This window comes from Salvelinus fontinalis, chromosome 3 (genome assembly GCF_029448725.1).
Source record: "Salvelinus fontinalis isolate EN_2023a chromosome 3, ASM2944872v1, whole genome shotgun sequence".
NCBI lineage: Eukaryota > Metazoa > Chordata > Actinopteri > Salmoniformes > Salmonidae > Salvelinus > Salvelinus fontinalis.
Window position 1 is genome coordinate 23,023,870 of NC_074667.1, and position 121,896 is coordinate 23,145,765.

General features: G+C 43.1%; 1 protein-coding gene across 4 annotated transcripts; it reads right to left on the reverse strand.

Moving 5' to 3' along the window:
* Positions 1 to 41,196: 41,196 nt before the first annotated feature.
* LOC129841237 (vitamin D3 receptor B) lies at positions 41,197 to 120,154 on the reverse strand. 4 transcript variants are annotated; one of them, XM_055909419.1, is made up of 11 exons: positions 119,989 to 120,154; positions 119,316 to 119,398; positions 74,613 to 74,760; positions 69,918 to 70,048; positions 65,672 to 65,856; positions 61,763 to 61,862; positions 59,167 to 59,347; positions 57,174 to 57,325; positions 53,808 to 53,924; positions 51,621 to 51,865; positions 41,197 to 44,705 (listed from the first exon to the last, which is right to left on the reverse strand). In XM_055909419.1, exons 2-11 carry the CDS (start codon positions 119,380 to 119,382, stop codon positions 44,682 to 44,684), a joined length of 1,350 nt encoding a protein of 449 aa, XP_055765394.1. In that variant the 5' UTR covers positions 119,383 to 119,398; positions 119,989 to 120,154; the 3' UTR covers positions 41,197 to 44,681. The 4 variants fall into 4 exon arrangements, with proteins under 4 accessions (XP_055765394.1, XP_055765385.1, XP_055765403.1 ...); XM_055909410.1 differs by having other exon boundaries at positions 119,649 to 120,153; XM_055909428.1 differs by lacking the exon at positions 119,989 to 120,154 and adding an exon at positions 119,563 to 119,584.
* Positions 120,155 to 121,896: the final 1,742 nt, after the last annotated feature.

Consider the following 121,896-nt stretch of genomic DNA (forward strand, 5'->3'; position numbering starts at 1 on the left):
GACCTCAGACTGGGGCGAAGGTTCACCTTCCAACATAACAACAACCCTAAGCACAGAGCCAAGATAATGTAGGAGTGGCTTCGGGACAAGTCTCTAAATGTCCTTGAGTGGCCCAGCCAGAGCCCGAACTTGAACCCAATTGAACATCTCTGGAGAGACCTGAAAATAGCTGTGCAGTAACGCTCCCCATTCAACCTGACATCGCTTGAGAGGATCTGCAGAGAAGAATGGGAGAAACTTCCCAAATACAGGTGTACCAAGCTTGAAGCGTCATACCCAAGTAGACTCGAGGCTGTAATCGCTGCCTACTGAGTAAAGGGTCTGAATACTTATGTGAATGTGATATTTGAGTTTTTTTATTTTGAATAAATTAGCAAAATGTCTAATATCCTGTTTTTGCTTTGTCGTTATGGGGTATTGTATGTAGACTGATGAGGGGAAAAAACAATATAATACATTTTAGAATAAGGCTGTAACCTACCAAAATGTGGAAAAAGTCGAAAGGCTCTGAATACTTCCCGAAGGCACTGTAAGTGTGTGAAGATTGGTGGGGACATGGTTAATGTGGCCAGTTGAGTTACAGCACCTGTGTTCTGAATACCCATCACCACATTTACCAAGTGCACTATTAGTCTGCTAACATGGTGAAATGAACTACACCATTCTTCACCTGCTCATGACAGGCTTCCTTTAACTCCTCAAAAGCTTGACTGGAGACTATGATTAGTTGATGAGTAGAATAAGTTGTGCTACTGCCTGGCTAGAACAAAACCTGGACCAATGTTTTGCAGGGTATTGCCAACCCCTGCCCTAAATCATGGACAAAATAAACTAAGTCAAATTGCCTCACTAAAGTTGGGGGTACACAGGGAAAGAACTATCAAGGCCTAATGTAAAAATAATTATGTTGCTTGACAGATATATTTAGATGTACAAAGGGGTTCACTACTGGATGTGTTTTGTCCAGTGTGTGTCCCAACTGTTAGCACTTTGCTGCGTGCGTATGTGTCTGTTTACATGAGCAAGAGAAGGCGTCTGCAACTGATAAAGACCTCTTTACAAATGCACCGGTTGTACCCCCGACACAATGTAACGCATTCACTGCGATCTGGAAACCTTGAGGGCTATGGTTAAGTTATTACAAATGGCTAAATTATTCATTTTCCAATACGGAGAGAAAAGAAGGCGAAAAATACGTCAATGCTGACAGGAAGCAGGTTAGGAGTCCTTGAGGAGTACAGTGGGATCTGCATCATCTGGAAACATGAGGCACGCGTAGGCCGATACAAGACCCTAAAGATCAGTAGGAGGATGAGGAGGATGAGGAGAGGAGAGGGTTGCTTTATATGTAGGATACAGTTGAGATATATTCATGTTGGATGATTACTGTAAATGATAGATGGCATGGAACTGGAAATTATACTAAATTCTAATCCTGATAAAAAACCACAACTTTGCGATCCGCATCATCTGGAAATATGAGGCACACCACCGTGCAGATCAGTGGGAGGAGGAGGATTAGGGGGAGATGATTGTGACTTTATCTGGTGAACTAGTTTAGATTCACGGTAGATGACAACTCGATGAAAACATGACTTTGTGCTATCATGATTCAGTAAAAGGTCCACTACTCAAGTAAAAGATGTACACTGTGAATAAACACATGAATAAACATACACAGATGCGCACCAACACACACACACACACACACACACACACACACACACACACACACACACACACACACACACACACACACACACACACACACACACACACACTTACTTCCAGGAATTTTCTGAGTGTTTTTTAGCTTTCAATCAGCCGCCCGGCCCGGCGAGCCAACCTTTCCAGCAACGACGGGACAGACAGGAAGTGAGTGTTTCCTGAACGGTCAGGGGCCGTCCAGCCAGACAAAACAAAACAAGATGCTAATTGCGTTATTTCTCGGCCTGCTTTCTATGTTACCACTTTTTTACCTTTGTTTATAATTCCCAGTCTATTACCTGAAGACTATGTCTGTAATAGGAGTATGGGGGAGGTAGGCTAGTGGCAAGGCCGCAAAAATGTTGAGATAACCGTACCCTAGATATAACGAAACACAGCCATGTTTTTCCATATCTCTAAGGTCTTCAAAATGAAGTGAATGATTGTGTACATTTTTTTTACTGCAAAAGTGGTTAAACTGATAGATATCGTGACACACTCCCTTAACTCAAACAGTGCAGAATAATGCCTGGCTCGGATGGGGGCTCATAAACTCATCTAACCAAATATTGCACGCTCCGATACTGCTCAAATTTGGAATACAAGTACTGAGTAAGTATTAGTACTGAGTAAGTATTAAGTAAGTCATGTCTGCCCTACATACAGAAACAAACAGCATTAGGATATCTTTAAGCATTTACGAAATATAGACCTGTAAACACACAGATACAATAGGTGGAAATATGATGAATGTAATCTTCACTTTTTGGTAGCTGTTTAATAGACAACTTTGTCAAGTCAAATTTGCTCTCATTCGGTGCTGTATGGTCCCGCCTGACAAAAATGGATACAGTAAAACATTTTTTTTAATGCTGTGGCTATTGTAATCGGCTCTAAGGGAAACAATTGGGGTCAGACATTGAAATTACATTTTTGGGGGTCCAAGATTCTTTCAAGGATTTTGTATCATTAGGCCTTAGTCTTGCAATTAAGGAAGGGGGCCATCACAGATTATCTTTATATTTTGCCTCAAATCCAATATGGCGGCCAAAATCTAATAGAAGTTAAAACACCTGTAAATATTAATTTTGTAAATGAGAGTCATGCCTATAAAGACCATTTGGCCAACATGATTTACATTCGACTGCATATAAGTAGCCCTTATTAATTTTGTATTGTGTTATTCTTTCTTTAAAATGGTTTCATTGGTATATTTAGGACTATGAGTGGCACTGCCATGCCTCTGTTGTGTTTGAATAGCTTAAGCAAACTAGTTGTTTAATGTGTGTTCATGTTTTAATCTTATTCACACACTTACAGCATTTTAACAATGGGCAATTCCACAAAATATAATAACACACAGTAGCGACCCTTCACATGCTACAAGTCCCGCCTTTCCCATCTTCTCATTGGTTTTTAGGAGCATATACCTACGTGGGTGATTGAAAGATGAACTGAGGTCCACACTCCAGTCCAGTCGGTAGTGGTAATGCACCTTAAAGTTGGTTGCCAACCACCATATAAAGTCCGAAGAAGAAGAAGAAGAAGCCTGAAGCAGGAGAGATTTCTAGAAACAAACGTTTTCTGTTTTATCTGTGGATTAATTGTCGGAGTAGAGGACCTTGTGCATTTCAGGTAAAATAACAATGTTTATATCCCAGGCCAAATTTGATAGTAACAGCAAGCTAGTTAGTTAAATTTCCATAAATGTTTAATGCGTTTCGACCTGTTCCCAAATTAATATAGTTGGTTCAGAGTTTGTTTTGATATTTCAACATGCGTGTCCTGATCACATCTGGTGAGGGTTGACAAAATCAACATGCGCGCGATGGCGCACGCGGATGCACGCACACGTGTGGTCTGGTAAGCATGTAATACAACGTACAATGTATGCACAGCCCTCTTATCCCACTAAAACTACGTGTACAAGGTAGCCAGTGGTGGTTGTAGTTATGGGGTCTGACCAGCTTGCGCAGCTGGTTGTGAAGGAAAGTTTGTGAATAGGCTGTCACAAAAAGACTTGCCTTTCGATCTTTCTAATGACTAATTGGCCTGTGGGTGGATTTTTTTAAATGTTGAATGTGGCAAAAAGTCCAACATATTTCTTTATATTCCTTTGGAAGTCAGGTAGGATGATACGTTGGCCTATATTAACTGTGGGTGGTTGGCATTGATTACGGACTACTGGGGCGTGCCCAGCAGGAGATGTGGAGAGTGACAGAACCTGTGAGGGTGACCTCAGGTTACTTAGAGTGTAGCTAGGTCATAGACCAGTGTTGTAGTACTCCAGTCCGGTCTCGAGATCACATATTGAGTGTCTCGTCTTATGTTGGTGTCGGATACATTTGCACTCGGTCTTGACTCGGTCTCGGACAGTAAGGACTCGTAAATTCTTTCCGAGACCAGCTGAGACCAGCAGACGAGCGGAGTAAAAAACTCATAATTATCAGCTTCCATTCAGTCAGCGGGAAATAAACTGCTTCGCCAGGCCAAATATGTCAATGTCAATCCAACCAAATTAGCAAGGGCAATGATCACAAGTTAGTCATAATGTGGCTAATAGGCTAGTGTATATATTTATATAGCAATTTAAAAACACAGAGCCTGATGTTAGCTAGATAGCTAGCTAGCTGCTAGGAGGATGTCATGTCATGCCATTGGAGGACTGAGTGAGAGACTGACTTTTTCCCCTCATATCGTTTTTCGGTGGCTATACACAGCTAGAGATTGTAGGTATCATTTGATTAGCTAGCAAGAACTTGAATGACTGTTATCCAGTTAGCATATTACTTGCGTTCGCAAATTCACTCTGGCTATCTACTCCGATTTCAGGGCACTCTTGTCTGAGTGTGTCAGAGCGCAAAACCACTGATGAATTTACGAACGCTCAACACCCGCTAAATATGACTGGTGTCTGTAAATGTCGGCAAAAAAAGTAATAGTTAGTCAAGAACGCTCTAGATAACATGTAAACAGCCTAACCAGCTCATATGTGTCTGGAAGTAGCTAGCTAGCAAGCTAGCCAACTTTAGCCAGTTAGCTTGGGTGCTTGGTTGGGACAAGCATGCATTAGCAGGCAAGCTGCAGAAGGACGTGGAGGCTACAATTCCCTATCGTTTATCAGTGCAATTTTGACGGCCAACTAGCTGAAAAAGTTTGAGAAGGTTTATCTAATGTTCCTTCGTTAGATTTTAGCTCATCTTGCTCTGGTTAGCATTAGTTGTTGTTGATGTGCATAACTTAGAGAGAGACTATAATTTCATGGTTGTTTGATCAATAGGACTGTAAAGTTCACAAATGTAATGACATATTTTCAGAAATCTATTCAGGTGTATTTTGTGGCTTTTGGCGAATGCGTTCTAATGATCTAAAGTCACACTGTTGCAACTGCCTGTAAATACACAGTAGGATTCAAAGAGAATGATAGCAGGCCCATGTGGCAAATGGCTTTTTTGTATAAAGGCTTACGGTAGCTCTGATTGGCTATAGCGCACCGGTCTGTGTAGACTCCGGTCCTGAACAAGACAGATTTTTTTTTCTGTTTTATTTACTGCCGTGTCTATTATTTGTCCAAACGCACGGCTGCTTTCCCACTCTACTGTATTTTCACAAAGGCCTTAAGTATACCAAATTCCAAAACATTCTAAGAATTTATGAAAACATGGAAATGACTTTATCTAAATCGTTGCTTGTAAGAAAATGTTTATAAAAGATTTTAATAAGATTTCATGTTGCTAAAATTGTGATGACCCTCCCACTCTGTCCGCTGAATTCTTTCTCTTTGCTCTTGTTTTCCTTAACAGGATGTCGGTGGGCGGAGCTGGGAGGGTCGCCAGCGACATGGGACACACCTGGGCCCGGGTGTTAAATACACCTCTTCCCCATTCATCGAGGAGACTCTCTCCATGCAGACACACTGATAGATTTTGGTTGTGGCATTTTCGTCGCCGTTTTATTTGTTTGCTTTGGCACCTTTCAACACCACTCATTATCACATCTATGCACGCATCCACTCACTTACCCTGCTGATTACTGACTACACACACCATTGTTAATTGTATTTAGGTTACTTCAGTTAAGAAAATATATTTTTGTTATTCCTTATCTCCACGTTGTCTCCCTTTTTGTTACGAACTTCGAGCCGTAACAAAAAAGTTCCACTTTAAATGCAACAATGTTTCACACACAAGTTATTTTCAATGATAAAAAACACAGTTCCACTCACCAGATGATAATCATTTGAAACGTATCTTCTTGTTGAAAGTTATACTTGATAAGGTAGAAGCTATCAAATTAGCAATAACATCCTCTTTGATAACACCTGCTGCAGCCGCTGAAAACTAGCCAACAACTAAAGCTAGCTAGCTACCTAGACCGTGGGAAAACTACTGAAGGCCAACTGACCTGTTGGCCTTCAAGAAGGCAGAAGTTCCCATACATGTTTGTAAAAATGGTCCCATCCGTTAAGTCAAAATGTGATTGGTAGATTCCACTGTCACTCCAAAATTTTGCCCTAATACAGTTGAATGGCAGATTTCTTTATCTAGCTTCTGATGGCCTAGCCAATGGCTGACTTGGCTAGCTAGATTTATCTCCCCAAAGACCAGCAAAGAAAATCCTGATTGGATATGTTTTTCTCTTCAGTGTTAACTCTTACCTTTCCAACAAAAACTGAAGAGCCAAGAAACACGAGTAATGGACATTAGACCCGTGGAAATCTGTCCTTCGGTCTGATGAGTACATATTTTTGGTTCCAACCGCCGTGTCTTTGTGAGATGCAGAGTAGGTGAACAGAGGATCTCCGCATGTGTGGTTCCCACCGTGAAGCATTTGTCTCCTTCATTTGTTTTTCAACAGGACAATGACCCAACACACCTCCAGGCTGTGTAAGGGCTATTTGACCAAGAAGGAGCGTGATGGAGTGTTGCATCAGATGACCTGGCCTCAGCAATTACCCGACCGCAACCCAATCGAGATGGTTTGGGATGAGTTGGACTGCTGAGTGAAGGAAAAGCCGCCAACAAGTGCTCAGAATATGTGGGAACTCCTTCAAGACTGATGGAAAAGCATTCCTCATGAAGCTGGTTGAGAGAATGCCAGGAGTGTGCAAATCAGTCATTAATGCAAAGGGTGGCTACTTTGAAGGATCTAAAATCTAAAATATATTTAGATTTGTTTAACATATTTTTGGTTACTACGTGATTCCATATGTGTTATTTAATAGTTTTGATGTCTTAACTATTATTCTACAATGTAGAAAATAGTACAAATAAAGAAAAACCCTTGAATGAGTAGGTGTGTCCAAACATTTGACTGGTACTGTACATATACAGGTGATTACACCACCATTTAATCCTAATGTGGCAGCCATATTGGATTTTGGACGCAATATTGGATTTGGATTTAAATCTAGCGGGGCCCCTAATTGCAAGAGTAGGTGCTAAACATATAAAATCCACAGTGGAACCTTTGACTGGAAGAAAATCACAGTTTTTAGTGTCTGAGACCACTTTTTTATTTTATTTATTTAACTAGGCAAGTCAGTTAAGAACAAATTCTTATATACAATGACGGCCTACCCCGGCCAAACCCTAACCCGGACCCGGACGTCGCTGGGCCAATTGTGCGCCGCCCAGTGGGACTCCCAATCACAGCCAGTTGTGATACAGCCTGGAATTGAACCAGGGTCTGTAGTGACACCTCTAACACTGAGATGCAATGCCTTAGACCGTTGTGCCTCTCTGAAGTCTACTTACTTAAGAGCTGATGTACAATAGCCACAACATTTTTTTTAAACATGTGTAACTGTATGCATTTTTGTCAGGCAGGACCATACAGCACTGAATGAGAGCAAATTTAACTTGGAAAGTTGCCTATTGTACAGCTACCAAACAGTGACATTTGCATTCATCATAAATATTCATAGTGGATACTTCCGATTGCTGTATCAAAATCAAATCCAATTGTATTTGTTATATGCACCAAAGGTGTCACGACTTCCGCCGAAGTCGTCTCCTCTCCTTGTTCGGGCGGTGTTCGGCGATCGACGTTACCGGCTTTCTAGCCATCGCCGCTCCATTTCTCATATATAAATTTGTTTTGTCTTGTTTCATGCACACCTGGTTTTCATTCCATAATCACGCTACATGTATTTAGTCCTCTGTTCCCCTCCATGTCTTTGTGTGTAATTGTTTATTGTTAATATGTTAATATGTTCACGTGTATATGTTCACACGCTATACTTTTGTTTATTGTTCCGTGTTTTTTGGGCACTTAGATGTTATTTTGTGCCTATTGTTTTACCGGAATAAAAGTGTGTCTGTTTACTCTAATCTGCTCTCCTGCACCTGACTTCGCCTCCCTTACACAGCCTTAACAAAAGGCGTGAGGACCCATGCCAAATCTTTTCAGTCTCCTGAGGGGGAATAGGTTTTGTTATGCCCTCTTCATGACTGTCTTGGTGTGCTTGGACCATGTTAGTTTGTTGGTGATGTGAACACCAAGGAACTTGAAGCTCTTAACCTGCTCCCCTACAGCCCGTCGATGAGAATGGGGGCGTGCTCGGTCCTCCTTTTCCTGTAGTTCACAATCATCTCCTTAGTCATGATCACGTTGAGGGAGAAGTTGTTGTCCTGGCACCACACAGCCAGGTCTCTGACCTCCTCCCTATAAGCTGTCTCGTCATTGTTGGTGATCAGGCCTACCACTGTTGTGTCATCGGGCAAACTTAATGAAGGTGTTGGTGTCGTGCCTGGCCATGCAGTGATGAGTGAACAGGGAGTACAGGAGGAGACTGAGCACGCACTCCTGAGGGGCCCCCGTGTTGAGGATCAGCGTGGCGGATGTGTTGTTACCTACCCTTACCACCTGGGGGCTGCCCGTCAGGAAGTCCAGGATCCAGTTGCAGAGGGAGTTGTTTAGTTCCAGGGTCTTTAGCATAGTGATGAGCTTTGAGGGCTCTATGGTGTTGAACACTGAGCTGTAGTCAATGAATGGCATTCTCACATAGGTGTTCCTTTTGTCCAGGTGTGAAAGGTTAGTGTGGAGTGCAATAGAGATTGCATCATATGTGGATCTGTTGGGAATGCAAATTGGAGTGGGTCTAGAGTTTTTGGGATAATGGTGTTGATGTGAGCCATTACCAGCCTTTCAAAGCACTTCATGGCTACAGACCTGAGTGCTATGGGTCGGTAGTCAGTTAGGTAGGTTACCTTAGTGTTCTTGGGCACAGGGACTATGGTGGTCTGTTTGAAACATGTTGGTATTACAGACTCAGACAGGGAGAGGTTAAAAATGTCAGTGAATACACTTGTCAGTTGGTCAGCGCATGCTCCCGGGACACGTCCTGGTAATCCGTCTGGCCCTGCGGCCTTGTGAATGTTGACCTGTCTTACTCACATCGGCTGCGGAGAACGTGATCACACAGTTGTCCCCGAGGTGGTATACAAGTACATATTTCCAAGATGCATTAAGATATCCTAATGATGTTTGTTTGTGTATGTACAGTAGGGCAGGCAACTGACTACTTGTATTCCACATTTTTCAATATCAGAGCTTGCAGTTTTGGGTTACATGAGCTGAGGTGCATTATTCTGCACTGTTCGAGTTAAGGGTGTGTGTCACAATATCTATCCATTTACTTTTGCTGTAAAATATTTTTATACAACCATCCATTTCATATATGGGAAACCTTAGAGATATGGAAAAACATGGCTGTGCTTTGTTATATCTCGGGTAGGGATATAACAATGGGGCAGCAAGTACGTATAATTCTAGAGCCTAAGAACCCTTTTAGGTTCCAGGTCGAACCCTTTCCCTTTTGGTTCCAAGTAGAACTCTTTTGGGTTCCATGTTGAACCTTTTCCACAGAGGGTTCTACAGGAAACGAAAAAGAAAGCCAAAGAAACCTTTTGGAACCCTTTTTTCTAAGAATGTAGCCAAGCGGTTAAGAGGGTTGGGCCAGTAATCGAAAGGTTGCTGGTTTGAATCCCCAAGCCGACTAGGTAAAACATTCTGCCGATGTGCCCTTGAGCAAGGCACTTAACCCTAATTGGTCATATAAGTCCCTCTGGATAAGAGCGTCAGCTATAGGACAAAAATGTTAAAATGGGTGTCTCAGAAACTAAAGCCCTTTTAAAAGATTGGCCATTAGCCTAAGGGTGGGGGAGACGGAGTGAGAGGAGGGAAGGAAGGAAAGCCGAAGGAAGGCATTGACTGAGAATTTGAGACCAGTGGTTGTCGTGATTGGCCCTAATGGGGTGTCTCTCCCTCTCTTTTTCTCCTTATTTCCCCCTCTCCCTACCCATCTCTCTCCCACATCTTGTCTGGATATATCTAAAAATAGACGGAGCAGGATGGTGCTTATAGGATCGAGGGGAGGGATAAGGGGGCAAAAGGAGCGGCATTGAAGTAATTAGCCAGAGACAAACAGCTGGGGAACACACGGTGTGTGTGTATGTGTTGGGGGCTGACTCCATGCAGCTGTGGATTGTCTGTCAGAGTCTACATCCCTCTCAGACTGTTACATAGCCGAAAACACGTACACACACACAAACACACACACAGCAGGAAAGAGAGTAATGGGTCCCTGACAGCCAGAGCCCTAAAGAATGAAAGAATGTGCAACATGAGGCAAAGGAACAGCTGTATAGGGAAGTGGGTTTAAAGTTTAGGCTTTTTTGGCGGGTATTGGGATACGGCCTGAATTGAAGGATAGAGAGAGAGAGAGAGAGAGAGAGAGAGAGAGAGAGAGAGAGAGAAAGAGAGAGAGAGAACAAAAAAAAAGAGATAGAGAGATGGGAAGGAAGATTGAGCGGGCGTGATGCGGAGTTTAAGAACATTGTTTGACAGAGGGAAATACACAGAGGTAATTATATAAAAAGCAGTTTAATTCATTGATTTATTGATTCAGTAATTTCATTCGAGCTTCAACTTAGAATTTCCTGCCTCAGAAATAATAGCTCCACATATTCGCAGTTGCAAATGAGAACTTGTTCTCAACTAGCCTACCTGGTTAAATAAAGGTGAAATAAAAAATAAAAAATAAATAAATATGTCTCGATCAGCTGAAGAATTTGGACTTAGATCATCAGGTTAACTAAAGCCGGATATCTTCAGAAAATCCCTGATGTGTTAAGCCCTTTCTAAAACTACCTGCAGAACAGGAGAAAAGTAGTGAATAAAAAAACAACACGCAAGTGTACGCGCGCACGCAGGCATGTGCACAACAGTTCCCTACGTGGTTGGGCTGGAAATAAAATAATGTCATCATGGTTAGGTGGGATACAAGCTTTTCGGGGTGATGATCCACGTACTGCATGTCTTCATACTGTACCTGGAAATACTGATTAATGCACAAAGCCATACATTGTGTGCACACATAACGCTCTCTCAGTCACGCAGTGTGCACACACACATGAACACACACACACACACCTCTAACAATACTATCATGTGTCAGAGGAATACATTTGTTGACGCCTTTTCCGCAACACTTAGAGATTAGAACAAACTAGGCTAAGTACATGCAGTTATGCAATACTCATCCCTTTGTCTTTACTTGGACAACAGATTTAGCAGTAGTACGTTTTTAGCTAGATGTACTAATATACTGTCCTATTACATCAGTTGTTCTGTTACAGTTACCCTTACAGTTACCCTGGCATAATGCCTATTTCCTTTTAGCTCTTTCCCATTACTTCTTTGCGTGTGGGTGTCTGTGTGTTGCCTTGTCTCTTCCTCTCTTGGAGATAAGAGCAGTAGACAGCACCTGGGTGTCTGTGGTTGACAGTGTAACTCTTAGACCCTTCAGAAAAAAACAAACCACACTAACTCTAAAACACACTAAGACAGCATTACCAAGAAAGCGGCAGGAAATAACTTGTGAGCAGCTACAAAGGATTTTAGACACAAATAATTATTATGCATGCACAAAGTAAACATACGCATACACACTCATTTTTGTATTGCTATCCCTGTGAGGACCAAATAACTGATTCCCATCCAAAATCCTATTTTCCCTAACCCTAAATCTAACCCTAACCCTTAACCTAACCCTAACCTTAACTCTAAGCCTAACCTTAACCCCAAACCCTAACCATAAAACTTTACCTAACCCTAACTCCAAACCCTAAATCTAACCATAACCCTTAACAAAATGTCTCCACTTGTCCAAATTCTGCTCCTTATACTATCCTCGTGAGGACTTTTGGTCCCCACAAGGATATTTAAACAAACACACACACAGTTTTGTACAGCTAACCTTGTGGGGACACACAATTCGGTCCCATTCAAAATCCTATTTTCCCTAACCCCTAACCCTAAACCTAAACCTAACCCGTACCCTAACCCTAACCTTAACCCAAAAACCTAACCTTAACCCTAACCCTAAACCTAACCCTAGCTCCTAACCATAACCTTAAAACTAACCTTAGCGCCTAACCCTAACCCTAAATCTAATTGTAACCCTAACACTAATTCTAACCTTGACCCTAAACCCCATAGAAGTAGCGTTTGACCAACAAAATGTCCCCAGTTGGTCACACACACACACACATAAAACACTTTGAATTGGTCAATGTGGATCAAAGTTATATGTGTACGTTCAAGAGCCTTTGGCTTTGAGGCCTCCTCTTGTGAAATTCCCCTTACAGTGGTTCTACTGAAAACTTGACTGTCTACCGTAGTAGACGTGACTTCATCAGAGCAAGTGTGTGGTGTGTGTGTGTGGTTGATAGGGAACAGGGGCGACATATTGACACACCTGCATACTGCCGGAAATGCACCCGGCAACTCACCGCACACACACCATCTGCACTGTAACACTATTCTGTCTCCCCAAATGTTAGTCTCTGATATACAGCATGACCATAGTCAGTAATTACGTCTTTCAAACAATGGTCATACAGAAATAATTAACGTCCCAAGTCATTAAAAAAATGATGGGTCCTGATAGGCAGGGCTCATTTCAGTGTGGACAAAGAGGGTTAGGTACAATAACACACGTGCATTTACCTCATTAGGACTCGAGGGACAGTGATTGTGTGTATGTGTGCATGCGTGTGTATGTGTGTGTGTGTGTGTGTGTGTAGAGACAACACTCTCTCACGCTTGTCTGTGCAAGGGATAAGTTACAGGCGGCGTAGGAGAAGTAGGAGGAGAAGTCTTTACTATCCATATCTGCTCCCACACACTTCCTTCACTTAGTGCCTCGTCCCTCTGGGATTAATAGGGAAGAAAGGGAGAGGAATTAGGGAACCTCCCTGTTATGTTACAAACCTTTGTGCCATTGACAGACATACACACGCACACACACACGCACACACACACACTCACACGCACACAGGAATGTCTTACAAACTGTACACATACAGGCACACACACAAGCTTGCACACCAACACTGCACGCACGCACGCACGCACGCACGCACGCACGCACGCACGCACGCACATCAGAATAATAGAGATAAATGTGTCTAACATGTCTAAAAACAACATTTTCTACAACCCCCAATCTACCCCAAAGTCTCATGGGAGGTCACACTGTCTTTCTGATGTATCCAAGTATCCCTTCTCCCCTCCTCCCGATATAGACAAAAACATAAACAAAGGTATAGTCAAAATCCACAAGCTTAAATATAGCCACTTGTGTGACACACTCCTTTTTAAATAGCCTCACGGTAATTGAGTGCGTGTGTGTGTGTGTGTGTGTGTGTGTGTGGGTGGGTGGGTGGGTGGGATGGTATAGAAAGTTTAGAGGAAAGACAAATACTCTGCGAAAGGAAGAATAAAGAGAAGGCACATGTTTAGGGCCCAATTCTTCCCAGAAAGAAGAGCCTGGGTGGGATCAAGTACCCTTTATATTTAGTCAACTGAAATACAAACATTTGGCATGGAAAGGAAGAGTTGACAAAAGCTGTCTCGTCTGGGTTGTGTTTGGTAGGGCATAACGTAACAAAATGTTTTAAAAGGAAAACGAAACATTTGGCATGGCAATGAAGAGTTGACAAAATCTGTCTCATCTGGGCTGTGTTCAGTACGGCATAACGTAGCAAAGCTTTAAAAAGGAAACATTTTAATTCAGGTTGGACAAGTTCAGATACTACCTACATTTCACTGTTTCTCCTGTATTGTGCCTACAGAACATGACACAGGCACTACTTAGGTCAGGGATCATGGTTACCATTGGCACTGGAAATCTTTATTTGATTAGTTAATGGACACCTGTCATAAGCCTTTCTCTCTTTGCATGTCCCTCTCTCACGCTGTACTTTTCTCTTTCTCTCTGTTAGGTGTATGTAGGTCAATGTAACCACAGGGCTGAACTGGAGCTCTACAGGTGTCCTGGATCCACAGCTGTGAAGCACAGAGAAGCCTGTGGTTTTTACACAGAAAACACCCTGCTCCTGTACACGGACCATATCACAGGCTGTTTATGCACAGTGCTCAGCCACAGTCCTGTTGCAGGGAAATCTCATTACGACTTGGACACACATGCACACAGAGAGAACCAAATACCCATGGCTTACTGTATTGCTCAATGTTTTCTCTGTCCCACCTAGGGCTTTAGAAAACCACAGAGGTGCAGCTTACGTATTTGACATTTACATGACACAGTAACATTCACAGCCCTGAGTCTTCAATATATGCCATTTTACAGACTATTCTATCCAAAGCGACTTACATTCATGTATGCATACATGCATGTTACATACGGGTGGTCCCAGGAATCAAACACACTATCCTGGCATTTCAAGCCCAGTGCTCGACCAACTGAGCTGCGGAGGACAACAGTCTCACCACTCCGTTTGATACTACATGCCCTTGCTATAGAGCTTTCACATCTTTCTCTCATCTCTAAATCTCATCAGATCCATTTCTGTGGGTATAACTAACAATATACACTGAGTGTACAAAACGTTAAGGACACCTGCTCTTTCCATGACATAGAATGACCAGGTGAATCCAGGTGAAAGCTGTGATCCCTTATTGATGTCACTTGTTAAATCCACTTCAATCAGTGTAGATGAAAGGGAGGAGACAGGTTAAAGAAGGATTTTTTAAGTCTTAAGACATGAATTGTGTATGTGTGCCATTCGGGGGGTGAATGGGCAAGACAAAATATTTAAGTACCTTTAAATGGGGTATGGTAGAAGGTGCCAGGCGCACCGGTTTGTGTCAGGAACTGCAACGCTGCTGGGTTTTTCACACTCAACAGTTTCCCGTGTGTATCAAGAATGGTCCACCACCCAGAGGACATCCAGCCAACTTGACACAACTGTGGGAAGCATTGTAGTCAACATGGGCCAGCATCCCTGTGGAATGCTTTCGACACCTTGTAGAGTCCATGCCCTGATGAATTGAGGCTGTCCTGAGGGAAAAAGTGGAGGGGGCAACTCAATATTAGGAAGTTATCCTTAATGTTTTGCAGGCTACTGTACTTATAGCCACATCAATAAAGTGTTCATGTTTCACTGGCTCACAATCAGCGACCAAATTCTTGGGCCTCTGACTCATGATTTCTAACATCGCTTTACAGTTTTAAGGTCAACTTATATGGATTGCAGGATCGCTTCATCAACGGTGCTTATTCTCTTGAATTCATGTAAAAAGTAAGTTAAAGCTGTAACACATAGGGTATATCTCGCTTCAGCCAATGACCTTTTGCAGAAACCCAAAGAAACAGTCTCAGATATCCAAGTCCATGGATTCAGATAAGACTTTCTAGACAGATCTTGCTTATCACTTCGTATGGTGTGCAGAGTGAGGAGCAGGTTGGAGACTCATCCCTTACAGATGGATGGCTATCACCTCTGACAAACAGCAAACTCAGATCCCCACAGCAGAGGAGACAAGTCTCACGGAAGAATTAATGAATGAAGACGGAAGAAATATGTTTTCAAATGAGTCATCCAACCTTCAGGTTTATGATTCATTGTATTCTTTAAAAACATTTTTTTATTTCATGTTAAGGGTTGGATCAGCTTTAATATTGCAGATAGATTGTTGCTTCCATCAATGTAATTGTCTGCATCATTTCCAATCCCCCATATATTTTGGGGGTAAATATATACACTGCTCAAAAAAATAAAGGGAACACTTAAAAAACACAATGTAACTCCAAGTCAATCACACTTCTGTGAAATCAAACTGTCCACTTAGGAAGCAACACTGATTGACAATAAATTTCACATGCTGTTGTGCAAATGGAATAGACAAAAGGTGGAAATTATAGGCAATTAGCAAGACACCCCCCAAAACAGGAGTGATTCTGCAGGTGGTGACCACAGACCACTTCTCAGTTCCTATGCTTCCTGGCTGATGTTTTGGTCACTTTTGAATGCTGGCGGTGCTCTCACTCTAGTGGTAGCATGAGACGGAGTCTACAACCCACACAAGTGGCTCAGGTAGTGCAGTTCATCCAGGATGGCACATCAATGCGAACTGTGGCAAAAAGGTTTGCTGTGTCTGTCAGCGTAGTGTCCAGAGCATGCAGGCGCTACCAGGAGACAGGCCAGTACATCAGGAGACGTGGAGGAGGCCGTAGGAGGGCAACAACCCAGCAGCAGGACCGCTACCTCCGGCTTTGTGCAAGGAGGTGCACTGCCAGCGCCCTGCAAAATGACCTCCAGCAGGCCACAAATGTGCATGTGTCTGCTCAAACGGTCAGAAACAGACTCCATGAGGGTGGTATGAGGGCCCGACGTCCACCCTCATGGAGTCTGTTTCTGACCGTTTGAGCAGACACATGCACATTTGTGGCCTGCTGGAGGTCATTTTGCAGGGCGCTGGCAGTGCACCTCCTTGCACAAAGTCGGAGGTAGCGGTCCTGCTGCTGGGTTGTTGCCCTCCTACGGCCTCCTCCACGTCTCCTGATGTACTGGCCTGTCTCCTGGTAGCGCCTGCATGCTCTGGACACTACGCTGACAGACACAGCAAACCTTTTTGCCACAGTTCGCATTGATGTGCCATCCTGGATGAACTGCACTACCTGAGCCACTTGTGTGGGTTGTAGACTCCGTCTCATGCTACCACTAGAGTGAGAGCACCGCCAGCATTCAAAAGTGACCAAAACATCAGCCAGGAAGCATAGGAACTGAGAAGTGGTCTGTGGTCACCACCTGCAGAATCACTCCTTTTTTGGGGGTGTCTTGCTAATTGCCTATAATTTCCACCTTTTGTCTATTCCATTTGCACAACAGCATGTGAAATTTATTGTCAATCAGTGTTGCTTCCTAAGTGGACAGTTTGATTTCACAGAAGTGTGATTGACTTGGAGTTACATTATGTTTTTTAAGTGTTCCCTTTATTTTTTTGAGCAGTGTATATCCATATACAGTCGTGGCCAAAAGTTTTGAGAATGACACAAATAATAATTTTCACAAAGTTTGCTGCTTCAGTGTCTTTAGATATTTTTGTCAGATGTTACTATGGAATACTGAAGTATAATTACAAGCATTTTGTAAGTGTCAATGGCTTTTATTGACAATTACATGAAGTTGATGCAAAGAGTCAATATTTGTAGTGTTGACCTTTCTTTTTCAAGACCTCTGCAATCCGCCCTGGCATGCTGTCAATTAACTTCTGGACCACATCCTGACTGATGGCAGCCCATTCTTGCATAATCAATGCTTGAAGTTTGTCAGAATTTGTGGGGTTTTTGTTTGTCCACCCGCCTCTTGAGGATTGACCACAAGTTCTCAATGGGATTAAGATCTGGGGAGTTTCCTGGCCATGGTCCCAAAATATCGATGTTTTGTTCCACTTAGTTATCACTTTTGCCTTATGGCAAGGTGCTCCATCATGCTGGAAAAGGCATTGTTCGTCACCAAACTGTTCCTGGATGGTTGGGAGAAGTTGCTCTCGGAGGATGTGTTGGTACCATTCTTTATTCATGGCTGTGTTCTTAGGCAAAATTGTGAGCGAGCCCACTCCCTTGGCTGAGAAGCAACCCCACACATGAATGGTCTCAGGATGCTTTACTGTTGGCATGACACAGGACTGATGGTAGCGCTCACCTTGTCTTCTCCGGACAAGCTTTTTTCCTGATGCCCCAAACAATCGGTAAGGGGATTCATCAGAGAAAATGACTTTACCCCAGTCCTCAGCAGTCCAATCCCTGTACCTTTTGCAGAATATCAGTCTGTCCCTGATGTGTTTCCTGGAGAGAAGTGGCTTCTTTGCTGCCCTTCTTGACACCAGGCCATCCTCCAAAAGTCTTTGCCTCACTGTGCGTGCTCACACCTGCCTGCTGCCATTCCTGAGCAAGCTCTGTACTGGTGGTGCCCCGATCCCGCAGCTGAATGAACTTTAGGAGACGGTCCTGGCGCTTGCTGGACTTTCTTGGGCACCCTGAAGCCTTCTCACAACAATTGAACCGCTCTCCTTGAAGTTCTTGATGATCCTATAAATGGTTGATTTAGGTGCAATCTTACTGGCAGCAATATCCTTGCCTGTGAAGCCCTTTTTGTGCAAAGCAATGATGACAGCAAGTGTTTCCTTGCAGGTAACCATGGTTGACAGAGGAAGAACAATGATTCCAAGCACCACCCTCCTTTTGAAGCTTCCAGTCTGGAAGCTTATTTGAACTCAATCAGCATGACAGAGTGATCTTCAGCCTTGTCCTCGTCAACACTCACACCTGTGTTAACGAGGGAATCACTGACATGATGTCAGCTGGTCCTTTAGTGGCAGGGCTGAAATGCAGTGGAAATGTTTTTTGGGGATTCAGTTCATTTGCATGGCAAAGAGGGACTTTGCAATTAATTGAATTTCATCTGATCACTCTTCATAACATTCTGGAGTATATGCAAATTGCCAACATACAAATTGAGGCAGCAGTCTTTGTGAAAATTAATATTTGTGTCATTCTCAAAACCTTTGGCCAGGACTGAACATACATACATACACATACATACATACATATATATATACATAAACATTCATACATACACACATATATACATACATACACATATATACAGTTGAAGTCGGAAGTTTACATACACCTTAGCCAAATACATTTAAACTCAGTTTTTCACAATTCCTGACATTTAATCCTAGTAAAAATTACTTGTCATAAGTCAGTTAGGATCACCACTTTCTTTTAAGAACATGAAATGCCAGAATAATAGTAGAGAGAATGATTTATTTCAGCTTTAATTTCTTTCATCACATTCCCAGTGGGTCAGAAGTTTACATACACTCAATTAGTATTTGGTAGCATTACCTATAAATTGTTTAACTTGGGTCAAACGTTTCGGGTAGCCTTCCACAAGCTTCCCACAATAAGTTGGGTGAATTTTGGCCCATTCCTCCTGACAGAGCTGGTGTAACTGAGTCAGTTTTGTAGGCCTCTTTGCTCGCACACTCGTTTTCAGTTCTGCCCACAAATTTTCTATGGGATTGAGGTCAGGGCTTTGTGATGGCCACTCCAATACCTTGACTTTGTTGTCCTTAAGCCACTTTTACACAACTTTGTAAGTATTCTTGGGGTCATTGTCCATTTGGAAGACCCATTTGCGACCAAGCTTTAACTTTCTGACTGATGTCTTGAGATGTTGCTTCAATATATCCACATAATTTTCCTCCTCAAGATGCCATCTATTTTGTGAAGTGCACCAGTCCCTCCTGCAGCAAAGCACCCCCACAACATAATGCCGCTTCCTCCGTGCTTCACGGTTGGGAGGGTGTTCTTTGGCTTGCAAGCCTCCCCTTTTTCCTCCAAACATAATGATGGTCAAACAGTTCTATTTTTTGTTTCATCAGACCAGAGGACATTTCTCCATAAAGTACGATCTTTGTCCCCATGTGCAGTTGCAAACTGTAGTCTGGCTTTTTTGTTGATGGTTTTGGAGCAGTGGCTTATTCCTTGCTGAGTGTCGATATAGGACTCATTTTACTGTGGATATAGATACTTTTGTACCTGTTTCCTCCAGAATCTTCACAAGGTCCTTCGTTGCTGTTCTGGGATTGATTTGCACTTTTTGCACCAAAGTACATTCATCTCTAAGAGACAGAATGTGTCTCCTTCCTGAGCGGAATGATGGCTGTGTGGTCCCATGGTGTTTATACTTGCGTACTATTGTTTGTACAGATGAACGTGGTACCTTCAGGTGTTTGGAAATTGCTCCCAAGGATGAACCAGACTTGTGGAGGTCAGCATTTTTGGCTGATTTCTTTAGAGTTTCCCATGATGTCACTGAAAAAGGCACTGAGTTTGAAGGTAGGCCTTGAAATACATCCACAGGTACACCTACAATTGACTCAAATTATGTCAATTAGCCTAATAGAAGCGCATAAAGCCATTAAATCATTTTCTGGAATTTTCCAAGCTGTTTAAAGGCACAGTCAACTTAGTGTATGTAAACTTCTGACCCACTGGAATTGTGATACAGTGAATTATAAGTGAAATAATATGTCTGTAAACAATTGTTGGAAAAATTACTTGTGTCATACACAAAGTAGATGTCCTAACCAACTTGCCAAAACTATAGTTTGTTAACAAGAAATTTGTGGAGCGTTTGAAAAGCGAGTTTTAATGACTCCAAGTATATGTAAAGACTTTAACTGTACATACATACATACATACATACATACATACATACATACATACATACATACATACATACATACATACATACATACATACATACATACATACATACAGTGGCTTGTGAAAGTATTCACCCCCTTGGCCATTTTTCCTATTCTGTTGCTGTCACGCCCTGACCTTGGAGGTCCTTTTTATGTCTCTATTTTGGTTGGTCAGGGCGTGAGTTTGGGTGGGCATTCTATGTCTGGTGTTCTATGTTGTTCTATGTTTTGTATTTCTATGTGTCTGGCCGGGTGTGGTTCTCAATCAGAGGCAGCTGTCTATCGTTGTCTCTGATTGAGAACCATACTTAGGTAGCCTTTTCCCACCTGTGTTTTGTGGGTAGTTGTTTTCTGTTTTGTGTCGTCACCAGACAGGACTGTTTCGTTTGTTCCGTTTTGTTATATTATGTTCTAGTATTCAGTGTTATTAAAAGTCATGAACACATACCACGCTGCACCTTTGTCCTCTCCTTCTTCCTCAGACGAACGTCGTTACACAATTAACCTGATTGTAAGAGATGCCCTGAAGGTGATGAAGCCCACTATGGACAAAGTGAAAGCAGCTGTAGGTGCTGAAAAGTAGGTGCACAGTAGGTGCTGAAAAACTCAAGTCTACACAACGCCAGATGAGGATACCTGAGCTGAGGCTTAGACAAGACAACGTGGAATTCAACATTTTATATGTTGAAGTGGTTTCTTGAGTCAACAGATGCCATCATCTCTACCCTGGCCATTGTCAATGCACCTCTGACCCAAGAGGAATGGGAGGTGTTGGAGGAGGTGTGCAGAGTCCTGGAACCCTTTGAGCAGATCACTCTGGAGATCAGTGGAGAGAGGCAGTTATTACTACATCATTATTTAACCCAGAAATGAGCAGTAGATGGGAATGTAGTATCAGTAGACAAAACATTAACCTGAACTAGTAAGTTAGTGTTCTCTCTTTTCAAGTATGTGACAGCCTCAAAAATGTTACTCCTGTGTAAGGGTCTGCAGCGAATCACAGCCAGCCGCCAGAGAGAAGTAAATGTAACCACAGGACATGTGACAGAGTTGACGGACACCCTATGTTCATTAATGGACAGAAAGTTCCACAGAATGGAATATAATCACGTGCTATCAGAAACAGCTGCACTTGACCCCAGGTTTAAGAAGTTAACCTGTTGAGGCTGGGGGCGCTGTTGTCACTATTTATGCTAATCGTGTAATTTTTGAAACGGCTTCCCACAAAATTCTTGATCGTACAATATGCATATTATTATTATTATTATTGGATAGAAAACAGTCTATAGTTTCTATAGGAGTTGAAATTTTGTCTCTAAGTGGAACAGAACCCATTCTACAGCAATTTCCCTGACATGGAGTCAGATTTCAGAAATGTTGGCCCCTGATCTGGAGTCAGTTAAAAGGCCACAGTTATTGCTATGAGTATACGGACACTGCTTACGTCTTCCCCTGGATGCCTTTACGTGATGACGATTTGAATGGGGTCGATTGCGCGTTCACAGGCACTACAAATTAAAAAACCCTGTAGCTAGGAACTCTTTTCTTGCTGCGTCATGCGCCTGGAGGACATCGACCCGCACTTGTTCCAAGCATTAGTGGAGGGAGTAATATTACTCTGGTCATGTTTCTACTCGTTATAGGAGTTAAAAACATCATAAGGTAGTTAATTTAAAGCGTTTTATAGCAATTTATATCCGTTTAGTGCGATTTTGGGACATTTATTTCTGAAACGCTGTGAATTGCTGGGCACGCTTCCAGTTCATCCCGAACGCAGTTGGCATTTCCACATGGCAAGAGGACAGCTTTCCACCAAAAGACGATTAGACCCAAGAAAGGATCCTTTGCCCAAGATACTGATGGAAGAACAGCTCAAAGTAGGACATTTTTATTATGATAAATCGTGTTTCTGTCGAAAAATGTTAGTGGCTTAGGACGCCATGTTTTTTGACGTAGCTTCGCTTGGCGCAAACTGTATTGAAAAGTAAGGATAATTTAAAAAATGTAATTCCGCGATTGTATTAAGAATTAAATTGTCTATCAATCCCTGTCCACCCTATATTTTTTAGTCACGTTTATGAGTATTTATGTATAAGACTAGATCACTGTCTAATATGGCGCACGGACATTTTCTCACCAGCTGGGCTACATTTCACATTGTCTAACCATGATTTTGGTGGCTAAATATGCACATTTTCGATCAAACTCTATATGGATTGTGTAATATGATGTTACAGGAGTGTCATCTGAAGAATTCTGAGAAGGTTAGTGAAAAAATTAATATATTTTGGCGATGTTGACGTTATCGCTCACTTTGGCTAGAATCAATGCTGGGCTGCTATGTGCTATGTGCTATGCTAATATAACGATTTATTGTGTTTTCGCTGTAAGACACTTAGAAAATCTGAAATATTGTCTGTATTCACAGGATCTGTGTCTTTCGATTAGTGTATGCTGTGTATTTTTACGAAATGTTTGATGATTAGTAAGTAGGTAAACACGTTGCTCAATGTAGTTATTCTAGTCCATTTGTGACGGTGGGTGCAATTGTAACCTATGCCATCTACCTGAAATATGCACATTTTTCTAACAAAACCTATCCCATACCATAAATATGTTATCAGACTGTCATCTGATGAGTTTTTTTCTTGGTTAGGGGCTATAAATATCTTAGTTTAGCCGAATTGGTGATAGCTACTGGTGTTGGTGGACAAATAAAAGATGGTGGATTATGCTAATGTGTTTTTAGGTAATAGATGTACATCTTTACATATTGTGTCTTCCCTGTAAAACATTTTAAAAATCGGACATGTTGGCTGGATTCACAAGATCTGTGTCTTTCATTAGCTGTATTGGACTTTAATGTGTGAAAGTTAAATATTTTTAAAAAATATTTTTTTTGAATTTCGCGGCTCTGCCTTTTCAGTGGGGGTGGGGGGGGAGTGCCGCTAGCGGCACCCTCAGCCTAGACAGGTTAACCTTCAGTGATGCCAGAGAGATTGATGAGGCTCTTCAAATAATAACCTCAGCAGCAGGGAGGGACATCCCCAGCAGTCAGCTGGCTCAGGCATCAGGGCATTAGGAAGAAGAGGGATCAGATGGAGCAAAAGCACCAGCAGTAGTGCCACAAACGTCTGCTGTTTGGATGCTGTTTGACGAGAGAGCAACTGGGGATGCAGCACGAAGGAATCCCTCAGCAGATGCCATAATGGAGGTCCGTCCTATTTGGATGAGCCCCTCCTACAAAGATCTGCAGATCCTCTGAGCTGGTGGAAGAACAAGCCCTCTGTCTACCCACGGCTTACTAAAGTCATGACAGGGAGACACTGCATAGCGGCCACATCCGTGCCCTTTGAGGGTCTTCTCGAAAACGGGACAAATAATTACTGAGAGAAGAAACTGCATCAGCCCCTCGAAAGTGAGGCAGCTTGCATTTCTGAATGAAAATCTCTCATAATGTCACTTGTCGAAATGAGTAGACCAAGGCGCAGCATGCATAGAGCTCCACATGTTTTATTCCGATGAAACGCACAAACAAAAATAACAAAGCGCAACGAAATGCGAAGCTGTAGTGCTCGCAGGCAACTAGACATAGACAAGATCCCACAAAGCACAAAGGGGAAATGGCTGCCTAAATATGATCCCCAATCAGAGACAACGATAAACAGCTGCCTCTGATTGGGAACCATAACAGGCCAACATAGACACACAAACACCTAGATGACCCACCCTAGTCACACCCCGACCCAACCAACATAGAGAAGAAAAAGCTCTCTATGGTCAGGGCGTGACACATAAAAGCAAAATATGATCAGCATTGCTGTCTGCTGTTGGTTATAACATGGCAATAAAGAAGAGAGAGAAAAGAGGGACCAGTTTAATGTTTTAAGTGGGATGCTGCAGTTTGGCACATTATTATTTATATTTCTTTGCTATGGTTCAATATTCTGTTGTTATGTTATTCAGATTGTATTCATTTTGAATTGTTACATTTATATGCACTTTGTTTATATACATTAAAAAAGTTACACTTTAAATGCACATGTGTAATAGCATCCTTCTTTTTTTTTTTAACTCTGTTTATTAAGTTTTACACACACAGACAAGACAAAGCAATATAAATAATATTCTCAACTAGAAAAAATACAAATAATACATAAAAAAAAATTGCTTTAAAGATACCATACGTTAAACAAGTTAAACACACCAGGAAGAAGGCTACAAAGGTTAAAGGGCAATCTATAGTATAGGGACAGTTCCTGTAAACAGTCAAGGGATGGGGTGGAGAAATGCAACCACTCACAGACAGTCAAGGCCACAGACCAACCATCCACTGGACCAAAAAAAAAAGTTTACAATGCATTATGTAGGCGTGAACAAAATTTAAAAATAAAAATAACTGGGAAAAACAAGCTCACACCTTAGTCTCTGCCCGTGCAAGATGAACAAGGTCACAATCAATAAGCACATCAACCTTAATGCCCCCCACCCCCATCCCAGAAAAAACACAGAGAAATGCTCATCCAACCCCTAAGTCACAGGGGGGTCAAATACAGACTTATTTTGGTTTTAATAGGAATGCCATCAGAGGATGGACTGTTTAAAGTAAGACCGGAATGGAGCCCAAGCCTCATTAAACAGTTTGGGGTTCCCACGTGAATTGAATTGATTTTTTTTCTAGTTTCAGAGAGCACAACATATCTCTCACCCAATATTTATAAGATGGGGGAGCTGCCATCTTCCAGTTCTGTAGTATTAGCCGTCTAGCTAAAAGAGTTGTATAAGCAACAGTGTCCGACTGGATTCTTGACAGGGGGGTACCTATGGGCAGTACTCCAAAAAGGGCTGTAAGGGGAGAGGGATCTATAACAGTGTCATATATATCAGAGAAACATTTAAATATTAATTCCCAGAAACCTGACAGTTTATGACAGCCCCAGAACATATGCAACAGTGTGGCTGGTTCAATTTTACATCTGACACAGGTAGGATCAAAATCAGAGAATATTGTTCCAAGTCTGGCCCCAGACCAGTGGATACGGTGAACCACCTTGAATTGAATGCTAAAAGAGGACGAATGCACCCTGCGCAGCACAGATTCCCAGGTGTCTTTCCCAAGTTCCTCCCCCAAATCCTTTTCCCATCGAGTCTTTAAAGGCACCAAAGAAGGGTTCTGTAAGTCATGAATGATTGCATATACATCTGAAATTGCGCCCCTAGGAAGCTTGTTCAGCTCCAAGATGCTGTCTATAGCTGTATTCGCAGGCCTATGGGGAAATTCAGGTGTGTTAGCTCTGACAAAGTTCCTAGTCTGGAGATAGCGGAAAAAGTGGGATTGGGGGAGGTTGAACCTTTCCTGTAGCTGAGCAAAAGAGACAAATGTATCATCAAAGAATAATTGGGCTAGTGAGGAGAGGCCTAGTGAGTGCCAGATGCCAAAAGCCCCATCATTCAAAGATGGAGGAAATAACATGTTCTGATTGGGCCTGATAGAAAAAAGCCTCGGAGACCAAAGGCTAAACGGAACTGATTCCAAATTTTAAGAGACTGCTTTACAATTGGATTGACACACCATTTGCCTAGGGACACTGGGAGAGACGAGCACAACACAGAAGAAAGTGCAGTAGGTTTACACGATTCAGACTCCATCTGGACCCAGAGTGGTCTAGGGCCAGTAGGATCAGTCTGCAGCCAGTACAGAAGGGCTCTGAAATTTGCATCTTAATAGTATGTCTGAAAATTTGGTAGAGCTAAACCCCCCAATGACTTAGGCTTCTGTAAATGTTTTCTACCAATCCGTGGTACCTTGCCATCCCAAATAAAATGCATGAATGTTTGATCCAGTGAAATAAAAAAAGATTTTGGAATAAAAATGGGTAAACATTGAAATAAATATAGAAATTTGGACAACACACTCATTTTAATGACATTAATCCTTCCGATAAGAGAAAGAGGTAGCGAATTCCAAAAAGTAAAAGATTGTTTCAAACTGTTTGCTAGAGCAACCAAGTTTTCCTGAAACAGATTTGAATATTTCCTTGTCACTTTAACTCCCAAGTAGGTGAATTGATCCCGGACAATCCTAAACTGAGAACTTGTAAAAGAGCACTTTAAAGCAGCCTTGTTTACAGGAAAAAGCTCACTCTTGCCTAGATTCAGCTTGTACCCTGAGATTGATCCAAGCCTTTAAGAACAGATAAGGCGCATGGCAATGAGGTATCAGGGTTAGAGATAAACAAAAAGAGGTCATCCGCATATAGCGAGACTTTCTTCTCTGAGCCCATCCTGATTATTCCTTGAATGGCATCATTAGAGCGTAGTGCAATGGCGAGAGGTTCGATTGCCAAAGCAAACAACAAGGGGGAGAGTGGACAGCCCTGTCTGGATCCGCGGTGCAAGGGAAAATAGTCAGAGGACAAGTTGTTAGTCCGTACCGAAGCCATGGGGGAAAAATAAGGAATCTTTATCCACGCAATGAATTTGGGGCCAAAGCCAAATCTATAAAGGGTAGCTGTTAGGTAATCCCACTCAACGCGGTCAAACGCTTTTTCTGCATCAAGTGAGACCACCACCTGTGGGTCCTCCGACGCTGGGGAGTACAGTATATTCATAAAGCGCCTAATATTGAAAAACAAATGCCTATTTCTCACAAAGCCAGTCTGGTCAGAGTGTATTACTTGGTGCAGCGAGCCTTCCATACGGATGGCTAAAAGCTTGGCTAGGATTTTGTAATCACAGTTTATAAGCGAGATTGGGCGATAGGATCCACATTCCAGGGGTCTTTGTTTTCTTTAATAGTAATGAAATTGAAACCTGATAAAGACTAGGCGGTAGCTTTGAGGTATTAAGGCACTCTGCAAATAGTCGAGACAAGAATGGGCAAAGCAGACCAGAAAACGTCCTGTAAAATTCGGTTGGAAAACCATCCGGACCCGGTGATTTACCACTTTTCATTGCGGACACTGCTGTTGCAATCTCCTCAGGTGTAAATTCTTCTTCTAGACAGTCATGGGTGTCTGTATCAATTGAAGGCATATTCAGGCCATTAAAGAAGGAATCAATCAGCAAAGGGTCTTGAGGGGATTCAGAGGTGTAAAGCACAGAGTAAAATTGTTTGAATTGATCATTGATCTCTTTATGTATAACTGTGGTGGCACCAGACGGGGTCCTTATTTGTGAGATTAAACGGGATTTACGGATCTGATGTGCAAGGAGTTTACTGGCCTGGTCGCCTTGTTCATACACTCTGTACCGAGCTCGCAAGAGTAACTGTTCAGCTTGCCTGGTAGAAAGCTCATCAAATTCAGATTGGAGTAGTTGGCGCTCTTTATGCAGATCAGAGGAAGGAACCGTAGCATACTTCTCATCCAATGTGGCTATGGATTCGCTCAGGTCCCGAAGTCGCTGAGAGCGAACTCTGTTTTGGTTGGCTGTATAAGAAATAATTTGGCCACGTAGGTATGCTTTGAGAGTCTCCCATATGGTAGAGCAGGACATACCTGGTGTTGAATTAGTTTCTAGGAATAAGGTGATTTCAGAAGAAATGAAATTGACAAACTCCTTATCTGAGAGTAAAATGGGGTTAAGACGCCATTGATAACACATAGGAGGTCGCTGGGGAAACTCTAGTTCAAGCACTAATGGTGAATGGTCAGAAATAACAATATTTCTTGTAAGTACACTGCCGAAGGTTAGGCAGAGGTTTTTTGTCCAAAAAGAAGTAATCAATCCGGGAGTATGTTTGATGAACATGAGAATAAAAGGAATACTGTCTATCTGTAGGATGTAGGAAACGCCAGGCCTCAAACATGGCATATTTCTGAAGAAAGGCTTGAATAAGTAGGGCACATATAGATGGGCCTGTAGTTGTTCGTGAGGACTTTTGCAGTTGAAATCCCCCCCTAAAATCAACAAATGAGAATCTAAATTGGGTATAGCAGACAAAAAGGAAGAAATGAAACTTGTGTCATCCCAATTGGGAGCATAAACACTAGCCAAAACAAGAGGGGTAGAAAACAGTTTACCGGTTACTATGACGTATCGTCCCTTAGGATCAGCGATAACCTTAGAAGCTACAAAGGGAGTAGCTTTATCAACCAAAATGGCAGCCCCTCTTGATTTACTATGAAAGTTAGAGTGGAACACTTGACCAACCCAGTCCCTACGCATCCTAAAGTGCTCACCAGTCCTCAAGTGAGTCTCTTGTAGAAATGCAACATTTGCATTCAAACCCTTTAAGTGTGTCAACACCCTCTTACGCTTCACTGGGTTATTAACCCCTTTGATGTTCCACGAAATGTACTTGATCGCATTGTTTCGGCCCCTCTGGGCATTCCCGTTATACAACCCTGTCATTAGAGCTTAGAATGGAAAAGCAATGAGCGCCCAAAAACCCCAGAATAACTTGTCTCAGAGTAATAATGTACGGTGGTAGATGTTTGGAAAAAGTACAGAAAACCCCCCGAAAAAGACAGAACGACAACATTAGAACTGAACAATTCAACCCCTCAACAATTCAAGTCCCGGGGCTTTGGGCGCAGCGACCGGTGGGCACGATCAATCAGGGGCTTTTCATCTAAGGCAAGAACATCCTTCAGCAGCCCAGAAACGAAATCCGTGGCGCGAGGCATTTCCGCCTCGACTCTGGGACTGATACAAGTCTCAGGTTATTGTGGCGAGAGAATCCCTCTAAACTTACACAGCTCTCCTTCACCTTTTTCAAATCCGCAGCTAGGCGTTTCACGTCAGCCTCCAGGGATGTAGTTAAGTCGGAGACATTTGTAGCGGAGGTCTCCAGTGCTGCAATCGTTGTAGTGTGTGACGCCATTGTTGTTTTGAGAAATGTGATTGCTGGCACCGTCTCGATCCGCAGGATGGTTATATCTGCTTTTAAAGTATCAGAAACCTCCTTTATTCGGGCCTAAATCGTAGCAACCACCTCCGTTTTCATTTCAACCATTTCAGAGCGTAGTAGTTTGATGGCCTCGAGAATGTTCATTTCAGCGCCGCCAGGCCAAGCCGCCCCCCCCCCCCGGGTAAAGTGTCAGTCCCCGGGCCGTCAGGCTCAGGAGAGGGCGGTGATGAGAGTGTGTCTTGTAGGCCGGGTTTTCTCAAAGTCATGCTTTTGGCCTTATGTTTCGTCGACATGCTGACATTTGGAAGCAAAGTAGTCTTGGTTTTTACGGGAAGGGATCACCAAAATAATATATGAAAATAACTACGGTTCTGCTGCAAAATTCACATAAACTTTAAAAATACCACGGGAGCAAACGGAAAACACGTCAGTCGCACATGGCGTCCCTCCAATCCCCCAGCATCCTTCTTTTTTACATTTATTTCAATTTGTGGGATGCTGCAGTTTTGCAAATTGTTGTTTTTTTTTCTTTGATATGGTGCAATATTCTAGTATGCTGTTCAGATTGTATTTGTTTTGAATGGTTAGATTTATATGCACTTTGTTAATATACATTAAAAAGTTATAATTTAAATGCAAATATTTAATAGCATTCTTTTTCATAACAAACCAATGCATTGATAAATACATTGTGGTTAAGGTAGTGTATGATTTCATTAATAATTTAATTAGAATTGTTTTAACACCAAACTATCACAAACTGTTTGACTTGAAAAAATACAAAACATATATTTTTTAAAGATCCGTTTGGGAGCCAAAAGAGCCGTCTCTTTTTGGTGAGTTGAGCCTTTGCTTAAAGAAAAATGCCTTTTGGTGTTCGCCAAAAGGCATATGGGAGACTCCCCAAACATATGGAAGAAGGTACTCTGGTCAGATGAGACATGGCCATCAAGGGAAACGCTATGTCTGGCGCAAACTCAACACCTCCCATCACCCCGAGAACACCATCCCCACAATGAAACATGGTGGTGGCAGCATCATGCTGTGGGGATGTTTTTCATCAGCAGGGACTGGGAAACTGGTCAGAATTGAAGGAATGATGGATGGTGTTAAATACAGGGAAATTCTTGAGGGAAACCTGTTTCAGTCTTCCAGAGATTTGAGATTGGGACGGAGGTTCACCTTTCAGCAGGACAATGACCCTAACCATACTGCTAAAGCAACACTCGAGTGGTTTAAGGGGAAACATTTAAATGTCTTGGAATGGCCTAGTCAAAGCCCAGACCTCAATTCAATTGAGAATCTGTGGTATGACTTAAAGATTGCTGTACACCAGCGGAAGCCATCCAACTTGAAGGAGCTGGAGCAGTTTTGCCTTGAAGAATGGGCAAAAATCCCAGTGGCTAGATGTGCCAAGCTTATAGAGACATACCACAAGAGACTTGCAGCTGTAATTTCTGCAAAAGGTGGCTCTACAAAGTATTGACTTTGGGGGAGTGAATAGTTATGCACGCTCAAGTTTTCATTTTTTTTTGCATTATTTCTTCTTTGTTTCACAATAAAATATATTTTGCATCTTCCAAGGGCATGTTGTGTAAATCAAATGATACAATAAAATAAAATAAAATAAAACACAAGGTTTAAACATGCTATCTCTCTCTCCATCTGTCTCTCGTCTGCAGATATGTTTTGATGTGAGAGAGGATGCCAACCCCCAGTCCCATCATCGCCATCTCACCCGATTTTAAGATAACCTTCGGGCCGACTAGAGACGCTATTTTGTAATTGTGATGAACTGAGAGAATATTTGGGGTGGCACTGTGATTCATTAATCATATGCTGCCTCCAGTGATGATCCATGGCCCGAAAGCCTCCAGTGATGATCCATGGCCCAAAGCCTCCAGTGATGATCCATGGCCCGGAGCCTCCAGTGATGATCCATAGCCCGGAGCTTCCAGTGGTGATCCATGGCCCGGAGCCTCCAGTGATGATCCATGGCCCGGAGCCTCCAGTGATGATCCATGGCCCGCAGCCTCCAGTGATTATCCATGGCCCGGAGCCTCCAGTGATGATCCATGGCCCGGAGCATCCAGTGATGATCCATGACCCAAAGCCTCCAGTGATGATCCAAGGTCAGGAGTCTCCAGCGACGGTCGGCAGTCCAGAGCCTCCTATGACGGTTGGCAATCCAGAGCCTCCAGCGATGGTCGGCGGTGCAGAGCCTCCAGCGGCGGTCGGCGGTCCAGAGCCTTCAGCGACGGTCGGCGGTCCAGAGCCTCCAGCGACGGTCTGCGGTCTAGAGCCACCAGCGACGGTCTGCGGTCCAGAGCCTCCAGTGATGATCCATGGCCCGGAGCCTCCAGTGATGAGCCATGGCCCGGAGCCTCCAGTTTTCATAGCAAATCATTCAAAGTATCTTTACCGCTCCTGCTGTCTTTAGAGAGTTGAAAACAGGAGGTCTGGGACAGGTAGCACGTCCGGTGAACAGGTCAGGGTTCCATAGCCGTTGGCAGAACAGTTGAAACTGGAGCAGCAGCACGGCCAGGTGGACTGGGGACAGCAAGGAGTCATCAGGCCAGGTAATCCTGAGCCATGGTCCTAGTGCTCAGGTCCTCCGAGAGAGAGAAATAAAGAAGGAGAGAAAGAGAGAAAGAAAGAGAGACAAAGAGAGAAAGGGAGAGAGAATTAGAGCGAGCATACTTCAATTCACACAGAACACCAGATAAGACAGGATAAAAACTCCCGATATAACAGACTGACCCTAACCCCCGACACAAACTACTGCAGCATAAATACTGGAGGCCGAGACAGGAGGGGTCGGGAGACACTGTGGCCCCGTCCGACGATACCCCCGGACAGGGTCAAACAGGCAGGATATAACCCCACCCACTTTGCCAAAGCACAGCCCCCACACCACTAGAGGGATATCTTCAACAACCAACATACCATCCTGAGACAAGGCCAAGTATAGCCCACGAAGATCTCCCCCATGGCACAACCCGGGGGGTGGGGGGGGCAACCCGGACAGGAAGAGCACATCAGTGACTCAACCCACTCAAGTGACACACTCCTCCTAGGGTCGGCATGGAAGAATACCAGTAAGCCAGTGACTCAGCCCCTGTAATAGGGTTAGAGGCAGAGAATCCCAGTGGAGAGAGGGGAACAGGCCAGGCAGAGACAGCAAGGGAGGTTCGTTGCTCCAGTGCCTTTCCGTTCAACTTCACTCAATCATAGGACCAACTGAAGAGATGAGTCTTCAATAAAGACTTAAAGGTTGAGACCGAGTCTGCGTCTCTCACATGGATAGGTGAGTGGGTGACTGTTGTTAATGTGTGCAGAGGTTCCCTGGTTCGAGCCTGGGTAGGGGCGAGGAGACGGACGAAAGTTATACTGTTACACCTGCACAGCATCTTCCTTTTTTCACATCTGTCACAAATCATGATGTGCACCATGCAATGTTGATTTTGTTGTCCATTTTCTTTCAACATTGTTTTTTGGCAAGTTGGTTTTATTATTGTGTCCTTAACCTCATAACCTCTACAGGATCGGTGGGTCCCCCGCGGACGGTTGAGCTAACGTAAACTAATGCGATTAGCATGAGGTTGTAAGTAACAAGAAGATTTCCCAGCACATAGACATCTCTGATATTGGCAGAAAGCTTGAATTCTTGTTAATCTAACTGCACTGTCCAATTTATAGTAGCTATTACAGTGAAATAATACCATGCTATTGTTTGAGGAGAGTGCACAGTTATGAACTTGAAAAGTTATTAATAAACCAATTAGGCACACTTGGGCAGTCTTGATAAAAAAATTTGAACAGAAATTTATCTTTTATTTCAAAGTTCATGGTACAAAAAAAACAACAACAAGCGCATGGTTTTTGCTTTGAATGATCTTTTACCAGATCTAATGTGTTATATTCTCCTACATTCATTTCACATTTCCATAAACTTCAAAGTGTCACGCCCTGACCTTAGTTATCTTTATTATTTTGGTCAGGTCAGGGTGTGACGAGGGTGGTATGGGTGTTTTTGTCTTGTCTAGGGGTTTTTGTATATCTATGGGGTTTTGGTATTGTCTAGGTAAATGTAGGTCTATGGTGGCCTAAATTGGTTCCCAATCAGAGACAGCTGTTTATCGTTGTCTCTGATTGGGGATCCTATTTAGGTTGCCATTTACCATTTTGGTTTTGTGGGTTATTGTCTATGTGAAGTTGCATGTCTGCACTCGTTGTTTATAGCGTTCACATTCATTTTGTTAGTTTGTTTAGTGTTCTTTGTGTTCATTCGTCTTATATTAAAAGTATGTATTCATATCACGCTGCGCCTTGGTCTCCTCTATATGACGGACGTGACACAAAGTGTTTCCTTTCAAATGGTATCAAGAATATGCATATCCTTGCTTCAGGTCCTGAGCTACAGGCAGTTAGATTTGGGTATGTCATTTTAGGCAAAAATTGAAATAGGGGCAGATCCTTAAAAAACACCTCAAATTAATGTCACTTTACTTGAGGTGTCCGAGCACACTCTATTAGAGCATATGACATTGTTGTGATGCCCATCATTCCATTCAATTGAATAATGTGACACAGAGGTAGGTAAATTACATAAATCCCTGTTAACATATTACATAAGTTATAATGTAGACTGTGTAATATCAGTTGTTATTAACAGGATGACAACAGGATGAACAGTTGTTTTTAACAAACATTATAACCGGTTTTACAACATCTCATGCCGTGACCGATAACTATTTAAAACTACTTCTGACAGCTTCTGACAAATGTTATAATGTGTTGTATAGCTATTATAAATGCTTTATGAATGCATGCATAAGGACAATGAAAGTAAATTGTTACCCAATGTATTACAGGTGCAGTAGAGCTGTTTTAAATTCAATATCAAACCATTTTTGTGTAACAATAAAGTCACAACTGTTTTCAATTCAAATTGTCAATTTTCTTTTTAAATAACAAGATCCAGGCCACTCAGTCCTTTTGGTCCTTTTTCCACGAATGTACTCATATAGAAACAAACTTTCAGTTTCTATTAGTCACTGGCATAAAGTTGTCTTGTTTCACTGTTTATGTGTGATTCAGGTTTGGCGTCAATCCCAATTGAAGTCAGTCAATTTAGGAAGCAAACTGCACTTACAATTTAATAACTCAAAAGGAGAAGCTAATTAATCAATCAATTAATTCAATCATTGCTGTGATCTCTTCTCAACATTGTGTAAGTAGCCCTCTCACGTTTTGATAAATACCATAGTACCAGCAACTAACACAATCTAATTGTTACACATACAGTGCATTCAGAAAGTATTCACACCTCTTGACTTATTCCACATTGTGTTGTGTTACAGCCTGAATTCAAAATGTATTAAATGTATTGTTTATTCTCACACATCTACACACAATGCCCTATAATGACAAAGTGAAAACATGTTTTTAGAAATGTTATCAAATGTATTTAAAATTAAATACAGAAATATCGAATTGACATTAGTATTCACACCCCGGGGTCAATACATGTTAGAATCACCTTTGGCAGTGATTACAGCTGTGAGTCTTTCTGGGTAAGTCTCTAAGAATTTGGCACACTTGGATTGTACAATATTTGTACAATATATTATTATTTTCAAAATGTTTCAAAGCTGTGTCAAATTGGGTGTTGATCATTGCTAGACAATAATTTTCAGTCTTGCCTCAGATTTTCAAGCAGATTTAAGTCAAAACTGTAACTAGGCCACTCAGGAACATGCACTGTCTTCTTGGTAGATTTAACCTTGTGTTTTAGGTTATTGTCCTGCTGAAAGATGGATTCATCTCCCAGTGTCTGGTGGAAAGCAGACTGAACCAGGTTTTCGTATAGGATTTTGCCTGCTCTTTGCTCCATTCTGTTAATTTTTTATCCCAAAAAACTCCCCAGTCCTTAACAATTACAATAATACCCATAACATGATGCAGCCACTATGCTTAAAAATATGGAGAGTGGTTCTCAGTATTGTGTTGTATTGGATTTGCCCCAATCATAACAAGTATTCCAGACAAAAAGTGAATTGACCACATTTTTTGCAGTATTACTTTAGTACCTTGTTACAAACAGGATGCATGTTTTTGAATATTTTTATTCTGTACAGGATTCCTTCTTTTCACTCTGTCAATTAGGTTAGTATTGTGGAGTAACTACAATGTTGTTGATCCATCCTCAGTTTTCTCCTATCACAGCCATTAAACTATGTAACTGTTTTAACGTCACCATTGGCCTCAGAGTGAAATCCCTGAGCGGTTTCCTTCCTCTCCAGCAACTGAGTTAGGCAGGACGCCTGTGTCTTTGTAGTGACTGGATGTATTGATACACCATCCAAAGTTAAAATAATAATTTTACCATACTCAAACGGATATTCAATGTCAGATTTTTTTACCCATCTAACAATAGGTGCCCTTCTTTATGAGGCATTGGAAAACTTCCCTGGTCTTTGTGGTTGAATCTGTGTTTGAAATTCACTGCTCGACAGAGGGACCTTACAGATAATGGTATGTGTGGGGTACAGAGATGAGGTAGTTATTCCAAAATAATCTTAAACATTATTATTGCACACAGAGTCCATGCAACTTCATGTGACTTGTCAATCACATTTTAACTCCTGAACTTTTGCTTACCATAACAAAGGGATTCAATACATATTGACTCAAGATATTTCAGTTTTCAATTTAATTATTTTGTAAAAAATTGAAAAAACATAATTCCACTTTGACATTATGGGGTACTGTGTGTAGGCCAGTGAAAAAAAAAACTACATTTAAGACATTTTGAATTCAGGCTGTAACACAACAAAATGTGGAAAAAGTAAACAGGTGTGAATAATTTCTGAAGGCACTATACACAATGATTTCTCTCCTTACTTGATGAGCCTATCCAGCATTGCTACTTCCTATATGCACTGGGCCTGTCCCATTCCCCAAAATATTTTACTATGAATGTTTTATTAAACGTTTAAGGTTAAAAAAATATATATATATTATTGAAACATGCTTTGTTGTCTCCGTGTAGTCCACGCCTGTACCATGGATCTCCCATCCTCCTCAATTTGTCAAATTACCAGACTTCACTGACACACACACACACAGACACACACACACACACAATTGTGTTTTGTCAACTCAAATCTGAACCTAAACATGTGATGTCTTACTTTCAGGCTGAGTATGAATGTAAAGCACGAGGGAACGTTTGGCTGTGAATGGCCTCATTACACACATACACATGCACAACACATGCAGGCATACAAACATAGACACAGACAAGACTCACACACCCACCCACACTTCCCTCCTTCAATCTCTTCTAGCTCTGCCCTCTTCCTCGAGTCTGCTTGGAGTAAAGTAAGAAGGGCACACGCAGGAGGGAAGAAGTCAAGTTATTTTTCTTTCCTTTCTTTGGAACAATGTCAAACAAAAGTGCAAGAGAGAGCGAGAGAGTATATTGATAGAGAGGGGGAGGGAATGAGAGTGAGAGTGTGGTATCATCTATTTGATACTTGCAGATATACAGATAAATACATTTTGCTTGTATTATATTCAAGTACTCCTTTGAAAAATGAATCTTTTTTCAAAATAACTTTCTCCCTTAAATCCTGTACAGGCCCATCTCAATCCCTGCTCATGTTTGAACAATTCTTATTCTTACCAAAGTTTCATATTCTTACAAGCCGAAGCTCATTGTTAACTCTTCTCATAATCTTCAATTCACGTTGGGTACGTGTACATAATAATAAATACGATTTTTGTGAATAGTCAGATTAATATAGCAGTTTGATAAAAACTTTGCTTGACATGCTTGAAGAACAATTTCCCTAATAATCCTGTTTACATGGACACATCTGAAATCAGGCTACCCAATGGGAACTTGATGAATGCAGAAAATTGCCAATCAAAATAAACGTTCTGCCACAGCGACCATGTCATTTTTGGGAAGCCTATTTGATTCTGATTTCAGATATATAAAGTCTGAATGTGAAAACTATTTCTAAGATGCATACTTTCAGTTTGAACGAACTCTCTTCACTGGCACAAAAGAGGGCTGGTACACCTCCGGAACTCGGATTAAGGTGCTCGCATGTCCAAATAATTTGAAAGATTGCTAAGAAAGGTGTTTTAATCGGTGTGTGCTTAATTCGATGAAGACCTTATGCTAATTCAGTAAAGTAAGGTGTTTACATGACTAATGCCATACTCGGCCTACTGCCATAATCAATTTAATATTAAATTATTAGTGTGAATGTAAACGTACACATTGACATGCTTGATTATCTAATATCATTACATTGTACTGGGCTTGGCTCTTGCGCTTGTGCTCACCAAAACTCTTTTATTGCTAACCTTAACCATTAGCTTGTGACCCATGTTCTGTCTATCAAGCCGCTAATTCTGCTAGCTGAACCGCTAACCATTGCAAAAACAAAGGTTTATTTAAAAACTGCGTGTAGTTCGAGGCTGTCTCGACCTTGAAAACTCAGAGGGGAAAGAATGTTATTCTGCCCCAAAAGAGGGCAAAAAAATAAAGAAACACCGATGTGATATCTGTATGCGTTCCAGACATTCTCCAGTAAACCACATGGTGGGTTTGCAGTAATGATATTTGGATGACTTGCATCAAGGGCATCCAACTTTCAATCTAGATGAGTAGACAGAGAATTAATAGAAAATGAGAGGAAAAGGGACTTCTTTCTATAAGGCGCGCGCACGCACACACACACACACACACACACACACACACACACACACACACACACACACACACACACACACACACACACACACACACACACACACACACACACACACACACACACACACACACACACACACACACACACACACACTGGATGGACAGACAGACAGGATGGACAAGACGGACAGACAGACGCATACACAGAGTGTCATTCACAACACAAGGGTCCACACACAGGTAACGCATGAGTTTTACATTAGAGAGGCAATTGCATCATCGCCAGCTCAGCAGGCATACCCCAACTGGAACATAAAATATAACACACTTCTGATTATGCCAAGGCACTTTCTCAGTAAAAAGTACAGTTGCATTTGGCGCGGAGACAGACTCCCATATCAGTATGCCCATAAGCTGTGTCTCAGTGGATTTCTGATACGAGGAGGCGGCCGCCAGTTACCACCCTTTGTATTAATACCCCCTATACAGACAGAAATAAATGCTAATTCAGGGGGCTGCTCCTCCTTGGCATTTGAGCCAATAAACCACGCTTTCTCCGCGCCTTCGCTCTACATCTTTATCTGGTGCCCTTTACCGGTCCAGACCTCGCCCGAAGAACGCAGCGGGGCCAATGGCACGCTTCCAAGAAGCTGTCCTGACCTGACCCGACACTGCCGCTGACTGCGCCGCATGAACAGAAAAGAGGAGCACTCATTGACAGATCATGGAGGGTTAGGGTGAAGGGGGATGTCCGAGGTGTCCTCCTACTGAAAATGTATTTTAAGAGGAAAATGATATTATATTATGGAAAGACTTTTACAATTATAACAGGTAAATGGTACATGTTGTCCGGTAAATATAATTGTAATGGAGAATAGTGCACATTTCTATAGGGTGTACTGGGGGGTGGGGTAGGAAGGAGAATAAGGAAATATCTTCCACCACCCAATTGTATTATGATGACACTAGCTTCGACTTCCAGGCCTTGCTTTCATACCTGGTAGCGGCGCATACCTTACTTGACATCTGATTTAAGGCACAAAAGGTATAGCAGCTGAAGAGTGGAGCATGCATACTGTTAAAAGGGCATAAAGGGGTCTTCCCTTGAGGGTAAAAAGTGAATGATGTTGTCACAAGCGTATACACTGCGCCTTGTAACACGCAGGCAAATATAATAAGCATACGAAGGCATAAAAGGAAGAGAGGATGCCCACACACCACCATATCTCGTAGCAGTGAGTAGTGCGAACGTCTCAAATCTTTTGCATTCAAAAACACCTTGGGGAAAACCATTCCAGGGGGATTACCGTGATAAATGATACAGTCTATAGGTCGCCGTGGTTGAAATGTCATCGTATGACTAATTGTATTGACAACTCCTCATGATAACAGTTGGACGATGAGCACCATAGCACAGAATAGCTGCCCGTCTAAACCAAATGGGAGGCGCACAATGTACTACTACGCTAAGATTAGAAGCTGCATGACTGCAATAAATATTCTAGTTGTCATTTTTTTTTTGTTATTGTGTCTATTGCATTCCAAACTTTTTACATTCTCCTATACAACAGTGTGTGGGTCTCTATCTTTGACCTTGCCTTGTTGGAACCAGTGCACCTGTGACTGGTACTGACAGGGCTACTAGGCTTAGGTCTACACAAAAGCAGTGGGTATGAATGCTATGCTAGGAAAATACAGTTAAGATAATGCAACCACTACTGTACTGAGAACAACCAGCCAAGGGCCTCACCTAGAAGACGTTCTCCTCATCCAAGCCCTATAGGGGTCTAACGCTTCGCCCCTCACCAAACCGCACTTTACACGGCCTTATCAGTGCACGAGCAAGTGCCACCGCTTCATAAAAACACTGACAATTAACTGTCACAACGCTGACTGGATGCTCTGATAACCTTTTGTTTTTCCCCCTGCACAGACGCCATACATGCAATCTCTCTCTCCATTCCTAGAGAAAGGGGGATGTGGTGTGTGTGAAGGGGAGGACAGTGACCTGAAATCTCTTCTCAATGTACTTGGAAGATATTCGCTAAAATCCCACAGCAACATGATAGGCCGAACTGAGAACCAACATTATGTAGACCGAATGGCAGCGGCATTGAATTAGAACATCCCTGAAACGTGTACAATGCTTTTAAAGGGGAACCATGCAGTGGGTTTTTAGTTTAGCCAACCCATTATAGTTAAGCTAGCACCTTTTAAGCACAATGTACACGCCTATTCCTCTGTGGAACTCAAAAGTTGTAAAAGACGGGTCATAGGGTCAATGGGTTTCAAATAATAATAATAATAATCACAATAGGAAACACTACCCTCTACTGGAAAATAGATGAAATGATAGTAGGAGTACAGACAGTAGGACAAGGATCAGCAACTAGATTCAGTCGCGGGCCAATTTTTTGTTGAGAGGATGGTCGGGGGGCTGGAACTTAATTACGAATAATTTGTAGACTGCAATTTGATCCCAAGAAGCTCAAAGAGATATGTTTGACTAAAACATAATCATTTCAAACCTTGCTTACATTTGTATACGATCACACATCTATCGCTCTATTATGCGTGGGAATACTTGGGAACAGATTTCTTCAATTAAAATCACTAGGAGCTGATTTCCTGGTGTTTTTAGTCTTTTATGTCCAACAATGAAAACTTGGGGGGCCAAATGAGACCACCGGCCCACGGGCCGCCAGTTGGGGAACCCTGCAGTAGGAGATAAAAACACAACAAGATACAGAACAAACACATCAGAAATTGAGGTTGTTTTAGAACATGGAAATATTTTTGAACTGACACTAGAGTTCCAAAGCTTTGAAAAAAGTTCAAAGTATTTGAAAGTATTCCCGATATTTTATGTTTTTAGATAAAGCAACAGCATAAAACGTCGTCTGACAGTAATTCAGTCGCCTTGCCGTCTTTCCTACGTCTTCCCACATGAATCGTCGATCAACCAAACACGCATCTCATCCGTTCCAAAAATACTTTACAGCGACCGAAATGTGTATAATTATATAGACTATTAAATATCAGTTCCCCACATTGTTGTGACATCACCAAAACACTGGATGAAGTTGGTGCCACAAGCTTAGATACAGTATGTTACTCCACCACATGAGAGCAGTATTGCCTGTTCAGTTTATTGATTTCTCTCTGTAATTGTATTTGAGTTATAATGACTATTCACTCATGCAGCAGTGTGCAAGAACTGTTGAAGCAATAAACATTGGTTTTTAATTCATATAAAACCTAACACATACATGTTATGCATACAACAAAGATCAAACAGACAGAAACACAACACTATGCACAGTCGTTTATTAATTGATTTGCAAAACATCTGACAAAAATAACATTACATAAACACCCATTTATAATGTCTGTTGTAATAGAGAAAAAAAAAAACATCTTAAAAAGAAAGAAAAAAAAACAAAGAACATACATTGCAAGAAATTAGACAAATTACTTTGATAATTTCAGCCATATAACGCTGACATCGACAGGCAGTAATTGATAGCATATTCACACAAATGTACGCATTGTGTTACAAACAATACTGTAAGTGCTTTTGTTGTTTCTGTCGTTCCATCGAACGTGATGTGGTGCAGTGTCTTAAAAACAGGATTATTCATTTAACAAGCGAACATTTTAGAAACAATTCTTAAACAACTCCATTTTCTTGCCAATAAAGACAGCTAAAGTAGTTGCTAGAATAATAGGTTATTAAGTAGTATTGACCAATCTTTGAAATAAGCCATCTTGAGAAACAATATATTTTTAAAAATTGTTTTAACATACTTGAAAAAGATACTTGGAAAAGTTTGCTTGCTAACTTTCTAATCCTGCTTCACGAAACACTCCAATCTTCAAAAGGTTCCTATAGGCACTCAACTCAGGCCCAGAAGGGCCACAGTGTCTGCTGGTGTCAATACCTATAGCTAATCGCTACTAATTCTGAACTCCTTTTACTCCCTGCATTGTACTCCAAAGTGTCGAGTGAGGAGTACATGGGAGCCAATTCCCCATTTTCTTTGGAATTCTTTGCGAATGCAGGAGCTACTTTTGAGTTAGCTTCAATCGATTTCATGTGTAGCAAGGTCTACATACACTACCGTTCAAAAGTTTGGGGTCACTTAGAAATGTCCTTGTTTTTGAAAGAAAAGCTATTTTTTTGGTCTATTAAAATAACATCAAATTGATCAGAAATACAGTGTAGACATTGTTAATGTTGTAAATGACTATTGTACCTGGAAACGGCAGATTTTTTTTGGAATATCTATATAGGAGTACAGAGGCCCATTATCAGCAACCGTCACTCCTGTGTTCCAATGACACGTTGTGATAGCTAATCCAAGTTTATAATTTTAAAAGGCTAATTGATCATTGTAAAACCCTTTTGCAGTTATGTTAGCACAGCTGACAACTGGGGTGCTGATTAAAGAAGCAATAAAACTGGCCTTCTTTAGACTAGTTGAGTATCTGGAGCATCAGAATTTGTGGGTTCGATTACAGGCTCAAAATGGCCAGAAACAAATAACTTTCTTTTGAAACTTGTCAGTCTATTCTTGTTCTGAGAAATGAAGGCTATTCCATGCGAGAAATTGCCAAGAAACTGAAGATCTAGTACAACGCTGTGTACTACTCCCTTCACAGAACAGCACAAACTGGCTCTAACCAGAATAGAAAGAGAAGTGGGAGGGCCCGGTGCACAACTGAGCAAGAGGACAAGTACATTAAAGTTTGAGAAACAGACGCCTCACAAGTCCTCAACTGGCAGCTTCATTAAATAGTACCCGCAAAACACCAGTCTCAACGTCAACAGTGAAGAGGCGACTCCGGGATGCTGGCCTTTTAGGCAGAGTTGTAAAGAAAAAGCCATATCTCAGACTGGCCAATAAAAATAAAAGTTTAAGATGGGCAAAAGAACACAGACACTGGACACAGGAAGTTTGGAAAAAAGTGTTATGGACAGACAAATCTAAGTTTGAGGTGTTCGGATCACAAAGAAGACAATTCGTGAGACTCAGAAAAAATGAAAAGATGCTGGAGGAGTGCTTGACGCCATCTGTCAAGCATGGTGGAGGCTATGTGATGGTCTGGGGGTGCTTTGGCGGTGGTAAAGTGGGAGATTTGTACAGGGTAAAAGGGATCTTGAAGAAGGAAGGCTATCACTCCATTTTGCAATGCCATGCTATACCCTGTGGACGGCGCTTAATTGGAGCCAATTTCGTCATAGGACAATGTCCCAAAGCACAGCTCCAAGCTATGCAAGAACAATTTAGGGAAGAATTCTGTCTATAATGGAGTGGCCAGCACAGTCACCGGATCTCAACCCTATTGAGCTGTTGTGGGAGCAGCTTGACCGTATGGTACGTAAGAAGTGCCCATCAAGCCAATCCAACTTGTGGGAGGTGCTTCAGGAAGCATGGGGTGAAATCTCTTCAGATTACCTCAACAAATTGACAACTAGAATACCAAAGGTCTGCAAGGCTGTAATTGCTGCAAATGGAGGATTCTTTGACGAAAGCAAAGTTTGAAGGACACAATTATTATTTACATTAAAAATCATTATTTATAAACATGTCAACGTCTTGAACATATTTCCTATTCATTTTGCAACTCATTTCATGGTATGTTTTCATGGAAAACAAGGACATTTCTAAGTGAACCCAAACTTTTGAACGGTAGTGTACCTCCAATAGCTAGCATGACGACTGATTATCAAACTGGCTGATTTTTCTAGACACATTTTGTCTTTTCTTTTTTAAAGTTCTGTTTGAAAACAAACGGTCAAAATTGAGACAGGTAATTGGAAAGATAGTTGGGACCATTGCCAAAAAGTACTCAAAATCAGTACTCAAAGATATTAAAGCAGTTACTCAACATCTTTAATTGGTACTAACTGAGCAATGTTGGGCAGAACAGTTTTTTTTTGCCCGCGCTACAGACGGCTATATAGGTCCACTAATACAGCACTTGTAAAGGCCTACCTTTGTTAAAAAAAAATAAAGTTTTCATAATGTAATTCCGATATTTCAGGGGGTGCTGCAGCACCCCTACTTCCCGCGGCAATGGTAGCTGGCGATTAATATTACACTGATCAATTAAAGCGGTTTAATCAAAGTTTATAAATGAGCATCAACTTCCTCAAGTCCACATTGTTCAAATAGGAACTTGCCCCATGTGTCCTTTTCTAGAACCAGCTTGTCCAAGCTTCAGACCAACCTAAACTACTCAGCTTTACAAAAACTACACAACACGACACTGTGGCCTCCTATATCCTGGTTAGCATATTTCTGCTGGGTGATACTCAACCGTGCCAATGTTAGTAAGAATAACAACATTCCCATCAATCTGTGATGTTCTTGATAAAAGCAGCATTAAATGGATACTGAGGGTTGTCCTCTCAGAACTTTTGCCCTTTCCTGAAAATCTGAAGATCTATATGGAATAGTCTACTCTAAAAAGGTGGGTTGGGGCATAAGAGCGGAGAAAATGAGCTGAGAGAAGGAGGGAAGGAGAGAGAAGAGATGGATTGGGGAAAGGGGACAGAGTGAGAGACATCTAGTGAGGGCAAAGACCATTCCAACTGTGCCAAGAGGAGCAGACACTCCAACTCTCCAAACGAAACCATATGACTCATGACCTCTCTATACAGAGGTCACAGTTAAGTCTCTGGCTGCGTTTCATTCCAGGATGTTGCTCCCTCCCTTCTGTCCTTCAATGAAAGCCGAATATGGCGGAAACCAGGTGGAGGTATTTCTTACATACAGCTACCCAGTTGTGTCAGACGTGCGATATGCGAGTGAACTAAGAAAAAAGGGAGGAAACCACGTATTAGAATGAAACGCAACCCCGGCTAACCCAAACCCAGCCTGGAATCCCATTGGTCAGAATGCAGGCACAATTAAACCACAACCTCTGGTGGGTGTTTGTGCGTTACTTAAAAAAAATGCAATGCTTTTAGTTGAAAAATACTTTACAAAAAAATTTAAAATACCAATGACTTCATTAGCTGTATAGTCTCCCAGTCTGCATGATGAGACATCTTTGAGGTAATCAAAGTGTTTCATTAGACAGCAATAAATACCAACACATATTACAAAAGTAAAAACAGAGGCAACTGCTTTAATGCTAAAGCATAATCTGTAGCTAAAAGAGGTAGATCATTGTTGTGTACATCCATTGTGGGCACTCCTTTTAAATGTTTGAAGAAGAACAAAATTAAAAATCTACACGTCAAAATCAACGGTACTGTGTATCAATCCCTGTCACATTCAAAACATTTATTGAAAGGCAATCTCACTCGATCGAAACGATTCATAGAATGTTCTTAAAAAAAAATAAAAAAAAATAGATTTGCGAGTTCAATTTCTAATCATTTTCCAAACTGGATTTGTAATGGTAATTGCTTTGTACAACCTTAATACATAAGAACTTCAAATATGAGACTGTTAAGCTAGCTGATGCTGGTGTACCATGGGCTGTAATGTAGGCATTCACCCTCTGTTTGACATAGAAAAATAAACAAGACAAGACATAGCCTACTGTATCAAACTCAACATTTCTAGTTGAATTTCATTTAATAAATGGTTCCTAAAGGTAACTGACAAAATAAAGGAAACGCCAACAAAGTGTCTTAATAGGGCGGTGGGCTGCAACGAGACACCAGAACAGCTTCAATGGGTCCTTGGCATAGGTTCTACCAGTGTCTGGAACTCTATTGGAGTGATGCGACACCACTTTTCAACGAGAAATTCTGTTGATGGTGGTGTAAAATGCTGTCTCAGGAGACGCTCCAGAATCTCCCATAAGTGTTCAATTGGGTTGAGATCTGATGACTGAGACACACACACACCCTTTAAACACCCTATGCTCCTTAAAGACCCCCCTCTTTCAAAGTCACTAAGATCTTTTCTTCTAGCCATGGTAGCCAAAATAATGGGTAACTGGGCATTTTTATACATGACCCTAAGCACGATGGGATGTTAATTGCTTAACTCATTTAGGAACCACACCTGTGTGGAAGCTCCTGCTTTCAATATACTTTGCATTCCTCATCTGCTCAAGTGTTTCCTTTATTTTGGCAGCTACCTGTATGTTCCAGTTCGGAGTTCGATAAAAATGCCAGAGCTAAAATTGAGACATTCTAAGTCGATGAATGAAAAGGAAGAAATGCTTAATTTGGATTACTGATCAAAAATCTATAGAAAGAAACTTCAGAGTTTGCTTGTCCTAACCATAGGTAATGCTATTGAACAGCTTATTAGGTGAAAAGTCTAAAGTTTATATCAATGGTCATAAAGCCACATTAGGCCTTTTCTTCATCAAGCGTTTTGGAATATCCCCTCCGGTTGACTGAATATTGAGCAGCTATAACTGTGCAAACCAGATACGAGCGAGAGAGACCTCTCCTTACCCTGTACTTCTTTAAAGGGGAGATTTGTGACAACATCCCGCCCTGTGGCACTTACATGATACCCGAGCCTTATACATACATACCGAAAATCAATACTGTATATCTATATCTCATCAACTGAAAACAATCAACTCTCTTTATGTACACACAGAGACATGCATGTGGAAAGGAAATTAAAAACCAAAACCGCCCAAAATGCACAAGTCATCTAACAACCGTAACCTCGCAACACACCATAAACCGTCACCAAACTGACATGAACACGAGTGGTACTGAGTAAAAGGAATCACGTAGCCTATCACCACCTTAATAAAACACATCCCGAGAAAGAGGAACTTGTCAATCAACAGTATGAACTAAAAATATTCAACGAATCATCAGGCGCCTATGTAAGTGAATTCCTAACACTAGGTATTTAGTGTGTTTTGCAAAACAATATCACTTTATACGACTTATATAGCTTATCGATAAAAATCCATTAAAAAGTCATTTTTCTGCAGTCATTCAACGGAACATTTGCTATGGTGGCTGGGAGGGGACATAACAAAATAATGAATGACTGTCAATAAGGGGGAGAGTGATGGAGTAGGCTGTGGTCCACTATCTGACGTCAAATGTTGATGTTTTAAAGCAATGACAAGGTTTAATGTATGCTAAGAACACAATGTTCTGATTACGTTCCCTCAACAGTAGGAAGACAGAGTCCTTGTTCTCCCCCACGTCCTGCAAGAAGACCACAAAATAGCCCTCTCTGTAGCCTATAGTGATGATGTCATGCCACAGAGCAGAAGTGACTCTCGCGTACAGGGACTGAAGGACAGGATGTACAATAGAGCGACGTCTACCTCGACTCACGCAATCCATTTACCCTCTTTTTGACAATTTCCCCAGATGATGTCAGTGTCTTAGCTTCGAGGCCACAGCTATAGGCTGACATAATTGAAACATTCCAGGAAGTCAATGTGTAGAAGGAGATACTATAGGCTCCGGAGAGAAGTAACCCCTAGGTACAGATCTAGGCTCAGCTTCCCCCTTCCCCAATCCTAAACTTAACCATTAGTGGGGGAAATGACCCAAGGTCAGCGTCTAAGGGCAACCTTCACCATACACCAAGATCTCGCTATAGCCTCTTCGGCCAGTTTCCGGCACACAGATTAGGCTCAGACTAGTCCTGGATTAAACATGAATTTAATAAAATGTGTCCAGGGAAAGCGGTCCTCAGTGTCCATTCACTTGCTTTACAATATCATATACATGTAGGTCATTTTGAACCCTGGAGCAGGTGATATGACATTAAATGTGGTCAACAGGTGCTCCCTAAAAACCTTTAAGGTCTCTGTAGGGTCGCCTTAATAGTTCCTAATAAGGGATTGGAATGAAGTGCTTTACATTGTATGGGTGAACTCACCTAATCCACGCAGCCAATGTGTTGCACACCCTTGGGTGACCTTACACATGGTTCTTGCATGGACAGGGGAATGAAGAGATCGAAAGCATATGAGTTGGTTCTACTTTATACAAGTACAATAGCATATCTGAGCCATAGAAATAAACATATTAGATATATCAATTGTGTATCTACAGCCCAATGAAATCAATAGCTACTAATGAATACGAGCCACATTTCTTTAAACTGGCTTTTTTTGTATTTCTTTCCCTCTATATGGCTTATATTAGAGAGCAGCACTGTATATTCAGCTTGTATAACATCCTTTTTCTCCCAAATGACTAACCAAAGTAAAGGCGCAAACCACGCATCGACGACACAACCTTAGCCAATGCGTCAATCAATCACTCACCCACACCCAAAAATATATAGATTAATCTATATATATATATATATATATATATATATAAGTAGAAAAGTTTGGAAACGCCGACTCATTCCAGGGATTTTCTTTATTTTTACTATTTTCTGCATTGTAGAATAAAAGTGAAGACATCAAAACTATGAAATAACACATATGGAATCATGTAGTAACCAAAAAAGTGTTAAACAAATAAAATATATTTTAGATATTAGATTCTTCAAAGTAGCCACCCTTTGCCTTGATGACAGCTTTGCACACTCTTGGCATTCTCTCAACCAGCTTCATGAGGTATTCACTTAGAAAGGATTTCAATTAACAGGTGTGCTTTGTTAAAAGTTAATATGTGGAATTTGGTTGTGAGCCAATCAGTTGTGTTGTGATAAGGTAGGGGTGGAATACGGAAGATAGCCCTATTTGGTAAAAGACCAAGTCCATATTATGGCAAGAACAGCTCAAATAAGCAAAGAGAAATGACAGTCCATGATTACTTTAAGACAAGAACTTTGAAAGTTTCTTCAAGTGCAGTCGCAAAAACCATCAAGGGCTATGATGAAACTGGCTCTTAAGAGGACCACCACAGGAAAGGAAGACCTAGATGTACCTCTGCTGCAGAAGATACGCTCATTAGAGTTAACTGCAGCTCAGATTGCAGCCCAAAATAATGCTTCAAGTAACAGACACATCTCAACATCAACTGTTTAGTGGAGACTGCGTGAAATCAGGCCTTCATTGTCAACTTGCTGCAAAGAAACCACTACCAAAGAACACCAATAAGAAGAGACTTGCTTGGGCCAAGAAACATGAGCAATGGACATTAGCCCGGTGGAAATCTGTTCTTTGGTCTGATGGGGCCAAATTTGAGATGTTTCATTTCAATCGCCGCGTCTTTGTGAGACGTAGAGTAGGTGAACGGATGATCTCCGCATGTGTGGTTCCCACAGTGAAGCATGGAGGAGGAGGTGTGATGGTGTGGGAGTGCTTTGCTGGTGACATTGTCAGTGATTTATTTAGAATTCAGGGCATACTTAACTAGCATGGCTACCACAGAATTGTGCAGTGATACGTCATCCCATCTGGTTTGCGCTTAGGGGACTATCATTTGTATTTCAACAGGACACTGACCCAAAACATACCTCCAAGCTGTGTAAGTGCTATTTGACCAAGGAGAGTGATGGAGTGTTGCATCAGATGACACGGCCTCCAGAATCACCTGACCTCAACCTAATTGAGATTGGAATGAGTTGGACCACAGAGTGAAGGAAAAGCAGCCAACGAGTGCTCAGCATATGTGGGAACTCCTTCAAGACTGTTGGAAAAGCATTCCTCATAAAGTTGGTTGAGAGAATGCCAAGAGTGTGCAAAGCTGTCATCAAGGCAAAGGGTGGCTACTTTGAAGAATCTAACATCTAAAATATATCCACACTTTTTTGGCTACCACATGATTCCATATGTATGATTTCATAGATTTCATGTCTTAACTATTATTCTACGATGTAGAAAATAGTAAAAATAAAGAAAAACCCTTGAATGAGTAGGTGTGTCCAAACTTTGACTGGTACTGTATATATATATATAAGAAAGTTGAGAAAGCATAGTGTTTCAGAGAGAGAAAGTGAGAATAAGTCATAAAACACGGTCATCAATATCATGTTTGCATATATAATCCAAGAATTTCCTTACTGAGCGTTAGTAGTAGTAATACCTATGTAGCCCTATGTACAGCTGCGGGGTCATTGTATCGATACGTAGTATTTACAGGATGCAGCCACTGGAGGGCTGAGCAGCATACAACACCGGAGGACTCGGACGTGTCAAAAAACTAAACAGAAAACGGTCCATCCGAGTCCTCAAGACATTCTTTTCAAATAAATTCCACTTCCGAGTTGGAAACGAAAGGGGTGATATCTGTGAAGAAGCAGCTTTGAAACACTCCACCTACTAAAAACTGTACATTTGAGGAGAAAAAAATGAACAATTCATGGAATTGTTTTAAGATCCTGTCCAGATAACTTGCATGGTTTGTGGCTATAATACAAAAAGACGTGGACAGTAGAGTAACCGGCCTAACTATGCATTTCCAGTCAGAGTTTGGCATTGTAGCCCTTTAAAAACGGTGGTATAACTTGAATATAGACATATATTAATAGATACGCTTGAGTACAGGTAGCAGTGTTCGTGATACATAGAAGTTGTAGCTAAGTCTATTTAGAGCTATCATAATCCCCCCCCCCCCCCCCCCAACCCCCAAAAAGAAAGAAACCAACCAACCAGCGCTCTGGCTTGGTTTGATTGACAGCTTGTTTTAGTGACTAAACAGCCAAAGCTCCCACACACTATTCCACAACCAAACTATTTCCAGGTTACAGATAATATTCTGTAGGCTGTATGAATCTATTCAGAGTATACACATTTCCTTCATCAATTCCTAGAAGCTAGTTAGCAAAAGCTAGCACAAATGGTGAGTGTGCACATAAAAGGCATCATGTGGCTACACTAGAAGCTTGGAAGCTTAGAGAGCGTTGACAATACCTTCGGCAGAGGTGAAGGACGTGTGTTTTGCGGCGTATACGTACACTCAAACACTTGCCCTTGAGGGAAGCGATTGAGCAGAATAACCGGAGAAAGGATGAGAGAAACACGTGGAAATATTTTGCAGGCACTGTTTTCGCTCCAGTGAGGACCTAGTATCTATTAGCTATCCACGATTGAAATGTTAGCATGCATTTTGAAGGTTCTATGCTGTGTGTATTTCTGAATACAAAAACTGAGAGAGGTGAAAATCAGAGGTAGCTCCAACATATTGGCTAACTGTATAAGTGAGTGAGTGTCCTTACGTGTGTGTGTGTATGTGTGTGATCATATGTATGAGTGATCATACACCGCCATGCATAAAAGCAGCACTTGCATGACACACACACAAAAAGCACACGGTGTACTGTATATACCGGCACACAAGACGCAATACTGTTTGGCAATATACTGTCTCTTAAATACCAAGGTAAGCGTACATGGCAAATATTGGCAGAAGTTCCATGTATGTATGGTTCTGAAGTAAATTCCATTGTTTGCATCATTCGCTCCCCATCGCTTTGCATGTTCCAGTCAACAGCTTCTCAGGTACCCAGTCCCAGACCTGACCTACCGAAGCTCCTCACGCACACATGCACACGGCAGGCGACTTTCTAACACACACACACACACACACACACACACACACACACACACACACACACACACACACACACACACACACACACACACACACACACACACACACACACACACACACACACTTCTATTACCCCCACCCCTCCCCCCTCCCTCACAACACACACGCGCACCTTCACTCACACACTTACATTCACACCATCCACAGTCCGTCTAACCACATTCCTATAGCTCCCACCTCGTACTCTCCTCCCACCTCTCCTATGACCTTTCGTCCACCTCATCCACCTCCATCAAAGGTCACCAAAAAGTGTTAATTTAGGAGACCTCGCTGCCGAACACCTCCAGCACCAGCGGGGTCAGCTGCATGCTGTGCTCGGGCTGGAAGGACAGCGAGCGGTACTGCTTGGAGTGCTCCTCGTTGAGGCTGCGCAGGTCCGCCAGCTTCTGGATCATCTTGGCGTACACGAGGCGGCCGCCCGGGTGGTGCAGCTGGATGTAGGCCTGCAGCGTCTCCGACAGACGGTCCTGCAGGGTCTCGATGCGCCCGTGGTCCTGCACGCCCGGACGGTCTGGAGAGGAGAGAAAGGAGGGAGAGGGGCAAGGAGACACGGAACGGTAAGACTTTTAAAGGGCTTCTTCATATTCATTATGTCCTGCACCAAACCAGACAGTGTGTACACATGAAGGGAGGGTGGAAAACATGGCTGGTAAGACTTTAAAGAGGCTATACAGAACTTTTGCCTCCGAGAGGTGCTCTTGAGCCAAAATGAGTCTGCTAAATGTCCAGAAATAAAGTCCAGAAATGACCTTATTGTACGAAAAGGGGCACACCTCCCCACAGGCATGAACAAAAGCTTATGTTAGCCTAACATCAGCCTAAAACTAAGCATATTTGTGGTTTCATGCGAAAATAAATAAATGAGGCTAATATTATATAATGTACAAACACACTTGCATGTATATTTTAGCCTACAGTAAACTAGGAAATCTACACTGACTATACAAAACATTAAGAACACCTGCTCTTTCCATGACATAGACTGACCAGGTGAATCCAGGTGAAAGCTAGAATCCCTTATTGATGTCACTTGTTAAATCCACTTCAATCAGTGTAGATGAAGGGGAGGAGACCGGTTAAAGAAGGATTTTTAAGCCTCAAGGCATGCGTGCCATTCAGAGGGTGAAAAGGCAAGACAAAATATTTAAGTAGCTTTGAACGGCGTATGGTCGTAGGTGCCAAGGCACCTGTTTGAGTGTGTCAAGAACTACAACACTACTGGGTTTTTCACGCTCAACAGTTTCCTGTGTGTATCAAGAATGGTCCACCACCCAAAGGACATCCAGCAAACTTGACCCAAATTGATGCTGTTCTGAGGGCAAAAGGGGGTAAAAATAAATATTTGTAAGCTGTTCTGGAGCAGGTTTTCGTCAAGGATCTCTCTGTACTTCGCCTCTGTTCATCTTTCCCGAGATCCTGACTTGTCTCCCAGTACCTGCCGCTGAAAAACATCCCCAAAACTGCCACCGTAGGGATGGTGCCAGATTTACTCCAGACGTGACACTTGGCATTCAGGCCAAAGAGTTCAATCTTGGTTTCATCAGACCAGAGAATCTTGTTTTTCATGGTCTTCGAGGACTTTAGCTGCCTTTCGGCAAACTCCAAGAGGGCTGTCATGTGCCTTTTACTGAGGAGTGGCTTCCGTCTGGCCACTTTACCATAAAAGCCTGATTGGTGGAGTGCTGCAGAGATGATTGTCCTTCTCCCATCTCACCAGAGGAACTCTAGAGCTCTGTCAGAGTGATCATCGGGTTCTTGGTCACCTCCCTGACCAAGGCCCTTCTCCGGGCGGAGGCCACTGTGCTCTCGGGGACCTTCAATTCCTTTGACCTCATGACTTGGTTTCTGCTCTGACATGCACTGTCAACTGTGGGACCTTATGGAGACAAGTGTGTGCCTTTCCAAATCATGTCCAATCAATTGAATTTACCAAAGATGGACTCCAATCAAGTTGTAGAATCATCTCAACGATGATCAATGGAAATAGGATGCACCTGAGCTCAATTTTGAGTCTTATAGGAACGGGTCTGAATACTTATGTAAATAATATTTCTGTTTTTATTTGTAAGAAATGTACAAACATTTCTAACCACCTGTTATCGCTTTGTCATTATGGCATATTGTGTGTAGATAGACGATGGAAACAATTGATTTAATCCATTTCAGAATAAGGCTGTAACGTAACAAAATGTGGAAAAAGTCATGGGGTCTGAATGCTCTCTGAATGCACTGTATATGCACATGTTATCGTCAACCTCACTGACGAAAATGTACAAAATATACACACATGCACAGGTGTGTGAACTTCAGCACAAAGACACACAAACCCCCCCCCCCCCCCACAAGCTAACTGATCCTCACAAAAACAAGCAGACTCACATAAACAATTCATGACAGACACACACACACTACCCTACCACCCCCCCCCACACACACCCAGTGTCAGCGTGTACCTGGGGAGAGTAGGCAGATGGCCATGAGCAGCACGTGTTCCTCCTCGTGGAGGTTAAGTTTTTTCAGGCCAACCTGGAATTTGACCAGAGGCTCCAGCAGCTCCAGAGTGTGGCCCGCTGCAGGAGACAACACACACACACACACACACACACACACACACACACACACACACACACACACACACACACACACACACACACACACACACACACACACACACACACACACACACACACACGCACACACGCACGCACACATCGTCAATCAGATCAGATAACAATCACGATATACAGTACCAGTCAAACGTTTGGACACACCTACTCATTCAAAGGTTTTTATTTTTATTAAGATTGTGCAAAGCTGTCATCAAGGCAAAAGGGTGGCTACTTTGAAGAATCTCAAATATAAAATATATTTGGATTTGTTTAACACTTTTTTGGTTCCGTATGTGTTTTTTCATAGTTTTGATGTCTTCACTATTATTATACTGTTATTCTGCAATGTATAAAATAGTAAAAATAGAGAAACACCCTTGAATGAGTAGGTTTGTCCAAACTTTTGACTGGTACTGTATCTCTCATTATATTGTTTGCCTAACACTAAGGATTTGTATGGTTTTGTGAGATAAGAAATGGATTTAGATTAATATAATGTATGTGATATATTATACAGTATATCTACACTGAACAAAAAATATAAACGCAACATGTAAAGTGTTGGTCCCACGTTTCATGAGCTGAAATAAAAATGTTTTAAAATGTTGTGCACAGATTTGTTTACATCCCTGCTAGTGAGCATTTCTCATTTGCTAAGATAATCCATCCACCTGACAGGTGTAGCATATCAAGAAGCTGATTAAACAGCATGATCATTACACAGGTGCACCTTGTGCTGTGGACAATAAAAGGCCACTCTAAAATGTGAAGTTTTCTCACACAGCACAACCCCATGGATGTCTCAAGTATTGAGGGAGCATGCAATTGACATGCTGACTGCAGGAATGTCTACTAGAGCTGCTGCCAGAATGTTCATTTCTCTACCATAAGCCAAGTCCAATGTAGTTTTAGAGAATTTGGCAGTACGTCCAACCGGCCCCTCAACTGCAGACCACATGTAACCACGCAAGGCCAGGACCTCCACACCCGGCCTCTTAACCTGCGGGATCGTATGAGACCAGCCACATGGACAGCTGATGAAACCGTGGGCTTGCTTAAGCGAAGGATTTCTGCACAAACTGTCAGAAACTCATCTGCATGCTCGTCATCCCCACCAGGGTCTTGAGCAGACTGCAGTTCGGCGTCGTAACCGACTTTAATAGGCAAATGCTCATCTTCGATGGCCACTGGCACGCTAGAGAAGTGTGCTATTCACAGATTTATTCCTGTTTCAATTGTACTGGGCAGATGGCAGTCAGCGTGTATGGTGTCGTGTGGGCGACCGTTTTGCTGATGTCAACGTTTTGAATAGAGTGCGGTAGGGTTATGGTATGGGCATGAATAAGCTACTAACAACAAACACAATTGCATTTTATTGATGGCAATTTGAATGCACAGAGGTACTGTGACGAGATCCGGAGGCACATTGTTGTGCCATTAATCAGCTGCCATCGCCTCATGTTTCCATCTCCATTTCATGGAGCTGAAAATGTCCCAGTTCTTCCATGGCCTGCACCAGATATGTCACCCATTGAGCATGTTTGGGATGCTCTGGATCGACGTGTACGACAACGTGTTACAGTTCACATCAATATGCGGCAGCTTCGCACGTCCATTGGAGAGAAGTGGAACAACAATTCCACAGGCCACACGCAACAGCCTGTTCAAGTCTAAACGAAGGAGGCAAATGGTGGTCACACCAGATACTGACTGGTTTTCTGATCCGCCCCCCTACCTTTTATTTAAGGTATCTGTGACCAACAGATGCATATCTGTATTCCCAGTCATGTGGAATCCATAGACTAGGGCCTAATGAATTTATTTCAATTGACTGATTTCCTTATATGAACTGTGACTCAGTAAAATCTTTGAAATGTTTGCATGTCGCGTTTATATTTTCTCATTCTTTCTTATTCTTATTCATTATAAAAGGCCAAACTGATCCTAGTTTAGCACTCCTAGATTACAAGGGCCCAGATAACAAAGAACTGTCGATTATGGTTTCCCTAACACTCCTCTCAATGCCATTTTCAAAGATGTATGGGTCTACTTCCAATTATTGATCTTACGGCGTTCATATGGTTTCCCTAACACTGAGGATTTGTGTGGTTTCATGAGATAAGAAACGGATGAACTGAATAGCATACAAGTCGTAGCGTTGTGGACGGAAACGTATAGTTCACCTCAGTTCACTTTAGTTAGGTGCTAAACGCAACTACATGTCGCCTGGCTGTCGGCTTTGGATCATGACAAAAGGAAAATGAGAAAAAAGCAAGTCGCCAACTTCACAACCAAAAAGTATACTTATGTGTTATCAATTGTTTAATTAATTGTTAGTCATTCATTATCTCTATTTACTTCTATTGAATAACACTGCAGCCGGTTAACAATCATAGCCTGCTTATTCAAATGGCCTTGTAACAAAGGAGAATGGGGTGTCGCTGGACAAAAGCTGACAAAGTAACTAGCTCCGGAACAACAACAACAGCATCATTTGGCGTGAAAATAAAATGGGTACAACGCTTGTTTTCAGGAAAAGTCTGGCTAATTTTGCTGTCGAGCCTGACTAAAACTCCAATTGACTGGTCAGCCACAGAGATGCCATGGCTAACTTGGGTTTGTCTTCTAGAACAAAACCACATTCGTTCTGTGAGAGACCAGACGCTTTGTGAGCGTGTCTTGGCCTAGAGTGACATTCTTCGGTCGATCTGTTAAAATACCCGAGGCTCGTTTGAAAGGCAAACGAATGCCGTGCCTTGAGGGTCTGCGGATGGGTGTACGGTGTGTGTGAGAGTACGTGCTTATAGGTACACGTGCCAAAAGTGTGTTACACTCCATTTCAGCTTTCCTGGCGGAACTGACACACAGTCATGATAGGAAGGCCACGGGACATGGTACCGGAGAGTATATTGGAGTGTGTATCTGTGTGTTTTGTGCCTGCACAAATGCATGCATTTTATGTTACCCTTTCTCGCTCACCTTCAGTGGCAGCAATGGTTGTCAAGTGAGTGTGTGTGAGTGTGGTGAAGTGGTGTCCGCCACCGTTTCAGAACATGTCCTCGAAGCGAAATGACTGGTGTTTGTGTGTGTGTGTGTGCTCGCGCCATCGTTGACAGAGTAGAATGGCTTCGACTGCATATTTTGTCTGTGTCGATCTCAAGGTCTGTGTTCCGTCACGCATGTGTGTGCCAGCCTGCCTCAGTCTCGTACCTTTAGTGACGTCGTTGACGCAGTACTTGAAGTCGGGCCCTCCGCAGCTCCAGGACATGTCCTCCAGGTTGAAGGACTGGTTGGAGCGCAGCATTATCACCTCGATGGCACTCGACTTGAGCAAGGCAATCTGGTCCTCAGCCGTCAGCTCCCTGGAAGGATGACAACCAGGGGTGTGTTCATTAGTGCGCACCGCGGGAAAAAAAGATTTTGCAGCGGGAAACAGAAACGAGCCTTCCTGTCGCTCCAGTCGCACAGTGGGCTAATGGTCCGACAGGGGTTAAGTTAAAAGGCTGGGGTCTCGCTATAGATCTAGATCTCGCTCTAGTGGGTAAATAGTGGAAGGATCTGGTAACACTTTAGGTAGATGGGGCACAAGATGGCTATTGGCTATTCTTAACACTTTTATTAAACTCCACTCACAAGTGGTGATAGAAGGAAGTTCATGTCATGTTCATGTAGGCGGTTTTGCAACCCTGTCATTGAGTTACCAAAGATGTATACCCATTAGTCTGAGCAGTTGTGTTGTGCCAATCGAGATAAATAATTGTCTAGAGTTGTAAGGCGCTGTATCGCACGCACGCACGCACGCACGCACGCACACACACACACACACACACACACACACGGAGGGAATAATGACATCCAGGAAAGACAGGCCCCTTTCCATGACCTCCGTGACACTGAGCGATGGCCTCCGTTGGCAAACTCGACATGCACCAAAAAGAGCAAACACTGTACGACAACAGGCCTTGTGTTGTCGGGTGAAAAAACGACAACCCGACATGCCATATCTGTCACGGCAGAAGTTAAGAGTTTCCGCAGGAACTCCTATGTCATATCCGTCACAAACTCTGTCATATCCGTCATGGCAGGTGATCATGGCTAATGAGCTGCGATCAGGTGATATTATAGCCCCTGAGGGGAAAAATTAAGTTGTGTAGAATTGAATTGAACATGTTATTTATTTTGAGGATTTGTTTGTATTCTTTGTACTATTTCAGGGTAAACGTACTGAAGACCCCCTAGTTCTTTTACTGACGCAATGTGACCTTCGACCTAATCAACCAATCACATCTTTAGTGTGATGGTTAAAGGTGTAAGCTGTCATTTCGACAGCCTGTCCCTGCCGCTAGGCTTGCTTTAAGCTGAGGGACGGGGCTTGAGAAAGAACCACTCTCAAATAGATAAACGGTGCTATGGATGCAAGAACTAGTTTTCAACATATTGAAGCCGAACTGTTTGTATAGCTTGTTAACAAAGACTCAAAAGACAGCAAAAACATGTGAGTAATACAACCTTCGATTCAGTTGTAGTAAGACATTCATAATGTGTATTATAGTCTTCGAGAAGCAATGGCTTTGTAACATTAATTGTAGCGCAGTGACAAGCCTTTTAGCTCAAAGCTCTTCTTGGGTCAGAAGACAGCTTACGTGATCATTACTAACAATGCCCGTTACTGTGTCCTCGACCTCACTTTACTCTGCCACCCCGGGGGGGGGGGGGGGGGGGGGGTGAAGGCAGAATGTACACAGTGACGACCACACACACGCCTAAGGTTACTGTGACGACAGACACTCGCGTCATGTGTAGGACAGATATCAGATGCTGATAACAAAAGATAACAGAAATAATTGCATGTGTAGGCACACTTGTCCTTGTTTGTAGGAACACAGACCCCTAAACGTGTAAACACACAAACAAGGCTTTGTTCACATTCATGCCACGTAGAGTTAAATAGATTTTCATTTTCATCATGCTTTAACTCATATTGGATGTGCACATATACCATTTTTTTTTCTGTGCACATTGTAGGAACACACACAAACACACGAACGCACACAATTTCTATCTCTCCAAAAAAACACGCACACAATGTAAAGTACAACCCCCCCCTCCACACACACACACACATTTACCCCCCTTGCTATCCCCTCATCCCCTACCTAATCCACCCACCCACCCCTCTTACCCCACTCAGCCCTCCACCCACCTGAAGCCAGGGATCATCTTGGCGAAGCCGATGACCTTCTGGATGCTGTAGCTGACCAGGTCGGCCAGGTGGGGCAGCATGGAGAGCTTGGAGCCGTCGTCGTCGGAGTCCGGGCTTCCCCCCTGCTCCTGGTACATCATCAGGAGGTTACTGAAGTTCATCAGCTTAGTGTCCACCGACTCTATATGGAGGGAGGGTGGAGAAGGGGTGGCGGTGGGAGAAAGATTAGATGAGTTAAAAAAACGCTTCGGAGAAAAACAACATTCCCATCAGATTCTGCTGATAGAGGGAAAGAGGACACGGAGAGAGTGACAGAGAAAGAGTGAAAACATGAAAACACAAGAAAGAAGCATAACGGCTACGTTAGTCAGATAAAAAAAAACGTGGAGACTGTGGTAAACCACACACACACACTCGCACGTACACACACACATGCGCAACACACACACACACACACACACACACACACACACACACACACACACACACACACACACACACACACACACACACACACACACACACACACACACACACACACACACACACACACACCCACTCACATGTAAATCGAATGAATGACTCAACACAGAGCGAGGTTTGTTCATTGAGGAATGGAACACAGTGACCATCAGAAAACAGCTTAGATAAGAGTAAGAGAGAGAGAGAAACAGAAATAGAGTGACAGACAAAAAGAGATACAACAAAAGGATGATCGAGAAACAGAGTAGAGATACAGTGGAAGTCGGAAGTTTACATACACCTTAGCCAAATACATTTAAACTCAGTTTTTCACAATTCCTGACATTTAATCCTAGTAAAAATGTCCTGTCTTAGGTCAATTAGGATCACCACTTTATTTTACGAATGTGAAATGTCAGAATAATAGTAGAGAGAATGATTTATTTCAGCTTTTGCTTCTTTCATCATATTCCCAGTGGGTCAGAAGTTTCCATACACTCAATTAGTATTTGGTAGCATTGCCTTTATATTGTTTAACTTGGGTCAAACGTTTCAGGCAGCCTTCCACAAGCTTCCCACAATAAGTTGGGTGAATTTTGCCCCATTCCTCCTGACAGAGCTGGTGTAACTGAGTCAGGTTTGTAGGCCTCCTTGCTCGCACACACTTTTTCAGTTCTGCCCACAAATCTTCTATAGGATTGAGGTCAGGGCTTTGTGATGGTCACTCCAATACCCTGACTTTGTTGTGCTTAAGCCATTTTGCCACAACTTTGGAAGTATGCTTGGGGTCATTGTCCATTTGGAAGACACATTTGCGACCAAGCTTTAACTTCCTGACTGATGTCTTGAGATGTTGCTTCAATATATCCACATAATTTTCCTGCTCGTGATGCCAGCTATTTTGTGAAGTGCACCAGTCCCTCCTGCAGCAAAGCACCCCTACAACATGATGCTGCCACCACAATGCTTCACGGTTGGGATGGTGTTCTTCGGCTTGCAAGCGTTCCCATTTTTCCTCCAAACATAACGATGGTCATTATGGCCAAACAGTTCTATTTTTGTTTCATCAGACCAGAGGACATTTCTCCAAAAAGTACGATCTTTGTCCCCATGTGCAGACTATTTGCATTGACCCCCCCCCCCCCCTTTTACACCGCTGCTACTCTCTGTTGTTATCATCTATGCATAGTTACTTTAATAATTCTACCTATATGTACATATTACCTCAATTACCTAGACTAACCGGTGTCCCCGCACATTGACTCTATTTTACTGCTGCTCTTTAAGTACTTGTTACTTTTATTTATTATTCTTATTTGTACTGCATTGTTGGTTAGGGGCTCGTAAGTAAGCATTTCACTGTATTCGGTGCGTATGACAAAGAAAATTTGATTTGATTTACTGTTTTTGAAGCCAGGGAACGCAGGCTGTGAGGGCCATGTCCCTCTGTGAGTTCATTTCATTATGAGCGGATGTGCTAATGGGAGACTGTGGTCTGAAGGTCTACAGGGTGTCCTGAGAAACCCCTGAAGATTCTGAGTAAAACCGCATGAGGGATTGACAGACACACACACACACACACACACACACACACACACACACACACACACACACACACACACACACACACACACACACACACACACACACACACACACACACACACACACACACACACACACAGGAGCAGGAGTGAGCTCCCACACAAACACACAGGAATCAATCACTGATGACAACTAACACCAATTGTGTGATCTGCACCATCTCCCTCTCTGTGTATCCGCTTCACCATCTGATTCTGAATTGCTCACCTTTTCCCATTTTTTCTCTGTGTGTGTGTGTGTGTGTGTGTGTGTGTGTGTGTGTGTGTGTGTGTGTGTGTGTGTGTGTGTGTGTGTGTGTGTGTGTGTGTGTGTGTGTGTGTGCGTGCATGTCTAAGTAAGAATGTGCCGTAAGCTCACTCCACAGCTAGCTTGAAATGTTGTCAATGGTGCTATCGGAAATAATATTTCTCTATAGCACAACTGTTTGCCATCACGTGTTTGCCATCAGAGGACCACCGGTTCAAGCCCAGTAAGGGGACAGGGACAGTGGAGGAAGCAAAGCTGTTAGAAGCACACTGACGTGTGTTTACCTGGAGAGTGGCTGAAGGAGTCAGATGATGCATCAGATAGAGAGTGGAGAGAGGCAGCTCTGCTGGCACTGCGTGTCACTGGGCCTTCTCGGACCGGAGGCTAAAGGAAAACACACAAACCATTTAGTATACATTTTTACATGAATATAAAATCAAACCCACAAGCCTGGCAATGCAAGCGCCATGCTCTACCAACTAGGGCTGACCGTAATTAGTCGACTGGCCGATTGTTTGGTGGATAAGCTGTTGGTCAACCAAGATTTTAAGTCGAGCATGAGCATATATATACAGTGCATTCGGAAAGTAATCAGACCCCTTCCCTTTTTCCACATTTTGTCACGTTACAGCCTTATTCTAAAATGGAATAAATAAATATTTAATTGATTAAATTTTTTCCCCTCATTAATCTACAAACAATAGCCCATAATTACAAAGCAAAAACTGTTTTTTACACATTTTTGCCAATTTATATATATTTTTTTACATAAGTATTCAGATCCTTTACTCAGTACTTTGTTGAAGCACCTTTGGCAGCGATTACAGCCTCGATTTTTCTTGGGTATGACACTACAAGCTTGGCACACCTGTATTTGGGGAGTTTCTCCCATTCTTCTCTGCAGATCCTCTCAAGCGCTGTCAGGTTGGATGGGGAGCGTTGCTGCACAGCTATTTTCAGGTCTCTCCAGAGATGTTTGATCAGGTTCATTCTGGGCTCTGGCTGGGCCACTCAAGGACATTCAGAGACTTATTCCGAAGCCACTCCTGCGTTGTCTTGGCTGTGTGCTTAGGGTCGCTGTCCTGTTGGAAGGTGAACCTTCGCCCTAGTCTGAGGTCCTGAGCGCTCCTGAGCAGGTTTTCATTAAGGATCTCTCTGTACTTTGCTCCGTTCATATTTGCCTCGATCCTGACTAGTCTCCCAGTCCCTGCCTCTAAAAAAACATCCCCACAGCATGATGCTGCCACCAGCATGCTTCCCTGTAGGGATGGTGCCAGGTTTCCTCCAGACGTGACGCTTGGCATTCAGGCCAAAGAGTTCAATCTTGGTTTTATCAGATCAGAGAATCTTGTTTAACTTCTTATGGCTGCAGGGGCAGTATTGAGTAGCTTGGATGAAAGGTGCCCAAAGTAAACGGCCTGCTCCTCAGTCCCAGTTACTAATATATGCATATTATTATTAGTATTGGATAGAAAACACTCTGAAGTTTCTAAAACTGTTTGAATTATGTCTGTGAGTATAACATAACTAATATGGCAGGCAAAAACCTGAGAAAAAATCCAAACAGGAAGTGGAAATTCTGAGGCTGGTAGAGTTTCAACCAAGATCCCATTGAAATCACAGCGAGATATGAATGAGTATTCACTTCCTACGGCTTCCACTAGATGTCAACAGTCTGTAGAACTTTGTCTGATGACTCTGTTGTGAAGGGGGGGGGGGCCGAAGGAGACAGGAATGAGTCAACACTGCCATGAGGTGAACATTCTTTGACCACGTGCATTCACATGAGGAGGACCTCCGTTCCATCGCTCATCTGAAGTCAATGTAATTCTCCGGTTGGAACGTTATTCAAGATTTATTTGAACAACATTCTAAAGATTGATTCAATACATCGTTTGACATGTTTCTACTGACTGTTACGGAACCTTTGGACATTTCGTCACGTTTTAGTGAACGTGCTTTGTGACTTTGGAACTGTTTACCAAACGCGCTAACCAAATTAGATAATTGTACATAAATAACGGACATTATCGAACAAATCAAGCATTTATTGTGGACCTGGGATTCCTGGGAGTGCATTCTGATGAAGATCATCAAAGGTAAGGGAATATTTATCATGTAATTTCTGGTTTCTGTTGACTCCAACATGGCGGCTAATTTGACTCTTGTTCTGAGCTCCGTCTCAGATTATTGCATGGTTTGCTTTTTCCGTAAAGTTTTTGGGAACTCTGACACAGCGGTTGCATTAAGGAGAGTTATATCTATAATTCCATGTGTATAGTATTATCATCGACATTTATGATGAGTATTTCTGTTGAAACGATGTGGCTATGAACTATCACTGGATGTTTTTGGAACTAGTGAATGTAACGCGCCAATGTAAACTCAGATTTTTTTATATAAATATGAACTTTATCAAACAAAACATGCATGTATTGTGTAACATGAAATCCTATGAGTGTCATCTGATGAAGATCATCAAAGGTTAGTAAATAATTTTATCTCTATTTGTGCTTTTTGTGACTGCTATCTTTCGCTGGAAAAATGGCTGTGCTTATTGTGGTTTGGTGTGACCAAACATAATCGTTTGTAGTGCTTTCGCTGAAAAGCATATTTGAACATATCAGACACTTTGGTGGGATTAACAACACGATTACCTTTAAAATGGTATAAGAAACATGTATGTCTGAGGAATTTTAATTATGAGATTTCTGTTGTTTTGAATTTGGCGCCCTGCACTTTCACTGGCTTTTGTCATATCATCCCGTTACCGGGATTGCAGCCATAAGTTAAGTGCCTTTTGGCAAACTCCAAGCGGGCTGTTATGTGCCTTTTACTGAGGAGTGGCTTCCATCTGGCCACTCTACCATAAAGGCCTGATTGGTGGAGTGCTGCAGAGATGGTTGTCCTTCTGGAAGGTTCTCTCATCTCCACAGAGGAACCCTAGAGCTCTGTCAGAGTGACCATTGTGTTCTTGGTCACCTCCCTGACCAAGGCACTTCTCCCCCGATTGCTTAGTTTGGCTGGGCGGCCAGCTCTAGGAAGAGTCTTGGTGGTTCCAAACTTCTTCCAATTAAGAATGATGGAGGCCACTGTGTTCTTGGGGATCTTTAATGCTGCAGAAAGGTTTTGCTACCCTTCCCCAGATCTGTGCCTCAACACAATCTGCGGCAATTCCTTCGACTTCATGGCTTGGTTTTTGCTCTGACATCCACTTTCAACTGTGGGACCTTATATAGACAGATGTGTGCCTTTCCAAATCATGTCCAATCAATTGAATTTACCATAGGTGGACTCCAAGTTGTAGAAACATCTCAAGGATGATCAATGAAAACAGGATACACGTGAGCTCAATTTTGAGTCTCATAGCAAAGGGTCTGAATACTTATGTGAATAAGGTATTTCTGTTGATTTTTTATCCATCTGCAAATAAATCTAAAAATCTGTTTTCACTTTGTCATTATGGCGTTTTGTGTGTAGAATGTAACAAATTGTGGAAAAAGTGAAAGGGGTCTGAATACTTTCCGAAGGCACCGTATGTAAAAATACACTTTTAAAAATGTTGACCAATCGATCGGTCGAAAGAACAGATGACTTGTCTACATCATTGACACCGACCCTGGAGCAGGAAATGTCAGTTGTATAGAAAGAGATACTGCAGTGGGTGTTGTGTAACATGATGGATGCTGGCAGAGTAGCAAATAGTATCAGGGTAGGGCTTATCTGTGGACAATTGAAATAAGAGTGGTGTTAGGAAATGGAGTATGGCGTTACACTAGTGGAGTTGACACTAGTGTAACAGAGTTGGCACTGGTGTAATGGAGTAGAGACTGGTGGTAGAGAGTGGAAACTGTGCTTTAGAGTGAATACTAGTGTTACAGATCAGAGACTAGTGTTATTAAGTGAAGACAGGCATTAGAGAGTGAAGGCTGGCATTATAGAGTTCAGTCTGGTGTTACGGAGTGGAGGCTGGTGTTACGGAGTGGAGGCTGGTGTTACGGAGTGGAGGCTGGTGTTACGGAGTGGAGGCTGGTGTTACGGAGTGGAGGCTGGTGTTGCGGAGGGGGGGCTGGTGTTTCGGAGGGGGGCTGGTGTTTCGGAGGGGGGGCTGGTGTTTCGGAGGGGGGGCTGGTGTTTCGGAGGGGGGGCTGGTGTTACGGAGGGGAGGCTGGTGTTACGGAGTGGACACGGACCCTGAAGCGGTTGAAGTCGGAGTAGGAGTCGTCGTAGGTCTTGTGGTGAGCATCCACCAGCGTGGCGATGACCTGGCTCTGCTCCTCGCTCAGCCGGGGTCGCTGCGCCTCCCTCTGCGCCTCCTCATCCTTCCTCCGTTGGATCAGATCCTTCTTCCTCTGCACCTCCTCGTCTGTCAGAATGACTGGGAGAAAGAGGTTTAGAAGGAGAGAGATCAGGGTTATGAAAAAGGATTAGAGAGAGAGAGAGAGAGAAAGGGTTAAAGAAAAAGAGAATGTGCCCAAATGCCGTAGTTTTTATATCAATATAAATCATTTTTGGGTAACAATTAAGTACCTTACTGTAGATTTCTCAAGCAAGAATTTTGCTAGGACTGTCTAGGAGTGGAAAGGAGAAAACTGAAAAGTAGCTGTAATTGGCAGAACTCTCTTTATTGGTCTATTTACCAATTTAACGCATGGTGACGTCATGCTGACAGTCCAATGTAGATTGTATTTTCACCCGGCAACTATCAGAAAATTACACAGATATTTCCCCCCCCCCCACACTTTTACAGTGTTAGTTTCATCAGATGTTCTACTGTACAACATAAAACACAGGAAAAGCTGACTTTTGACTGGGCCTTTAAGGAGCTTAAAAGAGAGGGAGGAGCTCCAAAGAAAAAAGTGGTGCGACAGAAAGTGAGGAATGGAGATGTCACCATGAGTATATCAGACTGAAATTATTGGGACTAGGGCGATATGACCAAAATATCATATCGCAATATTTTTCTCATTTTTGACGGTATGGTGGTATTTGACTATATTCAATGTTTCTGAAAAATACAAGTTTTAAATGTGTTTTTATGATTCGTGCATGATCCAAGAATAGCAAAAACCTAATTTGAAGTGATTTAAATGATCTTTCTCCATTAAGATGGTTTTACACTGAAACAAACTTGGACAAAACTGACAGTGAAATGTTCCAATTTGTATATCTTTTCATTTAATTTAGCATTGTATCAAAATATCATTACAAACTCAGCAAAAAAAGAAGGACCCTGTCTTTCAGGACCCTGTCTTTCAGGACCCTGTCTTTCAAAGATAATTCGTAAAAATACAAATAACTTCAAAAATCTTCATTGTAAAGGGTTTAAACACGGTTTCCCATGCGTGTTCAATGAACCATAAACAATTAATGAACATGCACCTGTGGTATGGTAGGTAGGTAATTAAGGTCACAGTTATGAAAACTTAGGACACTAAAGAGGCCTTTCTACTGACTCTGAAAAACACCAAAATAAAGATGCCCAGGGTCCCTGCTCATCTGCGTGAATGTGCCTTAGTCATGCTGCAAGTAGGCATGAGGAGATGAGGAGACTGCAGATGTGGCCAGGGCAAGACAGCGCTACAGGGAGACAGGACGGACAGCTGATCATCCTCGCAGTGGCAGACCACGTGTAGCAATGATCGGTACATCCGAATATCACACCTGCTGGACAGGTACTGGATGGCAACAACAACTGCCCGAGTTAATCCAGGAACGCACAATCCCTCCATCATTGCTCAGACTGTCCGCAATAGGCTGAGAGAGGCTGGACTGAGGGCTTGTAGGCCTGTTGTAAGGCAGGTCCTCACCAGACATCACCGGCAACAACGTTGACTATGGGCACAAACCTACCGTCGCTGGACCAGACAGGACTGGCAAAAAGTGCTCTTCTCTGACCAGTCGCGGTTTTGTCTCACCAGGGGTGATGTACGGTTTCGCGTTTATTGTACACCGAGGCCTGTACTCTGGAGCGGGATTGATTTGGAGGTGGAGGGTCCGTCATGGTCTGGGGCGATGTGTCACCGCATCATCGGACTGAGCTTGTTGTCATTGCAGGCAATCTCCATGCTGTGCGTTACAGGGAAGACATCCTCCTCCCTCACGTGGTACCCTTCCTGCAGGCTCATCCTGACATGACCCTCCAGCATGACAATGCCACCAGCCATACTGCTCGTTCTGTGCGTGATTTCCTGCAAGACAGGAATGTCAGTGTTCTGCCATGGCCAGCAAAGAGCCTGGATCCCAATCCCATTGAGCACGTCTGGGACCTGTTTGATTGGAGGGTGAGGGCTAGGGCAATTCCCTCCAGAAATGTCCGGGAACTTGCAGGTGCCTTGGTGGAAGAGTGGGGTAACATCTCACAGCAAGAACTGGGAAATCTGGTGCAGTCCATGAGGAGGAGATGCACTGCAGTACTTAATGCAGCTGGTGGCCACACCAGATACTGACTGTTACTTTTGATTTTGACCCCCCCCCCCCTTTGTTCAGGGACACATTATTCCATTTCTGTCAGTCATATGTCTGTGGAACTTGTTCAGTTTATGTCTTAGTTGATGAATCTTGTTATGTTCATACAAATATTTACACATGTTAAGTTTGACAGCGAGAGGACGTTCCTTTTTTTGCTGAGTTTAGATGGTTTTGTAGAAATCCATATAGGTATGTGGATTCATACTGGTAAACCGGTATTCACGATATATCCTCCAGCCCTAATTGGGACATAGGCAAAATAGAGATGTTAACACTGATGCTGCGTGTGTGTCGGAACTAGCGTATGTAAGTGTGTGTGTGTACACAAGCACAAGCCAGCGTGTGTTCTACGACGCGATGAGGCTGCCGCGGCGGCCACATCGGAGGGGCTTGTTGTTGTCAGGGGGGTGTCCGTAAAAAGACTCCCTTAGTGCTGTCGTCAACACAGCACGCATTGTCTCCGTTCCATTCCGCCTGTTGTTGCCCCAGCCACTGAATTAGCTCACACTCCGCTCCGCACTACAACATGTTGTTGTCCATGCAGCAGCAGCTCCGAGAGCAGCAGCAGCAGCATAAGTGCATTCCAATGGCTCCCATTCATGTACAGTGTTCGGAGCGGTGGCGTCACTCTCCGGGAATTCACAGTTCAATCTCAGGGGGAGAACAACATCCGGAACCAACCCCTGCTTCAAATACAAATTCTAAACACCCGCCTGGACAATATCCGGATTTCACGGGAAAACAACAGAACCACCAAACCTACTATTTACGGACTCTGAAAACAAACAGTCCATTGGATTGAAGCGTGGCCAAAACATGAGCAGGTGTCTAAAGTTCAGATGGGCACATGATGTACAGGCTCTCCCAGAACAATATAGTACTTCTAGTGGACATTATAAACATTCTCATGAGGGCAACGGCCTAGAAGGACTTGACCAAGGAGTCCCAACGTTGTGTAACACTATTGGTATATAACAAACACTATACTGTGTGTGCCTGCCTTGTGCTCTACAGGCAAGGGGGGGGGGGTCGATGGCACTGTGACATGTGTCCAGTGTGTGAGTGTTCTTGTTATTGTTATTGGCACGCTAATACATGTTTTAAAGCTGACACGTATTTGCTTCTAAGAGGAAAGGAGCTTTATTTCATTTGAATTCCCATTTTCCTCCAAGAGTGGCTGAATTATTTCCTGTTAATCGGTGTGTCATTACACACCGTCAACAGTTGCCTAACAACAGACTGATCGAAGCCCATCTCTCTCCTCCACGTCCTACTCTTTTCAACACACACATCGTCATGGTTCAAGAGATCGGTTCATAATTCAAGAGGTCATTCAGCCACTCATGGAGGAAAACGAGTGCATTTGCCTTACAACCGGCTGAAAACACATTTCTTCCTGTGGTGCTCTTCAGCGTAAAATGCCATTTTTCATGCGTATGTCATGATTTTATACCTCGGTAGGACAACACCACATGATTCAGTGGCTCAAACCTCGTGTTTCTTAGTCCTTGGCCTGGGTGCACATTCTTGGTTTTGCCCTAGCACTACACACCTGATTCCACTAATCAAAGGTTTGATGACGAGTTGATTATTTGAATCAGGTGTGTAGTGCTAGGGCAAAAACAAGACTATGCACCTTTTTGGGTCTCCAGGACCAGGATTAAGAAACACTTCTTTCATCTGCAAGGCTATTCTCTACCAGTCAGAAAGAAACCAAGCAATTCTGATGGAAGAGATGAGGAAGGAGGAATGGGATAAGGTTTGCCGTAGGCAGTGCTCTACGGTCAGTTTTGCATTATACTCCCTAAAAGCTGATGGTAAGATTTGGGAAAAGGGAAGCTGAGCTCATACACCCACATTCCTTAATCATGCTGGTCTTAGGTCAGTTTTGCCTTATTCCCCCAAATGGCTGACATTAGGATTTACTGAAGCGGAAACTGATCCTGGATCTGTGTACAAGACACTCACACTCCTTCATCATGCCGATGTCCACGCAGCGCTTGAGCCGGCAGGCCTGGCAGTGGCGGCGGTTGTCCTTGGTTATGGTGCAACTGCCGTTGAAGGGACAGGTGAAGCTGGCCTTGCGCTTCATACTGCGTCTGTAGACGAAGAGGGGGGAGAGGGAGAGGGAGGAGGAGCGAGAGAGGGAATGTGATGAGAAATAAGGTCCTTGTATCTGGTGCTGAATGTGGCGTGACCCTTTTGCCACACTTCACATAGTAACGATTTCTTTAAAACCTATATTACAATAACCCGACTAAATTAACATAACGATAAATAGAAAGATGCATTTAGAACATTAATGTGCATCACAGTTTTTTATATTACCCTTTAAACTACTAGTACTACTTTGAATGTTTATAATTATCAATTGATAACAAGCCCATATTAGCAGAGTTGTTTCATTTCAAACTTCACATTTCTCGAGTATTGGCTACTTGTAATTAACAATATCCTCATAATGTCCTCGATGAGTGGTCGGTTTGGTTGATGCCGGTACTTTCCGGTTTATCTTCCCGGCTCTGCTAACCATCAGTTCGAAGTGGGACCCAAATGTGTAATCATAGTGTAATAGTTACATAAATATTTATGTCCTTCACCTTCTCATTCTGGATCCTACCCACAACCATGAACACATTCCAGGCGAGGCAAAAAGAGAGAGAGGGAAGCTTAAAAGCCATGCATAATAACTAACAGAAACGCACATGTAAACATTCGTGACACACACACACACACACACACACACACACACACACACACACACACACACACACACACACACACACACACACACACACACACACACACACACACACACAAAAAGTGTTACATCAAAATAGATTTTTATTTGAGATTCTTCAAAGTAGCCACCCCTTTGCCTTGATGACAGCTTTGCACAATCTTGTTCCATATGTGTTATTTCATAGTATTGATGTCGTCACTATTATTCTACAATGTAGAAAATAGTCCAAATAAAGAAAAACCCTGGAATGAGTAGGTGTGTCCATTCATGATGCGACATCTGCATTTCTCACTTTCTGTCGCACCTCCCTTTAAACCCCTTAAGCCTCATTTCTTCTCCTTCGACAACACATTCTCTCTTTCTTTAATGCATAATTACTGTAAATAAATATTGGTTTCGTTTTTTGACACACACACACGCACACGCACACACACACACACACGCACTTGTCTGTCTGTCTGTAAGAGAGACAGAGAGAGAGAGTGTTTAACAACGTGATAAGGCTGAGTCAAATCAAATCAAATGGTATTTGTCACACGCGCCGTGAAATGCTTACTTACAAGCCCTTAACCAACAATGCAGTTCAAGAAATGGAGTTAAGAAAATATTTACTAAATCAAATGTCATTTGAAAAAAAAAAGTTACACAATAAAATAACAATAACGAGGCTATATCAAATCAAAGGTTATTTGTCACATGTGCCAAATACAACAGGTATTTTTTATTTATTTATTTTATTTATCCGTTATTTTACCAGGTAAGTTGACTGAGAACACATTCTCATTTGCAGCAACGACCTGGGGAATAGTTACAGGGGAGAGGAGGGGGATGAATGAGCCAATTGTAAACTGGGGATTATTAGGTGACCATGATGGTTTGAGGGCCAGATTGGGAATTTAGCCAGGACACCGGGGTTAACACCCCTACTCTTACGATAAGTGCCATGGGATCTTTAATGACCTCAGAGAGTCAGGACACCCGTTTAACGTCCCATCCGAAAGACGGCACCCTACACAGGGCAGTGTCCCCAATCACTGCCCTGGGGCATTGGGATATTTTTTTTTTTTTTTTAGACCAGAGGAAAGAGTGCCTCCTACTGGCCCTCCAACACCACTTCCAGCAGCATCTGGTCTCCCATCCAGGGACTGACCAGGACCAACCCTGCTTAGCTTCAGAAGCAAGCCAGCAGTGGTATGCAGGGTGGTATGCTGCTGGCGAATTCATTCACCTTACAGTGAAATGCTTACTTAGAAGCCCTAAATCAACAATGCAGTTAAGAAAAAAATAAGAGTTAAGAAAGTATTTACTAAATAAACTGAAGTAAACAATAAATAAATACAAATGAAAAAAAGAAGAAAAGAGGAAAGTAACAAATAATTAAGGAGCAACAATAAAATAACAGTAACGAAGCTATACACTGGGGGTACCGGAACCGAGTCAATGTTTCGTGGTACAGGTTAGTCGAGGTAATTTGTACATGTAGGTATGGGTAGTGACTATGCATATAGATAATAGATATGGGGGAAGGGGTCAATGTAAATAGTCCGGGTGGCTATTTGATTAATTGTTCCAGCAGTCTTATGGCTTGAGGGTAGAAGCTGTTAAGAAGATGTCTGGACCTAGATTTGGTGCTCCGGTACCGCTTGCTGTGCGGTAGCAGAGAGAACAGGCTATGACTTGGGTGACTGGGGTCTGACAATTTTTTTTCCTCTGACACCGTCTAGTATATACAGTGCATTTGGAAAGTATTCAGACCCCTTGACTTTTCCTTTTTTTTTTTTTTTTTTTTTTTTACATTACAGCTTTATTGTAAAATTTATTAAATTGCCCTTTTCCCTCATCAATCTACACACAATATCCCATAATGACAAAGAAAAAACTGTTTTTTAGACATTTCTACAAGTATTCAGACCCTTTACTAAATACTTTGTTGATTTATTTTTTATTTGAACATTTATTTAACCTTTATTTATCTAGGCAAGTCAGTTAAGAACTAATTCTTATTTACAATGCCGGCCTATGCCGGCCAAATCCTAACCCGGACAACGCTGGGCCAATTGTGCACCGCCCTATGGGACTCCCAATCACGGCCGGTTGTGATAGTTAGTTGCCTTTTTGGCAAACTCCATTCAGGCTGTCATGTGCCTTTTACTGAGGAGTGGCTTCCGTCTGGCCACTCTACCATAAATGCTGATTGGTTGAATGCTGGTTGTCACCTCCCTGACCAAGGCCCTTCTCTCCCGATTGCTCAGTTTGGCTAGGCAGCCAGCTTTAGGAAGAGTCGGTGGTTCCAAACTTCTTCCATTTAAGAATGATGGCGGCCACTGTGTTCTTGGGGACCTTCAATTCTTCAGACATTTTTTGGTACCCTTCCGCAGATCTGTGCCTCGACACAATCCTGTCCCAGAGCTCAATAAACAATTCCTTCAACCTCATGGCTTGTTCTTTGCTCTGACATGCACTGTCAACTGTGGGACCTTATATAGACAGGTGTGTGCCTTTCCAAATCATGTCCATTCAGTTGAATGTACCACAGGTGGACTCCAATCAAGTTGTAGAAACAAGGATGATCGATGGAAACAGGATGCACTTGAGCTAAATTTCGAGTCTCATAGCAAAGGGCCTGAATAATTATGTAAATAAGGTATATGTCTTTATTTTGAATACATTTGTAAAAAAAAATTGTGTAGATTGATGAGGTATTGTGTGTAGATTGATGAGGAAAACATGTAATTGAATACATTTTAGAATAAGGCTGTAACAAAATTTGTAAAAAGGGAAGGTGTCTGAATACTTTCCGAATGCACTGTAGGTCCTGGATGGCGGGAAGCTTGGCCGCAGTGATGTACTGGGCCATACGCACTAACCTTGCAGTCGGATGCCGAGCAGTTGCCATACCAGGCGGTGATACGAACGGTCAGGATGCTCTCGATGTTACAGCTGTAGAACTTTTTGAGGATCCGGGGAACCATGCCAAATCTTTTCAGTCTCCTGAGGGGGTGCCCTATTCACAACTGTCTTGTGTGTTTGGACCATGATAGTTTGTTGGTGATGTGGACGCCAAGGAACTTGAAACTCTCGACCCGCTCCACTACAGTCCCGTCGATGTGAATGGGGGCGTGTTCGGCCCTCCTTTTCCTGTAGTCTTGCTCACGTTGATGGAGAGGTTTTTGTCCCGTCAAGTCCAGGATCCAGTTGCAGAGGGAGGTGTTTAGTCCCAGGGTCCTTAGCTTAGTGATGAGCTTTGTGGGCATTATGGTGCTGAATGCAAAGCTGTAGTCAATGAACAGCATTCTTACATATGTTTTCCTTTTGTCCAAGTGGGAAAGGGCAGTGCGGAGGGCGATTGAGATTGTGTCATCTGTGGATCTGTTGGGGCGGTATGCAAATTGGAGTGGGTCTAGGGTTTTCGGGATGAAGATGTTGACGTGAGCCATGACCAGCCTTTCAAAGCACTTCATGGCTACCGACGTGAGTGCTACGAGGCGGTAGTCATTTAGGCAGGTTACCTTTGATTTTTTTTGGCACAGGGACTACGGTGGTCTGCTTGAAACATGTTACGTATTACACACTTGGTCAGGATTTGTTTTTTAAATGTCAATGAAGACACTTGCCAGTTGGTCCGTGCATGCTCTCAGTACACGTCCTGGTAATCCGTTTGGCACTGCGGCCTTGTGAATGTTGACCTGTTTAAAGGTCTTGCTCACATCGGCTACGGAGAGCGTGATCACACAGTTGTCCGGAACAGCTGGTGCTCTCATGCATGCTTCAGTGTTGCTTGCTTCGAAGCGAGCATAAAAGGCATTTAGCTCGTCTGGTAGGCTCGCGTCACTGGGCAACTCAAGGCTCACAATGGAGGGTCTTGTTGTTGCCAGGAAGTGTGTGCGTGTGTGTGTGCATGTGTATACGTCTGTCCATACCTGAAGAAGCCCTTGCAGCCCTCGCAGGTCATGGCATTGAAGTGGAATCCGGAGGCCTTGTCCCCGCACACACCGCAGATCCGCGGCACGTTCCTGTCAAACTCATCATTGGCCAGAGTGGTGGTACTCACAGCCGTAGTCTCCATTACTACAGAGATAGAGAGAGTGAGGAGGAAGAGAGACAGAGAGCAAGAGAGAGAAAGCGTGAGAGAATGAGTGAGGGGGGTTAGATGGAGTGGGAGAGAGGGAGATAGAGAAATAGAGAGCGATAGCAGGAGAAAGAGAAAAAAAAGACACATCAACGACCGTTGACCTGCAATGCACACTGTGGGATTGGTCAGTATGTGATCGGGTCCTCTGACCCCCTTCGGACCTATGGCTGTATTGTGGGTCATGTATGTATACTGTTGAATTGTATGGCTGCATAGACAAACCATCCTGAAATAGGATACATCTCAGACAGACATAAATATCAGTGTTTGCGTGTGTGTGTTTGTATCATGTGTGTGTGTGTGTGTGTGTGTGTGTGTGTGTGTGTGTGTGTGTGTGTGTGTGTGTGTGTGTGTGTGTGTGTGTGTGTGTGTGTGTGTGTGTGTGTGTGTGTGTGTGTGTGTGTGTGTGTGTGTGTGTGTGTGTGTGTGTGTGTGTGTGTGCGTGTGTCAGAGATAAAGGAAGCAAATATTTGCATGTGGAAATTGTTGGACAAAACGAAACGTGACAACATCTTGCCCAACATCTTATGGTCATTGCAGAACACTGTCGCCTCTCAAAAACCCAACCCGTCGTCCAAGTCGTGGGAGGCGGAAACAGGTCAAGTACGGGATTGCCAGACAGGGCGAAGCATGGTGGGTGGCTTTACCACCCGGGCCTAAAGGCATGTCTGGAAACCTGGAAACACGCTGGCCAACAGGGCTCTGGCAACGCTAGGTGGATCAATCATCCACTTAGTGGAAAATACCATTTACAGATTAGGAAAAGGAAGGTGCCTCAAGTCAGACAAGAATAATGCTGCACAACCAAAACCCGAAAGGAAGTTGCACAGTTGACCCCCCTTCCACCACAGAGAACAATTCAGTGACTCCTGTGCATTCCACAACCTTGCCATTGGAGGGATTGTCTTCCCACACAAATGAGTGCACAAGGCCACATAGGTATCTCCAGACCACACCAAGGAAAACCAGATACGTAGATCCTAAACTCAGCAAAAAAGAAAAGTCCCTTTTTCAGGACCCCATCTTTCAAAGATAATTCGTAAAAATCCAAATACCTTCACAGATCTTCATTGCAAAGGTTTTAAACACTGTTCAATGAACATGCCCTGTAAACATGAAATAGAGAAAGCCGTCCAAAAACGGAAAAGCAGAAAAGCACCAAGACCTGACGGAAAACCTCCAAAAGCTATCAGAGCAGACCCTGAGAAAGCAACCGAAATGCTGCACCAACTTCTTCCCAAAAAGGGCAACCTCAGAGACCGCAATAACTGCAGGGGCAAAATGCTTTAATCTGTGCCAGGAAAAGTCTTGAGCAGGATCATCCTGGAAAGACTTTCAAAAAGCACTGGACAAAAAACTCCGAGACCAACAAGCAGGATTCCGACCAGATAGATCATGTACCGACCACATTGCCACCATTTGCATCATTGCTGAACAGACCCTGGAATGGAACACATCTCTGCTCCTCACATTCATTGACTTTCAAAAAGCATTCGTCGGTCTGGACCGAGAAACCTTGTGGAAGCTCATGGCACACTACGGCATACCAAAGAAGTTCATCAACATCGCCCAACAGTTATATCTACAGTCATCCTGGCGACGAATACACGACGGACACCTCACGGACAGCTTCCCCATAAACACAGGAGTTCGACAGGGCTGCCTGCTGTCCCCCCTTCTCTTTCTGATGGCAGTCGATAGGATAAGACGTTGGCATACCGTGGGCCCAACTAGAAGAACAAGACTTACAACATATACAGAACAAAACCTCAAAACTGGCTTTTAGGCTTGGGTGGTATACGGTATATACAGGTATTTGGAAATAGCCACGGGATGCTTTTTCAGTACCGTCAACACCGTTAAAACTACCTCTTTGGCGTTTTTCAATACATTTGAATATTTGTAGCTGTTTTTTTAAAGTAAATACCTGCAGTCAACTCGTGCAATGCGCTTAGGAGCTAACGCAGATTGCGTTATTATTTCACCTGTCAAATGATGAAGCTTACTTAGTTTCCCAGCACCTTTGAGCCAGTCATGTGTGTTTGCTTGTAATTAGCACAATGGGAGAAAGCGGGAGCAGGTGAGTCCAGCTGTGTACTGACAGAGGTCGCGTTTTATATTGAAAGTCAACAGTGTTTCTTTTTCTTCAATAGAGTGATCAGGGATGTGCAACTATAGTTTTCCTTCACAGAAAATACATTAATGCGACACATTTGGCATAAAATAGCTTACATTTCCATCAGATGACAACTGAAGTACAATGTTATTTGGCTGGCAGCCACACGAGTAAATGAGCTTACAATGAAAAAGAAAGGTATTTTTTGATAAAACTATGCATGGCCATCACATTCCTAATGTTTGGGCCAATCATAGAGAGAATGTAGCCAGCTACATTTTCTAATGTTTTGCTAAAAGTTAATCTTGCGTTTTACCTGAGAAAAATAGGCTGGCTACACTGAGAAAAGTACCAGAGAAAAGTAGCTACACATTGGAGTGCTGTCTGCTGATAGAACGCCCCGTTCTTGAATTCTCATCCAAGTTTATAATTAGAAGTGCAGCTGAAGCACAAAATGAGTCTGATGCCGAGCAGAAATTACAATAAGAAGCATTTTAGATCTGTGTTTACAAAACGCAGCAAGATATTTATTATGCATTTTATATATTTTCTTTCGGAGTGAAAAATGCATAATTATTTGTTTAACACGACCCCTAGTTTAACTTGCTATCTAAGTAAGTGGCTGAATTAATAAGGTAACAGGGCACCATACTGTGTTAGCTTTCTGCCGTGTTTGAGAAGGTAAAACCCTTTGGATGAGTTATTTTCTCCTCTGCTCTCAGCCCGTCTGCTCCTCCCCCCTCTTCTCCAAGCAGAGCAGGCAGGCCTGTTGCCCTAGCGACTCCAGACTCCACACAGACAGCCTGTAGACATGCTGCTGGAGAGCCAGCACTGCATGCGTCAAACCTTGTTCATTTGCACAATGTCTCTCGTTCACATTTCCTCGTAAATGTCCAAACTCACCAAGAATGACATTAGGTATATTGGCCAAACATCATAAGGAATGAAAATCTCTGGGAAAATCACACAGCAAGAACATATTGACACTCAAATAAAATGCAGGAAATGAGGCTGGATTGGGCACACCTTAAGAAAACTACTCAACAACATAACCAGACAAGCTCTAACCTGGAAACCATAGGGAAACCAGGAAGACCCAGAAACAGCTGACGAAGGTCTGTGAAGACGGGGCGGCAGGGTAGCCTAGTGGTTAGAGCGTTGGACTAGTAACCGAAAGGTTGCAAGTTCAAATCCCCGGTACAAATCTGTCGTTCTGCACCCGAACAGGCAGTTAACCCACTGTTCCTAGGCCATCATTGAAAATAAGAATTTGTTCTTAACTGAGTTGCCTAGTTAAATAAAAGTAAAAAAATAAAGACAGAACTTAAAGTGGCGGAATCATCCTAGAAAGAACACCGAACCCACTGGCGGAAGTTTGTGAATGACCTATGCTTCCCAAAGAATAAAAAGGGTTTAAGTCAAGAACAGGCCACCGGTGGCCAATATCCCACAGTCAAGTCACCGTTGAGGACAGCTCTCTTGCTCTTGAATGAGTCCAATGCAGTTGCCACTGCCTTCTTAGACCGAGGTGACTGAAAACCAGATGAACATTTTGCAAACGTGTTTCTGATGGCTCAACCCTCAAATTTTTTGAACAAATTGCATTTCCAGCTTAACATTTGACATATACATTTTAGTCATTCAGCAGACACTCTTATCCAGAGAGACTTACAGTAGTGAATGCATACATTTGACAAAAAATGTGTCATACTGGTCCACCGTGGGAATCAAACCCACAACCTGGCGTTGCGAGAGCCATGCCTCTACCAACTGAGCGACACGGGACAATATGATTTGTGTGGAGGGACATGGTATGTTTTCCAAAAGTGAAACCTTGCTCCTTTGCCTCGTCCTCCAAATGAAGATTAAAAACAGCTAAGAGGCCACTTTATGTAGGCTGTGTCGACATTTTGCCAGCATAACGGTCTGTATCTATACTGCCATCATGGTGGAGTCTTCAATCGACTTAGTGGAGAGGTGAACTCCAGTGTCTTCATTTGTCCTGGGGCTTGGAATATTACCCGAAGGATTAAAGTGGAAAAACCCTTGTTCCAGTCCAAATGTCGGGTCTGAGTTACATTTGATTACATAGTACGCAGAGTAACAATTTCACTTAAGAGTGTCTGAAACATGTCACCGCAAGGGTAGCATCCCCATAAACAAACAATCACTATCCTTTACAAAGCCTTTTCTCATTCCTTTCCACTGCCAACGAGTGAAAGGAAAGCAGAGGCAGAGATGGAGGGATGGATGGAGGAGACAAAAGGACGGTGACAGAATCTCAATACTGTACCGACATGAATATAAACAAACTCACAAATCACGAGCAATGGGGTAAGGAGGCAAGTTGAATAATTTAAGCCCTTTTGACAGAGCTCTCCGTCATCACTTGCTGCAAACCTGGGTGTCTAAAAACATGGGTGCTAAACCCCTCCAAAACACATCTTGATACATATAGGTCTATATGTATCAAGCATGACAGAGTAGGAGTGCTGATATACATTGAGTGTACAAAACAATTCCATGACATAGACTGACCAGGTGAATCCAGGCGAACGCTATGATCCCTTATTGACGTCACCTGAAGCGCCTTCGAACGGGGTATGGTAGTAGCCGCCAGGTGTCCAGAACTGCATCGCTGCTGGGTTTTTCCACACTCAACAGTTTCCATTGTGTATTAACTTGACAAAACTGTGGGACGCATTGGAGTAAACATGGGCCAGCATGCCTGTGGAACGCGCTAGACACCCTGTAGTCCGTGCCCCGAAGAAATCGAGGCTGTTCCTAATGTTTTGTACACTCGGTGTATGTCATCCTCGGAAAAACAAACACATATTTGTGTGACTATGGTTAGCAGATGGCCTGAGCTAGCCTTTGCTATGAAAACCATGGCAAGGAAAGACCCAATGTTGATGAGTAAACACTTTACCGAACCGCTCAACTATGGAGCAGATTGTTTTTATGACGAAGAACAGCTGAACAGCTGGAGGCTTGCCTCAACACCGTAACGCAGAACGACAGCTCTACTTAACGGTATAACACAGACTGGGAGATCCAGGCAATATCACAGCCCAGAGAGAAAGCAATACTCGGTACCATGACACAGGATGAGAATTCGACTGATCAACACCACCAAACAGTGGCGACAGTTTGAATCAACACCGTGACGGACTTGACAGCTGCACACGACAATTTAACACCGCTCATTGCGTCATGAAACGTGGGCGTGTCGGCTTCCCTCGGCTAAGATTGTCCAGAGCACTCTGTGACCATGTCTGCTTGACGTGACACTATCAAATATAAACGGACGTCTAAACTGTTTTACGGAGGTGATGGGACTGGGCCTTGTCTGAGTGCTGAGGTAAAGTACACACAAAGGGTCAACGGTCACAGAGAACAACAACAGGCAACTGGGAGGCCATTTTAGGGCAGGGGAGAAATGGGCAAATAGTGGAATCAAAGCCTATCAATCATGCACTAAACATTCATATGTTTAAAGAGCAGGGCCTCGGCCTATATTGCAAATTTATGATATGGCTTATTGGTGGTTAAATAGAGATAAGGACAGTATTTAGCCTACAATATGATCATTTATGATATGGATAAGGACAGTATTAGCCTACAATATGATCATTTTTGACATGGTTGAGGACAGTATTAGCCTACAATATGACCATTTATAAATATAGATAGAGACAGTATTTAGCCTACAATATGAGAATTTATGATATGGCTTATTGGTGGCTAAATATAGGTAAGGACAGTATTTAGCCTACAATATGATCATTTATATATATAGATAAAGACAGTATTTAGCCTACAATACGATCATTTATGATAAGGACAGTATTTAGCCTACAATATGATCATTTATATATATAGATAAAGACAGTATTTAGCCTACAATACGATAATTTATGATAAGGACAGTATTTAGCCTACAATATGATCATTTATATATATAGATAAAGACAGTATTTAGCCTACAATATGATCATGTATAAATATAGATAAAGACAGTATTTAGCCTACAATATGATCATTTATGATATGGCATATTGGTGGCTAAAAATAGATAAGGACAGTATTCAGCCTACAATATGATAATTTCCATGGATGTTACGAAACAACAAACTGGCTCAAATTCCTAGCTGTCCACACAAAATATATTAAGTACAATAGTAGACTAAATCAAAGCATATCATAGGAAAGTAGACAGTAATATAGTAAAGTATAGGCTAGTGTATAGGCCTATTATTATCTGGTTACAAAAATGATATGACCGATTCCTTATTTGTAGTCTATTATTTGTAGGCTTTGTTTAACATATGGTTAACCCCCAAAACAGGACATTCCCAATGCAAACAGGAAGATAGAATTAAAATACAGTTATGTACAGACAAAGTTTACCAAGTTTCCTCTTTCTCCCCCAGGTCTCAGCTTTCCAGGTCATTCGTTTCTTAATAACACTGATTTCATGGGAAAATTGCTTCTTTTAAGGACAATAAACACTTCAGTGTCTCGCATACAGTGCAAGAAGGGAGGTCTTCCGGAGTCTTGCTGAGTTTCTGTGAAGTTAGGCATTTGAAAATATCCTGTAGACTTGCACATCCACAACCTAACATGTAAACGCAGCAACAACAAAAAAACGTCCTCTCACTGTCAACTGCGGTTATTTTCAGCAAACTTTAACATGTGCAAATATTTGTATGAACATAACAAGAATCAACAACTGAGACATAAACTGAACAAGTTCCACAGACATGTGACTAACAGAAATGGAACAAAGGGGAAGTCAAAATCAAAAGTAACAGTCAGTATCTGGTGTGGCCACCAGCTGCATTAAGTACTGTGGTGTATCAACTCCTCAAGGACTGCACCAGACTTGCCAGTTCTTGCTGTGAGATGTTACCCCACTCTTCCACCAAGGCACCTGCAAGTTCCCGGACATTTCTGGGGGGAATGGCCCTAGCCCTCACGCTCATATCCAACAGGTACCAGATGTGCTCAATGGGATTGAGATCCAGGCTCTTCGCTGGCCATGGCAGAACACTGACATTCCTGTCTTGCAGGAAATCATGCACGGAACGAGCAGTATGGCTGGTGGCATTGTCATGCTGGAGGGTCATGTCAGGATGAGCCTGCAGGAAGGTTACACCATGGGGGTGGAGGATGTCTTCCCTGTTACGCACAGCGTTGAGATTGTCTGCAATGACAACAAGCTCAGTCCGATGATGCTGTGACACACCGCCCCAGACCATGACGGACCATCCACCTCCAAATCAATCCTGCTCCAGAGTACAGGCCTCAGTGTAACGCTCATTCCTTCAATGATAAACGCGAATCCGACCATCACCCCTGGTGAGACAAAACCGTGACTCGTCAATGAAGAGCACTTTTTGCCAGTCCTGTCTGGTCCAGCGACGGTGTGTTTGTGCCCATAGTCAACATTGTTGCCGGTGATGTCTGGTGAGGACCTGCCTTACAACAGGCCTACAAGCCCTCAGTCCAGCCTCTCTCAGCCTATTGCGGACAGTCTGAGCACTGATGGAGGGATTGTGCGTTCCTGGTGTAACTCGGGCAGTTGTTGTTGCCATCCAGTACCTGTCCAGCAGGTGTGATATTCGGATGTACCGATCCTGTGCATGTGTTGTTACACGTGGCCTGCCACTGTGAGGACGATCAGCTGTCCTTCACAGTACGGATATTGCAATTTATTGCCCTGGCCACATCCGCAGTCCTCGTGCCTCCTTGCAGTATGCCTAAGGCACATTCACGCAGATGAGCAGGGACCCTGGGCATCTTTCTTTCTGTGTTTTTCAGAGTCAGCAGAAAGGCCTCTTTAGTGTCCTAAGTTTTCATAACTGTAACCTGAATTGCCTACCGTCTGTAAGCTGTTAGTGTCTTAACGACCGTTCCACAGGTGCATGTTCATTAATTGTTTATGGTTCATTGAACAAGCATGGGAAACAGGGTTTAAACCCTTTACAATGAAGATCTGTGAAGTTATTTCGATTTTTACGAATTATCTTTGAAAGACAAGGTCCTGAAAAAGGGGCGTTTCTTTTAGGTTAGCCACTCTCGTTCAACCGGTTCATTCAAGCGCTATAGGCAAATGTAACACATAGATGTGTAGGCCTATACTACATTGGCAATTTGGCACTACTGCTGCACAACCACACAATAAACAACACATAGGCAACAACCACATACTTACATGCAACATACTTATCAGCACATTCAAGGCCGAGGTCCAACTTTCTGACTCACCCCAACTTTGACAAATCAGTGAACAGACACTTATTATGAAAACATTATTAATTACTTCTTCGATATCGTTCCACTCTATCAGAGAAAGTCGATCCATTGTGTTTCAACTCGGCCCTGACAGCCCATTAGACTAAACTCACAACAGCATACAGTGGAGCTCTAAATAATGAATGAGTCTATTACAGCGGACCTGCTGCCACTAGTGCCCAACACGGAAGAGGGGAAACGGTAAATAATAATAAGAAAAACCTGTGCCTCCATCCCAGTATTGATGAATTAATATTCCGACAATGTATGGTCTTGGTCAGATGTGGGAGCAGTATCAATCAAGTTGCCAATATATGTTTATGCAGTGGCTTTTGTTCACGCGACTACTGGTAGTACAGTATGACATGTAACGTAGGTTAAATGTAAGAGGAGACTGCCCGCTCCGTTTACATTACGAGGCCTTATGGGATGTCACTTTGACAACGGGAGAAAAAAAACGGGTATGTTTATGCCGACGAAAGAGAAAATCCCACCGGATCCGATGTTGAACCGTTAACGGGATGGAAGTGTATGTCTGTAACGCTGATATGCTCCCGGTCCCGACTCAGACGCAATCAGACATGGACGTTTCAATCCCCCATTGGAATCATGGTCAGGATGTTGATATGCGCTACTGTTTGCATACATACTGCAATGCACCGTTTTATCATTGGATAGAGTCCCCTGGCTACTTAGTGCTGCCTGGTGGAAAGTCCCTCTTCCACATGTGATAAGAAGCAGTCAATCTACGTCAAGCCATAAAACAATGGGAGAACGATAGGTCAGGGTAGTTACTAGCTTCTACTGCGTTATCACATGTAATGGTAGGACACCTATAGCTAATTGACCATTGATGTCTGCCATAAACGAAGCCAATCCAGGTCAGGGATAGGTCAGGGATAGCAATGAAAATACATGTTTATCGTGGTGGTGCAAAGACGGAGAGGAGAGCATTCCTTGGGTTTAGTTAGCAAAGCGTTGCGTAATTGTGTTCTTGAATGTTACATTGCAGAGATGCATAGAAAGTGACACACTTAAAGCGACTCTCTGGGATCTTGGCTTGAATCTAGGCCAAGGAGCTACAAGGGATAACGCGGCCTTACTGTCATCTATATAAAGTGTGTCACGTTCACTTTGCGTTACACATTTTCTACCCTATTGGCGAGCTGCTCGTGGTAAGCACGGGTATCTCTACAGTACGTGACCACTGAGTCGGTTCAAGACTAGAACTGACTAATCCGGTGTGATAACAGTGCTAAAGACACACTCTGTGAGATTTGATTACCATACAAGAGTTGGGCCAGGGCCCACCAACAAAACCAGGAACACCTTCCTAATATTGACCATTCTTTATACACACAGGCAGTGTTGGAAAAAGTACCCAATTGTCATTCTTGAGTAAAAGTACAGATGTTTCATAGAAAATGACTCAAGTAAAAATGAAAGTCACCCAGTAAAATACGACTTTATTAAAAATCTAAAAGTATATGGTTTTAAATATACTTAATTATCAAAAGTAAAAGTATAAATCATTTCAAATTCCTTACGTTAAGCAAACCAGATAGCACCAGTTTCTTGTTGTTTTTTTACTTACGGATAGCTAGGGGCACACTCCAACACATACTTTACAAAGAATGAATGTGTGCTTAGTGAGTCTGCCCGATCAGAGGCAGTATGGATGACAACCAGGGATGTTGTCTTGATTAGTGTGTGAATTGGACCATTTTCCTGCCATGCTTAGCATTCAAAATGTAACGAGTACTTTAAGGTGTCTAGGGAAAATATATGGAGTAAAAAGTACATTACTTTCTTTAGGAATGTAGTGACGTAAAAGTAAAAGTAGTCAAAAATATAAATAGTAAAGTACAGATACCCCTTTAGTACTTTAAAGTATTTTTACTTAAGTAATTTACACCACTAAACACGGGAAACTGTTGACCGTAAAAACCAATCAGCGTTGCAGTTCTTGACACAAACAGGTGCAACTGGCAACACCTACCATACCATAACCCTGTTCAAAGGTCTTGCCCATTCACCCTCTTAAATGACACATACACAATCCAGGTTTCAATTGTCTCAAGGCTTAAAAGTCCTTCTTTAACCCGTCTCCTCCCCTTCATCTACACTGATTGAAGTGAATTTAACAAGTGACATCAATAACGGATCAAAGCTTTCACCTGGATTCACCTGGCCAGTCTGTCGTGGAAAGAGCAGGTGTTCTTAATGTTTTGTATACTCATATGTATATATTTTTTCTTACTTTTCTTATTTTTATTGTTGGACATAAAAGACTGTAAAAACACCAGCAAATCAGCTCCAACTGATTTGAATGTTGGAAAATCTGTCCCAAAGTATTCCCACGCATAATAGAGCGATATATGTGATCGTATACAGGTGTAAGCAAGGTTTGAAATTATTATATTCGTTTCGGACCCCTGACCATCCGCTCAAGAAAATAATCAGCCCACGGCTGAATCTAGTTGATGATCCCTGCCCTAAACAATGGAAACAATATTTCAAGGTACATTCGTACCTCATAGATTTGCAATATGTGGTTGGTTGGGCTTCTGAACACACTAGAAGAATCCTATTTGAAAAACAGCTGTGACGCTTTCTCTTAAGCAACCAAAAGAGACAACATCTTGGAATCAATCACTATTTTTCACGTGAATATTCACTCTCATGAATACGTTTCCCTCCGTGCAGGTGTGCTCAAAGTTGAGTGGTCAACGTGGCTAACGTCAATCATTTCACAGCCTAGCTGTTACAGTAAACAACTGGCTACCCAAAATGTGGAGCGTCCAAGATTCCAAGATAACAACACGGATGAGCCCCAAATGTCATCCTATTCCCTTTATAGTGCACTACTTTTGCCCAGGGCCCATATGGTTCTGTTCAAAGGTAGCGCACTATATAGGGAATAGGGTGCCATTTGGGAACCAGACTTTGTTGTTATCTTGGAGTCTTGGACGCTCCACATCTTGGGTAGGCATCTCCTGCGCCCCCTTGAGCTTGATGCTAGGAATTCCTGCCACACATGAACGGCATTGATTCAAATGTTCATTAATACCTATTTCCTCTAGAATCCCTTCATCTAATTACCAAATTAATTGTGAATGAGACACAGGGCAATTGTGCTCCTCCTGACAACTATACTATTGCTTCAATGAGATATGAGTCACGACTTTAGGGTGTACGTCCCAAACAGCACCCTATTTCCTATATAGTGCTCTACTTTGACCAGGGCTCTGGTTGAAATTAGGGCATTATATAGGGAATATGGTGCCATTTGGGATGCCGACAGGCACTGTTGTTTCTCTACAGGGACTATTGGCCTGAACCCTCCGCTGCTGCCCTCTAAATGGCCTCTCGCTGTTGACAGCCAGGGAGAGGAAGTGGCAGCCCACGGGCTGCAGAGCTAGAGTAGGAGGGAGGGAGGGAGAGAGAGAGAGGGAGGGAGGGACAGACAGACAGACAGAGAGAGAGAAAGAGAGAGAGAAAACTATGGAGAGTATGAAACAGAGTAAGAGAGGGAGCTAGAGAGGTCCGAATAAGAGAAGGGAAGAAAGCTCATCAGAAACCACGACAAACCGAGAAAGAATAGTGTGTCAGAAATCAGCAAACAGAGCGAAAGCGACAGAGATGGATTAAAATAGATAGAGAGGGAAGGCGAGAAAATCTGAATCAGAGAGAGAAATGGACAGCGAGAGAATGAGGGAGCGGTGGCGGTGGTGACCTCCTTGTCTCAGTGACATTGTGTGTCACAAAGCCCCAGTGTGCCTGATGCGGATACGGAGCAGGAGTTGGAGGCAGCCCAGGAAAAGGACCAGTGGGCCAACAGCATGAGGGAACAGAGTAGTGAAGAGGACAAACAGACTGTTTTTGTGTTATTCAAACGGCGGCTAAAAATATAGCTAGCTACACACAGAGTGCCGAGTAAAATTGCTAAAAATAAAACACAACACATGTCTCGTCAACTATTTATCTTCTTTAGATCTATCAGCGATAAAATGAAAGGGGTGCGGCCTGCGTTTGTATTCCGGAATGGCCTAATAGCTAGTGGTGTGTGTGGTGTGATGTGTGGGACTTGTCTTGCGGTGTGTGTCTAATGTGTGTGATGTGTGTTGACAGAGAGCGATGCAGATGGAGGCCCCTTTTTTTCCACATCCTGGCCAATCGGGCCATTGTATACATTGACTGTACAGGAAGGAGTGGGCCGATCTATGGCAGACGGGGGCCACAAAAGTGGACGGGGTGACATGTTACAAACTGACTGGAGCAGTGTCTGACACGCCCCCTCACGCCATGGGTCAGGGGGTCAAAGGTCTCTCACTGTACAGTGTCACTATAGGGTCTCAGGTGCCGGGATCTCATTAGTTGGAGGAACAAGTGCCTGTTTCACACAATAGGGCCAAACCAAGCCAAACAGAGCTGTACTGAGCTGGCCTGGTTACTCCTCCACCATAGTTGCTGGAACCATGCTGGAAAGGGCCATATGAAATGAAAATATCCTGGCCTGCACAGTACGGTCAGTTTTTGTATCACTGTAAGGTTAAGGTTGAGGGTAGGGTAATCTGAATTCAAACTTGGTGACCACGTGTATGAAATGTCTGGCCAATCAATGATTTTACCTGATCAATCAAGTAAGGAGAAAGGAAAACCTGTAATACAGCAGTCGTGACACAGCCCTGGTCTAGTGAAATAGCTCATGAGAGAGATATGAAGTGGTGGTTAAGATGAGCACGCGGCGAGGCGCGCTATAATTACACGCTAGGCCGCAAAATCGAGTACGACGTGCCATTTCAAGTGGGTGATGATAACAGCTACGAAATGAGCCATACCCATCTGAGATTAAAAATAGGGCCTGTTCAGAAGGGTGCAAAACGTAACAAAACGTTCGGATGGAAATACATTTTGTAGAACGGGTGTGATTTTCCGTCTTACCAGGTTTATTTGACACATGCAATCAGATCAGATAACAATTACAATATATCTCTCAATATATTGTTTGCCTAACACTAAGGATTTGTGTGGCTTTGCAAGATAAGAAATATATTTATATTATATGTTTGTGTTATACAGTGCCTTCAGAAAGTAATCACACCTCTTGACATTTTCCACATTTTCAAATTTGATGAAATAGATTTTTTTCTCACCCATCTACACACAATAGCCCATAATGACAAAGTGAAAACATGTTTTGAGATATTTTTTGCCAATTTAGTGAAAATGATTCACACCCCTGAGTCAATACTTTGAAGAAACACCTTTGGCAGTGATTACAGCTGTGAGTCTTTCTGGGTAAGTCTAAGTGCTTTCCACACCTAGATTGTACAACATTTGCCCATTATTATTTTCAAAACTATTCAAGCTCTGTCAAATTGATTGTTGATCATCACTAGACAACCATATTCAGTTCTTGCCATAGATTTTCAAGAAGATTTAAGTCAAAACTGTTACTGTAACTGGAAAAGTGAATTAATCTCCCAGTGTCTAGAGGACACTGGTTTTGCTCTAGGATTTTGCCTGTGCTTAGCTCCATTACATAAAAAAAAAAAATATTCCCCCATTAGGATGCATGTTTTGGAATATTTTTTTAAAATTGTGAACAGGCTTCCTTCTTTTCACTCTGTCAATTAGGTTAACATTGTGGAGTAACTATAATGCTGTTGATCCATTCTCAGTTTTCTCCCATTACAGCCATTAAACTCTTAACTGTTTTAAAGTCAACATTGGCCTCGCGGTGAAATTTCTGAGCGGTTTCCTTCATCTCCGGCAACTGAGTTAGGAAGGACGCCTGTATCTTTGTAGTGACTGGGTGTATTGATACAGCATCCAAAGTGTAATTAATTACTTCACCATGCTCAGAGGAACATTCAATGTCTGCTTTTTAATTTTTTTGCCATCTACCAATAGGTGGCCTTCTTCGCAAGACATTGGAAAACCTCCCTGTTCTTTGTGTTTGAACTTCACTGCTCAACTGAGGGATCTTACAGGTGTGTGTGGTACAGAGGTGAGGTAGTCATTAAAAAATCATGTCAAACACAATTATTGCACACAGAGTAAGTCCATGCAACTTATTATGTGACTTGTTAAGAAATGTTTTAATCCTGAACTTATTTACGTTTGCCACAACAAAAGTGTTGAATACTTATTGACTGAAGACATTTGAGTTTTTCTTTTCATTTTGTTGTGTTAATTTGTAAAAATTCCACAAAACATAATTCCACTTTGACATTATGGGGTTTGTGTGTAGCCAAGTAACAAAATAATCTCAATTGAATCCATTTTCAATTCTGGCTGTAACACAACAAAATCTGGAAAATGTCAAGGGATGTGAATACATTATGAAGGCAACGTATCACTTTTGCATCAAACTGTCAAAAATGAAGACCAGAATTGACGTGTTTCACTATAACAGTTTTTTCATGAAGGTTACACTTTAAAGGCCCAGTGCAGTCAAAAACTTGACTTTCCTATGTTTTATATATATTTCCACACTATGAGTTTGGAATAATACTGTGAAATTGTGAACGCGATGATAATGCCATTTTACTGTAAGAGCTGTTTGAAAAGACCGCCTGAAATGTCCCCATGTGGTAAATTAGTTAATAGACCAATAAGAAAGAGAGTTCCAAACCTCTCTGGGAATAAAAGCTAATTTCTCATTTTCCCCTGCCCACTCAGACCACTCCTAGACAGTCCTAGCAAAATTCTTGCTTGAGAAATTGCTCTTTGCTAAGAAGCTATTTTGGTTTCTTTTTGGCAATTTGTATTGAAAAACAATCACAGTAAGGTACTTAATTGTTACCCAGAAATTATTTGATATTGACAGAAAAACAGCTGCATTGAACCTTTAAAAACAGCTTATAACAAATTCCCAAAACACCATTCCTTGTGTTTCGATGTGTAACATATGCAAAACTTTCTAGCCTATTGTTTTATTGTTTTTTACTTTCCTGAAACAATCCTTTTCCACATCACGATTCAGCTGTCGGAGATTTGAGCACTAAATGTCCTAAATCAGGGGAATTGCATGCATAGGCCTATAGGCTTCCACTGTATGATATTAACATTTAAAAAATCAATATGAAGGAAGAGAAGCTTCGGCTTATCCCCAGAGAGAGAGAGAGAGAGAGAGATATGCCGGCAGCATGCTAGGACACCGCCATGCATTTCTTTATCCTTGTCAGATAGGCTACTGCGTCTGCTACACAGATATAGGCATACAGAAGAGGCTAATTCGTGAATTTTCGATCAGAATATATATTTTTTATAAAGATAAGCAATATTTTGTTACATCATAGGAGTATAAGTCTGCTAGGCCTAAAACATTCTTCCTCACCTCGAGTTCAACTGTCGGAGTCAGTTGGAGAGCCAGTGCGCACTGCCTTCATATCATAGCCCTGCAGTAGCTAAAGCTTGATAATTGCCACACCAAACCTTAACAAAAGTTTCTCAACTTTATTAGGGTAATATAAAAAATAAGTCAAGCCATTGATTATAGTGAAAATAAAAAACAGACTATTATATTGCGGCAAACACATCACCACAATTGGAACTTAATTAAACAAAACACTTCACAAAAAGAACGATTATATTGCAGCAATTACCAAGAAAGGCTAGTGCCTACCGTAGCCAACAAATAACAGCAATAGGCTAATGATTTTTGTTGTTGTTCTTACATCTTAAACTAATTAGAGAGCACACAATAAGAAAGATAGATCAAACTTAATTTACCCAACAAAAGTGTTTCAACAGGATGAACGAAAACACACATCTAAAGAACTGGTAAAGATGAGTTAATAGGCCTACAATATTAACCACTATATACAATAATAATAATAATAATAATAATAATAATAGGCTACCTGGAGCGATAGGTAGCCTAGTGGTTAGAGCGTTGTGCCAGTAACCTAAAGGTTGCTGGATCGAATCACAAAGGTAAAAATCTGTCGTTCTGCCCCTGAATAAGACTGTTCTTAACTGACTTGCCTAGTTAAATAAAGGTTACATTAAAAAAAATTACTTTCGTTTTACTTCAATGAAAAAGGCCTCCATCTTCCTGAAAATTTGGAATTGCCGGCTAATGGAAACCCTGCTTAGATTAGTAGTGTTTCTGGGGGGGGGGGGGGGGGGTGGCTTCCTACTCTGCTGGAGGAACTAAAGGGATAGTTCATCCATAAATCTACATTTTTTTAATTTTTAAATATTTTCATACCTCAAGAAAGGGTCCAGAAAAGAATCAGTTACTTAAGCTAGGTACTGCATACATGTCTTATTCCAGAACAAATGAGAAAGATTGACACCATCTAATTACGTACAGTAAATTATTTGGTGCCAACCTTACCCATTACTTTAGTTTTCTTTTCTCCTCATGCACATAGCAGGATCATATAGACCTACACAACAGATTGAATAGGTGAAGCATTCAGCTTCACCTAGGACCACTTTCCACCAAACTTTGACTAATGGGTGACATAAGATGGCGCCGACAGAGATGGTCGAATCGCTTCACGTTCTTAGCGAACTATGCAGTAATTTGTTTTTTTTAATGTATTGTTTCTTACATTGTTAGCCCAGAAAATCTCAAGTGTTATTAAATACACCCGGGAAGAACTTTTGGAAATAAGAGCGACGTAAACTTACCAACATTACGACCGGGAAAACAACTTTCCCCGAAGCAGATCCTTTGTTTGGACCTCCACCCTGGACATTGGATCTAATCCCAGAGGCCGACCCAAAACAACGTCGTCACCGCAGGAGAGGTAGAAGGAGTGGTCAGACTTAGAAGGTGAGCACACCATCCACCGCTTACGAGCATATTCCTCGCCAATGTCCAGTCTCTAGACAAAATTAGGGAACGGGTTGCAATCCAGAGAGACACCAGAGACTTTAACATTCTCTGTTTCACAGAAACATGGCTCACTCGGGATATGTTGTCAGAGTTGGTACAGCCACCGGGTTTCTTCATGCGTCGCGCCGACAGAAACAAATTTCTCTGGTAAGAAAAAGGGCTGGGGTGTATGCCTCATGATTAAAGACTCATGGTGTAATCATAACAACCTTCAGGAACTCAAGTCCTTTTGTTCACCTGACCGACAATTCCTTACAATCAAATGCTGACCGCATTATCTCCCAAGAGAATACTCTTTGATTATAGTCACAGCCGTGTATATCCCCCCCCCCCCCCCCAATCAGACACCTTGAAGGCCCTGAAAGAACTTCACTGGATTCTATGTAAATTGGAAACCATATATCCTGAGGCTGCATTTCGTGTAGCTGGAGATTTTAACAAAGCTAATTTGAGAATAAGGCTACCTAAATTCTACCAGCACGTTGATTGTTGTACCCACCCGAGCGAAACATTGGAACATTGCTACTCTAACTTCCGCGATGCATACAAGACCCTCCTCCGCCCTCCCTTTGGCAAATCTGACCATGACTCCATATTGTTGCTCCACTCCTATAGGAAGAAACTAAAAACAGGAAGTGCCCGTGCTTAGGTCTATCCAACGCTGGTCTGACCAATCGGATTACACACTTCAAGATTGCTTCGATCACGTGAACTGGGATATATTCCGGGTAGCTTCAGACAATAACATTGACGTATACGCTGACTTGGTGAGTGAGTTTATTAGGAATTGCATTGGAGATGTTGTACCCACTGTGACTATTAAAACCTTCCCTAACCAGAAACCATGGATTGATGGCAGCATTCGCGCAAAACTGAATGCACGAACCACCGCATTTAATCATGGCAAGACGACTGGAAACATGACCGAATACAAACAGTGTAGCTATTCCCTCCACAACGCAATCAAACAACCAAAGCATCAGTATGGAGGCAAAGTAGAGTTGAAATTCAACGTCTCAAACCCGAGACGTGTGTGGCAGCGTCTACAGACAATCACGTATTACAAAAAGAAAACCAGCCCCGTTGCAGACATCGACGTCTTGCTCCCAGACAAATTAAACAACTTCTTTGCGTGCTTTGAGGACAATACAGTGCCAGCGACACGGCCCGCTACCTAAAACTGTGGGCTGTGGGCTCTCCTTCTTCGTGGCCAACATGAGTAAAACATTTAAATGTGTTAACCCTCGCAGCCCAGACGGCATCCCTAGCCGCGTCCTTAGAGCATGCGCAGACCAGCTGGCAAGTGTGTTTCCGGACATATTCAATCAATCCCTATCCCAGTCTGCTGTGCCCACATGCTTCAAGATGGCCACCATTGTTCCTGTTCCCAAGAAAGCTAAGGTAACTGAACTAAATGACTATCGCCCCGTAGCTCTCACTTCTGTCATCATGAAGTGCTTTGAGTGCTTTGAGAGACTAGTCAAAGATAAATTTGCTTACCACCCTAATAGGTCCACAGACGATGCAATCACCATCCCACTGCACACTGCCCTATCCCATCTGGACAAGAGGAATACCTATGTAAGAATGCTGTTCATTGACTACAGCTCAGCATTCAACACCATAGTACCCTCCAAACTCGTCATTAAGCTTGAGACCCTGGGTCTCGACCCTGCCCTGTGCAACTGGGTCCTGGACTTTGACGGGCCGCCCCCCAAGTGGTGAAGGTAGGAAACAACATCTACACCCAGCTGATCCTCAACACTGGGGCCCCACAAGGGTGCGTTCTCAGCCCTCTCCTGTACTCCCTCTTCACCCATGACTACGTGGCCAAGCACGCCTCCAACTCAATCATCAAGTTTGCAGACGACACTACAGTGGTCGTCTTGATTACCAACAACGACGAGACAGCTTACAGGGAGGAGGTGAGAGCCCTCGGAGTGTGGTGTCAGGAAAATAATCTCTCACAAAACAAAGGAGAGGATCGTGGACTTCAAGAAACAGCAGAGGGAGCATCCCCCTATCCGCATCGATGGGACAGCTGTGGAGAATATGGAAAGTTTTAAGTTCCTCGGCGTACACATCACGGACAAACTGAAATGGTCCACCCACACAGACAGCATGGTGAAGAAGGCGCAACAGTGCCTTTTCAACCTCGGGAGGCTGAAGAAATTTGGCTTGTCACCTAAAACCCTCACAAACCTTTACAGATGCACAATCGAGAGCATCCTGTCAGGCTGTATCACCGCCTGGAACGGCAACTGCACCACCCTCAACCACAATGCTCTCCAGAGGGTAGTGCGGTTTGCACAACGCATCACCGGGTGCAAATTACCTGCCCTCCAGGACACCTACAGCACCCGATGTCACAGGAAGGCCAAAAAGATCATCAAGGACAACAACAACCCGGGCCACTGTCTGTTCACCCCGCTATCATCCAGAAGGCGAGGCCAGTACAGGTGCATCAAAGCTGAGACCGAGAGACTGAAAAACAGCTTCTATCTCAAAGCCATCAGACTGTTAAACAGCCATCACTAACATAGACAGTGTGCTGCCAACATACAGACTCAAATCACTGGCCACTTTTATAAATTGATTTAATAATGGTATCACTAGTCACTTTAAATAATGCCACTTTAATAATGTTTACATATCTTACATTACTCATATGTATATACTGTATTTTACACCATCTATTGCATCTTGCCTTTGCCGCACGGCTATCGCACATCCATACATTTCTATGTACATATTCTGATTCCATCCCCTTACATTGCTTGTATAAGGTAGCCGTTGTGAATTTGTTAGATTACTTGTTAGATATTACTGCACGGTCGGAACTAGAAGCACACGCATTTAGCTACACTCGCATTATTTTTTATTTATTTATTTATTTTATTTGCATTAACATTAACATCTGCTAACCATACGTATGTGACCAATACAATTTGATTTGAACTATCCCTTTAAAACTAACGCGATCCCTTTAAAATGGTGCACTGATATAATATAAGCTTGGTGTTGGATGAATGCACATGAAGACATTCAATGAAAGGGTACAGGTACGTGCACTCCCACAATTCCATCTAATTTAACACAGCCAATAAATCCGGAGTACATGGTTTGAATGTTGTACCGAGGTGTATACATTTCCACACTTTGTTGCGGTATGCTGTCTCTCCTATCTTCTACCCACAGTCAGTTGGCACTGTTACAAGCTCCTATTGCAAAAAGGACAGAGGTGCAGTTGTGGTACCTCCACAAACTGACCGTGGCAGTGTTCCAACCCTCACAGAATACCTCCTTTCCTTGCTTCCTTTTTGTGACTGACCATATAATAGTGGACAGGTAGGGGAAAATAACCATTGGTTTCACCGATCCAGTTGTTTCAGGCTTGTGGTGAGGCAGAAAAGGAGACAAGGAAACAGGGGGCCATGCAAAAGGTTTGGAACTCGACTTCCATGAACGCCAATAGAGGCCGGGCATCCCACAAAACCTGATTAGGCGGTGATGTTAGAAACCTAGCATTACGGCTAAGTAAAGGATGATTATGGAATACCGTAATAGAGGGAGGGGAAGAAGGTTAGGAGGGGGGAAGGAGGATGCAGATGGGATTTTCTAAAAGTGATCATTTGCCTTAACTACGCACAGACACGCAGGAAAGTGGAAGGGGGAAAAAAACGTCTCGGCATCATGCCTCAAGAATGTCAGCAATGAGCTTACAGACCACATCCCTGACACACAAGAGTCGGAGTCGGAATCACATCCAGACCTATAACAAAGCTGGGAAAATGAGAGGGGACGGAACGTCGGTGGAGCGAGAGAGAAGGGGGCCTTCTCCAAAACGACAGAGCCCAATGAGCGGCTCCCTACCGCATCACATGACGCAATCCTAGAAATGGCTTGGAAATCACTCCCGACTGCCAAGATTTTCCCGAAAGGAAAAAAAGAGAGAGAGAAGGGAAAACACAAGGCGATGTGTTTTACTGCATACCTCTGGCTGGGTCACTACGAGTACAGAACAGACATAAAACAAATCAGACCTGGAATGACCCTCGCCATAGAGAGAGAGAGAAAGAGGGATGGAGAGCGAGAGAGCAATAGAGAGGAATAGAGAGGGATAGAGAGAGAGAGAGTGAGAGAGTGAGAGGGGGGGGATAGAGAGCGAGAGATAGAGGAATAGAGAGGGATAGAGAGTGAGAGAAAGAGAGATAGAGGGATAGAGAGAGAGAGAGAGAGAGAGAGAGAGAGAGAGAGAGAGAGAGAAAGAGCGAGAAAGAGAGGGATAGAGAGAGAGAGAGAGAGAGAAAGAGCGAGAAAGAGAGGGATAGAGAGTGAGAGAGAGGGATAGAGTGTGTGAGAGAGAGAGAGAGTGCAAGAGAGGGAGAGAGAGCGAGAGGGAACTAACTGGCCTTTATGGAAATACACTGGCCATACACTCCACATCCACACACAGCAAGATCAACTAAAATCTGCAGAGAGAGGAGGGAGGGAGAAAAACGAGCAACTTTACGAGGCGAAGAAAAGTGGGGGGAGGAGGGGGAGAAACGGAGAGAAAGAAAGAGAGTCAGAAACACAGGCAAACAGAGCGAAAATAAGAAAGGGTTATAGAAAAACAGGGAGAGAAGTGTCAGAAGAGATAGGAAATGCAGTAATGAAACCCTTAAAAGAGGGTGATCGACTGATGGGAAAAAAAAGAGAGCGAAAAGAACAATAGACAGAGAGACAATGGGAGAGAGAGAGAACGTGGAACAACAGAATAGGCCCCGATAGACAGGAGTGAGTAACTGACAGAGCAGACTAGTCCAGTCCTGTCATTCCATTTGCCTTTCTCTCTCTCCCGCTTTCTTTCCCTCCGTCTTACTCCCTGCCTCGTGTTCTATTTTTCCCCTGCATTCACAGAGAAGCATGCAGCGGCAGCACATGACGAGGTGACCTGTGCCCCACAGGATGGGCTGGACTGGGGGGGTACCATGTTCTGTGACCAATCCCCATGGTCTCCACACAGAACACACACACCCCTCTCCAGGCCCCATTGCGAGGGGAGAGAGGCAGAAAGCGGCCTGCCCTTTCGCTGGGCCCCTCGCTAGACTCTGGAGAGGGGAGAGAGGACGAGGCAGGGAGAGGCCCGCTTGGACACAAACAGACGAAACACACACAGACAGGCAGCCCTGTCTCTGCAGAGCTCGGCAGCAATTGAGTGCTCTCGCTCTCTCGCAAACACACAGACAGTCACACACTCTGAACTAGCAAGGATAGGAACGGATAGACAACAGACATGTGGGTGATGTGGGTGCGTAAGCACTTAGCTCTGGTCCCAGTTACATAACCTCAACCCAAAGAGCACAAACCCCGGCGACGTGTACTATGCCCAAAGTCAATCGTCAAGTCATTGAATTCCAGGAAATAATGCCATGTTGACTTTGTATCATCAGTATGGGTGGATAGTAAAGCATCCTATTTCCACACGACTAACTCATAGTAAATCATACCAGCTCACTCATACTAACTAAATCATACTAACTCTTGAAAGGTCACGAACAGTCAAAATCGTGTTTTTCATGAAATTTGATGATATTCGATGGGGGAAGAAGTTAAAAAATGACTGTTGCTTCTACATTGATAAAGTTAAATTGTAGAGTTACTGGTCGCCTCCCCCATGTCAAACACTTGGATTAATTATTAAGGCGACAAGGTGGTATCACCTTAACTCTCATTTTAACACACCAATTGTAACATGATATTCTTATACTTCATTTAAATATGTACCGCCTTCTAACCAACATCGGACAAAGCGTGTTTGCAGAGGGGCGTGGTTTATATAGCTACAGTGCCTTCAGAAAGTATTCACACACAGACTTTTTACAATTTTGTTACAAAAGTATTGATAATGAAATACAGAATTTACATAAGTATCCATACCCCTGAGTCAATACATGTTAGAATCACCTTTGACAGTGATATTTCTGGGTAAGTCTCAGAGCTTTGCACACCTGGATTGTACAATATTTGCACATCATTCTTTTCAAAAATTCTTCAAGCTTTGTCAAAATTTGTCAAAGTTGATTGTTGTTAATCGCTAGACAGTCATTTTCAAGTCTTGCCATAGATTTTGAAGCCGACTATAGTCAAAACTAGAACTACGCCACTCAGGAACATTCAATGTCGTCTTGGTAAGCAACACCAGTCTATATTTGGCCTTGTGTTTTAGGATATTTTCCTGCTGAAAGGTGAATTTGTCTCCCAGTGTCTGTTGGAAAGCAAACTGAACCAGGTTTTCCTCTAGGATTTTGCCTGTGCTTATCTCTATTCCATTTATTTTTATCCTAAAAAACTCCCTAGTCCTTGACGATGACAAGCATACACATAACATGAGGCAACCACTATCATGCTTGAAATGTTGGATTTGCCCCAAACATAACACTTTGTATTCAGGACATAAAGTTAATTTCTTTGCCACATTGTTGGCAGTTTTCCTTTAGTGCCTTATTACAAACAGAATACATGTTTTGGAATATTTTTTATTGTGTACAGGCTTCCTTCTTTTCACTCTGTCAATTAGGTTAGTATTGTAGAGTAACTACAATGTTGTTGATCCATCCTCAGTTTTCTCCTATCACAGCCATTAAACTCTGTAACTGTTTAAAAGTCACCATTGGCCTCATAGTGAAATGCCTGTGTGGTTTCCTTCCTCTCCGGCAACTGAGTTAGGAAGGACGCCTGTATCTTTGTAGTGACTGGGTGTATTGATACACCACCCAAAGTGGAATTCATAATTTTGCCATACTCAAAAGATATTCAATGTCTGCTTTTTACCCATCTACCAATAGGTACCTTTCTTTGCTAGGCATTGGGAAATCTCCCTGGTGTTTGTGGTTGAATCTGTGCTTGAAATTCACTGCTCGGCCAATGAACTTAACAGATAATTGTATGTGTGTGTGTGTTCATTTTTAAAGTTTGCCATAATCATCTATGGCAAATACACTATAGGTTTCCACGTTCATCTGTGTCTGGTGTTAGCTAGTTACTGACGAGCTAGGTCTTCAGCAAGCATGGAATAAAAGGGGGAGGGGTCGTTGAAAACACTGACGCAGCTGTCAAGTCAACACATCCGTCAGTGCTGCTGTGAACCGCATCACAAGAGACATGCCAAACGGGAGATGTAGAAAAAAAACATATAATTGATGCAATTTTAATGTTGTTTGAGTTTCTTTGTGTATCACCACATTTGCTCGAGATGATTTTACTGCAACCCCGCTCACAAGTTGCTTGACATGGGCGTTTCTTAGAGCTGTCAGTTAAGGCGATAAAGTGCTTTTCAGAATCACTTTTCAGGACCTTTAACAACTCACTCATACTAACTCCCTCATACTAACTCACTCATACTAATTCTGCAATACTAACTCACTCATACTAACTCTGTCATACTAACTCCCTCCTACTAACTTATAGTAACTCGTACAGGAACCAAACAAAGCCAGCTGGGTTTCTCCTTTGCTCACGTTCCCAAGAAGTCGTATTATTCTACATGACTACTGCCTGCCTATACTTAAAACAGTAAAAACGATATGTGACGCGTCGAGCGTAAGAACCATCAATCACTGGAAGTTTCAACTTGGACCCCAACACTAAAGGGCTATTTATATCCTACGGTGCGTCACGCAGTGTCACAATGTCTTTTTTTTTACACAAAACGGGCGGCTCTTTGATGTGCGCTCCGACATTCTATGTATTCTCTTGATTGTAACGCGCCGGATCATTCATTGAGTAGCCATGGAGGCAGTGCTGTGTAAGCAATGACGCTCGCTTGGTTCCTTGATCTGATCTATAGGCAATGCATCAAAGTAACCTATTTTGCATTGATAAGTAAATATAATCTCAGCGGCTGTTCAAACAACAAACCAAACAACATTGTAGCCTTATTAGAATCACCACCAAAATGTATTTTGTTTGGAAGTAATAACTATTGATTCCGGGCTATTGGTTAAAACAGCTGCGAAATATGGGCTTTTTCTCTGTGTCCAAAACATGATGACATTCAATTTTAAGCTGATATGGGAGTGAAGACTTTTGAAGCAGCATATCAAATTGGGATAATATTGTAGGTTACACTGGACAGTATAAGAATATTTGCGAGGGCATATTATGTTAATTATAAATCAAATTATTTCACATGGCGATGTGGGAAGCTAATCAACTTCAAAATCACTAACATTGTAGCCTTAAATAAAAATGAAGACATTGTATTTTAAGCTGATATGGGAGCGAATATACTGAAGCGGCATATCAAATTGAGATCATGTTTTTGGTTAAACGAGCAAGTATAAGAATATTTGCCAGGGCATAATATTTAATTATAAATCTGATTATTTCACATGGCGATGTGGGAAGCGAAAAGGCTAGCTAGCTTGTAGTGTTTAGCCAACTTGCTAGCAAGGGAAGACAACCGACTCTTCTTTTACTTTAACAACAAATGAGAAGACAACAAGAAAGCCTCTGTCGCCCCCTTGTGAATGTTGCTATTTGGGAGTCTGGATTGGCGAGGTATCTTGTTACCCCAAAAGAATCTAACTCCCCCAGCGCACGCATGCACATAGGTCTACACTATAGGTCTATAGGTCTGCACGTTAAGTGTGTTGAAACCTTAACAGGTGGAACTTAACACGTCATAACTCACAACAACAACTTCAAATGTGCACTATATACGCCTATACGGCACACACTCACACAAAAGCCCATCTTGCGGTGCCTAGTAAAGGGTAGCTCTATAGGAGGCCTATACTGTTACATGTGGGAGAGGAGGAAGCAACCAATTAGTGGTCACGGCGGGGGTGGGGTGGGTATGATGACTGTACTGCTGTCGCAGAGTGGACAAAAAGCTAATGGACTATACCAACACGACTGCTTGGCCCTCGTACACAACCTGCCATTGTTGTAGCAGTGACTGGCCGGAGCTGAACATGAGCCTACATTACAATGCCCTCGGCTACTGTTCTAGGTTCAGCTCTTGCTGTGCAGCTCCTAGTGGGATAGAGTTTGGAGCAATGCGGGAGGGCTGTTCCAAAGTCAGTTGTTAAGGGCACAAAGTAATCACTTGTGTGCCAGTGAAGCTCTCCCTCAAAGCTTTCTAATGAATCACCGAAAGTATAGCTTGGTCTGAAATTAAAACAACCCCCTATGCCTCTGGTGTTTCAGACCAGAAGGAACTGGATAGGTGTAAAAAGAGGTAAGCAATATGGCGGAAGCCGAGACCCGAGACGGTTGAAAAAGACTAGGTGGAACCGCCACCATCACATTGCTGACTTACACTTCTCCGCTCAGTCAGATATGAAAACACTGAAGAAGTGGGGGCTAGGGGAAGTGAATATGTGTTTGTTTTCTTTCAACCGAGAAGGACTTCTGCTTTCTTTAGATCGTATCACGTTTATCCAAGTTCTCCAATTCTGTAGACCCAGTGGTGTAAAAGATGTCTCTTTTGCAACTTGCGGATATAATCTTGACAGCCCTTAACAATAATGAATATCTTCTTGGCATGTTTTTAGTTTTATCCAAAGCTTTTGACACGGTTGGTCATGAAATATTACTTTCTAAATTGCCTTATTATGGTTTTCATGAATATACATATAATCGGCAGTGGTGAAAAAAGTACCCAATTGTCATACTTGAGTAAAAGAAAAGATACCTTAATAGAAAATTACTCAAGTAAAAGTCACCTAGTAAAATTCTACTTGATTAAAATATTAAATATTTTTTAAATATACTTAAGTATCAAAAGTACATTTAATTGCTCAAATATATTTAAGCATGAAAAGTAAAAGTGTAAATAATTTAAAATCCCTTATATTAAGCAAACCAGACGGCACCATTTTGTTATGGATAGGCAGGGGTACCTTACAACACTCAGACATAATTTACAAACGAAGCATGTTTGTTTAGTGAGTCCGCCAGATCAGAGGCAGTAGGGATGACCAGAGATGTTCTGTTGATAAGTGCGTGAATTGTACCATTTTCCTGTCCTGCTAAGCATTCAAAACGTAATGAGTACTTTTGCGTGTCAAGGAAAATGAACGGCGTGAAAAGTACATTATTTTATTAAGTAAAAGTACAAATAGTTAAAAATATGAACATTAAAATATGGATACCCCCCAAAAAAATGACTTAAGTAGTACTTCAAAGTATTTTTACACCACTGACTAGACCAGTGGTTCTCAAACTTGGTCCTGGGGACCCAAAGGGGGTCACATTTGAGTTTTTGCCTTCACACTACAGAGCTGGTTCAAATCATCAACTTATCATCAAGCTTTGGTGATTTGAATCAGCTGTGTAGTGTTAAGGCAAAAACAAACATGTGCAGGACCAGGTTTGAGAACCACTGGTCTAGACTCTAGAGGTGAACGCACTGTACGTCCATTCTACAGGCCTCTAAACATGTCCTCTTGGCAACTTGACTTCACCATTTCTCTCATCGTCCCCTCTTTGGCAGAGGAAGTGTGATTGAGCAAGGGAGTGTGTTGGGGAGAAATTTGGCACCCCGACCAGGTTCAGATAATCTTATTACACGGTCTTGTACATAGCAACCAGGAACTGCACGTTCCACAACAAGAGGGACTTAATTAGGGGTGCTGCAGTGTACACTGCAACTTATCTGTACATTATCATCGGCTTATAAATGCTCTCGAGTCCCATCTGAGGTGATGGCAGCCGGTGGCAGGAGGACCATAACATTAAGACAATTTCCTTAGGATAGATCTTTATTGTCCCTAGAAAGGAAATTGTCTTGGACACACAGTACTGCTGTAGGCTATAAAACACAAACACTATACATTACAAACTTGACAAATACATAGTACAGGCCTACATTGCATGTTACCCCTGTCATACACATCATATTCCATAGTGGGTTACATAGTTCTTTGGTCCATAGTTCTTAGACCACGGGGCGCCACCCGGGAGGCCCACAAGGCTATTCTAATGTAATTGAAGTGGTTTATTGGTCTAAACCTTTTCAATTTTTCAATCATCTAGGCCTGAGTAAAGATCTATCAGAGGCAGTGTGAGAGGAATAACGTACCAATAACACAGAGAGCACTGATATCAATTCCAAATTCTTAATAGCTCGAAGACTCTCAAATGAATATTTTTGTTGGATTCATTAGAGCCAACCAAAGCATGATTCCTACAATAACATGACCAGTTGCCCCAGGTCACTTATGACAAATCAATGACATTTAACTCAGCATTGTGAGTAGTACTTAGAGAGGCAGTGTTTTGAATTCTCATCATTCCTAATAGTGAAATCTCATATGGAATCACTCGTCAACACCTTCAGCTACAAAGGCTGCGTAGTAAAACAAAGGACCCTCCCCAGTTCTAAATGGAAACCGGGTCATGTTCAGTAGGAGCAAATGGTAGAAAAAATGTTGAAGCAGAGAAGGGGCTGCATGTGAACGTGTCTAACAAGAGCAGTGATTTGTTTTCTGCTTGACATTGTGTCCTACACGCTTAGAAAAAAGGGTTGTGAAAAGGTTCTTAGGCTGTCCCCATAGGAGAACCCTTTTTGGTTCCCAGTAGAACCCTTTTTTGGCTTCGGGTAGAACCCTTTTGGGTTCCATGTAGAACCCTCTGTGGAAAGGGTTCTACATGGAACCCGAAAGGGTTCTATCTGGAATCAAAAAGGGTTCTTCAAAGGGTTCTCCTATGAGGACAGCTGAAGAACCGTTTTAGGTTCTTGATAGTACCTTTTCTTCGGAAAAATTAACATAGCTATTGACTAAAATAAGAATGTCAGGTAGCATAAGTTTACTTACACGCAGAAAGTAATGCGGTACCGTCCATTACAGCGCCCCGGCAAAAAGAAATGTGGGGGTACGCCGTACCATTAAAACATAAGCCAATCACAATAATTAAAACCACATGCCCAAAAAATTGGTCACTATTACACCACTATTTATCCTTACCGCATGTCAGAGGCATGAAAATGAGCAAATTGACTCGAAAACAGGTGGTAGCCTATAGCCTACGCTCCAAAATGTGATGTGGTTCGATGAGAACATTGACATTTTGCCAAAGTAGAGATTAGTAGCCGAGACGCGCACTGACAGCAGTGGACGCATAAATTCTGGCCTAATGACAATTGCCAAATGTCATTACACTTTTATTTTTTTTTGTGTAACAGATGTCTCTTTCAATTCACCACTGTTTTGAGGATGGAAATATATTGCGAGTGGATTAATGTGCGCGGGTAGCCTAGTAAAGGAAACCTTTGAAGTGATTGTTTGACAAGTGCGTGCACACATAGGAGGTCACATACCGGGGAAAAAATGATTCTACTTTCACCCCTGCTTACATGTCACCTATTTCCAGGATAGTTTTATGCATATGGTGCACATTTGTGGATAAAAACAAACTTGATTTGTTTCAAACATACACTATATATATAAAAGTATGTGGACACCCCTTCAAATTAGTGGATTCGGCTAATTCAGCCACACCCATTGCTGACAAGTGTATAAAATCGAGCACACAGGAATGCAATCTCCATAGCCAGTAAAACGGCCTTACTGAAGAGCTCAGTGATTTTCAACGTGGCATCGTCATAGGATGCCACCTTTCCAACAAGTCAGTTCGTCAAATTTCTGCCATGCTTCAGCTGTCCCGGTCAACTGTAAGTGCTGTTATTGTGAAGTGAAAACGTCTAGGAGCAACAATGGCTCAGCCGCGAAGTGGTAGGCCACACAAGCTCACAGAACAGGCCCACCGAGTGCTGAAGTCCTCGGTTGCAACACTCACTACCAAGTTCCAAACGTCCTCCGGAAGCAACGTCAGCACAAGAACTGTTCGTGAAATTGATTACTTTGGTGTAGTGTACAGCTCGCCGCCTATGGACTCTAGGGCAAGGGAAATTGTTCTCTGGAGTGATGAATCACGCTTCACCATCTGGCAGTCCGATGGGTGAAGCTGGGTTTGGCTGATGCCAGGAGAACGCTACGTTCCCGAATGCATGTTGCCAACTGTAAAGTTTGATGGAAGAGGAATAATGGTCTGGAGCTGTTTTCATTGGTTCGGACTAGGCCCCTTAGTTCCAGTGAAGGGAAATCTTAACACTACAGCATACAATGACATTCTCGCCGATTCTGTGCTTCCAACGTTGTGGCAACAGTTTGAGGAAGGCCCTTTTCTGTTTCAGCATGACAATGCCCCCGTGCAAAAAGCGAGGTCCATACAGAAATGGTTTGTCGAGATCAGCGTAGAAGAACTTGACTGGCCTGCACAGAGCCCTGACCTCAACCCCATCGAACACATTTGGGATGAATTGGAACGCCGACTGTTAGCCAGGCCTATTCGCCCAACATCAGTGCCCAACCTCACTAATGCTCTTGTGGCTGAATGGAAGCAAGTCGCCACAGCATTGTTCCAGTGGAAAGCAGAAGAGTGGAGGCTGTTGAAGTAACAAAAGGGGGGACCAACTCCATATTACTGCCCACGATTGTGGAATGAGATGTTCGAGCAGGTGTCCACCTACTTTTGGTCATGTAGTGTATATTGATTTAACCTACGTATTGAACCCATTAAGACGGTAGATGTTCAATCATAGAACAAAGTTAATGAGATCTCACAAGAGGCCTATTTTCATTGTTTTATGGTCTAGTAACAGAAGCCTAAAATGTAATTCCTGTTATGTAAAATAGTAGTGTCTGTCAAATTTGGGGCAAGGGTGTAACAGTCCTGACCTATTTATGTTAGTTTTTATGTGTTTTTGGTCAGGGCATGTGTTTTGGGTGGGCAGTCTATGTTACCTGTTTCTATGTTGGTTTCGGTTTGCCTGGTATGGCTCTTGATTAGAGGCAGGTGGTTTGCATTTTCCTCTAATCAAGAGTCATATTTAGGTAGGGCATTATCACTGTGTGTTTGTGGGTGATTGTCTCCTGTGATGTCTATCGTGTTGTCGATGTTTTTTCACATATGGAGCTGTTTGGCTGTTCGTTCGTTTTGATGTCCGTTCCTGTTCGTGAGTTTACGTTTGTCCATGTAAGTTTATGTTCAGGTTCCGTTGTACGTCGTTTTCTTATTTTGTAGTTTGTTAAAGTGTTTTTGTTTCGTGACCATCGTAATTAATAATAAAGATGGCATATTTCCCAGACTCCGCATTTTGGTCAGAAGATCCTTCTCTCCTCACCTCATCTGAGGATGAGGAAAGCGACAGCTATTACAGAATCACCCACCAAAATACAGAGACCAAGCGGTATGGGAAAAATGCTCGACGGAGCAACAAGGACTTTTGGACTTGGGAGGAGATCCTGTCTGGTAGAGGACCCTGGGCGCAAACTGGAGGAAATCGCTGCTCTCGTGAGAAGAGTGAGGCAGCCACAGCCCAGGTGCGCTGGTATGAGGAGGCAGCTAGGAGACGTGGATGGAAGCCGGAGATTCAAGCTCGTAACCGGAATTATGAGGGGACACGTCTTGCACGGAAGCCCGAAAAGCCCGTGAGTAACTCCCAAAAATTTCTTGGGGGGGGGCTAAGGGGTTGTGGGCCAAGGGCAGGTAGGAGACCTGCGCCCACTTCCCAGGCTAACCGTGGAGAGCGGGAGTACGGGCAGACACCGTGTTACGCAGTAGAGCGCACGGTGTCTCCTGTACGTGTGCATAGCCCAGTGCGGGTTATTCCACCTCCCCGCACTGGTAGGGCTAGATTGGGCATTGAGCCAGGTGTCATGAGGCCGGCTCAACGCGTCTGGTCTCCAGTGCGTCTCCTCGGGCCGGCATACATGGCACCTGCCTTACGCATGGTTTCCCCGGTTCGCCTGCATAGCCCAGTGCGGGCTATTCCACCTCGCCGCACTGGCAGGGCGACCGGGAGCATTCAACCAGGTAAGGTTGGGCAGGCTCAATGCTCAAGAGAGCCAGTACGCCTGCACGGTCCGGTATTTCCGGCGCCACCTCCCCGCCCCAGCCTAGTACCTACAGTGCCTATATTACGCACTAGGCTACCAGTGCATTTCCAGAGCCCTGTTCCTCCTCCACGCACTCTCCTTATAGTGCGTGTATCCAGTTCGGTGCCTCCAGTTCCGGCCCCACGCACTAAGCCACCTGTGCGTCTCCCAAGTCCTGTACACACTGTCACTTCTCCCCGTACTAGTCCTGAGGTGCGTGCCCTCAGCCAGGTGCCACCAGTGCCGGTACCACGCACCAGGTATAGAGTACGCTTTGAGAGTTCAGTGTGCCCTGTCTCTGCTCCCCGCACTAGTAGGAAGGTGCTTATCATTAGCACGGTGCCTCCAGTTCCGGCACCACGCACCAGGTCTACAGTGCGCCATATCCGGCCAGAGCCATCCGTCTCCCCAGCGCCATCTGAGCCATCCGTCTCCCCAGCGCCATCTGAGCCATCCGTCTCCCCAGCGCCATCTGAGCCATCTGTCTTCCCAGCGCCATCTGAGCCATCCGTCTTCCCAGCGCCATCTGAGCCATCCGTCTGCCAGGAGCCTGCAAAGCCGCCCGTCTGCCATGAGCCTGCAAAGCCGCCCGTCTGCCATGAGCCTACAGAGCCGTCAGCCAGACAGGAGCCGCTAGAGCCATCAGCCAGACAGGAGCCGCTAGAGCCGCCAGCCAGACAGGATCTGCCAGAGCCGCCAACCAGACAGGATCTGCCAGAGCCGCCAACCAGACAGGATCTGCCAGAGCCGCCAACCAGACAGGATCTGCCAGAGCCGCCAACCAGACAGGATCTGCCAGAGCCGCTAACCAGACAGGATCTGCCAGAGCCGTCAGTGAGCCATGAGCAGCCAGAGCCGTCAGTGAGCCATGAGCAGCCAGAGCCGTCAGTGAGCCATGAGCAGCCAGAGCCGTCAAAGAGCCATGAGCAGCCAGAGCCGTCAGTGAGCCATGAGCAGCCAGAGCCGTCAGAGAGCCATGAGCAGCCAGAGCCGTCAGAGCGCCATGAGCGTCGTGAGCCGTCAGCCTGCCATGAGCGTCGAGAGCCGTCAGCCTGCCATGAGCGTCGAGAGCCGTCAGCCTGCCATGAGCGTCGAGAGCCGTCAGCCTGCCATGAGCGTCGAGAGCCGTCAGCCTGCCATGAGCGTCGAGAGCCGTCAGCCTGCCATGAGCGTAGAGAGCCGTCAGTCTGCCATGAGCGTCGAGAGCCGTCAGCCAGCATGGACCTGCCAGAGCCGTCCAAACAGGACCTGCCAGAGTCCTTCAGCCGGGATCTGCCCCTTGTCCCGGTGTTGCCCCTTGTCCCGGTGCTGCCCCTTGTCCCGGTGCTGCCCCTTGTCCCGGTGCTGCCCCTTGTCCCGGTGCTGCCCCTTGTCCCGGTGCTGCCCCTTGTCCCGGTGCTGCCCCTTGTCCCGGTGCTGCCCCTTGTCCCGGTGCTGCCCCTTGTCCCGGTGCTGCCCCTTGTCCCGGTGCTGCCCCTTGTCCCGGTGCTGCCCCTTGTCCCGGTGCTGCCCCTTGTCCCGGTGCTGCCCCTTATTCCAGTGATGGTCCTTATCCTGGTGCTGCCCCTTGTTTTTGTGCTGCCCCTTGTCCCGGTGCTACCCCTTGTCCCGGTGCTGCCCCTTGTTCCGGTGCTAGCTGATTATTTAGGGGAAGGTAATGTTTGGGTGGTCAGTGGTAGGGGTAGACAGAAGAGGGGAGTGACTATGGTGGTATGGGGACAGCGTCCGGAACCGGAACCACCACCGTGGTCAACTGCCCACCCGGACCCTCCCCTGGACTTTGTGCTGGTGCGCCCGGCGTTCGCACCTTGGGGGGGGGGTACTGTAACAGTCCTGACCTATTTATGTTAGTTTTTATGTGTTTTTGGTCAGGGCATGTGTTTTGGGTGGGCAGTCTGTTACCTGTTTCTATGTTGGTTTCGGTTTGCCTGGTATGGCTCTTGATTAGAGGCAGGTGGTTTGCATTTTCCTCTAATCAAGAGTCATATTTAGGTAGGGCATTATCACTGTGTGTTTGTGGGTGATTGTCTCCTGTGATGTCTATCGTGTTGTCGATGTTTTTTCACATATGGAGCTGTTTGGCTGTTCGTTCGTTTTGATGTCCGTTCCTGTTCGTGAGTTTACGTTTGTCCATGTAAGTTTATGTTCAGGTTCCGTTGTACGTCGTTTTCTTATTTTGTAGTTTGTTAAAGTGTTTTTGTTTCGTGACCATCGTAATTAATAATAAAGATGGCATATTTCCCAGACTCCGCATTTTGGTCAGAAGATCCTTCTCTCCTCACCTCATCTGAGGATGAGGAAAGCGACAGCTATTACAAAGGGTGTCTGCAATTCACTCGAGCTTTTAATAAGCTTATCGGTCACACATTATTTTCCGGATTTTCCGGACTATCCAAATAACAGATGGTCACACTATCAACAAACTATCTGTTGATAAGCAACTGCTTGCTAAGGTTACGGTTAGGGTTAGAGTAAGGGATAAAGTTAGGGTTAAGTTTAGGGTTAGGGTTAGTAGATAGTTAGTTGAAATGTTATTCGATGGTCTGTAGAGATAAAATACTAGGAAAATATTCAATCGTAGTCGGTAGAGTAGGGATAATCAACCAGATTCAGCCGCAGAATGATTTTTCTGGAGCGGATGGTTACGGGGCCAGAACATTAATTACCAATAATTTGTAGAAAAGAAGGCCAAACAAATAGAATATTTGATTCAAGCGTAATAATTTCCAACCTTGCTTCCATTTGTATACTATCACATCTCTATTATGCCTGGGAATACTTTGGAACAAATTTCCAAAATGTATGTTTGAATTTTTTAAATAAATGATATATACTGTATATATATACACATATATACCAGTCAAATTGTTATGCACACCTACTCATTCAAGGGTTTTTCTTTATTTTTACTACTTTCTACATTGTAGAATAATAGTGAAGACATCAAAACTATGAAATAACACATATGGAATCATGTAGTAACCACCAAATTTTATTTATTTATTTTTTTTCACCTTTATTTAACCAGGTAGGCTAGTTGAGAACAAGTTCTCATTTGCAACTGCGACCTGGCCAAGATAAAGCATAGCAGTGTGAACAGACAACAACACAGAGTTACACATGGAGTAAACAATAAACAAGTCAATAACATGGTAGGAAAAAGAGAATCTATATACAATGTGTGCGAAAGGCATGAGGTAGGCAATAAATCGAATAATTACAATTTAGCAGATTAACACTGGAGTGATAAATCATCAGATGATCATGTGCAAGAAGAGATACTGGTGTGCAAAAGAGCAGAAAAGTAAATAAATAAAAGCAGTATGGGGGTGAGGTAGGTAAATTGGGTGGGTAGTTTACAGATGGACTATGTACAGCTGCAGCGATCGGTTAGCTGCTCGGATAGCAGATTTTTAAAGTTGTTGAGGGAGATAAAAGTCTCCAACTTCAGAGATTTTTGCAATTCGTTCCAGTCGCAGGCAGCAGAGAACTGGAAGGAAAGGCGCCCAAATGAGGTTTTGGCTTTAGGGATGATCAGTGAGATACACCTGCTGGAGCGCGTGCTACGGGTGGGTGTAGCCATCGTGACCAGTGAACTGAGATAAGGCGGCACTTTACCTAGCATAGCCTTGTAGATGACCTGGAGCCAGTGGGTCTAACGACGAACATGTAGCGAGGGCCAGCCGACTAGGGCATACAGGTCGCAGTGGTGGGTCGTATAAGGTGCTTTAGTAACAAAACGGATGGCACTGTGATAAACTGCATCCAGTTTGCTGAGTAGAGTATTGGAAGCTATTTTGTAGATGACATCGCCAAAGTCGAGGATCGGTAGGATAGTCAGTTTTACTAGGGTAATTTTGGCGGCGTGAGTGAAGGAGGCTTTGTTCCGGAATAGAAAGCCGACTCTAGATTTGATTTTGGATTGGAGATGTTTGATATGAGTCTGGAAGGAGAGTTTGCAGTCTAGCCAGACACCTAGGTACTTATAGATGTCCACATATTCTAGGTCGGAACCGTCCAGGGTGGTGATGCTAGTCGGGCGTGCGGGTGCAGGCAGCGAACGGTTGAAAAGCATGCATTTGGTTTCACTAGCGTTTAAGAGCAGTTGGAGGCCACGGAAGGAGTGTTGTATGGCATTGAAGCTCGTTTGGAGGTTAGATAGCACAGTGTCCAGGGAAGGGCCAGAAGTATACAGAATGGTGTCGTCTGCGTAGAGGTGGATCAGGGAATCGCCTGGAGCAAGAGCAACATCATTGATGTATACAGAGAAAAGAGTCGGCCCGAGAATTGAACCCTGTGGTACCCCCATAGAGACTGCCAGAGGACCGGACAACATGCCCTCCGATTTGACACACTGAACTCTGTCTGCAAAGTAGTTGGTGAACCAGGCAAGGCAGTCATTAGAAAAACCGAGGCTATTGAGTCTGCCGATAAGAATATGGTGATTGACAGAGTCGAAAGCCTTGGCCAGGTCGATGAAGACGGCTGCACAGTAATGTCTTTTATCGATGGCGGTTATGATATCGTTTAGTACCTTGAGCGTGGCTGAGGTGCACCCGTGACCGGCTCGGAAACCGGATTGCACAGCGGAGAAGGTACGGTGGGATTCGAGATGGTCAGTGATCTGTTTGTTGACTTGGCTTTCGAAGACCTTAGCTAGGCAGGGCAGGATGGATATAGGTCTGTAACAGTTTGGGTCCAGGGTGTCTCCCCCTTTGAAGAGGGGGATGACAGCGGCAGCTTTCCAATCCTTGGGGATCTCAGATGATACGAAGGAGAGGTTGAACAGGCTGGTAATAGGGGGTGCGACAATGGCGGCGGACAGTTTCAGAAATAGGGGGTCCAGATTGTCAAGCCCAGCTGATTTGTATGGGTCCAGGTTTTCCAGCTCTTTCAGAACATCTGCTATCTGTATATGGGTAAAGGAGAAGCTGGGGAGGCTTGGGCGAGTAGTAGCGGGGGGGGGGCGGGGCTGTTGGCCAAGGTTGGAGTCGCCAGGTGGAAGGCATGGCCAGCCATTGAGAAATATTTGTTGAAGTTTTCGATTATCACGGACTTATCAGTGGTGACCGTGTTATCTAGCCTCAGTGCAGTGGGCAGCTGGGAGGAGGTGCTCTTGTTTTCCATGGACTTTACAGTATCCCAGAACTTTTTGGAGTTAGAGCTACAGGATGCAAATTTCTGCTTGAAAAAGCTGGCCTTTGCTTTCCTGACTGACTGCGTGTATTGGTTCCTGACTTCCCTGGAAAGTTGCATATCGCGGGGGCTCTTCGATGCTATTGCAGTTCGCCACAGGATGTTTTTGTGCTGGTCGAGGGCAGTCAGGTCTGGAGTGAACCAAGGGCTATATCTGTTCTTGGTTCTGCATTTTTTGAACGGAGCATGCTTGTCTAATATGGTGAGGAAGTAACTTTTAAAGAATGACCAGGCATCCTCAACTGACGGGATGAGGTCAATATCCTTCCAGGGTACCCGGGCCAGGTCGATTAGAAAGGCCTGCTCGCAGAAGTGTTTTAGGGAGCGTTTGACAGTGATGAGGGGTGGTCGTTTGACCGTGGACCCGTGGCGGATACAGGCAATGAGGCAGTGATCGCTGAGATCTTGATTGAAGACAACAGAGGTGTATTTGGAGGGCAAGTTGGTCAGGATAATGTCTATTAGGGTGCCCATGTTTACGGATTTAGGGTTGTACCTGGTGGGTTCCTTGATGATTTGTGTGAGATTGAGGGCATCAAGCTTAGATTGTAGGACTGCCGGGGTGTTAAGCATATCCCAGTTTAGGTCACCTAACAGAACAAACTCTGAAGCTAGATGGGGAGCGATCAATTCACAGATGGTGTCCAGGGCACAGCTGGGAGCTGAGGGGGGTCGGTAGCAGGCGGCAACAGTGAGAGACTTATTTCTGGAGAGATTAATTTTTAAAATTAGAAGTTCGAACTGTTTGGGCATAGACTTGGAAAGTATGACAGAACTTTGCAGGCTATCTCTGCAGTAGATTGCAACTCCTCCCCCTTTGGCAGTTCTATCTTGACGGAAAGTGTTATAGTTGGGTATTGAAATCTCAGAGTTTTTGGTGGCCTTCCTAAGCCAGGATTCAGACACGGCAAGGACATCAGGGTTGGCAGAGTGTGCTAAAGCGGTGAGTAAGGCAAACTTAGGGAGGAGACTTCTGATGTTGACATGCATGAGGCCAAGGCTTTTTCGATCACAGAAGTCAACAAATGAGGGTGACTGGGGACATGCAGGGCCTGGGTTTACCTCCACATCACCCGAGGAACAGAGGAGTAGTAGGATGAGGGTGCGGCTAAAGGCTATCAGAACTGGTCGCCTAGAGCGTTGGGGACAAGGAATAAAAGGAGCAGATTTATGGGCGTGGTAGAATAGATTCTGGGCATAATGTGCAGACCAGGGTATGGTGGGGCACGGGTACAGCGGAGGCAAGCCCAGGCACTGGGTGATGATAAGAGAGGTTGTATCTCTGGACATGCTGGTCTCAATGGGTGAGGTTACCGCATGTGTGGGGGGTGGGACAAAGGACGTATCAGAGGAACTACAGGGTCCATTGCAAACCAAAACAATGATAACTAGCCTGAACAACAGTATGCAAGGCATATTGATATTTGAGAGAGACATACAATAAGGCATAAAGTGATTGCAGGTCATGATTGGGAGAGCTAGCTAAAACAACAGGTGAGATAACAGCAGCTAGTCAGCTAACACAGCAACAGAAGGTAAAAATGGCGACGACTGGGCAGAGAGGGTCGGATTAACTACACACAGATCCTGAGTTAAGGCACAGAGCCGACAGATAAAACACAAATAAACAGAATGGAGTACCATGAATTAATGGACAGTCAAGCAGGCATCAGCTATGTAGCCAAGTGATCATAGTGTCCAGGGGGCAGCCGTAGATGGAGCAGTGAGGCCTCCACTAAGCTAGCACGCGTTTAAAGTTAGTAGCCCGGGGGGTTGAGGGCACGTCTGCAGACCAGACGTGGTCGTGTCGACAGAGAATCCAAGCCGGATAGCGATGGCGAAAGAGAGGTTGTGAATTGTGTTTGCTAACTGGTGCTAGCTTCCTGGCTGCGCTAGCTGCAAGATAAGCTAGCAGTTAGCAGACCGGGGCAGGCAAGTTAGCCTTTGGGGGACGTCGCGATGGGGGGGGAAGTCTGTTTTTGCCTCTTCTTGCGGTGACGTCGATAGACCAGTCGTGGAATTAGTAGGGTTCCAGGTAGCTCTAGGTAGCTAACAGGCCTAGTAGGTTAGCAGAATGGGCCTTCAGCGGGCGTCAAGCCTGAGGGGCCTGTTGGAGTCCTCGGGCAGATTATGTCGGTATTCCAGTCGTAGAGGATCGGCGGGGTTCCGTGCTCCGTACCGGCAGTAAAGGGGTCCGGATATTGTAGCCCAGGAGTGGGCTTCAGTGGTAGCACAGGAGCCCTAGCCGGGTTAGCTTCAGGCTAATTGGTGCTTGCTCCGGGATGGAAACGCTAGCCAGGAGTGGTCACCCAGGATTGTGGTTAGCTAGTTGCGAAGATCCAGATGAAAATGTTCAGAGTTTGCGGTAGGAATCCGGGGATATGGAGAGAAATAGGTCCGTTATGCTCTGGTTTTAGTCACGTTGTTCGAACTAGCGAGAGCTTTCCGAGCTAAAGGTTAGCTGATGACCGCTAGCAATGGTTTGCTAACTGATAGCTGGTAGGCAGTTAGCTGGCTATCTTCAGTAGATGGATTCCAGATCAGAAGTAAATAGAAATACTTTAGAAAAAAGCAGATCCACGCCACATTGGGTGAGGCGGGTTGCAGGAGAGTATTTAGAAGTTGAGGTTTAAGAAAGTATTTTTAAAAGATATGCGAAGAAAAATATGTAAAAAGATATATACAAGGGACACGGGACACGACAGGACAAAGACGTCTACACTGCCACGCCATCTTGGAATTGATGACAGCTTTGTACACTCCTGGCATTCTCTCAACCAGCTTCAAGAGGAATGCTTTTCCAACGGTCTTGAAGGAGTTCCCACATATGGTGAGCACTTGTTGGCTACTTTTCCTTCACTCTGCGGTCCAACTCATCCCAAGCCATCTCAATTGGGTTGAGGTCGGGTGATTTTGTAGACCAGGTCATCTGGTGCAGCACTCCATCACTGTCCTTCTTGGTCAAATAGCCCTTACACAGCCTGGAGGTGTGTTGGGTCATTGTCCTGTTGAAAAACTAATTATAGACCCACTAAGCGCAAACCAGATGGGATGGCGTATCGCTGCAGAATGCTGTGGTAGCCATGCTGGTTAAGTGGGCCTTGAATTCTAAATAAATCACTGACAGTGTCACCAGCAAAGCACCCCCACACCATCCCACCTCCTCCTCCATGCTTCACAGTGGGAACCACACATGCGGAGATCATCCATTCACCTACTCTGCATCTCACAAAGACACGTCGATTGGAACCAAAAATCTCAAATTTGGACTCATCAGACCCAAGCACAGATTTCCACCGGTCTAATGTCCATTGCTCAAGTTTCTTGGCCCAAGCAAGTCTCTTCTTATTACTGGTGTACTTTAGTAGTGTTTTTTCCCCCAGCAATTTTACCATGAAGGCCTGATTCACACAGTCTCCTCTGAACAGTAGATGTTGAGATGTGTCTGTTACTTGAACTCTATGAAGCATTTATTTGGGCTGCAATTTCTGAGGCTGGTAACTCTAATGAACTTATCCTCTGCAGCAGAAGTAACTCTGGGTCTTCCTTTCCTGTGGCGGTCCTCATGAGAGCCAGTTTCATCATAGTGCTTGATGGTTTTTGCGACTGCACTTGAAGAAAGTTTAAAAGTTTTTGACATTTTCCAGATTGACTGACCTTCATGTCTTAAAGTAATAATGGTTTGCTTTATTTGAGCTGTTCTTGCCATAATATGGACTTGGTCTTTTACCAAATAGGGCTATCTTCTGTATACCACCTCTACCTTGTCACAACAAAACTGACTCAAACGCATTAAGGAAAGAAATTCCACAAATAAACTAGGAACAAGGCACACCTGTTAATTAACCTTTTAACACGTACCAACAAATGGGTGTGATCATTCTACAGTGGCCCCTATAGCATACACTCAAACCAGTTTGATTAGAACGCTTATTTAGAACATCTAGTTCCCATTGACGCAACAGTCAGCATTTGAGCTAGCCACATTTTTTTTTCACGTAAACATTTTGCACAAACACTGTCCTCACAGAGTTATGTCCTGAATGTGACAAGTTCATTTTTGGATGCAATGTTCAAACATTCACAGAAGTAGCTACAGCATAACACAATCATCCAAACCGGAAAATGTAAGCTACATTAGTCCTAGCGCTATCTGAGGAAATATTGATGCTACACAAGTGGTCATATTTAGATAACGACAGAAACCACAATATGAATTAGCTAATAGCAATTACTATTGATAATTCATCACATCACGGGTGAGCTCAACATTGATCGAAATAATTAACTAAAACACTTTCTAGAAATCAAAAGTAACCTGATGTGTAGTTTGTGCGCGCCTCCATGTTTGTTTTTCGCATCAACCAAATATAATATGCAGAGACAAGATGAGTTTTGTCTTTTTGCAGTATGCATGTTGAAGGGGGTGTGTTGTCTACGATCATTCACTTCCCTTCATTCACTTCTGGAAGTTTACCCGAAAGAGGAGTGAGCCATTCCTTCACCTCATTATAACGTCTTTGGTCTGACAGACGTTTACGAGACACCCAAAATGCATTGTATGATGTCAACAAACATGGCGCCACACATAGCTGGCAAATTGATTAGCATTAGCTCATTATAATCAGTACAACCTTCAAAAAGGTATTTTACACACATCATAGGTGTCCATCACAATCTATGCAATAATCAAAATGAATTATTTGTCACCGGTACTTGAAAACACGTGAATAAAACTGTTAACACATTACGCTCCATTCATACAATCTTCATGCTACAGTAACAACGACAGCATGATATGCAGAAAATAAGGCACTTACTTTGATAGGAACGCACACATGTCCAAAGTTATTTTTTGTATGGAAAACAACAATGGAGGCATTGGGGAAGGGCTCTCCTCGAAGAGGGAAGTTGGTCCGGCTTAATTAAGCCTCAAACATAAATTGTCAGCAACACTGAAATGGGCTACTTCCATGTGAATTAATGAGGCGGAACACACCTCAATTCAAACTGTTGTTAGAAAAAAAAACTTGTTTGAAAATATTTTGAAATTGACAAGTTCAAACATAGATAATTAGCAGGCAGCGCATGTTAACTGTCCTGTTGTGTATCAATCACATTTTGGAACATTGAGTGCATTCTGATATCACGTGCATAAAACAACTCACGCTGGGGCGACTGTTAGAGATATTTGGAACTCACGTATGAAAAGATTAATTGAAATGCATTCCAGGTGACAACCTCATGCAGCTGTTTGACAGAATGCCAAAAGTGTGCAAAGCTGTCATCAAGGCAAAGGGTGGCTACTTTGAAGAATCTCAAATACAAAATATATTTAGATTTGTTTAACACTTTTTTGGTTACTACATGAATCCATATGTGTTATTTCATAGTTTTGAAGTCTTCGCTATTATTTTACAATGTAGAAAATTGTAAAAACAAAGGAAAACCCTGGAATGAATAGGTGTGTCCAAACTTTTAACTGGTACTGTATATATAAATATATATATATATATATATAAATAAACTCAGCAAAAAAAAAATTGTCCCTTTTTCAGGACCTTGTCTTTCAAAGATCATTTGTAAAAATCCAAATAACTTCACAGATCTTCATTGTAAACCCTTAAACACTGTTTCCCATACTTGTTCAATGAACCGTAAAAAATGAACGAACATGCACCTGTGGAACAGTCGTTAAGACACTAACAGCTTACAGACGGTAAGCAATAAAGGTCACAGTGATGAAAACTTAGGACTCTAAAGAGGCCTTTCTACTGACTCTGAAAAACACAGAAAGAACGACGCCCATGGTCCCTGCTCATCTGCGTGAACGTGCCTGTGGGAGAGGTACAGGGTGGCAACAACAACTGCCTGAGTTACACAAGGAACGCACAATCCCTCCATTAGTGTCCGCAATAGGCTGAGGGAGGCTGGACTTAGGGCTTGTAGGCCTGTTGTAAGGCAGGTCCTCACCAAACATCACCGGCAACAACGTCCCCTATGGGCACAAACCCACCGTCGCTGAACCAGACAGGACTGGCAAAAAGTGCTCTTCACTGACGAGTCGCGGATTTGTCTCACCAGGGGTGACGGTCGGTTTCGTGTTCATCGTCGAAGGAATGGAGGGTCCGTCATGGTCTGTGGCGGTGTGACACAGCATGATCGGACTGAGCTTGTTGTCATTGCAGAGAATCTCAACGCTGTGCGTTACAGCGAAGACATCCTCCTCCCTCATGTGGTACCCTTCCTGCAGGCTCATCCTGACATAACTCTCCAGCATGACAATGCCACCAGCCATACTGCTCGTTCTGTGAGTGATTTCCTGAAAGACAGGAATGTCAGTGTTCTGCCATGGCCAGCGAAGAGCCGGATCTCAATCCCATTGAGCACGTCTGGGACCTGTTGAATCGGAGGGTGAGGGCTAGGGCCATTTCCCCCAGAAATTTCCGGGAACTTGCAGGTGCCTTGGTGGAAGAGTGGGGTAACATCTCACAGCAAGAACTGGGAAATCAGGTGCAGTCCATGAGGAGATGCGCTGCAGTACTTAATGCAGGGTGGCCACACCAGATACTGACTGTTACGTTTGCCCCCCCCCCCCCCCTTTGTTCCAGGACACATTATTCCATTTCTGTTAGTCACATGTCTGTGGAACTTGTTCAGTTTATGTCTGCTGTTGAATCTTATGTTCATACAAATATTTACACATGTTAAGTTTGCTGAAAATAAATGCAGTTTACAGTGAGATTACTTTCTTTTTTTGCTGAGATAAATATATATATATATATATATATATATATATATATATATATATATATATATATATATATATATATATATATATATATATATATATATATATATTACAATTGCTTGGAAAACTGGGTGGGCAAAATCCAGTCTGCTGGTTGGAGAATCCTGCTGTAGAGCATCTATAGATGGACTAACCAAATAAAGTCTATAATAAAGTATATTATTTATAAATTGTGACAGATAATACATATTTGGAAATATCCAGCTGAGATTAAATGCATGCATTTTATACAGATGCAGTTTGGCTATGAATTCAAGGATTTAAAACAGATCAAATTAATTTACCTGAGATTTTGGCATGCCCTTGTTTGTTGATGGGTGATAAAGACTTGGCAACTCTCTTCTTAACCATAAAGATATCTTTAATCCTGAAAAATAAGAAATTGTCTTAAGCACTTCAGACCTTGTTTCAAGCAGTTTGGTTGTTTGAACAATAGTCTTATCATATATTCTCTGTAAAGAAAAGCATGACAATTATTTGAGCAACATGCGTGCAATGGTTTGATTGTAAAGATTATTTTGGTAAACTGACAGCCATGTAACGCTGCGTTTGTTTTGAGCTCGAGCCGCAGAATAGTTTCAGCTTTCACATTCCTTCTCTGGATGCGAGTTTTATACCTGCGTACAACTTTTTCCAATACCAAGTTGCCCTTAATCCGTTTGTCGTCGTCAATCTCTTGAAAAAAAATTCATTCCCATGTTGACTTGTGGTATGAGATACTGTGTAATAACTGCGTTATACAAATATCCGCATGTGATCGACTCGAAACGTCCAAACTATCACGCCCAAGGAAGGTTCTAAATGTTGGCTGGCGAGCTGATACTGATAGCTAGCGTGGCTAGATGGCTGGTTAACCCTAAATTGGTGTATCAAGTTCAGGCGATATATCAACTATATTCAGACCGAACGCGACTGCAATTTACGAATACGGCTAGTAATACTGGTTACGATATTTACCTTGTTCGCTCTACAAACGGCGAATTCTATAGAATAGCTATGATAGACGAGAAATCCCCTGGCCAGACCCTAAATAGATGGCCATTACTTTTTGATATGCCCCGCCCCCGGACTTCGACAAAATGGGATATTTTCTCCAAGCCTCTCCAATAACCAATCAAAGGTGCAATCTGCGTGTATCCCGTGTATCCCGTGTTTTGGTTGGTGACGACTTACACCAGCCCTGCTTTGCTTGGTCAAGTCCAATGCTCGTAACGTGTGTGAGCGACTCCCCTTCCCCCAAACACAGGGGTGTGTCATGACGTCAGAGGTAACGAAGAGGTAAACAACTTTGACCGCGTGAGGTTTAAAGCAACATTGTTTCTTCGCAGACACTGATACAGTGCTACAATAACACTGTAACAATATGATAATAGATGCGCTGAAAAGGAAAGTATATGATTATGTACCACAATTCTGTGCAACGCACTCTCCTTTGATACGTGGCCACACAGGTGGCAGCATTGTAATAAAATATGGACTTACAGAGAGGCTCTGAATGAAACATTGTAGCGACATATTCACCGATATTCTCATGGTCTCGGAGTTCGTATTATTATTATTTTAATTTTAGGATTGTGCGTATGCGGAAGCGCGTGTGTGAGAGAGACAGGGAGAAAGAAAAGGACAGAGAGACAGAGGGGTGTGTCTGCGGTGTGCTGCGGATGGCGTGTCAGCTGCCTAACGTAGCATAAACATGCTTTGTTGCTATGATTGTTATGCAATGTACTCGTGGAACAAACTATAGAGTACCATGATCCTCCCTTCCTCTCCTTTTAGACACAGACCGGGAGACCCACTGAAGAATGGTAAGTGAGGTTAGCAACAAACATTCAAATTCAACATTGGTGATATGGATATTTTACATAGGTGGTTTCAGTTCGGTTCACGTGTTTTTGCATGATTTATTGAAGGATTAGTGCATATTGTATGTTGTGTCAGTGACATGCACGTTGTGTTGGAATTCATGCCATGGTGTGTGTGTGTGTGTGTGTGACAGGATTGGGGGATGGTGTTCGGGTGAAGGGCAGGGGTGTGTCGACAGTGTAAACATAGTAAATGCGACAGAATGGAAGGAAAGATGGAGAGAGGCTCCATCCCGGCCCATACAAAGTAACGGGAAAGGCAGACAGGGCATGGAATAGGGGGCTGCATATTTATTTTGTAATGTTGATTATGTTGCCTTTCAATGAAACGTAATTACATTTATTAAATGCCTGGTCAATGTTACAATAGGAATACATTGAAGCTTTCATGGCCTACTCAAACTGGTTTAATATTTCTATTCTGGGGGCTATTTTATTTACCTATTCACATATTCTGTTAAATAATCTAGTGTGTCTTCCTATTGTGTGTTTAGAAATAAAATTCAATTTATTTTAAGATATATATATTTTTTAAATGCTCAAATTCACTATGCTTGAAGCCAGTGGTAGGTTTTTTTTCCCCTCCAGAGAGAACAAAATGCAGCGATATCTCCTTTCAAATCTACTCATACCATGTTGTGTTTATCAAACGTATATTGCAGTCTCATCACCTCTCCAGTTATCCCTGGATCGATCCAGCCATCAGCACAAGGTTAGCACAATGCTGGGGGCCGCTCTCTGTCCCCTCCTCTTCTTCTCCCCCTTGCTGTTTCGGCATCACTGACTAAAGGTTCCACTTTCACCCGGAACCTGGGACATTTTCTGCAACATAACAGTTTCAGTTTCAGCCCCTCATCTGTGTGGTTTAAGTGACGAGACACCACATCAATTCAAATCATACAATGGAATAACTATATCGATAGATTCAATTTACCATATGCCACGTGCAAAATACCTGTTACAAATAGGAACCGTGTCTAGGCTTACCTATGAATGCATTTTT

What these genes read in the sequence shown, in the direction of transcription:
- LOC129841237 (XM_055909419.1), bottom strand. Translation starts at nt 119,382, where the DNA reads ATGGTTAAGAAGAGAGTTGCCAAGTCTTTATCACCCATCAACAAACAA. An exon ending in AGGGCATGCCAAAATCTCAG is followed by an intron (nt 74,761 to 119,315) that starts GTAAATTAATTT and finishes CTATCTCTGTAG; the next exon opens with TAATGGAGACTACGGCTGTG. An exon ending in GGCTGCAAGGGCTTCTTCAG is followed by an intron (nt 70,049 to 74,612) that starts GTATGGACAGAC and finishes CTTCGTCTACAG; the next exon opens with ACGCAGTATGAAGCGCAAGG.